The sequence below is a fragment of the Hypanus sabinus genome, unplaced genomic scaffold (genome assembly GCF_030144855.1).
Source record: "Hypanus sabinus isolate sHypSab1 unplaced genomic scaffold, sHypSab1.hap1 scaffold_192, whole genome shotgun sequence".
Classification (NCBI taxonomy): domain Eukaryota; kingdom Metazoa; phylum Chordata; class Chondrichthyes; order Myliobatiformes; family Dasyatidae; genus Hypanus; species Hypanus sabinus.
This window is the reverse complement of record NW_026780014.1, coordinates 591,162-735,340: the sequence shown is the minus strand read 5'-3', so window position 1 is coordinate 735,340 and position 144,179 is coordinate 591,162. Positions and strand designations below refer to the sequence as shown.

Here is a 144,179-nt window from a genome sequence, read left to right as displayed (position 1 = left end):
TATTTACTTAACGCAGACACGGGCTGCAGACACACAATCAACTGGACACCAATGCTTGCAGTAATCATATAAGCCTCGAACAAAATCAATCCTGGAGGTAGCGCAGAATCAAAACGCGCGGTTTCCTTGGCTGCACAGGTCAGGGAAGACAGTCTCCGTTCCCGCTAAACGCTTGTGATTGAGAACAGCTTTCCCCCCCGCCCCCCCCCCCTAACCCCGGTTTGAGCGGATACCAAACATTGATACCGTGTTAGAAATTATTGACACGTAATTACAAACTGTACCCGGCGTCAGGGACTGAGACAGATTTCGATGTTGGGGTGAAGGGGAGGAAGAACCACATGTGGAGTGCGTGAAACGGGATGGGGGCAGTGGTGAGGTCATCGAGCTGGGAGGTATAAAGTGCGTGACGAAGATGATTCTAATAGGAGAGGACAGAAGGCCATAGAAGAAAGAACAAGGTGGAAGAGGACCAAGGGGTAGTTACGTAGCAGGGGCAGATAAGGTAGGAGAGGGCAATAAGAATGGGGAATGTTGGCAGTACAGGAACATTGCAAGAGCTTCGAGAAAATCGATATTCCTGCCATCTGGTGATGAGGCGACACAGGCTCCGCAAGAACAATGAATGTGGCCTCACTCCGACAGTCAGAGGAGGCCATGGACGGGCAAGTCAGAATGGGAAGGAGGCAAGAGGATTTAAGTAGTGGCTACTGGAAGGTCCCGCTTTTTCTGATGACGGAACGGATGTGCGCGGTGAAGCAATTTCCCAATCAACGTCCAGTATCACAGATATACAAGAGGCCACACCGGAGCAGCAGGGACAATTAACGACCCAACACACCCAGAGTTGAAGTGTCGCCTCACCTAGGAGGACAGTATGAGGACCTGAATATTAGTGAGGGATAATGTGCAGGGGAGGGGGTATCAATTGTTCAGATTGCAGGTAAGTGCCAGGAAGGAGAGATCAGTGACCGACAGTCGCGTAGGAAGAGATCCCTGGAAAGCGCAGACTGGGAGTAGGGGAAGGGAAAGATGTCCTTGTTGTTGGGATCACTTTAGTAATGGCGGAAGTCCAGAGAATTATGTGCTGGGGCGCGAGGATGCGCTGGCTGAGATGGCAGGTCCCTATCCTTAGTGAGGTGGTGGGAGGTTGGAGTGAGGACAGACCTGTGCGAAATGGAAGAAACGACTTTGAGGACAGCGTTGATGGTGAAGGGAGGGAAGCACCCTTCACTGAAGAATAAAGAAACATCTCCGTTGTTCTGAAATGAAACGCCTCAGGCTGAGAACGTAAGCGGCGGCGGAGGGAGGAGTTGAGAGAAGGGGATGACATTTTTACCAGTAACAGGATGGGTGAAGTATAGTCCAGGTAGCTGTGTGAGTCGATGGGTTTATGATGTACGACAGTAGATAAGCTGGCTCAGGAGACAGAGAAAGGGAGATTGAGAAGGGGATGACATTTTTACCAGTAGCAGGATGGGTGAAGTATAGTCCAGGGAGCTGTGTGAGTCGATGGGTTTATGATGTACGACAGCAGATAAGCTGGCTCAGGAGACAGAGAAAGGGAGATTTAGAAGGGGATGACATCTTTACCAGTATAATGATGGGTGAAATATAGTCCAGGTAGCTGTGCGAGTCGATGGGTTTATGATGTACGACAGTAGATAAGCTGGCTCAGGAGACAGAGAAAGGGAGATTGAGAAGGGGGGTGAGCTGTTGGAAACGGATCAGGTAAAACAAAATGCGCGGTGGAAATTGGAGCTGGTTGATGAAGCCAACGAGCAGCGTGCAGGAAGCGGCAGCCATGCTGTCGTCAGTGTCGCGCGGGAGAAGTCGGACAGTGACACCGGTGTCGGCTCCGAACACGGACCGTTCCGCGTAGCCAACAAAAAGGCAGGAACGGCTGGAATCCATGCGGGTGCCCATGGCTACAAAGGTCTTCAAAGTGTGGGGAGGGGGATCGGTGGGAAATGTGAATATTTTTACAGGCTCTGTACCTGTCATCCGTTCAGAGACAATTGCCAGTTCAACACATTTATTCGAATCAAATCTGAGTTGGGTCTGGATAAGCACTGTCACTACTGCCTCTGATATCTGTGATTCATGTTTAGTAGTATGGTTTAGCTGACGGACATGTTCATATTCAGATATGACCGTTATGTTTGCGATTGACAGGATAAGGAGCGACACTCTCATTGTGAACAATAAAGTGATGCAACTGCATGAGCAGCTTAATTAATGTGAGGAAATGTCACCACTAGTAGAACTATTTATGTGTCTGGAGAAGACCCGGTCACATCAGAATCCTCCAAGTATAAACACGATACAATGTGATACTTAAAAATAAAACAGCGAGCTTTACTGTCAACTGTTTGGGCTATTCCCGGTATTATTGCGATCAGAATAACAACAATTAATGTTAAATGCGTCTATCTTCCTCCGTCTGTGTGGCCACTCGATGGGGCCCTTGTTCAAAAATATCTCTCCTCCAAACTCGATAATATCTATCTCATAACAGCTTTCAGGAGAATTCTGTCATCGGCAACAGTAACATACTGGTCTGACAGGGATTGTAGATGACATCATTGATGACAATGGGTTTTGACGATTGTAACTGGATGGAGTATCAGCATTTTATTTCTTGCAAGTCAGCGGACATTGGAAATGCAGTGTGTCGCCAGTGTGATCTCCGTTGTCCTTGAATAACCAGTACCTGCTGGAAATAATGTCTGCAGTATGGTTACAGGAATAAGGGAGACTTGTGAGCACCGCTGGTAAACAATGGAGACGCGCAGTGGACGATCAGCAGAAACCGGAGATGGGGGAGGAGAAGTTGTGCCTGGTGGTAGAGTGGCTATGGAGATGGTCGAAGCTACGGTAAAATATCTTGCATGCGAAGGCTCGTGGCGTGTTACCTGAGGACAAGGAGACCCAATCTCTTTTATTATTCTGGGTGGAATGGAGTGATGTTACCTGAGGGAAATGCGTCAGAGAATGGAGATAGAAGCATCGATCGTGGTGGAAGGGAATCTCCTTTGACTGTAAAATGTCTGGAGATGAAATTCTCATCAAAGGAAATGATAGAATGGAATAGCACTTTTGCAAGTGTCCGTTTTTCGGTTGGTATCTTCAGGATAACTGTTAGAGTCAGTTGCATGGCTTTGGAGAAGATGTCGGTAGATAATCTCTCCCTGGAGTTGGGAACAGTGATCTCGAGAGACAAGAATGGTGTCAGACCGGGTACAACCTGATCTGCGGTGACCTTGGGTCAAAATTTACTATTTTGGCTGTTCCCATCAACAATGTATACCATTTTGGATACCGTTGGTGGGGACAACCTGCAAGGGACAAGTTGCAGTGGTTGCGTCTCTGGCACCGAGACTGTACCCTCAGCCCAGAAGGGAAGGAGGGAAAAGAGGAGAGCAGTAGTGATAGGGTATTCGGTAGTTAGGGGGATAGATAGGAGTTTCTGTGGAAGAGATCGAGAATCCCGGATGGTCTGTTGCCTCCCTGCTGCCAGGGTCCGCGATATCTCGGATCCAGTTCTCAGTATTCTCAAGAGGGAGCGTGAGCAGCCGGATGTCGTGGTCCATGTAGGCACAAAGGACGTGGGCAGGAAGAGTGAGGAGGTCCTGAAAGGTGTGTTTAGGGAGCTAGGTGCCAAGTTAAAGAACAGGACCTACAGGATAGCAATCTCATGTTTGCTACCAGTGCCACATGCAGGTGGGTTTAGAAATAGTAAGATAGTGCAGACCAGCACGTGGCTGAGGCCATGCTGCAGCAGGGGGGGTTTCAGACTTATAGATAATTGGGCAGTTTTCCAGGGAAGGTGGGACCTGTTCTCGTGGGACGATTTACATCTGAACTGGAAGTGGACAAATATTCTTGCAGGTAGGTTTGCTAGAGAGGCTCCAGTAGATTTTGATATGGGGTGCGGGGTGGTGGGAGGGGAACCAGAGTGTAGGAACAGATGTATGGGAGAAGTACGAAAATGAAGATAGTAAGTTCTTTATAATGTTAGAAATAAACAGAGAGGAAGACGTGCAGAATTTTTTAAATAATTTATTTTAATGCTAGGAGCATTTCAAGAAAGGTGGATGAACTTAGAGCATGGAATGATACCTGGAAATATAATGTTGTAGCTATTAGTGAAACATAGTTGCAGGAGGGGAGTGATTGGCAACTAAATATTCCTGGATTTCGTTGCTTCTGGTGTGATAGAATCAGAGGGACAAGAGGGGGAGATGTTATGTTGCCAGTCAGAGAAAATATTGCAGCGGTGCTCTGGCAGGATACATTAGAGGGCTTAGCTAGGGGGGCTATTTGGGTGGAATTTATGAATGGGAAAGGTGTAGTAACACTTAAAGGGGTGTATTATAGACCACCTAATGGGGAGCAAGAATCGGAGGAGCAAATTTTCAAGGAGATAGCAGACATTTGCAGTAAGCACAGGGTTCTGATTGTGGGAGATTTTAATTTTCCACACATAGACTGAGGAGTCCATACTGTAAAACGGATAGATGGTCTGGAGTTTGTAAGATGTGTGCAGGATAGTTTTTTGCAGCAATACAAAGAGGTACCAACTAGAGAAGGGGAAGTGTTGGATCTTATGTTAGGGAATTAAATAGGTCAGGTGACAGAGGAATGTTGGGGAACACTTCGGTTCCACTGATGACAATGCTGTTAGTTTCAATATAATTATGGAGAAGGATAGGACTGGACCCAGTGTTGAGATTTTTGATTGGAGAAAGGCTAACTTTGAGGAGATCGGAAAGTATTTAGAAGGAGTGGATTGGGGCTATTTGTTTTATAGGAAGGATGTAATAGAGAAATAGAGGTCATTTAAAGGTGAAATTTTGAGGGTACAGAATCTTTATGTTCATGTTAGGTTGAAAGGAATGGTAAAAATTTTGACAGAGCCATAATTTTCAAGGGATATTGAAAACTTGTTTAGGAAAAAAGAGAGACATTTACAATAAACATAGGCGGCATGGAGTAAATGAGGTGCTCAATGAATATAAAGAATATAAGAAGAATCTTAAGAAGGAAATTGGAAAAGCTAAAAGAAGATACGAGGAAACACGAGGAAATCTGCAGATGCTGGAAATTCAAACAACACACAAAATGTTGGAGGAACACAGAAGGCCAGGCAGCGTCGATAGGGAGAAGCGCTGTCGACGTTTCGGGCCGAGACCCTTCATCAGGACTAACCGAAAGGAAAGATAGTAAGAGTATTGAAAGTAGTCTGGGGAGGGCAATAAAGGAGGCCATGGATAGACATATCAGAATGGGAATCAGACGTAGAATTAAAATATGTGGCCACTGGGAGATCCTGCTTTCTCTGGCGGACCGAGAGTAGGTGTTCAGCGAAACGGTCTCCCAGTCTGCGTCGGGTCTCATCAATATATAAAAGGCCACACCGGAGCACCGGACGCAGTATACCACACCGGCCGACTCACAGGTGAAGTGTCGCCTCACCTGTGAGGACTGTCAGGGGCCCTGAGTGGTGGTGAGGGAGGAAGTGTAATGGCAGGTGTAGAACTCGTTCCGTTTACAAGAATAAGTGCCAGGAGGGAGATCGTTGGGAAGAGATGGGGGGGCGGGGACAAGTGGAGAAGGGACTCGCGTAGGGAGTGATCCCTGCAAAAAACAGAAAGAGTGAGGAGGGATAAATGTGTTTGGTAGTGGGATCCCGCTGGAGGTGGCGGAAGTTACGGAGAATTATATGTTGGATCTGGAGCCTGGTGGGGTGGTAGGTAAGGACAAGGGGAACCCTAGTCCGAGTGCGGTGGCGGATGGATGGGGTGAGTGCAGAGGTGCGGGAAATGGGAGAGGTGCGTTTGAGAGAAGAGTTGATGGTGGACGAAGGGAAGCCCCTTTGTTTAAAAAAGGAAGACATCTCCTTCGTCCTGGAATGAAAAGCCTTATCCCGAGAGCAGATGCGGCGGAGACGGAAGAATTGAGAGAAGGGGATAGCCTTTTTGCAAGTGACAGGGTGGGAAGAGGAATAGTCCAGGTAGCTGTGAGAGTCTGTAGGCTTACAGTAGATATCAGTAGGTAGGCCGTCTCCAGGGATGGAGACTGAAAGATCAAGAAAAGGGAGGGACCACGTAAATTTGAGAGCAGGGTGAAAGAAGATACGAGGTTGCTTTGGCAAGTGAAGTGAAAATAAATTGGAAGGCTTTCTACATGTATATTAATAACTAAAGGATAGTGAGGCATAAAGATTGTCCGTTAAAGTATGCGCTGGGGAGAATTTCGCGTCCAGTGATTACAATACAATTAGTTTCAATATAATTATGGAGAAGGATAGGACTGGACCCAGGGTTGAGATTTTTGATTGGGGAAAGGCTAACTTTGAGGAGATGTGGAAGTACTTAGAAGGAGTGGATTGGGACAATTTGTTTTTTGGGAAGGATGTAATAGAGAAATGGAGGTAATTTAAAGGTAAAATTGGTCCTTTAGAGAATGAGAGTGGACAGCTATGTGTGGAGCCGAAAGAGATGGGGGAGATTGTGAACAATTTCTTTTCTTCGGTATTCACTAAGAAGAAGGATATTGAATTCTGCCAGGTAAGGGAAACAACCTGGAAAGTTATGAAAGTTATGACAATTAAAGGGGAGGAAGTACTGTCACTTTTACGGAATATAAAAGCAGCTACGGGTTCTGACAGGATATCCCCTAGGACCTTGAGGGAAGTTAGTCGAGAAATAGCAGGGGCTTTGACAGAAATATTTCAAATGTCGTTAGAAACGGGGATGATGCCGGAGGATTGGTGTATTGCTCATGTGGTTCCATTGTTTAAAAGGGGTTCTAAGAGTATACCTAGCAATTAAAGGCATGTCAGTTTGACGTCAGTGGTGGGTAAATTAATGGAAAGTATTCTTAGAAATGATATATATAATTATCTAGATAGACTTGGTCTGATAATGAACAGTCAGCATGGATTTGTGCGTGGAAGGTCATGTTTGACAAACCTTATTGAATCTTTTGAAGAGGTTACAAGGAACGTTGGCGAGAATAAAGCAGTGGATGTTGTCTATATGGACTTCAGTAAGGACTTTGACAAGGTTCCACACGGAAGGTTAGTTAGGACGGTTCAATCGTTAGGTATTAATATTGAAGTAGTAAAATGGATTCAACAGTGGCTGGGTGGGAAATGCCAGAGAGTAGTGGTGGATAACTGTCTGTCAGGTTGGAAGCCGGTGACTGGTGGTGTGACTCAGGGATATGTACTGGATCCAATGTTGTTTGGCATATGCATTAATGATCTGGATGATGGAGTGGTAAATTGGAATAGTAAGTATGCAGATGATACTAAGGTAGGTGGTGTTGTGGATAATGAAGTAGGTTTTCAAAGCTTGCAGAGAGACCTAGGCCAGTCTCTCTGTAGGTGTAGGTTGAACGAAGCCAGATGGAGTGTAATGCTGATAAGTGTGAGGTGCTACATTTTGGTAGGAATAATCCAAATAGGACATACATGGTAAATGGCAGGGCATTGAAGAATGCAGTAGAACAGAGTGACCCAGGAATAATGGTGCATAGTTCCCTGAAGGTGGAATCTTATGTGGATCGGGTGGTGAAGAAAGCTTTTGGCATTCTGGCCTTTATAAATCAGAGCATTGAGTATAGGAGTTGGCATGTAATGTTAAAATTGTACAAGGCATTGGTGAGGCCAAATTTGTAGTATTGTGTACAGTTCTGGTCACCGAATTATAGGAAAGATGTCACCAAAATTGAGAGAGTACAGAGAAGATTTACCGGAATGTTACCTGGGTTTCAGCACCTATGTTACAGGGAAAGGTTGAACAAATTATGTCTTTATTCTTTGGAGCGTAGAAGGTTGAGGGGGACGATGGAGGTATTTAAAATTATGAGGGGTATAGATAGAGTTGACCTGGATAGGCTTTTCCCACTGAGAGTAGGGGAGATTCATACCATAGGACATGAGTTGAGAGTTAGGGGCAAAATTTTAAGGGCAACACGTGGGGGAATTTCTTTACTCAGAGAGTGGTAGCTGTGTGGAACGAGCATCCAGGAGAAGGGGTAGATACAGGTTCGGTATTGTCATTTAAAGTAAAATTGGATAGGTATATGGACAGGAAAGGAATGGAGGGTTATGGGCTGAGTGAGGGCCAGTAGGACAAGGTGAGAGTAAGCATTCGGCACGGACTAGAAGGGCGGAGATGGCCTGTTTCTGTGCGGTAATTTTTATATGGTTATCTGTCCCGGTCCCCCCGCACCGTCCCATCACAAACTCCCGGGGTCAGAGAGAGTGTGAATCTCGCTCCACACCGTCGCTTCACGCACTCCCAGAGTCAGACACAGAGTGAATCTCTCTCCAAACCGTTAATTCACACTCTGTCGGGGTCCGCGCACACACACCACACACACGTACACACGACACGAATCTCAGTAGAGGTGGTGAAAGAGACGGAGAGAAGTAGTGGAACGGCGGGGAGCAATACAGGGTGGGAGGGGGCACAAACGGGTAGCGGTGTACAGGTGGATATTAGAACCCGAGCGATTAATAAAAACGTTTGATGTTTAGGGTCGAGACGTGGCCCAGGATGAAATCGAAGATGAGGAAAATTCAGCAAAAACGGGAAGCCGTCCCTTCCCGTCCGCTCACACGGGCCCCGCTGCCAATCAAACACCACCCTTTTCCATTCATCCCCACCATCCGCATTCCTAACGGGACGCGCCCCTTCCCATTTACTCCCTCCGTCTGCCTCCCATTGGAACTCCTCCTGTTCATTTCCAACGGGACTGGGATCCTGGAAATTGGTAGGGACGTCTGAATTCCCTGTTGAACAGAACTCCGGGCGGTGTTTACGGAACTTGACGAGAACGCCGATGGGTTTATTAGTTATATGGAAACTCGAGGGTCGTGTGGACATTGACGATTTTGTAAAACTGACGATACTCAGGACTGAAAATGGTCTCCGGGGAGAAAGTGATGGGCTGAGTGACAATGGGCGCCATAGAGGAGGCGATGGGCTGAATTAAGGTGGCCGTGGTCACCACGTTTCTCAGGGCCGGCAGAGAGTGATACACAGACAAGAGAATGGGAGTGACAGGCAGCGTTCAAATGAACGACAGGGTGGGGATGACGCAGTGATTGAAAATTATCACCAGGGAGGGTGTTATGTGCAGATTAAAATTAGGATTCTGGATTAAAGCCAGAATATAAAATTGTCCCCAGTGAGGGAGTGACGCGCCGACATAACATTGTCACCGGGGAGAGAGTGACGCGCCGATATAGCATTGTCACCGGGGAGAGAGTGACGCGCCGATATAACATTGTCACCGGGGAGAGAGTGACGCGCCGATATAACATTGTCACAGGGGAGAGAGTGACGCGCCGATATAACATTGTCACCGGGGACAGAGAGACGCGCCGATATAACATTGTCACCGGGGACAGAGAGACGCGCCGATATAACATTGTCACCGGGGAGAGAGTGACGCGCCGACATAACGTTGTTACCGGGGAGAGAGTGACACACCGATATAACATTGTCACCGGGCAGAGAGTGACGCGCCGATATAACATTGTCACCGGGGACAGAGTGACGCGCCGATATAACGTTGTTACCGGGGAGAGAGTGACGCGCCGATATAACATTGTCACCGGGGAGAGAGTGACGCGCCGATATAACATTGTCACCGGGGAGAGAGAGACGCGCCGATATAACATTGTCACCGGAGAGGGAGTGACACACCGATATAACATTGTTACCGGGGAGAGAGTGACACACCGATATAACATTGTCAACAGAGAAAATGGGCTCAGGAAGGAAGGGAGGGATGCACTGATAGAAAATTGACGCCAGGACGGGAGTAAGGCACTTATAAATCAGAGGGAGTGGCAGCCCGACATGAAATAGTCCCTGATTCCTTTGTCACAATGGCTGAGAGGGAGAGACAGATGGACAGACTTCAAATGGCCAACAGGGAGGGTGAGACGCACCAGGTAAAATGGCCGAAACGGAGACAGTATCACATTATGAAGAGAGAGGATGTAATGGGGCAATGTAAAATTATCTGCAGGGAGAGAGTGACGCTCTGTCATAAAATGTCCGCCGCTTCGCTTAAAATTTCTGACGGGGCAGTTTAGGGTTAGTGATTCCTTGTTTAAAGTGAGCGCTGGGAAGGGATGGAGTGAGACACTGACTTACAATGGCCACTGTCGCACACAGAATCTATGGCGAAGGAACATGCGGTGCCCATGGATACAATCCCGGGATCGAGTGTGTTATTGATTGTAATAACAGTATTTTAATTTGTGATTTATATAGTCTTGCTATAGTATGTATGTTTTAATTCTAATAATTTTGTCATTGAAAAACTAATGTATGTATCTCAGATATTCACACATACACATATACATGAGGGTTTTGGGGTGGAGGGGTGAGAGGTTTGGGAGGAAGAGGAATGATGGGACGAGGAGTGGACTGAAGAGACGGTGAGCGTGGCGAAGTCACTGACTGAATAGGAGACGAAAAGGGAGGGGCGGAAGTGCCTGTCACAAACCGGTGGCCGACAGGAGAAGATAAAGGCGGGGCGAGACGGAGAGAAACAGCAGCAAGGGAACGGGAGTGATGGGACGGAGAGAGAGGGGGGAGTGACTTTTTCAATAGTGGAGGAAGGATGGGTGGTGACATTTCCTCCACAACTGAAACGAGCTGCAAGAAAGTGGGAGCGTGGACGGGAAAAGGGAAGGGAAGGGTCGGGACGCGGTCAGGGATGATTGGACGGAGAGTTGAGTGTCTCAACGGAGGGAGAGGGGAGAGTCTCACTCAACGACAGCTGGAAGGGATTGGGTGGGGGAGCGAAATTCCCCATCAGAAAATGTTCACCCCCCAAGATGTGGTGGATGGTGGGAGAAAGGTCAAGGGGACTGTGGTGAACTATATGTACCTGTCTGGACACGCCCCTCTGCTGACTGTTCCTGTGGCTCCTCCCACAGACCACTGTATGAAGGCGATTAGAGGCACTGCTCCTCCCTCAAGTCTCCAGGATGTTGTGTGGTGGTCTCTTGCAGCTAATAAAAGCCTGTCGTTCGCCTCCCGTCTCCGAGAGTTATTGATGGTGCATCAGGGACAGAGAGGGGAGGGTGTCAGGGCTGACGGGGTGAGTAGGGGAGTGACACACTGGGTGACAGAGAGAGAAAGAGCGCGATGAGGAGAAGCGAAAATCGGCATCGCAGAATAGCAGCCAACCAGCAGAAGGTGTACAACATCGAGGTGGTGGGAGAGAAAAGTGAGGGGAGGGAGGGAAGTGGTTTACGAGTGCTGGGCTGGGAAGGAGGGTGTCAAGATGGTGAGTGTGAGGGAGTGACCCACCTCCTGGTGGAGGAAGTGGGAGGGAGGTTCTCACACTGTGACAAAATGGCTGTCGGTAGAAGGTTAATTAGAGAGTTGGAAGAACGAGGTGGGAGGAAAAGGAGAGGAGGGATGAGGAGTAGAGATTGAATAAACAGGGAGGGAAATGAGTGGAAGTTGAGGAAAAGGCTGTGTCCCATTCTTTGATGCTGGGAGAGTGGTTGTCAATGGTAACCATCGCAAAATGGCCGCCGGCCAGTGTGAGATGGCCGGTGATAGAGGGGAGAGCGAAGTGACAGAGAGCGGAGTGTTTCAACAGTGACGGGACGCCGAGGGTGGGAGAGGGCGACTCGTAACAATGGAGCTGGTTCTAGGGGTTTCCCACGGGGAGGAATGTGACTAACACCGTTACCAGCCTTCCCCCCTCCGTCTCCAAAATACTGCCTTGATTTTTCTTTCGGGCCGAGCCTCAGGTCGCTCGGTTCGAATCCTTCAGGCTGTCCGGTGACGTGTCGTCACTTTGGGCCCGTCAAAGGTGTGTGCCGGAGAAGACGGAGGCGAGGTCTGGCGGTGCGGGCTGGTTGGCGTGGATCACCACCACTTTCTGCAAGGTGGGGGAGAGGGAGGAGTCAGATTGAGAAGGGGAGGGGGAGAAAGAGCTGAGGAGATGTCCCAATGCCTACACCCTCAGCCTTTCTCTCCCTCACACTTCTCTCCCTCCGTGTCCCCTCTTCTCTCTCCATCTCTTCCCCCAACTCTCTCTCCCTACCCTTTCCTCCTCTTTCCACCCCTCTCCCCACCCATTTATTCTTTTTCTGCCCTCATCTCTCTGAACTGTCTAATCCAGCAGCAATAACAGGAACGATTCTCTAATTCCCTATAAAGTCTGAAACTATAAGTATTATCTCGGATAAATTCCGCTGTGGAAAAGACAGTGACCTGTGAGTTTGCATTTGAACAATCGTTGTCAGGCGAAAAATACAGATGTTGGCAATAAATTGTTCCCTTTCAGGGTAGCAGGCAATCACATGTGCTGTACCGCACAGAATGGAACCCCCTCTGTCATGATATAGACTGGATTGATTCTGTTGATTAGGTCGGTCCGGGCGTGTATTTTTTTCTGTCGTTCCCGGCGAGTTGAAATTAGGCGATGTGTAGAATTATGAGGACGAGTTTCATTGTTCCCGGCGAGATGAAAGTGGGCGATGTGAAGAATTATGAGGGCGTGTTTAATTTTACTGGCCTTCCTGGCGATGTGGGGAATTATGAGAACAGAATATATATATTTTTTTCTGGCGTTCCCGGCGATGTGAAATTGGGCGATGTGGAGAATTATGAGGACGACGGGATGATCCAGTTGCATTTGGTGAATCTCGATGTGTGCGAAAATTCATGGTAATTAAATGAATAACGTGGATAAATGTAATGAATGGGGGAAATTAAAAGCGAAGTGCTGCCAAAATAGCGATTTGCATAATATATTGGAAACTTCTCGTGTGCCAATTCTCAGGTCGCCTGGAACACTGTTCACTGTTCACGTGTAAATAGGGCAACCAGTCAGATTCGGAGATGGTCAGTTGATTTTCTCAGCAAGTAACTTTTATCCCACTGTCAGAGTCAAGTTTTCCTACTCCAACTTCGTCTCGACAATATGAAGCAAAAGTTGTTGTATCGCGTGCAGCCTGTGCTCCTTGCTTAAGAAATACCGACTCGCAATAGAGGAATGTTCACCATCTTGGCTTCTGACGTGGCTGTACTGTGACGGGGATTGGATTACGTGGACTGGACGCTCTGTCACGAAGCTGCTTCATTCAAACAATGACATGTGCATTCATTCACACTGAGCAAGATGAATGCTTTGCAAATATTGCAGATATTCTCCATCTGAATTTACATGGTCGGCACAACATTGTGGGCCGAAGGGCCTGTCATGCGCTGTAGATTTCTATGATTCTGTGATTGACAGTCTGGGTGCAGAGAATATGAATCCTGTACGGTGTCGTCGAGGCCTAGGAGGTAAAATTTCAGAAGAATGAATACACGGTTCACGATGGATATCAGATGAAATTATTTAACGCTCGTGAGTGGTGAATCATTGGAATCCGATAGCAGTGAATCTGAGGTTAACAGTAAATCAACCTTACCCTTGATGGGTAGTGGAGGGCGATTAGGTTGGGAGTGCCCGATTGCGAATCATAATGTTTATGTCATTTCGTTCTCTTTCTCCAGTGAATTTAGTGGAGATTGTCATCCTGTCCCGGGGAAAGTGCGGCCTCTCCTTCTGCATCACGCGGTACCTGGTGGCCATGCCAGGGGCGGATCTACTGGTCATTATCACTGAGGTCGGTTTATATCAACTGAATTATCATTATTTTCCCGTTTGTTTCCTGAACGTCACCTCTGTGTGCACTGTTCTCCGTGTCCTGTCCCGCAACGCCGTGAACTGTTCCGTCTGGTTCACCGTCACTTTCACCTTCGATCGGTTTGTTGCCATTTGCTGTCAGAAACTGAAAACAAAGTACTGCACGGGGAGAACGGCGGCCGTGGCTCTAGCGCCATCTAGCGGTCCGTTCTGTCTGAAAACGGCCCACTCTACTCCACTTACAGAGAGATCATTAACGATGTACCATGGTTCTGTTATCCGAAGCCAAGTTACTTCACTGAACCGGCGTGGGTGGCGTATGACTGGTTTGACATCGTTTTGACTCCGTTCCTCCCATTCGGCGTAATTCTGCTGCTCAACGCTCTGACATTCAGGCACATTTTAGTGGCCAGTCGGGTCCGTAGGGGCTGAGGGGTCAGAGCAAGGGGGGAAACAGCAGTGCCGGAAGAGGGTCTGTGGATTTGCTCTTCACCTCTCCGGCAGCTTCATCCTCCCGTGGCTGACGAATGTTGCAAATTTTATATACAACTGTCATCACCGCGATAGGAACACAGGGGAATGACTCGGAAATTATTTCCGCCTATGCCGGATATTTGCTGAGGAATTTCAGCTGCTGCACGAACACATTCAGTTACGCCGCCACTCAGTCCAGATTCCGAGAGCTGGTGAAAAGGGCGGTGAAATATCCGTTCATTTCAGTACTCCGGTTGATTAACAGAGCAACCCCCTAACGAAGCACAAACCTGCTCACCGTCAGCCCCGCTGCTCCCGACTTTACCCTCTCTTCCCCAAGGAGGCGCAGCTGACTGAACATCGAAGGACAGTACAGCTAAGATGTCCATACAGTAAGCGTTGTCACTCTCCTTCAATCGCACGTCAGGGAACATGACGCTGTATATCCATCTCCCATCGGTGACAGGATTCTCATTCCCCAGGTGAATGTGTTGGGTGAATGACATCATCCTGCAATCTCCGGGAAGAGTGACCCTTCCCCAACACTGCCCTCTGTCGGAGACCCCGTGTTGTCAGTGACAATGGGGAGGTCCCACTTTCTCCTCAGTCCCCAGATACAGTGACTCTGCGCCCACAAATTTCAATTATTGCGAAGCAAGCTTACAAATTATAGCGATGCGCTAATGTCTATAACATCAGATGGTGGTGGCCCTGCTTCCATTCATCCCGTTAGGTACGAGCAACCATCCCTTGTACCCGGTCGTTGACCCTCCATCTATTGGAGGGGTGACAAGAAACCGTCCATCCTTGGGGCGCGGAACCTCCATTCATTGTTCCCGGTGGCAGTGAACCCTCAGCCATTGACCAGTGTGGTGTTGAACCTCCATTCATTGTTCCCGGTGGTAGTGAAACATCATTCACTGACCCGTGTGGTGTTGAACCTCCATTCATTCTTCCCGGTTGTAGTGAAACATCATTCACTGACCCGTGAGGTGTTGAACCTCCATTCATTGTTCCCGGTGGTAGTGAACCCTCAGTCATTTACCCGTGTGGTGTTGAACCTCCATTCATTGTTCCCGGTGGTAGTGAAACATCATTCACTGACCCGTGAGGTGTTGAACCTCCATTCATTGTTCCCGGTGGTAGTGAAGCCTCAGTCATTTACCCGTGTGGTGTTGAACCTCCATTCATTGTTCCCGGTGGTAGTGAACCCTCAGCCATTGACCAGTGTGATGTTGAACCTCCATTCATTGTTCCCGGTTGTAGTGAAACATCATTCACTGACCCGTGAGGTGTTGAACCTCCATTCATTGTTCCCGGTGGTAGTGAACCCTCAGTCATTTACCCGTGTGGTGTTGAACCTCCATTCATTGTTCCCGGTGGTAGCGAAGCCTCAGTCATTGACCCGTGTAGTGTTGAACCTCCATTCATTGTTCCCGGTGGTAGTGAAGTCTCAGCCATTGACCCGTGTGGTGTTGAACTTCCGTTCATTGTTCCCGGTGGTAGTGAAGCCTCAGCCATTGACCCGTGTGGTGTTGAACCTCCGTTCATTGTTCCCGGTGGTAGTGAAGCCTCAGCCATTGACCCATGTGGTATTGAACCTCTATCCAATGTTCCCTGCGTGAGTGACCCGCAATGCATTGACCTCGCTGGGCTGACCATCCGTTCAATTGCTCTACATCACTAATCCCGGTGGGTGACCAGCCATCTATTGTTCCCGTTGGAAGTTCCCCCTCCATCCATTTTCCCGGCGGACTGACCCTCCATACACTTTTCCCAGTAGATTTGATCCTCATTCATTTGTTCCCGGTGGAGGCTACGCTCCATACACTGTTCCGGACGGAGGTTCATCTTCGTCCATTTTATCTGATACAATGTCTGTCGCCATGGATACGACGCCCGCAGTGTCGGCCGTCGCTAACACTGAGCCTGTCCTGCTGTCCGACTCGCTGTACCCTTAGTGCCACGGATTCGTGCATGGTTTAGCGGAATATTTACAGACCTGAGCAATGACACTCACATCGGGAAAATAGATATCTTAAACAAAAAGTACTCTATGGTCCAAAGTCATTCATTTTCTCTATCTCATAGGAATTCTATGTCATTGCTGGTCCCACTGTCCTGTTTGGTCCGTGCCGGCTCCCGTCTGCATTGTGCCCAGACGCTCCTGGCTGAACTGTTTCCTTTCACATCCACGAATTGTCACCGCACAGCTGTAGGCATTTCCCCCTACCGGCCTTCTGCCCGCCCCCCTAGGTCTATCCCGGTGTCCGACCAATAACCCGTTCCCCTGCGTGTGGTGCGCTGAGTCGCACAGACTGACGGGAAAGATAAAGGAATAAATGGCTGGGAGTGATGACGTGGAGAGGTCCGGCATTCGCTTGTTTAGATGGATTCGGTTTTCTGCCAACACGAAGATTCAAGGGGGAGCCTGAAGAGACGGAGGATGGGTTGTGCTCGTCATTTGGACGAACTGGAGTTCACGGGTAGGGTATCTGTATGCGGGAGGGTGTCCGCTTGATCTGCCGAGTGAGGGGGAAGACTAAAGGGAAATCACATTCAGACTTCAAAGATCAGAATCAATTCCCCATCAAAGTACGTGTATATCACCGCAATATGAGTCTTCGGTTCATTATCTTCCGGCCACTCACAGTAGATACAAAGAATTATAACAGAATCAGTAAGATAAAAAAAACTACACACACAGACGAATAAACAGCCGAAGAGGCAAAGAATGGGAACGGCATCCGGAGGCAGTCTTTGGACGGTGAGCCTCTCAGCCGCATCGACTCTGAGGACAGGTGAGGAGCCGGGGCTCGGTTTCCAGCTCTGCAGTGAGGTCCGCGTTCAGGGGCATAGGGCCCGGGGAGAAGATACCCACTGGGGTAAATCCACCTCCCCCACCGAGTTCTAGTCTCACCTACCAATGGAAACAACTTTCCTACTTCGATCTTCGATCCCTTTCAAAAGTTTACTTTTTGCGATTCATGAACAGGAGCTCCCAAGTCCCTCTGCACAACAGTATGCTGCAATATTTCACCATTTAAATAATAATCTGCACTTCTGTTATTCCTTCTGAAGTGGATGATCTCGCAGTTATCAACATTGTATTCCATCTGCCGGACATTGATTCACTCATTTAACCTATCTTTTCCCTTTTCAGACTCTCCACGTCTTCTGTACAATTTGCTTTTCCACTCAGCTTAGTATCATCGGAAATTCTTGCTACGCTACACTCAGTATCCTCTTCCAAATCATCAATGTAAATGGTACGCAGGTGCGGACCTAGACCCGGCCCCTGCTGCACCCCACTCACCACAGAATGCCGACCGGCGTAACACCCATTTATACCAACTCTCTGCCACCTATCTGTTAACCAATCCACTACCCATGCCAATACACTTCCTCCGAGTCCATGCATCCGTATCTTATTCATAAGTTTCTTGTCTGGCACCTTATCGAACACCTTCTGGAAATCCAAGTATCCAGCTGTTCTCCTCAATCCACTGCACTCGTTATGTCCACAAACAACTCCAGTTAGATGGTCAAACAGGACTTGCCCTGTCTGAATCCATGCTGCTTCTGAATAATGGAACCATTCCTTTCCAAATGCCGCGCTATTTCTTCCTTAATGACGGCTTTAAGCATTCTCCTGACATCAAATGTTAAGCTGACGGGCCTATAGACAATAGCCAATAGACAATGGGTGCAGGAGTAGGCCATTCGGCCCTTAGAGCCAACATCGCCATTCAATGTGATCATGGCTGATCATCCACAATCAGTACCCTGTTCCTGCCTTCTCCCCCATATCCCTTGACTCCGCTATTTTAAAGAGCTCTATCTAACTCGTTCCTGAAAGCATCCAGAGAATTGGCCTCCACTGCCTTCTGAGCCAGAGCATTCCATAGATCCACAACTCTCTGGGTGAAAATGTTTTTCCTCAACTCTGTTCTAAATGGCCTACCCTTTATTCTTCCACTGTGGCCTCTGGTTCTGGACTCAACCAACATCGGGAACATGTTTCTTGCCTCTGGCATGTCCAATCCCTTAATAATCTTATATGCTTCAATCAGATCTCCTCTACTCCTTCTAAATTCCAGTGTATACAAGCCCAGTCGCTCCATCTTTCAACAGATGACAGTCCCGCCATCCCGGGAATCAACCTCGTGAACCTAAGCTGCACTCACTCAATAGCAAGAATGTCCTTCCTCAAATTTAGAGACAAAATCTAAACACAATATTCCAGGCGTGGTCTCACCAGGGCCCTGTACAACTGCAGAAGGACCTCTTTGCTCCTATACTCAACTCCCCTTGTTATGAAGGCCAACATGCCATTAGCTTTCCTCACTGCCTGCTGTACCTGCATGCTTACTTTCAGTGACTGATGAACAAGGACTCCTAGATATGGCTGTGCTTCCCCTTTTCCTAACTTGACACCATTCAGATAGTAATCTGCCTTCCTGTTCTTGCCACCAAAGTGGATAACCTCACATTTATCCACATTAAACTGCATCTGCCATGGATCTGCCCAGTCACCCAACCTGTCCAAGTCTCAAGTCCAATCAGCATTCTCCTAACATCTTCTTCATACTTCACACGGCCACCCAGCTTTGTGTCATCTGCAAATTTGCTAATGTTACTTTTAATCCCTTCATCTAAATCATTAATGTTTATTGTAAATAGCTGCGGTCCTAGCACCGAGCCTTGCGGTACCCCACTAGTCACCGCCTGCCATTCTGAAAAGGACCTGTTCATACCTATTCTTTCTTTTCTGTCTGCCAACGCGAATTTTCTATCCATGTCAGTCCCCTACCCCCAATACCATATGCTCTAATTTTGCCTATTAATCTCCTAGGCGGGACCTTATCAAAGGCTTTCAGAAATTCCAGGGACACTACATCCACTGGCTCTCCCTTGTCCATTTTCATTGTTACATCCTCAAAAGATCCAGAAGATTAGTCAAGCATGATTTCCCCTTCGTAAATCCATGCTGACTCGGACCGATCCTGTTACAGCCCGTCTTTTGCCTACATCCTTTCTTTAAAAATGGCGTGTGTTATGTACACCTAGGGTTCATACTTTCTGTAGATAATCGCTTTAAAATGTCGGGAGAATGAGACTGACTTCTGGACACTGTTTGAGCTGTTACAAAGAGAGAGAGGAGGTGTCCAATGCAGTGTGTGTGTGAGAGAGAGGGGGGGGGGAGGAGAGAGAAGAGAGAGAAGAGAGAACTGAAGAACGGTCGTACGTGTTAAGGTCACACTCGGTGACTTCAACAGGATTCCGGAGGACAACAGGGATTTCAGAAGACAATGGGAAGATCAACGGCATCAACTCTCCTCTCACCTCTCTCAATCTCCAACGTTACTCAACTAGCTACCTCAAACTGAACTGAATTCTTTTCATCATCGTAAGAGTGTATCCATTCACCCCTAGGTTTGAAAGAGCCTAGTTTTGTTCCTAATTCCACACTTATTTCCTCAGGACCCTGGTGCAACCACAAAACCTATATCACACACAACAGACAAACCAATATATTGTGCTCGAAACTGGTTAATTAAACACAAAACGCGTGTAGTAAAGCACAGCACTGGGAAACAGTAAACATTTAGTAAACAGCTCGCTGTCCAAGTGACGAGACCTCATTAATGGCGAGATATTCATTAGTCCCGCAACCCGAGGGAACAAGTTATTACCCGGGCATTCCTAGTGCTGATATGCATGCACCCTCATCCTGACCGCCGTGTGTCAAAGAGATCATGGGATGGGTGGTAGGGATTCTCAACAATGCTTTGGCCCCTTCGTCTGCAACGTTCCTGGAAAATGCCACAAACAGGGCCGAGTGAGACCCCGATCACCCTGTCGGCGGGTTTTACTCTCCCTTGTATTGTCTTGTGGTTCGATACCTTGCAGCTTCCGTACCATACAAAGATGGTGCCGGACATGACACTCCACATGGTGCTCCAGTAGACGCTGCTGTGGCTTCCTGACTAGTGTGGAGGTGTTGTGGGTCCAGGTTAGATCGTTTGTTATGTGCACACCGACGAACTTGGTCTTTATTGGTACCTACTTATAATATAGTAATTTAAGCAAGATGTGTGTAAATATAACTCCCAAACTATTGAGATCGGCGGGGGTGGGGTGGGGGGAGACAGAATCAAGGCTGAGTCCTGAGATGGTAAAGTATGAAAGTTTAGTTCATTCACGGAATAAGGGATGGGACAGAGATATTTTTAATGCAGAGTAAATGTAGAGAGAAGGCAATTACGCCGAACTCCACAGTTTCCACGAGGTAAAACGAGATAACAAGATAACAGTCGCCGTAGATTTTATCGTCATCGTTCCAAATCCATAGGAATGATCACCGAAAGTGACTTGTCACAGGGATATCATCTTCAAGTGAGACACCACACCACATACCCAGGCAAGGGTTAACACATAAGTAGTCTCCACAGGATTCCCCAAACAAAATCCACTCCTGTGGATTATTCGAGGTGACAGGCACATATTTGCTGTGTACTGGATCGATAAGACACCCACCCTTGTGGGCACTGGAGAGTTCCAAACAGTGACCCTTGGCCATTGGCATCCTTGCCTCAGTCCTTTCGTTCACTTTCTTTGACTCCTTCTGACTGTGAGTGTCTGGCTCCTCGCTTAAAACCAAACAAACTGGGAGTAATGTAAACAAGCTGCAAGTCAGACAGTCCCAGCTCCTTGAGCTCTCTCTCTCTGTAAAAATCAAAAATGAGCTGAGAAAGTCAGCGGCTGACGTCATTAGACAATAGACAATAGACAATAGGTGCAGACGTAGACCATTCGGCCCCTCGAGTCGGCACCACCATTCTGAGATCATGGCTGATCATTCACTATCAATACAGTCATTGTTAGTCCCCACCTCACTCAGGCTCTCTCTTAAAGTGACAGTTCACAGCAAACAAAACCTAGGGATTCATAACACTTTCCCAAAAAAAAAACTCTGATCTAAAAGTGCAAAATTTTAACTGCGAACTACAGTATGTAAAACAATGCATGTATGGTTATCTTGTAACACATTGCAGAAGCGTATACAAATATCAGATTCTGCTTCACTATTAAAACTGTAAGGTTAGCATCTGGAAAAACAATCAGCAATTATATTGTTCGTACATTTTATATGCGTTATCACAATATCATATTCTTGCAAAATCAGACTGCAGTTTAACAATCTTCTGGTTTTGTCATTTACCTTACTCAGAAACACTAACAGATTATGATCAGTATAAACTACAAGTGTTATCTGTGCAGGGCAAACACAGACATCGAAATGCTGCAAAGCCAAGATGAGTGACAACAACTCTTTCTCTAAGGTGGAATAATTTCCTTGATGCTCATTGAATTTTCTCGAAAAGTAAGCTACAGGATGTTCAACATCATCATCATCTTTCTGTAATAACACTGTCCCGGCAGCTTCCTCACTGGCATCCACAGCTATAGAAAATGGCTTTGTAAAGTCAGATGCCCTGAGCACAGATTGATGACATAAAAATTGCTTTCAATCGATCAAATGCCTACTGACAAGGCTCGGTCCGAACAAACTTTTCACCCCTCTTCAGGAGATTAGTCAGAGGAAGGGGGATATCAGCAAAGTTCTTGCAGAACGTATTCCCAGAAACCTTCGAAGAGCCTTCTTACCAGTCGGAATAGGAACTTGAGAAATTGTCTGGACTTTTACCCGAACAGGAGCCCACTTGCCTTGATCTACAACAACACCAAGATAGGTCACAGTGGCATGGCCAAATTCACTCTTTGCCAAGTTAACTGCAAAGCTGGCCTGGGAAAGCCTGTCAAACAGTTTCTCTACTGCAGAGATATGCTCTTCCCAAGTGTCACTCCCTGTGACTAAGCCAACAATATAGGCATCTGTGTGTTCTAACCCTCGAATTACAGAATCAAACATTCCCTGGAATGTTCCTGGAGCACTTTTACATTCCAAACGGCAAAACATTGTATTAATCCAACCCAGAAGGTGTCACAAACGCAGAAATTTCTCTCCCACTGTCCATCAATGGAACACACCAATAACCGGTCAACAGATCAATCTTCGTAAGAAATTCAGCTTTTCCAACCTTATCAATGTAATCATCCACCATAGGGATAGGATAGGCATCTGTTTTTGTTACTGCATTTACCTTCCTATAATCAGTGCAAAATCTAACACTACATCAGGTTTGGGCACAATAACACAAGGTGAGCTCCAATCTGACGCTGAAGGATTAATAATACCATTTTCCAGCATATAGTCAATTCCTTGCTCCGGCAATTTACACTTTTCTATGTTTATGCGATATGGGTGTTGTTTAATCGGTTTGGCTTGACCAATATCTACATCATGTACTGCAAAGGTGGTTTGCTTGGGAACATCGGGAAATAAATCTTTAAACTTCAGAATTAATTTCTTCAGCTGTTGTTGCTTTGGCTGCAGATGAGCCAACTTGTTATCAATGTTTTCTGGAACAACCAAGTTCATTAGCCTAACTGGGACCACGTTTGGCTTGTGAAAAGTCTCAGACGAGTCAATTGTTTCACTCTCAGGGTTGCCAGATTCATATATTTTGACAACAACACACACAGATGGTGCCTGATTGTCAAAATAAGGCTTTATCATATTTACGTGTACCAGCTGTGTTAGCTTACGTCGGTCGTGTGTTGTAATAACATAATTCACATAATTAAATTGAGAGACTATTTCATACGGTCTATTGAATTTCACCTGAAGCGGAATCGTCAACATAAGGCAAGCACCTTATCCCCCACCCGGTATTTTCTTTTGCAACCCTGCTTATCAAACCAACACTTCATTTAGTTTTGAGAAACCTTTAAGTTTTGTCTCGCTAGACTACAGGATTGTTGTAGTTTATTTTTGAACTTCAAAACACAGTCACAAGTTAACATGTACATCCCCAGCAATCCACCGCTCCTTTAACAAGGTCAAAGGTCACCTCACTCTGCGACCAAATACGAGTTCAAATGAAGTGAAGCCCATGATTCCCGAACCGACTCTCTTACTGCGAACAAACACAAATGTATTCCTTCATCCTAGTCGTTTCCATTTTCAACACAGTATGTCTTAATCATTGTTTTGTGGGTAGAGTGAAATCTTTCTAAAGCCTCTTGTGATTCTGGATGGTATGTAGATGATGTGATTTGTTTTGCTCCCAGTTCATAAACTACCTGCTGGAATAATCCAGATGTAAAATTACTTCCTTGATCAGACTTGATTTCTTGAGGCAAATCGAATAAAGTAAAAAAAAAACTCGGTAAGAGCCTTCGCCACAGTTTTAGCTTTAATATTTCTAAGGGGTATTGCCTCTGGGAATCTGCATGTAGTACACATAATAGTTAGCAGATACTGATGGCCAGCTTTAGTCTTTGGCAATGGGCCAACACAATCCACTATAACATTGGAAAAGGGTTCACCGAATGCAGGTATAGGCCGCAGTGGGGCCACTGGGATGACCTGATTAGGTTTTGTCACAACTTGACAAGTGTGACAAATCCCAGCATTAATATCTGGTTTACCCTGGTTATCCCTGCTACTCTTTTGGAAACTCTTATTCAGGGTAAACTTAACCTTATGAGTTAAAGCAAACTGATCTGCTAATCTACCAGACTACTGCATAGTGGCAGCATCATTTCCATCTAAATACGTCTTTCTGTCATCAGGGACGCATTTTTTGAATTCTTCAATTAAAACCAACTCTTTCAAGCTGTTGAAATCATCATTTACATTTTTATATGTGCAACAGTTTGCAATACACACAAATTTCTCATAAGCAAATTCCATATAAGTCTGGTTCACAGATTTCCTCAAATTTCTAAACTTTTGCCTGTCTGCTTCTGCGACCACCTCGTAAGCTTTGAGCACAGCCTGCTCCACGAGGTCATAATGTGTGGTGTGTGGCCATGTGGCTAAGGTGTTGAACTAGTGATCTGACGGTCATGAGTTCGAGCCTCAGCCGAGGCAGCGTGTGTGTCCTTGAACAAAGCACTGAACCACACACTGCTCCGGCACGTTTATAGCCCAGTGGCGATGATTGGGGGGTGGGGGGGGGCGGCGCATAAATAAATAAATAATCAGCTGCTGCAGCAACTGTCAAAGCTGTATAGACTTGTTAACCCTTCCCCTTAATTACACTTTGTAAGATAATTTTCTCTCTGCTTTTCTGCCTCTCTAGCCTGAATCTGCCTCTGCCTTTCCGCAGACTCCATCTTGAATTTTTCTAACTTCTACTGGAGCTCAAGCTCACGAGGTTTACTTTCAGGAAACACCTCCAACTCCTCCACTTTAAACACACCCTCAGATACATAATGTTCAGCTATTATCCTCTGCATCAGTGCCCCCCTCATTGTCAATTTCACCTTTGCAAGTTTTAACGTTTTAGCAATACTCAACAACTCAATCCTTCTAGTGTCTTCTAATGCCTGAGAGGTTGACCCTTCCAGATATCTATGAAAATCCATTGCTGCTGATTTTCCAGACACAAATAAATCAAAAGGGATTTCCAAATGATATCAATAATAAATCAATCCTTAAATTTGTTCATATCCCAGACGCAGCCCCATTTTGTTACAAACCGTAACACTTATAAATGAACCAGCAGCAACAGATTACTCCCAGTGGCCACATATTTTAATTCCACATCCCATTCCCATTCTGATACGTCAATCCATGGCGTCCTCTGTCAAAACGAATCCATACTCAGGTTGGACGAACAGCTAGGTAGCCTCCAACCTGATGGCATGAACATTGACTTCTCTAACTTCTGTTATTTCCCCTCCTCCCCTTCTTACCCCTTACCTGACATATTTAGTTGTCTGCCTGTTCTCCATCTCCCTCTGGTGCTTCCTCCCCCAACACTTTTCTTTCTCCCGAGGCTTCCCGGCCCATGATCCTTCCCCTTCTCCAGCTCTGTATCACATTCGCCAATCACCTTTCCAGCTCTTAGCTTCATCCCACTCTCTCAGGTCTTCTCTTATCATTTTGCATTTCACCCTCCCCCAACTACTTTCAAATCTCTTACTATCTTTCCTTTCAGTTAGTCCTAACAAAGGGTCTTGGCCCGAAACGTCAACAGTGCTTCTCCTTATAGATGCTGTCTGGTCTGCAGTTTTCCATCAGCATTTTGTGTGTGTTGTTTGAATTTCCAGCATCTGCATATTTCCTCGTGAGTGTTATGTGTATATATGTGTGTAAATATAACTCCCAAACTATTGAGCTCAGGGCTTGGGTTCTTGAGATGGTAAAGTATTTAAGTTCAGTTCAACCATAGAATACGTGTTGAGAGAGAGATATTTGTATTTCCAGGGTAAATGTTAAGAGAAGGCAATTCTTTCGGATTCCACAGGTTTCATGGTGGGAAAATGAGAGAACAGTTGCTGTAGATTTTATCCATCATCTTTACAAATGTACATACGAATTATCACCTAAAGTGACCTGTCATAAGGGGTATCATCTTCAAATGAATGACCACACCACAGCCAGGCAAGGGTTAACACATAAGTGGTCTCCACAGGATATCCCAAATCAGATCCACTCCTATACATCAAATGAGGGGACAACGACACATTCGATGTATGGTGAATTGATAATTAACCCACCCTTATGAGCATAGGAAACTTACAAACAGTGACACTTGGCCATTGGTTTACTGGTTTTGAACCTTCCATTTTTCCTCCTTCATCTCCTTCTGACTCTGAGTGTCTTTGTCCTCGGTTAAAACTAAACAAGCTGCGAGCGATGTAAACAAGCTGCAAGTCAGACTGATTCACCTTCTTAATCTCTCTCTCCCTCTTAAAATAACAGTCCACAGCAAACAAAACCCAGGGATTCATTACAATGGCCACTCCCCATTGTCAACTGACAGGTGTGCCAGTAGGTGAGATGACTGAGTGAATCCCTTCCCACATTCTCAGCAGGTGAATGGCCTCTCTCTAGTGTGAACTCGCTGATGTCTCTGTAGGGTGAATGACTGAGTGAATCCCTTCCCACAGACTGAGCAGGTGAACGGCTTCTCCCCAGTGTGAACTCGCTGATGACTCTGTAGGTTGTAAGAGTGAGTGAATCTCTTCCCACATTCTGAGCAGGTGAACGGCTTCTCCCCAGTGTGAACTCGCTGGTGACTCTGTAGGGTGTATGACTGAGTGAATCCCCTCCGACAGACTGAGCAGGTGAACGGCTTCTCCCCAGTGTGAACTCATTGGTGACTCTGTAGGGTGGATGACTGAGTGAATCTCTTCCGACAGACTGAGCAGGTGAACGGCTTCTCCCCAGTGTGTACTGGATGGTGTTTCTGCAGGTCAGATGACTGAGTGAATCCTCTCCCACATTCTGAGCAGGTGAATGGCTTCTCCCCAGTGTGAACTCGCTGATGTCTCTGTAGTGTGGAAGAGTCAGTGAATCTCTTCCCACATTCTGAACAGGTGAACGGCTTCTCCCCAGTGTGAATTCGCTGGTGTCTCTGTAGGGTGGAAGAGTCAGTGAATCTCTTCCCACATTCTGAACAGGTGAATGGCTTCTCCCCAGTGTGAATTCGCTGGTGTCTCTGTAGGTGGGATAACAGAGTGAATCTCTTCCCACATTCTGAACAGGTGAACGGCTTCTCCCCAGTGTGAACTCGCTGGTGACTCTGTAGGTTTGATAACTGAGTGAATCTCTTCCCACATTCTGAACAGGTGAACGGCTTCACCCCAGTGTGAACTCGGTGATGACTCCGTAAGTCGGATGACCAAGTGAATCCTTTCCCACACACTGAGCAGGTGAACGGCCTCTCCCCAATGTGAACTCGCTGATGACTCTGTAGGGTGGAAGAGTCAGTGTATCTCTTCCCACATTCTGAGCAGGTGAATGGCTTCTCCCCAGTGTGAACTCGCTGATGTCTCTGTAGGCTGGATAAATGAGTGAATCTCTTCCCACAGACTGAGCATGTGAATGGCTTCTCCCCAGTGTGAACTCGCTGGTGTCTCTGAAGGGTGGAAGAGTCAGTGAATCTCTTCCCACAGACTGAGCATGTGAACGGCTTCTCCCCAGTGTGAACTCGCTGGTGTCTCTGTAGGAGGGAAAACTGAGTGAATCTCTTCCCACAGACTGAGCAGATGAACGGTTTCTCCCCAGTGTGAACTCGCTGGTGAATATGTAGGTGGGATAACTGAGTGAATGTCTTCCCACAGACTGAGCAGGTCAATGGCTTCTCCTCAGTGTGAACTCGCTGGTGTCTCTGTAGGGTGGATGACTGAGTGAAACTCTTCCCACAGTCTGAGCAGTTGAACGGCTTCTCCCCAGTGTGTACTGGATGGTGTTTCTGCAGTTCGGATGACTGAGTGAATCCTTTCCCACATTCTGAGCAGGTGAATGGCTTCTCCCCAGTGTGAACTCGCTGATGTCTCTGTAGGGTGGAAGAGTCAGTGAATCTCTTCCCACATTCTGAGCAGGTGAACGGCTTCTCCCCAGTGTGAACTCGCTGGTGACTTTGTAGTTGGGATAAATGTGTGAATCTCTTTCCACAGACTGAGCAGGTGAACGGCTTCTCCCCAGTGTGAATTTGCTGATGTACCAGTAGGCGGGATGACAGTGTGAATCCCTTTCCACAGTCTGAGCAAGTGAACAGCTTCTCCCCAGTGTGAACTCGCTGATGTACCAGCAGGGTGGATGACAGAGTGAATCCTTTCCCACAGACTGAGCAGGTGAATGGCTTCTCCCCAGTGTGAACTCGCTGGTGACTCTGTAGATTGGATAACTGAGTAAATCTCTTCTCACAGACTGAGCAGGTGAACGGCCGCTCACTGGTGTGAACTTGCTGGTGAGCCATTAAGACAGATGACTGAGTGAATCCTTTCCCAGAAATTCAGCAGATGACCAGCCTCTGCCCGGTGTGCTGTGAACTGACTGGTGTGTCCACAGGTGTGATGTCCGACAGAATCCCTTCTGACACACAGAATGTGAATGGCCTTGCCCAGTGTGAACTTCCTCATGAACCTTCAATTGTGATAACCGAATGAATCCATTCCCACTGAGTAGGTGAACGGCCTTTCTCCTGTGCAAAATGATGTTCTTGCTAGTTGGTCAAATGATCAAGTGAATCCTTCCCCACAGTTTGAGCAGGAAGGATGGTCAATTGAATCCCTTGCTCATAAATATCTAGACAGAGACAACCAAACTGGTGTGCTGTGTTTGAGCTTCCTGGAAACGAATTTCTTCTCGTTTTTAACCTGTAAAAAGATTTACAAAATCCATCAATGGGTTTAGGACAACATTACAGGTGAGATAACTTGAGTTGCCAAGCTTTGATCCGGTACCACACTGTTACAATGAGGTTCAACCCAAGTTGGACAGAGAAATCATCTTCTGACTGGGCAGAGTGCTGGTATCTGGAATGACCATCAAACTCTCTGATGCTCTTCCTGGCTGTATAAGAAGGGGGCATTTCTGCCATCTCCAATTTGTTACCGGCTCAGTTTGACTCTCTCCATTGGTATTATTCCCTGTTCCTGGTGAGCAGCATGGGTGCCTGGCCCCACAGTAACTGAAACACTCTTACACAAATAGGTTTTCTTGACGTGCAACTGGGATCTTCTTTTATGTATTATTAACTTAAAGTGCCACAGTTTTAATGCCACATAAAAAATTCCTGCTGAAGTGACTGGTTAGTCCACACAGCTGTTAAAAGTACTTAAGAGTGAATTTTTGTATTATTTCAGGTTGTTGTCACAATCATAGAAAATTTCAACACAGAAACAGGCCCTTTGGGCCATCTAGTTAGTGCTGAACTATTTAAACAGCCCACTCTCACACTTCTGCCATCCAGGTACCAAACAAACCTCTTAAATGTTGAAATTGAGCTCGCATGCACCACTTGTGCTGGCTGCTCATTCCACAGCCGGATGACCATCTGTCTGAAGAAGTTTCCCCTAATGTTCCCCTTAACATTTCACCTTTCACCCTTAACCCATGGCCTCTGGTTGTCGTCCCACCCAATCTTCGTGGAAAAAGCCAGCTTGCATTAACAGTATCTGTGCCTCTCTATCACAATCAAATCTCCCCTCAATCTTCTGCATTCCAAGGAATAAAGTCCTGATTTGTTCAATCTTTCCTCATAACCCAAATCCTCCAGACATGGCAACATCCTTCTTGAACTGAACCTTCTTGACCAACCTCCCATATGAGACTTTGTCAAGTGCCTTGCTAACGTCCATGTGGACAACATGCCTTGCCTTCATCCACTTCCCTGATAACTTCCTCGAGAGACTCTATAAGATTGGCTAGAGCCATGCTGTCTATCCTTTATCAGTCCACACCTATCCAAATACTTACAGTATATACTTGGTTCCTGCACACACATTGCAATAACTTTCCCAGTTCTGATGTCAAGCCCACCAATGTATAATTTCCTAGTTCATTTTTACAGCCTTTCTTGAACAACAGAAAAACATTGTCTGTCCTCCAATCCTCCAGTACCTCACCTGTCACTAAGAATGATTTAAATATCTGTGCTAAGGCCCCAATAATTTCTGCACTTGTCTTCCGCAGGGTCCTAGTGAACAACTTGTCAGGCCCTGGGGATTGATCCACACTAATTTGCCTCAAACCCCTCCACCTCTGTAATCTGTACAGGGTCCATGAAGTTGATGCGGCTTTGCCTCACTTCTATAGACTCTGTGTTCATCTCTTGAGTAAATACGGATACAAAAAAAATCTCCCCAAGTCTATGCTATCCTTTCACATGGATTACCATTCTGATTTTCCAGAGAATTATTTTTTTTCCCTTGCAATCTTTTTGCTCTTAACATATCTGCAGAATCCCTGAGGATTCTCCTTCACCTTGTCTGCTGGGGCAACCTCATGTCTTCTTTTATTTCTTTCATGAGTGTTCACTTGAATTTCCTGTATTTCATAACTACCCCATTTGTTCCTATCTGCCTGTACCTGGTATGCACCTCCTTTTTATTGATCTGGGAGAGGAAAGCCAAAGGGGTGATAGATCTGCATGGTGGGAGGTGGGGGTAAGGAGGGTTAAACTAAAGTTGCAGGTGAAATGGGAGGCTGAATAACAGAACAGATTGTGGAGAGGTTGTGGAGACAGATGTTGTTCAGGCCTCAGACAAATTGCAGGAATGAAAAAGTTGAGCATGGTGCAGTGAATATGCTGAGCCCTGTATATTTCAATACAGGGAGCAGTGCAGGAAAGGTGGATGAGTTCAGTGCATGGATCAACACCTAGAATCAACACTAGGACCTGGCAACTGTGGATTGGGACAGGCTGCTTTATGGCAAAGGTGTGCTTGGTAAATGGGAGGCTTCAAAGCAAAATTTTGAAAGTAGTAAGCGGGTATGTCAGAATAAAAGGTAAAGATAGAAACTGTAGGGAAACTTGGATTGCACGAGATATTGAGACCCTGGTAAAGCACAAAATGGAATTGCATAACAGGGATAGGCAGTCAGTTTCTTATGGAGTATAAGAAATGCAAGAGAACACATAAGAAATCAATCAGGATGGCTAAAAGATGGCATGAGGTTGCTGACACAGAAAAGGTGAAGGATAATCCTCAGGGATTCTAGTGATAGATTAAGAGCAAAAGGATTGCAAGGCACAAAGTTGGTCCTCTGGAAGACCAGAATGGCAATCCACGTGTGGAACCAAAGCAGATGGGGGAGATCTTAAATATTTTTCCATCTCTCTTAACTCAGGAGATGGACAAAGGGTCTTTGGGTGTGTGGAAACTCGGCATTAACCATTTCAACCCTGGGGGAAAAAACACTCCTCTGGCCACTCACACGCTCAATACCCCTCATCATTTTATACACCAAAAAATGTCTCTAAATATAAACAAGGAAATTATACATTGCACAATCTACTTTCCACGATTCAGTACATTTACACAGACAGGTGTGTAAAAAGGGCCCAACGAATATCAGCGACAAAAAGGCCCAATTCACCAGAACCACAAACTGTTCCTGCTGCTACCATCCAGGAAATGGTACCACAGCAAAAGGGCCAACAGGCTTCGGGACATCATCTTCCACCAGGCCATCAGACTGATTAATTCATGCTGATACAATTGCATTTCGATGTTATATTGACTGTCCTATGTGCAAACTATCTATTATAAATTACTATAAATTACACATTGCCCATTTAGATGATGTAAGGTAAATATTTCTACTACTCATGTTTATGAAATATGTATCTAATAAAGTCAATTCAATTCACCCTCTCCACTATCTGTTCTGTCATTCTGGCTCCCATTCCCCCTACAACTTATTTTAACCACATCACCCCCTCCCCTGATCACTACCACTAGCAAGTCTTACCACTAGGATATTCGTCCCCTCTTGTTCTGTTCCTCTAACTAACGAATCCCCTATCAGTCTTTTGACTTTCCTCTGCCAGGTAATTCCCCCCACAGCTTCTGAAGTGGTCCACCTGTTGTTGTGTGAAATGGCCACAAGAGTACTCTGCGATGCCTATTTAACCTCATTCCCCTTCCTGATTCTCACCCAGTTTCCTGTGTCCTGCACCTTAGGTGTAACTCACCTCTCTTCATGTCATATCTATCACCCCCCTCCAACTGCTGGATGATATGGAATTCACCCATTTCAAGCAGCTCATTGAAGTGCAGGGTTACAAGTTGCAGCTGGATGCACATCTTGTAGGGGAGGGCATCAGGGACACTGCAGGTCTCCCCACCTTCCCTCCAATACCCCTCTAATTTGTAATAACCAGTGTGCAGATAAATCTTGTACTGTGTATTTTTTACCCAGTGACAAGATGTGCACAGTGAATTTTATATAGAGAGGTATTCATTTTCACAGCTAGCAAATCACTGTCAATAGGAACTTTGATCTCCTCTGGGTTTGATCGAGTTCATCTGCATTCTCACACAACCTATGTAGCAGGCCTGTAACAGGAAATGCAGGAGTTTCTCACCAAAGCTTTTACACATTGTCCATATGTGGTTTGCTTGCTAAATTACACTTTAAGAAGTCAGATTTCCAAATATCACTCCACTTCTTCCCACTTGCAAATTCTCCAGCAACTTTTGCAACACCAAAATGCAAACAGGCATCACTAGTTTCTGTGTTCTACATAAATATTCCCCCTGAACCCGTCCCCAATGACTGACGGTGGTGAACTCAGTGAATGAAATCCCAATGAATATGAAGGGATGGGCAGCAGTCTGTCTCACTGGAGTCTGGCACATTTGTGAAGTGAAAGCTACTTGTTGCCCAGGGCAAAGGTGTTTGATATCATAATGTACCCAGAGAGAATGGGACAAAACATGTTCTCACCGGTAGAAAAGTCCAGAGCAAGAGGAGGTAGAGGAAGCAACACACACAAAATACTGGAGGAGCTCAGCAGGCCAGGCAGCATCTACGGAAAAGAGTACTAATGCTGAGTTCCACCGGCATTTTGTGTGTGTTGCTTGGAATTCCAGCATCTGCAGATTTTCTCTTGTTAGTGATTGGAGGTAGAAAAAAGGTGATTTTCTCAACTGCTGATGTAAAAGATTTTGTTCCCTTTCTCCGAGTTCCTAATCCTTGCATTTAGATAGCTGGAGCTCAGCTCTGACTGAGAGATCCATCGGTTCCCATTCCCTCATCAGCCAGAAGCTCCCCGGGGCCCGTGTACGGATCGTGGGGCTGAGAGAGAGGGCAGAGGACAGGACTGTCCCGGGATTGCTGCCCACGGTGTCCGAAATTCAGAGGAATTATCCTGAAGTCGGTATTTAAGATAAAAACACGGTTAATCGCTCTTACCTGCAACCGACATTTTCAAATCCTTCTGTGCACTGCGCGCCTGCGTGAAACTCAGGGACGGCCTCAGCCTGACGCCTGCGCATTTCATCGGCGCTTCAGCGCCGGCGAAATTCTGAACGAATTGCCCTATGGGTAATCACGGTGCCATTAAACAGTTCTGCAAGCACCAGTTCAATGTCCATACCTCATTTTTTTTTTATCTTGGGTATAGAAAAAATCTGCAGCTGTTTTAACGCAGAAAGCGGCTCCCATAAGCAATATACTCAATATCAACGTGTATCTAATGCCAAAGTAAAATGCAGATATAAAACATAGGAGATTCTGCAGTTGCTGGAAATACTGAGAAAACATTTTCTATGTATTCCTCTCCAAAATTTCTGCCTTATCTGTTGATTTCCACCTGTGTTTTGCAGAAATTAACCACCTTTTTTTTCAATCAACCAGTTTCCAAATGCTTCTAATCTTTCACTTTTAACCACATCGTTCTGGTCTTATTCGTCCTCCTCCTTTGGACACCATCTCTCTCTGGAGCCCCTGACTCAGGCTGGCAAATCTTCGGTTTCTGACTCTGCACCATCGAAGATTCACTCAGACTTTAGAGGTGAACTGTGTTACGAGACCGCAGGTTCGTTTACTGTGAGTGTCGCTTTAAGTGCCAGAGTGAGGCGGGGCTGTGACGTCAGACACAAGCTGCGGCAGCCTGAGGGAGCGGGAGCGGGAGAGGGAGACAAGCTGTTGGAACTTCAGCGTGTGCCTGCTATAGGCTACAACTCTTCCATGCCCAAAAGGTTGGGTTAATCTCATCATCGGCACGCAGAGCACAACGGATGTGTGACTGTCAGTTCGTATCATCCATCTGTGTGGATTTGCTGGAGTATCCTGTGGTGTCACTTTTGTTGGCCCTTACCTGGAATCGGGGTGTTCTGCAGTAACCACTTGAAGACGATATTCCTGTGACTGTCACCTGGTGATATTTCTAAGTGGATTTCGGAGCTAATCGACGGATAAGATCTTTGGCGACTGTTATTTCGTTTACCCAGCGTGGAATGTGTCTGGAATTCTTCGTAATTGCCTTCTCTCTACATTCCCTTTATTAGTAACCACGCTATACAGCAATATAAATGCAGATATATCAAACAGGTTAGCAATGATTGTCTGTGTGTGTGTGTGTGTGTGTGTGTGTGTGTGTGTGTGTGTGTGTGTGTGTGTGTGGGGGGAAATAGGAAAGCCAAGCTTCTTCACGCCTCGGGGTGAATGGATACCGTCTTCCGGTGATGAGTGAAGTTCGGTTCAGTTCGTGGGATTGAGTCGAGTAGTGATGGAGAGAGAGAGAAGGAGAGGTTTGTGTCTTCAGGTGAGCTGACGCCGTCGATAGTCCGTCCTCCGAAATGCTTTGGAAGTCACCGACTGTGACACTACAAACGGGACCGTTCTTCAGTGGTGGAGTTATTAACCCAGGCGAGGGATGGACACACGAATAACTCCCCACCGGTCACAGCCTTTTCACACTGCTGGAGCTACTGATCGATGCTCCGGATCGATCTTCCAAAACCCACCTTTTTCTGTGGACACAACAAAGCTCATTCAGTGTCCAAAACCATGTGTCTGGAGGTCTATCAGCGGACCTCCTACTTATCTCACCGTGCTGAGCCCCAGCTGTCCATCAAACAGTTCCTCCCTTCTCTCTCTGTAAGAACACAGAAGCTGACAGTGTCCTTGTAAAAGTGTAAACAAGCTTGCAGAGAAACCATAACACCGTCTCCGAGCAGTCTTTCCTCTCTCTCTCGCTCTCGCTCTCTCTCTCTCGCTCTCTCTCTCTCTCTCTCGGTCTCTCTCTCTCTCGCTCTCTCTCTCTCTCTCTCTCGTGTTGAACATCTCCATCTCTCTTTTCAAAAACACAGTTCATATGGGTAATTCAGGACCCCGTCACTATACTAATAAAGATAACTGTTTTAACATCGAAACCAGACTCCGTTAGGAAAATAGATGGCTATGTGGTAGGGTAATTCTAACCAATTTCATGAGCAAGTTAAATGGTCGGTACAACATTGTGGGCCAAAGCATCGGTAAAATGTTGTAGATTTCTGTGATTCAATGAAATTCAAGGGAAATCTCCTATCCCACTGAGTGGTGACTAATTGCAACCTGTCATCTCAGGGAGGGTGAGAGAACAGCAGGGGTAGATTTTTCACATACTGATTGGAACAGAAACATAGGTAGGGACCAGCTGGGCCGAGTGGCCTCTCAAGCGAGACACGGGATTTGATACAAACTGATTTATCATTCACAGATCCACAATATTAAACACCAGTCTAGTTTAAGGCTAACATCAGCAGAACAGACTCTTCCAATGCTCAGTGACCAGGGTTCAGTCCTGGGTGCGATGAGCAGCCGCAAGAACTGCAGAATCTGACAGTAACAGTCCCTCATGAACCTGCAGCTGCCTTCAGTCACCGTGATGGTTAAACATTTAACACGGAGCTGATTTGAACTTCCTCCCTGATGTGAAGTTGCTGCTATTGCAGCATCTGGGATGATTGAGTAAAACTCTTTGCTCACTCCGGACAGAAATGTGGCCTCTATTTATTGTGAACTCACCGGAGCATCATAAGGTGGGTTAACTGAATGAGTCTTCGCACACACGGAGCAGGTGAACGGCCGCTTCCCAGAGTGAAGTTGTTGGTGTATCTGCGATGCCCGACTGAATCCCTTCCAAAATGAGAGCCAGTGAATGACGTCACACTGCTATAACGTCATGGCGATGTATCCAATCAGATCACGGACATGGACACGTGTTCGGGCTCTCCTTGTCGCGAGTGGGGCGCTGTCTTCTCCAGCATCTCCGCCTCCACATTCAAGAATCGGCGGCTTTCAAGCGCTGGTGAACTGACAGATACAGCAGAACTAACGTGTTGTTGTGTTTGTGATTCCCACAGACAGATCCTTTGCCTTTTCTACACTGTTAAAAGCTCACAAAGCACATCAGAGGGTGAAGGACAACATTTCAACTGAAATAATTTTAGTCTCCATGGTGTCTTCTGATTAAAACACTGTCACATCTCAAAACAATTTAGAGCAACAAGATTTCGTCTTTTAACTGGCCACAGTTCCGGCATCAGGCACAATATCAAACTCTCTGCTTCTCTCTCTGTGTCAAAATGGATCATTCCTCCCCTTCATCAGTCTGTGACTGGGCTCAGTTTGTCTGTCTCCTTCGCATTCTGAGCATGCGCCACACACCCACTGAGATCACATTTTATTTACACGGCTGTGACTAGAGACTTTCTGATTATCATGTCCCTCCCGGCATTTGACGGTGGCAAACTCAGAGTCAGCAATGGTATTGACCCTCAGGAGTAGGTGATTAGGCTTTTTCGTTGGAGATCGATAAACTGCCGGTAGTGTGTGGCTGGATGAGTGGGTCGTTTCCAGACTGGAAAGGGGTAGCGTTTGGAGTTCCCCAGAGATCAGTCCCTGACCACAGTTCTTTACAATTTAATGTCCTGGCGGAGGCAGCGAGATGTGAGATGTCCCAGTCTGCTGGTGACGCAGAAAGAGTGGAGTTGGGGGAGGGGAGGCTATTCACATGCAATTTCGTAGCTTTGCAATCAGTACATAGTGCACTGTGGGGCTGCAGTTACGGGTTCCAATCTGCTAATTGGATTTGCTGACCACACTACATTGATCGGCCGAATCCCAAATATTAACGAGGCAGCGTACAGGGAAGAAGTCATCACCCCGACACAGTGGTGTCAAGAAAACAACCTCTCCCTCATTGTGACAAAAACAAAGGAGCTGGTTGTGGATTACAGGAGGAATGGAGACAGGGACCAAATTCAACATTTCCAAGTCTATTATTGACACAAAATGTACATTTTAATATTGATCATGACACAATGTATTTTATATATTGTTAATGGCATAAAAGATATTTAGATTGTTACTGACAGAGAATCGTATAATTTGTGTTCCGTGTGTTATCTGAATGTACTTGCCTGTGATGCTGCCACAAGTCAGTGTTTCTCTGTACCTGTACCTTCCCGTACTTGTGCACTTGGCAATAAATTCAACAGGACCTGAGAAATCTCAGCGAGATTTGATTCGTGATGATCATCTTGGCAGCTCGGTAGGTCGAATGTATGCGACAGTACACTGTTAAATGCAAAACCCTGAACAGTGTCGATGATCAGAGGGATCTTAGACTCCAAGTTCATCGCTCCCGGAAAGAGACTGCACAGATTGATCGGGTGCTTAAGAAGGTAAATGGCGTGGTTGTCTTTATCAGTTGAAGCATTGAGTTCAAAAGTCGGGAAGTTGTGTTGTGACTGTTTCTTTAAGAGCGCCGGCGTGAGGAGGCGGGACTATGACGTCAGGCTGACAGCGCTGACTGTGGACTGAACCAGAAGAGAGAGAGAGAGAGAGAGAGCGATCTGCAGACAGGCAGTCGGAGGGTGGGAGGGAGGGAGAGAGAGAGGGAGAGAGGGAGAGAGGGAGAGAGGGAGAGAGGGAGAGAGGGAGAGAGGGAGAGAGGGAGAGAGGGAGAGAGGGAGAGAGGGAGAGAGGGAGAGAGGGAGAGAGGGAGAGAGGAGAGAGAGAGAGAGAGAGAGAGAGAGAGAGAGAGAGAGAGAGAGAGCGAGGGAAAAGCTGATCGCTTCAGTTAGTCGCAGCTGAGACTTGGAACTCTCCTGTGCCCACAAGAGTGGGTTGATCATCGGTACACGGAACCACAACGAACGTGTGTGGCTGTCACTTCGTATAATCCATAGGAGTGGATTTTACAATATATTGTGTTAACCCTTGCCTGGGTATGTTGTGTGGTAACCCCGGGAAGACGGTGTTCCTGTGACAGGTCACTTTCATTAACTCGTATGTGGACGGATTCAGCGGATAAGATCTTAGTCGACGGTTATTTTGAAGTAACGGCTGTTTCTCTACGTTTCACCCTGGATTACAAATATCTCTTTCCTATCATTTATTCCGTGGATTACTGAACTTTCCTACTTTACCATCTCAAGACTCTGAGCATTGTTCCCTCACGCTCGATAATCTGGGGATTATATTTACACATATATACACATAATACTTTGCTTTATTTCGTTAACTTACTATGTTATAAGTAGATACTAATAAATAGAGTAGTTTTAACTTCAAAAACAGACTCCAGTGTGAACTCTATTGCTGCTGGTTCGTTTCTAAAACGACTCAGTTCGTAACACTGTTTTATAAAACTAGTTAGACCACATCTGGAGTGTTTCATACAGTTCTGGTCGCCCCCATTCTCGGAAGGATGTCGGGGCATTGGAGGGGGCGCAGAAGAGGTTTACCAGGACACTGCCTGGATTAGAGGGCATGAGCTATAACGAGAGGCTGGACAAACTTGTGTTGTTTTCTCCGGAGCGGCGCAGGCTGGGGTGAGACTGGATGGACGTTTATAAGATTACGCGAGGAATAGATAGAGTGGACAGACGATATATTTTTCCTGGGGGTTGAAATGTCTAATACATTTAAGTTGGAAGCAGTTGTGAGCGGCAAGTTTGCTTCTTTCCACAGAGTGGTGGGTAATTGGAGTCACCGCCTCCGCCGTCACGTGATCCCGCCTCCTGTTCACGTTGTTCCGTAGATCTGCAGCATCTGCGGGTCACTGCTCTACGTGTCCGTGTAGCTTCATCTTTCGCCCGTTCAGACAAGGCAGTGAGATCCGGATCTGTCACGTCCTCTCATTGTGGTGGACAATATGCTTTTTTCTGCAATATTTTCAGCATGTTTCATTCCACTGTTTTTATCTGCTGAAGTGCAGCCGATGTTTCTGGGTGTCTGACCCATTTATGTGAGAATTTAGCCTTTTGTATTTATCTGCGCTTCTCATAAATGTGTACAGTTCAGTTAAGCTTCTCTCCACTACTTCCAAAGCAACAACCCAGTCAGTCAAATAGTCGACACAACTAAAATAGTTTATTACATCTTTTTTCATTTTGTACTATTTATATAATTTAACTATGTAATAATTATATTCTTATATTAAATCACAATTGTTAAAATCTATGGTTATGAATTAGGTTCTACTGCTGCCGCAGAGACAACGCATTTCATGACACATGCCGGTGCTATTAAACCTGATTCTGATATTGATATGGGAGACCCACCACCGGTCACCTGATCCCAGTTACCGCAGGTCGTAATGCGAGATTGAAGCCTTTTCTATTTATTTGCATTCCTCAGATATGACAACAGTTCAGTTTCCTTTTGTAGTTCCAGAGCAGAAGCTCAGTCTGTCTAATATTTCCACACAATTAAAACGGGGAATTTGTATATTCTCATCGTACTGAGCTACAGTGAAAATCTTGCCTGACGTACCATCCACACAGATCGATACTTTGCAACAGTACATTGAGCTGATATATGACAAAACAGTAACTGTAACAAAGCATTATGGCTGCAGAGAAAGTGTAGTGCAGATAGACATATGGTGCACGGTCACGTCGAGTTACATTGTGAGGTCGAGTCCATTTTGCCATTTATTCGGCTTCTAACCACAGACAGGAAGCCATCCTTCAGCCTGGTGTTAGGCACTTTAAGGCTTTTGTATCTCTCCACCAACGATGGGGGAGTGGGTTTGCAGCCAGACTGTCCAGGTTATGAGGTTCTTTGAGTACATGGCCTGCTTTCCCGAGGCAAGGGAATGTAGGAAGAGTCCATGGAGTGGAGGCTTGTTTCTCTGATGTTCACTGCTCTCCAAAGTTCTCTGCAGTTCCTTGCAGTCATGGGCAGAGCAGTAGCCATACGAAGGCGTGAAGTATCGACAAGGAGCTCAGAGACCTCGGCCTTCACCCTGCCTTGTGTCGCTGGATCCTGGACTTCCTGTCAGATCGCCAGCAGGTGGTAAGAGTGGGCTCCATCTCCTCTGTCTCTCTGACCCTCAGCACACATACCCCACAGGGTTGTCTCTTTGGTCCTGTCCTTTACTTTCTGTGCACCCATGACTTGTGCTGTCACCTACAGCTCCAATCTGCTAATTAAATGTGATGACAACACTACATTGATTGGCCTAAATTCAAATAATAACTTTCAATCAATCAAATGCCTCCTGACAAGGCTCGGTCCAAACAAACTTTTCAACCTTCTTCAGGAGATTAGTCAGAGGAAGAGCGATAGCAGCAAAGTTCTTACAGAACTTACGATAATATCCATCCATTCCCAGAAACCTTCTAAGAGCCTTCTTAGCAGTCAGAATAGGAACTTGAGAAATTGCTTGGACTTTTGACCGAACAGGAGCCAACTTGCTTTGACCTACAACATAGCCAAGACAGGTCACAGTGGCATGGCCATATTCACTCTTAGCCAAGTTAACTGTAAAGCTGGCCTGGGAAAGCCTGTCAAACAGCTTCTCCACTGCAGAGATATGCTCTTCCCAAGTGTCACTCCCTGTGACTAAGTCATCAATATGGGCATCTGTGTGTTCTAATCCTCGAATTACAGGATCATTCATTCTCTGGAATGTTCCTGGAGCATTTTTCCTTCCAAAAGGTAAAACATTGTATTCACACAAACCAGATGGTGTCACAAATGCAGAAATGTCTCTACCTCTGTCCATCAATGGAACACACCAATACCTTTTCAACAGATCAATCTTTGTAAGAAATTTAGCTTTTCCAACCTTATCGGTGCAATCATCCTCCCTAGGGACAGGATGGGCATCTGCTTTTGTTACTGCATTTACCTTCCTATAATCAGTGCAAAATCTAACACTATGATCAGGTTTGAGCACAATAACACAGGGTGAGCAATCTGCTGCTAAAGGACTAATAATACCATTTTCCAGTATATATTCAATTCCCTGCTCAGGCAATTTACACTTTTCTGCATTCATGCAATATGGGTGTTGTTTAAGCGGTTTGGCTTGACCATTATCTACGTTATGTACTGCGACTGTGGGTTGCTTGGGAACAATGGGAAATACATTTTTAAACTCCAGAATTAATTTCTTCAGCTATTGTTGTTGCTTTGGCTGCAGGTGTGCCAACCTGTTATCAATGTTTTCTGGAACAACCGAGTTCATTAGCCTAACTGGGACAATGTTTGGCTTGTGAAAATTCTCAGACGAGTCAATTGTTTCATTCTCAGGGTTACCAGATTCATATGTTTTGACAACAACACTCACCGATGGTGCCTGCTTGTCAAAATAAGACTGTATCATATTTATGTGTACAACCTGTGCTGGTTTACATTGGTCGGGTGTTTTAATAACACAATTCAGATCATTAATTTGAGAGACCATTTCATACGGTCTACTGAGATTCGCCTGAGGTGGATTTGTCAACATTCTTCAACATAAGGTAAGCACCTTATCCCCCACCTGGAATTTTCTTTCCCAAGCCCTCCTATCAAACCAACACTTCACTTTGTTCTGAGAAATCTTTAAGTTTTGTCTCGCTAGACCTCAGGTGTGGAGTAGTTTATCTTTGATCTTCAAAACATAGTCTAACAACTTAACATGTACATCCCCATTAATCCTATGTTCTTTAACAAGGTCAAAGGTTCCCTCACTCTACAACCAAATACAAGCTCAAATGGAGTAAATCCCAGTGATTCCTGTACTGACTCTCTTACTGCAAACAAAAGCAAATGTATTCCTTCATTCCAGTCTTTTCCATTTTCAACACAATATGTCTTAATCATGGTTTTGAGGGCAGAATGAAATCTTTCAAAAGCCCCTTGTGATTCTGGATGGTATGCAGATGATGTAATTTGTTTAGTTCCCTGTTCATAAACTCCCTGCTGGAATAATCCAGATGTAAAATTACTTCCTTGTTCAGACTGGATTTCTTTAGGCAAACCAGAAAAAGTAAAAAATTTGGTAACAGCCTTTGCCACAGTTTTAGCTTTAATATTTCTGAGAGGTATTGCCTCTGGGAATCAGGATGTAGTACACATAATAGTTAGCAGATACTGATGGCCAGCTTTAGTCTTTGGCAAAGGGCCAGCACAATCCACTATAAATTTTGAAGAGGAGTCACTGAATGCAGGTTTAGACTACAGTGGAGCCACTGGGGTGACCTGATTAGGTTTACCCACAAGTTGACAAGTGTGACAGGTTCCGCGAAAGGTCACAACATCTGTCCTCAAATTAGGCCAGTAACATTTTTTGATAATCCTGTTTAGTTTTATTCACTCCAAAATGTCGATGTAAGGGTATAGTGTGGGCCAAAGTTAAAATTTCAGTCCTATAAACCTTAGGAACTACAACTTGGTGAACAATTGCCCATTCCTCACTCGCTGGTATAGCAGGTGGCCTCCACTTCCTCATTAACACTCCATCCTTGACATAATACCCTCCTGGCACTTTCTTAATTTGAGAGAGCTGTTTCTTTTAAAGCTTCAGTCTCAGGGTCTCAGATCTGTTCTGCTATAAACTCCTTCCTAGACAGGGATAAATCTTTCTCATCAGACCTACTACCTAAATCCTGTTGAAACAATGAAGGCAGAAAAGTTCCTGACAAGTCATCATAACCGGAATCCCGATTTTGGCTATCATGGGTATCAGAATCATTCTGTACAGAACCGTCTGCATCGGCAGACTTTTTAGCCATACTTCGAGTTACTGGGCAGGAAGGATAAATGTTAAAATCCATCAGTGGGTCGTCAGTGGCTGACTTAGTTGTCAACAGCACTGCAGGAACAACTTTACCATCTGCCAGGTCATTCCCTAACAGCAAAGTAACATCTTCCACCGGTAAACTGGAGCATAATCCGATCTCAACAGGTCCCGAAACCAACCCTGACAGTAAAGTTGCCTTGTGCAATGGCACAGAAATTATGCCGCCGCGAATGCCTTTAATAAGATTTACCTCAGCAGTGTCAGTCTCATCGCCAAACTTTAGAACGCTGTCTAACGTACAGACAGACATACTTTATTGATCCCAAGGGAAATTGGGTTTGGTTACAGCCACACCAACCAAGAATAGTGAAGAAATATAGCAATATAAAACCATAAATAATTAAATAATAATAAGTTAATTATGCAAGCGGAAATAAGTCCAGGACCAGCCTATTGGCTCTGGGTGTCTGACACTCCGAGGAGGAGTTGTAAAGTTTGATGGCCGCAGGTAAGAATGACTTCTTATGACACCGTGTTACATCTCGGTAGAATGAGTCTCTGGCTGAATGTACTCCTGTGTCTAACCAGTACATTATGGAGTGGATGGGAGTCATTGTCCAAAATGGCATGCAACTTGGACAGCATCCTCTTTTCAGACACCACCGTCAGAGAGCCCAGTTCCACCCCCATAACATCACTGGCCTTATGAATGAGTTTGTTGATTCTGCTGGAGTCTGCTACCCTAGCCTGCTGCCCCAGTACACAACAGCAAATATTATAGCGCTGGCCACCACAGCCTCCTAGAATGAGTGACTGAGAAGCCCCAGTAAATTGGACAGCATCCTCTTTTCAGAATTTTCACTGGTACCGATTCATTTACTAATACAATCCCATCTGACATCAAATGTTCGAACCCTTCTTAACTCAATCAGACCTCTCAGACCTTAACTGAGCCTCAACAGAATGTTCAGAACCCTCTGGGTTTATAGAAGCTTCAACACAGGCATTTGGGACTGCCTCCTTTACCTTTTTATTCTTCAGGACAGAACAATTATCCATCACATAACCAGCTTTCCTACAACAGTAACAAGTAAGACCAGAATATTTCTCCTTCAATTGCTTCCCTTCATCCTTACTCTTATCACTAGTCCAAACTTTAATTTCTGGTTTGCACTGGTGATTCCTGCTATTCTTTTGGAAGCTCTTTTTCGGGGTAAACTTAACCTTATGAGTTAAAGCAAACTCATCTGCTAATCTAGCAGACTCCTGCAAAGTGGCAGCATCCTTTTCATCTAAATATCTCTTTATGTCATCAGGGACGCACCTTTCGAATTCTTCAATTAAAACCAACTCCTTCTATTTGTAAAATCATCACTTATATTTTTATACGTGCATCAGTGGTCAAAACACACAGACTTCTGAGAAGCAAATGCCAGATAAGTCTGATTCACAAATTTCCTTCAATTTCCAAATTTTTTCCTGTATGATTCTGGGACCAAATCGTAAGCTTTGAGCACAGCCTGTCTCACTATGTCATAATCAGCTGCTTCATCAACTATCAAAGTAGAATAGGCCATGGCCTCCTCTACTCAACTGTCAAGATGAAGCCACACTCAGTTTGGAGGAACAACACCCTATCTATCGGCTGGGTAGCCTCCAACCTGATGGCATGAATATTGACTTTTCTAACTTACGTTAACACCACTCCTCACCTTCTCACCCCATCCGTGATATATTTAGATTGTTTGTTCCCTCTTTTTCTAACCATCACTCTGCCTGTTCTCCAACTCCCTCTGGTGCTCCCCTCCCCCTTTCTTTCTCCCTAGGCCTCCCGTCCCATGATGCTGTCCCTTCTCCAGTTTTGTATCCCTTTTGCCAATCACCTTTCCAGCTCTCAGCTTCACCCCACCCCCTCTGGTCTTCTATCTTTCACATTTCCCCCTCACCCTCCTCCTTTCAAATCTCTTCCTATCTTTCCTTTCAGGTAGTCCTGACGAAGGGACTCGGCCTGAAACAACGACAGTGCTTCTCTCTATAGATGCTGCCTGGCCTGCTGTGTTCCACCGGCATTTTGTGTGTTGCCCAAACTATTGAGCTCGGAGGAATCAAGGCTTAGAATCTTGAGATGGTAAAGTAGGAAACTTCACTTCATCCACAGAATAGGTGATGAGAGAGATATTTGTAATCCAGGGTAAATGTTGAGAGAATGCAATTATGTCAAATTCCTCAGGTTCCACAGTGGTAAAATGAGAGAACAGTTGCTGTAGATTTTATCTGTCGTCATTCCAAAATCTCACATACTAATTATCACCCAAAGTGACTTGTCACAAGGGGTATCATCTTCAAGTGAATTACCACACCACACCCAGGCAAGGGTTAACACATCAGCAGTCTTCACAGGATCCCCAAATCAGAGCCACTCCTATGGATCAAACAAGGTGACCACCACACATTCGATGTACGGTGAATCGATGATTAATCCACCCTTGTGGGTATAGGAAAGTTCCAAACGGTGTCCCTTGGCCATTAGTTCCCTGGTTTCGATTCTTTCCATTTTACCTCCTTCATCTCTGTCTGACTCTGGGTGTCTGTGTCCTCGGTTAAAACTAAACAAGCTGCAAGTCAGACTGAATCACCTTAATCTCTCTCTTAAAATAGCCTTCAGCAAACGAAACCTAGGGATTCATTACAACGGCCACTCCATTGTGAACTGACTGGTGTGCCAGTAGTTGGGATGACTGAGTGAATGCTATCCCACATTCTGAGCAGGTGAACGGCTTCTCCTCAGTGTGAACACGCTGATGTCTCTGTAGGCTGGATAAATAAATGAATCCCTTCCCACAGTCTAAGCAGGTGAACGGCTTCTCCCCAGTGTGAACTCGCTGGTGACTCTGTAGGGTGGATGACTGAGTGAATCCTTTCCCACAGACTGAGCAGCTGAACGGCTTCTCCCCAGTGTGAATTTGCAGATGTCTCTGTAGGCTGGATAAATGAGTGAATCTCTTCCTACAGACTGAGCAGGTGAATGGCCTCTCCCCAGTGTGAACTCGCTGGTGATTCTGTAGGGTGGATGACTGAGTGAATCCCTTCCCACAGACTGAGCAGGTGAACGGCTTCTCCCCAGTGTGAATTTGCTGGTGTCTCTGTAGGGTGGATGAATCAGTGAATCTCTTCCCACAGACTGAGCAGGTGAATGGCTTCTCCCCAGTGTGAACTCGCTGGTGTCTCTGTAGTGTGGATGACTGAGTGAATCTCTTCCCACACTCTGAGCACGGGAACGGTTTCTCCCCAGTGTGAACTCGCTGGTGACTCTGCAGGGTGGATAACTGAGTGAATCTCTTACCACATACTGAGCAGGTGAATGGCTTCTCCCCAGTGTGAACTTGCTGATGTCTCTGTAGGGTGGATAACTCAGTGAATCCTTTCCCACATTCAGAGCAGGAGAACGGCCTCTCCCCAGTGTGAACTCGCTGATGACTTTGTAGGTTGGATAACTCAGTGAATCTCTTCCCACATTCTGAGCAGGTGAATGGCTTCTCCCCAGTGTGAACTCGCTGATGACTCTGTAGGTTGGATAACTCAGTGAATCTCTTCCCACATTCTGAGCAGGAGAACGGCCTCTCCCCAGTGTGAACTCGCTGATGACTCTGGAGGTGGGATAACCGAGTGAATCTCTTCTCACAGACTGAGCAGGTGAATGGCCTCTCCCCAGTGTGAACTCGCTGATGTACCAGTAGAGTGGACGACTCAGTGAATCCCTTCCCACATTCTGAGCAGGTGAATGGCTTCTCCCCAGTGTGAACTCGCTGATGTTTCCATAGGGTGGAAGAGTGAGTGAATCTCTTCTCACAGACTGAGCAGGTGTACAGGTGAACTCGCTGGTGAGCCATTAGGTCAGATGACTGAGTGAATCCTTTCCCAGGAGTTCAACAGATGACTAACCTCCGCCACTGTGGTATGAACTGACTGGTGTGTCCACAGGTGGGAAGACCAACTGAATCCTTTCTCACACACGCAGAACAGATGAATGGCCTTGGCCAATGTGAACTTGTTGATGTACCTTCAATTGTGATAACTGAGTGAATCCACTCCCACTGTCTGAGCAGGTGAACGGCCTTTCTCCTGTGTAAAATGACGGTTGGTCAAATGAGGAATGGTCGATTGAATCCCTTGCTCCACTTCTTAAATATCGGGACAGAGACAACAAAACTGGCGTGTTGTGTTTGAGCTGCCTGCAGACAAATTCCTTCTCATTCTTAACCTGTAAAAAGAGTTACAAAATCCATCAATGGGTTTAGGACAACATTACAGATGAGATCACTTGGTTTGATTTGTATCACACTGTTACAGTGAGGTTCTACTCAAGTTGGACAGAGAAATCATCTCCTGACTGGGCACAGTGCTGGTATCTGGAATGACCATCAATCTCTCCGATGCTCTTCCTGTCTCTATAAGAATGGGGCATTTCTGCCATCTCCAATCTGTGACCTGGCTCAGTCTGACTCTCTCCGTTGGTATTATTCCCTGTTCCTGCTGAGCAGCATGGGTGCCTGGCCCCACAGTAACTGAAACCGTCTCACACAGTGTCTTTCTTGACGTGCAGCTAGGATCTTCTTTTATGTATTATTAACTTAAAGTGCCACAATTTTAAAGCCATATAAAAAATTCCTGCTGAAATGCATGGTTGGTTCACACAGCTGTTAAAAGATCTTAGAGTGAATGTTCGTAATATTTCAGGTTATTGTAGAAAAGTACAACACAGAAACAGGCCCTTTGGGCCATCTAGTTTGTGCTAAACTATTTAAATTGCCCAGTCGCATACCCCTACCATCCAAGTTCCTATACAAACCTCCTAAATATTGAAATTGAGCTCACATGCCCCACTCATGATGGCTGTTCATTCCACATCCAAATGACCATCTGTGTGAAGAAGTTTCCCCTCATGTTCCCCTTAACATTTCACGTTTCACGCTTAACCCATGGCCTCTGGTTGTAGTCCCACACGATTTCAGTGGTAAAAGCCAGCTTGAATTTACACCTTCCCTTTAGCTGAAAATACTCAACAGGCGTTTCTAAATGGTCATCTATGTCGATGTCATTGATAGTTCAAATAAATGGGCAATTAATATGCGTTATATTACTTTTTCAACTTATGATACCGATGACCAAGATCGCCCTTCATGGTTACATTTGGAGGAAAACTCAGTAATGGGGTTTTCGTCAGCTTCGCTATTAGGAGCTCCTCTTCAGTTTTCATTCTCCAGTATAGGTAGACAAGCTCTAAACCGTATTGTTAAACATACTTTAAAAATATGGTTTCAGTTTTGTAGATTTTTTAATTAAATGGTTCTTTACTTCCTAGTAATATTTATTCTAGTTTCTTTTTTAAACCATCAACTTTCGATAAGGCTTTTTAAATATGGAAAATTAAGGGAATTAAAACTTTTTTAGATTTGTTTTTACAAGACTGCTTTGTGTCCTTCTCACAGTAAATGGATAAATATGATATCTCTAATACAAATTTTTTCAGGTATTTACAGGTTAGGAATTTCTTACATGATTTTTTTACCGAATTACCCGTTGGCCTGCTCTTCAAATTTGGCTTACGTTATTTTTCAGTTTAAATCTTTTCAAAAATGATTAATATCTATCATTTATAAACAGTTAGTGAATGGTCGCATGTCGCCTAATGACAGGGTTCAACGTACCTGGGAAGTAGAACTTCAACATTCACTTTCAGATAATCAATGGAGTAAGATTTATTATTTAATCAATAGTTCATCTGTCTGCTCACGCCATATCTTAATTCAGTTTAAGATAGTTCATATGTCCGAAGATAAATTGGCGCATATATTTCCGAATATAAGCCCTATTTGTGACAGATGTAACACAGAAATGGCTACTTTAACTCATATGTTTTGGTCATGTGTAAGTTTAAATAATTTTTGGAGGGATGTGTTTGGAATATTATCTAAAGTTATAGATATGGATGTTCAAACTAATCCACTTACAGCAATTTTTGGGATTATTCCAGAGGAAGCAAGCAAAGTGTCTGCTTCCACCAAACATGTGATAGCTTTTTCAACTTTACTGGCTAGGGGAGCTATTTTGCTACATTGGAAAGAATCTAACCCACCTACTGTTTTCTATTGGCTCTCCTCCCTTATGTCATGTCTAAGCTTGGAAAAATTAGAAGCCAGACACTTGATACATCCTTTAATTTTGAACAAGTCTGGCGACCTTTTATTCCATATTTTCACATGATTTGATTTATATGTGTCTGTCTGTCTATCTATCTATTTGGGAGAATTCCTTATCCCTGAAGGTTCGGAGATGACTGGAAGGATGTGTTTTTGTTCTCTCTCTCTGTTTTCTTTAATTTTATCCTCAATTGGACTGCCCAATCTTTCTTTTTCTTTCCTTTTTTTTCTCTTCTTTTTTTTTGTTTGTTTTTGTTTCATTGTAGTTTGTGGGGTTTTACCCTTATCAATAAAATCTCCAATCTTTTTTTTATGATTATTATGAGGAGTTGTAGTTTTTTTTTACCATTGTATATATAACAGCATAATATTTTACTTATTTGATTTTGATATTACATACTTTTTGTTTTTACTATTGCTGTTTATATGTCTTTTACATTATCTACTTGTTAAACTCCTCTTCCGATTTGTATATTCTTTATTTGGAAATCAATAAAAAAAGATTGAAAAATGAATTTACAACATCTATGCCCCTCTTTCACAATCAAACCTCCCCTCAATCTTCGACATTCCAAGGAATAAAGTCCTGAGAAGATGAACTGATCTCCAAAAGTAATAAAGTTAAAGATGAAACATTCTTTTCAACATTTTAAGCAAGATTAGTGTATTATTATTGTTTTTACAATTTCAGAGTGGAAAAAAAGGAAAGGAGCACCATGCAAAAGGTAGGGAACTCCAAGAGATTTGAGCTCTCAGATAACTTTTACCAAGTTCTCAGACCTTAATTAGCTTGTTAGAGCTATGGCTTGTTCACAGTCTTTATTAGGAAAAGCCAGATGTTGCAAATTTCAAAGCTTTATAAATACCCTGACTCCACAAACCTCGTCCCAACAATCAGAGCCATGGGCTCCTCTAAGCTCCTGCCTAGCACTCTGAAAATTAAAATACATGATGCCCACGAAGCAGGAGAAGGCTATAAGAAGGCAGCAAAGAGTTTTCAGGTAGCCCTTTCCTTAGTTCGTAATGTAATTAAGAAATGGCAGTTAACAGGTACGGTGGAGGTCAAATTGAGGTCTAGAAGACCAAGAAATCCTTCTGAGAGAACTGCTCGTAGGATTGCTAGAAAGGGAAATCAAAACCCCCGTTTGACGGCAAAAGACCTTCAGGAATATTTAGCAGACTCTGGAGTGGTGGTGCACTGTTCTACCGTGCAGAGACACCTACACAAATATGACTTTCATGGAAGAAACATCAGAAGAAAACCTTTCCTGTGTCATCACAACAAAATTCAGCATCAGATATTTGCAAAGGAACATCTAAACATGCATTTTGGAAACAAGCCCTCTGGACTGATGAAGTTAAAAAAAGAACTGTTTGGCTGCAATGAGCAAAGGTATGTTTGGAGAAAAAAGGGTGCAGAATTTCATAAAAAGAACACCTCTCTAACTGTTAAGCATGGGGGTGGATTGACCATGCTTTGGGCTTGTGTTGCAGCCAGTGGCATGGGGGAACATTCTATTGGTAGAGGGAAGAATGAATTCCATTCAATACCAGCAAATTCTGGAAGCAAACATCAAACCATCTGTAAAAAAGCTGAAGATTAAAAGAGGATGGCTTCTACAACAGGATAATGATCCTAAATGCACCTCAAAATCCACAATGGACTACCTCAGGAAGCGCAAGCTGAACGTTTTGCCATGGACCTCACAGTTCCCTGAGCTAAACATCATAAAAATCTGTGGATAGACCTCAAAAGAGCAGAGCCTGCAAGACGGCCCAAGGATCTCATAGAACGAGAAGTCTTTTGCAAGGAAGAATGGGCAAGAATCCCCAAACAAGAATTGAAAGACTCTTAGCTGGCTACAGAAAGCATTTAGAAGCTGCGATACTTGCTAAAGGGGTTGCTACTAAGTACTGACCATGCAGGGTGCCCAAACTTTTGCTTCAGGCCCTTTTCCTTTCTAATTATTTTGAAACTGTAAATGATGGATACAAAAGAGTAATCTTGCTTAATTAAAGAATGTGTCATCTTTAACTTTCTGCCTTTTGGAAATCAGGTCATTGTTTTACTCGCTTAGCTATTCGCAGGAACAGAATGGTGCCCAAATTTTTGCATGTCACTGTATGCAAGTTTCTTGCTAAATGATGCATTAAAAAGTCGGACTTCCAAATATCACTCCTCTTCTTCCCACTTGCAAATTCTCCAGCAACTTCTGCATCACCACAATACACACAAGTAACACCAGTTTCTGTATTGTACATAAATATTACCACTGAACCCTCCCTCAAGTGATGAACTTGGTGATGAAAATGCCAATGGATATGAAGGGAAGGGCAGTCGTCTGACTCATTAGAGTCTGGCACATTTGTGATGTGAAAGCTACTTGTTGACAAGGGCAAAGTTAAAGTTGTTTGATATCATTATGTACCCAGACAGAATAGGTCAAAACATATCCTCACGTGTAGAAAACTCCAGATCAAGCAACACACACAAAATGCTGGAGGAACTCAGCAGGCCGGGCAGCATCTATGGGAAAGAGTACTAATGCTGAGTTCCTCCGGCATTTTGTGTGAAATTCCTCCGGATTTCCAGCAACTGCAGGTTTTCTCTTGCTGCGGTTGGAGGCAGAACAAAGGTGATTTTCTCAGCAGCTGATAGAAAGATTTTGTTCTCTTTTTCCGAATTCCTAATCCTTGCACTCAGATAGCTGGAGCTCAGCTCTGTCTGTGAGATCTATCTGCTCCCGTTCCCTGATTAGCCGGAAGCTCCCCGGGGCCCGCGTACGGATCGTGGGGCTGAGAGAGAGGAAAAAGACCTGGCCTGTGCTGAGTTTGCGGACCACAGTCTCCGGCTCTCACAGCAATTGTAACTCAATTAGAGTCGAAAAAGCGTTTACCTTTCCGATCCTCCCGACATTTTGTATACTTCGCGCATGCGTAGTTATCGGAGACGGCAGCAACTCTGCGCCTGCGCATTTGATCGGTGCTTCAAACGACAGCGAAATTTTAAACGCGCGACTTTATGGGTAATCATGGTGCCATTCAAAATTTATGCAAGCACTGGTTCCACGTCCATATCTCATTTTTTTTGTGTGTGTAGAAAACTCAGCAGCTTTCTTAACGCAGAAAGCGGCTCCCATAAACGATACACTCACTATCAATAGGCATTTCGTGTATCAAATGCCAAAGTACAATACTCTTACAAATGCAGATGTGAAACAAGAGATTCTGCAGTTGCTGGAAATACAGAGACGCACACACACAAAATGCTGAAGAAGCACTGCAGTTGTGGCAGCAACTAAGCAGAGGAGTACACAGTCTGGACATGCTAAAGGGGTTCGGATTAAATGCTGCCCATTTATTCCCCTCCACATTTGCTGCCTGATCTGCTGATTACCTGCAATATTTTGTAGAAATTAACCATCTTGTTTTTCAATTAACCAGTTTCCAAATGTTTCTCATCTTTCATTCATAGCCACATCCTGCTGGTCTGGTTCCTCTTCCTCCTCCTGCTTGTAACCTCCAGACCCCATCTCATTCCAGAGCCCCAAAGCCCTGACTCAGGCTGGCAACACTTTGGTTTCTGACTCTGGTCCACCGAAGATTCACTCGCCAGTCTGCTGTCAGGCTTTAGAGGTGCATTGCAACAACCCGGCTGTATGAGGCACAGTCCTTTGAAATTGGTGAAAATGACACAAAATTTGAAAAGAGCAGGGAAAAAGGTGTTTAACCACCTTAGTCCAGAGCCCTGGGGAAATACTCAGCGAGCTCATCCTGTTAATTAGCCTGTGGAAAATCATGCAGGAAATTCAGGCAGGTGTATAAGATGATGAGAGGCATTGATCGTGTGAAAAGTCAAAGGCTTTTTTCCCCAGGGCTGAGATGGCTAACACGTGGGGGGCATAGTTAAGGTGCTTGGAAGTAGTTCAAGGCGGATGTCAGAGATATGTCTTTTATACAGATAACGGTGGGTGTGTGGACTGCACTGCCAGCGACGGCGGTAGAGACGGGTACAATAGAGTCTTTTAAGAGAATCTTAGATAGGTACATGGAGCTTAGGAAAATAGAGGGTTCTGTGGTAGGGTAATTCCAGGCGTTTTCTAGAGTAGGTTACATTGTCAGAACAACATTGTGGGCCGAAGGGTCTGTAATTTGCTGCAGATTTCTCTGATTCTAAGAAATTCAAGTGAAATATCTTCTCCCACGGAGCGGTGACAAGTTGCAACAAGGAGAGTGAGAGAAAAGTTTTAAAACACTGATATGGAACAGAAAACTGGGCAGGGACCAGCTAGACTGAGTGGCCTCTCTAGTGTACATTGTGAGTTTGGCATTGACAGTAAGTACCTGCAACATGGGATTTGATACATAATTGATTTATCTTTCACAGATCCAAAATATTAAACACCAGTCAAATTTATGGCTATCATAAGCAGAACAGACTCCTCCGATGCTCAGTGACCGTGGTTCAGTCCTGGGTGCGATGAGCAGCCGCAAGAACGCAGAATCTGGCAGTAACAGTCCCTCATGAACCTGCAGCTGCCTTCAGTCACCGTGATGATTAAACATTTAACACGGAGCTGATTTGAACTTCCTCCCTGATATGAAGTTGCTGGTGTTGCAGCATCTGGGATGATTGAGTAAAACTCTTTGCTCACTCCGGACAGAAATGTGGCCTCTATTTATTGTGAACTCACCGGAGCATCACAAGGTGGGTTAACTGAATGAGTCTCTTCGCACACACGGAGCAGGTGAACAGCCGTTTCCCAGAGCGAAGCTGTAGGTCACGGTCTTCGGACTCGGCCCAAAATGTTCACTGTTCGTTTCCACGGATGCTGCCCAGCCTGCTGAGTTCCTCCAGCATTTTGTACCTGTTGCTTTGCCCACAGCATCTGCAGTGTACTTTGTGTTCAAGCTCTGGTGAACTGAGAAATACAGCGGATCTAACGTGCTGTTGTGTTTGTGATTCCCATACACAAATCCTTTGACTTTTGTACACTGTTAAAGGTTTATAAAGCACGTCAGTGGGTGAAGGACAATACTTCAACTGCAATTATTTCAGTCTCTATGGTGCCTACTGATATAAACACTGTCACAGCTCAATACAAATTGGAGTAACAAAACTTCATCTTCTAACTGGCTACAGTTCCGGCATCAGGCACAACATCAAACTCTCCGCTTCCCTCGCTGTATCAAAATGGATCATTCCTCCCCTTCATCAGTCTGTGCCTTGGCTCAGTTTCTCTGTCTCCTTCGCATTCTGAGCATGCGCCACACACCCACTGAGATCACATTTTATTTACACGGCTGTGACTAGAGACTTTCTGATTATTATGTCCCTCCCGGCATTTGACGGTGGTAAACTCAGAGTCAGTAATGGTATTGACCCTCAGGAGTAGGTGATTAGGCTTTTTCGTTGGAAATCGATAAACTGCCGGGAGTGTGTGGCTGGATGAGTGGGTCGTTTTCAGACTGGAAGGAGGTAGAGTTTGGAGTTCCCCAGAGATCAGTCCCTGACCACAGTTGTTCACAGTTTAATATCCTGGAGAGGCAGCGAGATGTGAGATGTCCCAGTCTGCTGGTGACGCAGAAAGAGTGGAGTTGGGGGAGGGGAGGCTATTCACATGCAATTTCGTAGCTTTGCAATCAGTACATAGTGCACTGTGGGGCCGCAGTGGCGGGGTCCAATCTGCTAATTAAATTTGCTGACGGCACTACATTGATTGGCCGAATCCCAAACAATAACGAGGCAGCGTATAGAGAAGAAGTCATCATCTCATTGTGACAAAAACAAAGGAGCTGGTTGTGGATTACAGGAGGAATGGAGACAGGGACCAAATTCAACATTTCCAAGACTGTTATTACACAAAATGCACATTTTAATTTTGATCATGACATAATGTATTTTAAATATTGTTAATGACATAAAATATTTTTGTATAGATTGTTACTGACAGAGAATCGTATAATTTGTGTTCCGTGTGTTATCTGAATGTACTTGCCTGTGATGCTGCCACAAGTCAGTGTTTCTCTGTACCTGTACCTTCCCGTACTTGTACACTTGGCAATAAATTCAACAGGACCTGAGAAATGTCAGTGAGATTTGATTAGTGATGATCATCTTGGCAGCTCGGTAGGTCGAATGTATGCGACAGTACACTGTTAAATGCAAAACCCTGTACAGTGTTGATGATCAGAGGGACCTTAGACTCCAAGTTCATCGCTCCCTGAAAGAGACTGCACAGATTGATCGGGTGATTAAGAAGGCAAATGTCAAGGTTGTCTTTATTATTTGAAGCACTGAGTTCAAAAGTCGGGAAGTTGTGTTGCGGCTGTTACGAGCCTGCGGTCATACTGTGACTGTTTCTTTAAGAGCGCCGGCGTGAGGAGGCGGGGCTATGACGTCAGTCACAGGCTGACAGCGCTGACTGTGGACTGAACCATGAGAGAGAGAGAGAGAGAGAGAGAGGGAGAGAGAGAGAGAGAGAGGGAGAGAGAGAGAGAGGGGGAGAGAGAGGGAGAGAGAGGGATAGAGAGAGAGAGAGAGAGGGAGAGAGAGAGAGAGAGAGAGCGAGAGAGAGAGAGAGAGAGAGAGAGAGAGAGAGAGCGAGCGAGAGAGAGAGAGAGAGAGAGAGAGAGAGAGAGAGAGACTGGAAAAGCTGATCGCTTCAGTTAGTCGCAGCTGAGGCTTGGAACTCTCCTATGCCCACAGGAGTGGGTTGATCATCGGTACACGGAACCACAACGAATGTGTGTGGCTGTCACTTCGTATAATCCATAGGAGTGGGTTTTGGAATATCTTGTGTTAACCCTTGCCTGGGTATGTTGTGTGGTATCCCCTGGAAGACGGTAACTCGTCTGTGGACGGATTCAGCGGATAAGAACTTCGACGGCGGTTGGTTTCACCCTGGATTACAAATATCTCTCTCCCATCATTTATTCCGTGGATTACTGAACTTTCCTACTTTACCATCTCAAGACTCTAAGCTTTGTTCCCTCAGTCTCGATAGTCTGGGAGATATGTTTACACATATATACACATTCGGCACGGACTAGGAGGGCCAAGATGGCCTGTTTCCGTGCTGTGATTATTATATGGTTATATTTGCTAGGGCTACAGGGCGGACTTTAAACTAGTAAGATGGGGGGGGGGGGCGGGAGACTATTTGAGGAGACTTTGGGAGAGGAGGTTAGTTCACCAGTGGAGCAAGTAAATAGACAGTGTGTGAGGGAGGAAAGGCAGGTGATGGAGAAGGGATGCGCTCAGCCCGAAGATGTAGGGGAGAAGAAAGAAAAGGATAATAAATTTGAATGCATTGTTAGGGATGGAAAGAGAGGAGGAGATGGAGAGTATCATAAATGTATCTATTTTAATGCTAGGAGCATTGTAAGAAAGGTGGATGAGCTTAAAGCGTGGATTGATACCTGGAATTATGATGTTGTAGCTATTAGTGAAACATGGTTGCAGGAAGGGTGTGATTGGCAACTAAATATTCCTGGATTTAGTTCTTCAGGTGTGATAGAGTAGGAGGAGCCAGAGGAGGAGGTTGCATTGCTTGTCCGAGAAAATCTTATGGCGGTGCTTTGGAAGGATAGATTAGAGAGCTCCTCTAGGGAGGCCATTTGGATGGAATTGAAGAATGAGAAAGGTGCAGTTACACTGATAGGAGTGTATTATAGGCCACCTAATGGGGCGCGTGAGTTGGAAGAACAAATGTGTAAGGAGATAGCAGATATTTGTAGTAAACACAAGGTGGTGATTGTAGGAGATTTTAATTTTCCACATGTAGACTGGGAAGCTCATTCTGTAAAAGGGCTGGATGGTTTAGAGTTTGTGAAATGTGTGCAGGATAGTTTTTTGCAACAATACATAGAAGTACCGACTAGAGATGGGGCAGTGTTGGATCTCCTGTTAGGGAATGCGATAGGTCAGCTGACAGATGTATGTGTTGGGGAGCACTTCGGGTCCAGTGATCACAATAGCATTAGCTTCAATATAATTATGGAGAAGGACAGGACTGGACCTAGAGTTGAGATTTTTGATTGGAGAAAGGCTAACTTTGAGGGGATGCGAAGGGATTTAGAGAGAGTGGATTGGGTCAAGTTGTTTTATGGGAAGGATGTAATAGAGAAATGGAGGTCATTTAAGGGTGAAATTATGAGGGTACAGAATCTTTATGTTCCTGTTAGGGTGAAAGGAAAGGTTTCACCCTAGGTTTGAGAGCACCATGGTTTTCAAGGGATATTAGAAATTTGGTTCAGAAAAAGAGGGATGTCTACAATAGATATAGGCAGCATGGAGTAAAGGAATTGCTCGAGGAATATAAAGAATGTAAAAGGAATCTTAAGAAAGAGATTAGAAAAGCTAAAAGAAGATACGAGGTTGGTTTGGCAAATAAGGTGAAAGTAAATCCGAAAGGTTTCTACAGTTATATTAAAAGCAAGAGGATAGTGAGGGATAAAATTGGCCCCTTAGAGAATCAGAGTGGTCAGCTATATGTGGAACCGAAGGAGATGGGAGAGATTTTGAATGATTTCTTCTCTTCGGTATTCACTAAGGAGAAGGATATTGAATTGTCTAAGGTGTGGGAAACAAGTAAGGAAGTTATGGAACCGATGACAATTAAAGAGGTGGAGGTACTGGCGCTTATAAGAAATTTAAAAGTGGATAAATCTCCGGGTCCTGACAGGATATTCCCCAGGACCTAGAGGGAAGTTTGTGTAGAAATAGCAGGAGCTCTGACGGAGATCTTTAATATGTCATTAGAAACGGGGATTGTGCCGGAGGATTGGCGTATTGCTCATGTGGTTCCATTGTTTAAAAAGGGTTCTAGAAGGAAGCCTAGCAATTATAGACCTGTCAGTTTGACATCAGTGGTGGGTAAATTAATGGAAAGTATTCTTAGAGATAGTATTTATAATTATCTGTATAGACGGGATCTGATTAGAAGTAGCCAGCATGGATTTGTGCGTGGAAGGTCATGTTTGACAAACCTTATTGAATTTTTTGAAGAAGTTACGAGGGTAAGGCAGTGGATGTAGTCTATATGGACTTCAGCAAAGCCTTTGACAAAGTTCCACATGGAAGGTTAGTTAAGAAGGTTCAGTCGTTAGGTATTAATGCTGGAGTAATAAAATGGATTCAACAGTGGCTAGATTTACTAGGATGTTACCTGGGTTTCAGCAATTAAGTTACAGAGAAAGGTTGAACAAGTTAGGTCTCTATTCATTGGAGCGTAGAAGGTTGAGGGGTGATTTGAACGAGGTATTTAAAATTTTGAGAGGGATAGATAGAGTTGACGTGAACAGGCTGTTTCCATTGAGAGTAGGGGAGATTCAAACTTGAGGACATGATTTGAGAGTTAGGGGGGCAGAAGTTTAAGGGAAACACCAGGGGGTATTTCTTTACTCAAAGAGTGATAGCTGTGTGGAATGAGCTTCCTGTAGAAGTAGTAGAGGCCAGTTCAGTTGTGTCATTTAAGGTAAAATTGGATAGGTATATGGACAGGAAAGGAGTGGAGGGTTATGGGCTGAGTGCGGGTAGGTGGGACTAGGTGAGATTAAGGGTTCGGCACGGACTAGGAGGGCCAAGATGGCCTGTTTCCGTGCTGTGATTGTTGTATGGTTATATGGTTTATATGGTTAACAGCTGAAGGAATTATTTCTGAAGTTTAAAGATTTATTTCCCTTTGTTCCCAAGCAAACCACGGTCATAGTAAATGACGTAGATGTTGGTCAAGCTAAACTGATTAAACAACACCCAAATTGCATGAACGTAGAAAAGTGTAAATTGGCTGACCAGGGAATTGAGTATATGCTGGAGAATGGTATTATTAGGCCTTCAAAATGAGATTGGAGTCACCCTGCATTATTGTGCCCATACCTGATGGTAGTGTTAGATTTTGCACTGATTATAGAAAGGTAAATACAGTAACAAAAACAGATGCCTATCCTATCCCTAGAGTGGATGATTGCATCGATAAGGCTGGAAAAGCTAATTTCTTACAACGATTGATCTGTTGAAAGGGTATTGGTGTGTTCCATTGATGGACAGAGGTAGAGAAATTTCTGCATTTGTGACACCATCTGGGTTGTATGAATACAATGTTTTGCCTTTTGGAAGGAAAAATGCTCCAGGAACATCCCAGAGAAAGACTGATTTTGTAATTCGAGGGTTAGAACACACAGATACCTATATTGATGACTTAGTTACAGGGAGTGGCACTTGGGAAGAGCATATCTCTGCAGTAGAAAAGCTATTTGACAGGCTTTCCTAGGACAACCTTACAGTTAACTTGGCTAAGAGTGAATTTGGCCATGCCAGTATGACCTATCTTGGCTATGTTGTAGGTCAAAGCAAGTTGGCTCCTGTTCGGGCAAAAGTCCAGACAATTTCTCAAGTTCCTATTCTGACTGCTAAGAAGGCTCTTAGAAGGTTTCTGGGAATGGATGGATATTATCGTAAGAACTCTGCTGCGATTGCTCTTCCTCTGACTAATCTCCTGAAGAAGGGTGAAAAGTTTGTTTGGACCGAGCCTTGTCAGAAGGCATTTGATTGATTGTTATCGGTATTTCAGATTAGGCCAATCAATGTAGTGCTGTCAGCAAATTTAATTAGCAGATTGGAGCTGTGGGTGGCAACACAAGTCATGGGTGCACAAAGAGTAAAGGAGGGGTCCAAAGTGACAACCCTGTGGGGTATGTGTGCTGAGGGTCAGAGAGACAAAGGAGATGGAGCCCACTCTTACTACCTGCCGGTGACCTAACAGCAAGTCCAGGATCCAGCTACACAAGGCAGGGTGAAGGCCGAGGTCTCTGAGCTCCTTGTCGATACTTCACGCCTTTGTATGGCTACTGCTCTGCCCATGACTGCAAGGAACTGCAGAGAACTTTGGAGAGCAGAGAACATCAGAGAAACAAGCCTCCACTCCATGGACTCTTCCTACACTTCCACTCCCTCGGAAAAGCAGGCCATGTACTCAAAGAACCTCATTACCTGGACATTCTTGCTGCAAGCCCTCTCCCCCATCGGGGAAGAGATACAAAATCCTTAAAGTGCGTAACACCAGGCTGAAGTATGGCTTCCTGTCTACAGCTATAAGCCAAATGAATGATAAAATGGACTCGACCTCACAATGTAACTGGACGTGACCCTGCACCATTTGTCTATCTGCACTGCACTTTCTCTGCAGCCACAATGCTTTGTTACTGTGATTATTTTGTTGTATATCAGCTCAATGTACTGTTGGAATGTATCCATCTGTGTGGATGGTACGTCAGGCAAGATTTTCACTGCAGCTCAGTACATGATGATAATAAACAAATTTCCCATTTTAATTGTGTGGAAATATTAAACAGACTGAGCTTCTGCTCTGGAAGCTCAGAAGGAAACTGAACTGTTGTCATTTCTGAGGAATGCAAATATATGGAAAATGCTTCAATCTCACATCACGATCTGTGGTACCTGGGATCAGGGTGGTGGGTCTCCCATCAGAATCCGGTTTAATAGCACCGGCATGTGTCATGAAATTCGTTGTCCCTGCGGCAGCAGTAGAAAATAATTCAGAACAATAGATTTTAAAAATTGTGATTTAAAATAAGAATATACATATATATAGTACAAAAATAGAGAAAAAAGTAATAAGCTATTTTAATTGTGTGGAGCAATTTGACTGACTGGGTGTTGCTTTGGAAATTCTGAAGTGAAGCTGAACTAAACTTTACACATTTGTGAGAAGCTCAGATAAATACAAAAGGCTAAATTCTCACATAAACGGGTCAGACACCCAGAAACATCGGCAGCACTTCAGCACCTCAAAATAGTGAATGAAACAACAGAAAGTGTTGCAGAGAAATAAACATTGTCCACCCACAACGAGAGGACGTGACAGATCCGGATCTCACTGACTTGTCTGAACGGGTGAAAGGTGAAGCTACACGGACACATAGAACAGTGACCCGCAGATGCTGCAGATCTGCAGAGAAACGTGAACAGGAACCGGGATCAGGTGACGGGTGGAGGGACTCCCTCCTGAACCGGTGACTCTGCTCCTCGCCCCTCACACGCTGCCAAACACATCCACCGCATTCCCCACATTATTCCATATTTACCCCAGATACATGATTATTTTTCCACACCATATCTTCCCCGATCCTTTTCCCTCCACGTCCAGGTCACAGAGTCACTGGTTCAATTCCCAACCAGGTCCAAAACATAATTCAGACCCAAACAGGAAATGTTCACGTTTCATTTAAATCAGTTCTATGTTTATAAACTTTCTATTTACATTCTATTTCTATTTACATTCCTCCAGAGCCTTGCTGGACAGGAACTCTGAAACATCAAGTGAGAAACAGCAGGAAGAGGCCATTCAGCCCCTCTAACCATCAGCAAGGTGGCGGCTGCTCTCCAATCTCAGCCACATGTTCCTGCCCAATCCTCATTTCCTCCACCCCTTCGGTCTCCACACATGAGTCAGCTGTTTTACGTGGGGACGATCACTGAGTCTTCACTGCCCTCTGTGGTGGGGATTTACAGACATTCACCACCCTCGGAGTGGAGACATTTCCCCTCATCTCAGTCCCGGGTAGTCCACCCCTGTTTCAGAGACTGGGATCCCTGGTTCAACTGGTAATGATGTTGTGCATTTCAGTGTTCACCTCTCAGTCCTCGATTCTCCAATTGAAAGGGGTATTACATTTCATTTTTCTTCATATGATGACCCAGCACCCCAGGGATCAGTCTGGTGAATCTTCATTGCACTCTCTATAACAAATACTCTCTAACCTCTTTGTTAATCCTTCAATTAATAGAACTGAATTAATTTCCATCTTCTGCAGCCTCGTGTTGCCCCAACCACTCAACTCCCACCCCTGTCACTATTTCCACCTTCCCACCTTCCCCTCACCTGGATCCACCTCTCACTCCCCGGCTCTTGCCCCATCCCCACCCCTCAGCTCTTTTCTCTGACTATTTCCCGTCCACTCTTAGTCCAGAGGGAGGGTCTCGGCCCGAAATGTTGACGGTCCATTTCCCTCCACAGATGCTGCCCGACCCACTGAGTTCCTCCGGCAGTTTGTTCTTTGGTCTGTATAACCCGTGTTAGTCTGGGGAGCGGGATTTTACACCATATTCCAGGTACAATCTCAACAAAGCACAAACAATTGTCACTTTGCCCGGACCATTGGTCCCGCTTGCAGGGCAACAGTCTGCCGGTGTTTGCCTCCAATGTGGTGAATCCCTCTGCTCGACACCACCGTGGGTTCAGACATTTCCACAGATGAGCCCCTCCTGTCCCCACCGGGACAAACATCCTGTCCGCCCCCTCTCTCACCATCTTCATCCTTTCAATAAAATCCTCCCTGGGGAACCGGCATCGAACCGACGGGCCGAGCGGTCTCCTCCTACCTCTCAGCGATACATCAGACTCCGGACACAGGAGACGCTTCACAAACGTCCCAACTTCCCTCGGAGGGAAATGGAAATAAATCAGAAAACGGACATTTACTTTGAGGTTTTCTCCGCTCTGAGGAGGCGGTCGGCGCTTGAGCGGGAGACGGACTCAGCGGGGTAACGCCCACTCGGCTTGTCCGCCTTCGCGACTGGTTGTAAACAGTGATTGACATCGCTTAGCACCAATAGGAATAGCGTAGCTCCTGAATCCTCTGTTGACAGCGGTGGGGGAGGGGCTGGTCACGTGATTATTAGCCCAGCCGTTAAACCGATAAAGCTCGAGCACAGCAGCGCGTGGGTGACGTAAGACACCTCGCACGTGAGGGCAGATCCCGGTGTGGGGAGCCCATGTGTGACGTCAGGCGCGTGGGAACTGTGTCTGACGTCACCTGTGGGCGAGCGCTGGCATTTAAAAGCACCTTAATGGACTTTTCAGTGGGACAACAACATTAATCACGGGTTTCATCACTGAATCCAGTGTTGTGGGATGTAAAGTCCCCTGTTATGTGTCCGGCTGTGCCGTGTTGTTGGTGGAGTGGGCAGCGTGGTGTTTGTCTCGATTCGGGTCACAACACCAGAATTGCCAGCGGGGTCCACACACGGTGTATTAGTCAACAGAAAACACTGTGTGTATTCTCAAGTGAGGAGTCTGTGTGGTGATGCAGCTTCCCTGGAGGTGGACGAAAGAGGACACACCAACAGGTGGAACCAGCTGAGGGAAGACATGATTTTTCAGGTCTGATGACGAGCTGAATGTACCATAACCTTCAGACTGAATCAGAAAACCATTATGAGGGTATTTGAAACGTCAGAAGCAGAAGAGATGTGATCCTATGTCTCCATCAGACCCTCAGTGAGATGGTTCCAGTTATAACGTGCAGGGATGAAAGCACAGTGTTTGGGGTCTGATTTAATCACTGATTCTGACACAGTGAGAGGGTTAGTTTTGCTGTAAGGAAGCAACATTAATGCAAGAAGACACAGGAACTTCATCAGTTGCCAATTGTTTAGCAGAAGTGACCAATCTCTATGCTACTTTGACAGAAACAGATATTCCCGGAGGTGAGAAAGGGGTGCAGTCTGATTTATTTCAGGTTGGAGAGGGGTGTGGTTTTGAAATCAATGCCTTGAGGTGCCACCATCGTTAATTTAGCATGTCCGGAGTGGTGGATCACACAGCACGGAAACAGGCCTTTGGCCGGCCATACCTGTTCTGACCATCCACTCACTGTCCACAAGGGTCCCATTCATCAGCACTTGGTTCACAGCCGACTGTATCTCGGCAGTTTCAATGCTCATCCTCTTCGTAAATGTTGTGAAGGGACCTGCCTCCACCACCACCTCGGGCAGTGAGTTCCAGATTTCAGTTACCCTGGTGACACCGGCTCCTCCGCTGTTGTGCGGGGTAGGGTTGTTTCCTTTGGGGGGGGGGCTCGATGTTATTGTTCCCTTTTGTCCAGAGGGGTGGGGTTTGTAGATTGATGATCGGGATGCCGTTCTTTTTTTAAGCTGGGGTTGGGGTGGGAGTTTGATTTTTCTCTCTGAACGACTTTCATGCTGGGACTCACAAACACAACAGCTCGTTAGTTCCGCTGTATCTGTCAGTTCACCAGCGCTTGAATGCCGCCAATCCTTGAATGTGGAGGCGGAGATGCTGGAGAAGACAGCGCCCCACTCGCGACAAGGAGAGCCCGAACACGTGTCCATGTCCGTGATGTGATTGGATACATCGCCATGACGTTCCGAGCACTGTGACGTCATTCACTGGCTCACATTTTGGAAGGGATTCAGTCGGCCATCGCAGATTCACCAACAGCTTCGCACTGGGAAGCGGCCGTTCACCTGCTCCGTGTGTGCGAAGAGACTCATTCAGTTAACCCATCTTGTGATGCTCCGGTGAGTTCACAATAAATAGAGGCCACATTTCTGTCCGGAGTGAGCAAAGAGTTTTACTCAATCATCCCAGATGCTGCAACACCAGCAACTTCACATCAGGGAGGAAGTTCAAATCAGCTCCGTGTTAAATGTTTAACCATCACGGTGACTGAAGGCAGCTGCAGGTTCATGAGGGACTGTTACTGTCAGATTCTGCAGTTCTTGCGGCTGCTCATCGCATCCAGGACTGAACTCTGGTCACTGAGCATTGGAGGAGTCTGTTCTGCTGATGTTAGACTTAAACTAGACTGGTATTTAATATTGTGGAGCTGTGATAGATAAATCAGCTCTGTATCAAATCCCGTGTCTCAGGTTCTTATCGTCTCTGACACACTCACAATGTACACTAGAGTGGCCACTCTGTCCATCTGGTCCCTGCCCATGTTTCTGTTCCATATCAGTATATTAAAATCTACCCCTGCCGTTCCCCTCTCACTCTCCCTGTGATGACAGGTTACAACTAGTCACCGCTCCGTGGGATAGGAGATTTCTCTTGAATTTCAGAGAATCATAGAGATCTACAACACATTATAGACGCTTTGGCCCACAATGTTGTGCCGACCATGTAACTTACTCTAGAAACGGCTTAGAATTACCCTACCGCATAGCCACCTATTTTCCTAAGCGTGTACCTATCTAAGAGTCTCTTAAAATACTCTATTGTATTCGCTTCTGCCACCATCGCTGGCAATGCATTCCACACAAACACCACTCTTTGCTTTAAAACCTTAGCTCTGACATCTCCTCTGTACCTACTTCCAAGCAGCTTAAACCTATTCCCCCTCGTGTTAGCCGTTTCTGCCCTGGGAAAAAGCCTCTGGCTATCCACACGACCAATGCCTCTCATCATCTTATACACCAGCATGAATTCCCTGCATGATTTTCTCCGGGCTGAACAAGACGATGAGCTCACTGTGGTTGTGACGTTGTTCAGGGCTCCGGACGAAGTTGGTTAAACTCCTTCTTCTCCGCTCTTTTCAATGTTTTGTGTCATTTTCACCTATTTTAAAGGACTGTGCCTCAGACAGCTGGGTTGTTGCAATTTTTACCAGCAGCAAATAGATCACTAACGGAGTCTGGTTTCGATGTTAAAACCACTCTCTTCATTAGTATCTACTCCAAATCTAAAAGATTGAACGAAATAAACAGCAATTAACGGTGTTGTACGTATTCCAAACTATTGGGAAACAATGCTTAAAGTCTTAAGATGGTAAAGTGGAAAAGTTCAGTCATCTACGGAACAAGCGAGTGAGAGGAGAGATTTGTAAATCCACACGAAGATGTAGAGAGAAGGCAATTATGAAGAATTCCACACACATTCCACGCTGGGTGAACGGAATAACAGTCGCCGAAGATCTTATCCGTCGATTAGTTCCGAAATACACTTAGAAATATCACCAGGTGACAGTCACAAGAATATCTTCTTCGGGTGGTTACCACAGAACACCCCGATTCCGGGTAAGGGAAATCCACACATATGGATGATACGAAGTGACAGTCACACATCCGTTGTGCACTGCGTGCCGATGATCAACCCAATCTTTTGGGCATAGCAGTGACAACCTGAAGTCTCTCTCACTCTTCCTCTCTTCGTCTCCCTCTATCTCTCTCTCTCCCCTCCCTCTCCTCCCCCCTCTGTCTCTCTGTCTCTGCTGCAGCGCCTGTGTGACGTCACAGACCCGCCTCACTCAGGCACTTAAAGCGACACTCACAGTAAACGAATCTGAGGTCTCGTAACACAATGCACCTCTAAAGTCTGACAGCAGACTAGCGAGTGAAACTTCGATGGTGCAGAATCAGAAACCAAAGAGTTGCCAGCCTGAGTCAGGCTTTGCGGCTCCAGAGAGAGAATGGGTCTGGGGTTTAGGAGAGGGAAGAAACAGACCAACAGGATATGGCTACAAAAGGAAAATCAGAAAAAATTGGAAACTGGTTGACCGAAAAAAAAGATTGTTAGTTTCTGCAAAATACTGGTGGAAATCAAAAGATTAGGCAGCAATTGTGGAGAGGAATAAATAAACAACTTTTAGACCGAGCCTCTTCAGCATGCCTAGACTGTGGAGTCTGCTGCTTAGTTACGACCTGAACTGCAGAGCTCCTCCAGCATTTTGTGTGTGTGCGTCTCTGTATGTCCAGCCACTGCAGAATCTCCTGTGTTTTATACCTGCACTTTACATTGGCATTAGATACACGTGGATATTGAATACATTGTTTATGTGAGCCGCTTCCTGCGTTAAAAAAGCTTCAGATTTTTTCTATATACCCGAAAAAAAATGAGATATGGACATTGAACCGGTGCTTCAAGAACTCTTTAATGGCACCGTTATTACCCTTAAGGCCCGGCGCGAATAATTCTTATCAGGCACTGAAGCACTGATGAACTGCGCAGGCGTCAGGCTGACGACGTCCCCGAGTATCACGCATGCGCGCAGCACACGAGGCCTTGAAAATGTCGGTTGCAGGTAAGAGCGATTCTCCGTGTTTTTATCTTAAACACCGACTTCGGGATAATTCCTCCGAATTTCGGAGACCGTGGGCAGCAATTCCGGGACAGTCCTGCCCTCTTCCCTCTCTCTCAGCCCCACGATCCGTACACGGGCCCCGGGGAGCTCCCGGCTGATGAGGGAATGGGAACCGATGGATCTCTCAGACAAGAGCTGAGCTCCAGCTATCTAAATGCAAGGATTAGGAACTCGGAGAAAGGGAACAAAACCCGTCTGTGGACACTCTCTGGAGGTCCAAGATTCGTATGTTACACGACTGCTGGACTAAGTGTGTAAATGTAGGAGTGGACTATGTTGAAAAATAGATGTGCTAGATTTTCTAAAATTGACTCCTTCTACCTTAGGCCACAACCTTATCTGTCATTCCTTATCTATCTATTCTACTGTGGATTGGACTTCCAGAGCACAGTTATTGGATATCCACAGGACAGTACTGTCAAAGACTAAGATGGTACTTTCAAATAGAATTGGAAAGGAAATGAGAGGGAATTTTTGAGTGATGCAGAGCAAGAGAAAAGGATTGGAATTGAGAGGATAGTTCTGGTTGATGATCTCCTTTCATGCCAACAATAATTTTATAATAATTATTCTGTGATTCTGTGTGAAGCTTTCCCTGGTCATTTGCCACCTCTTCTTGTGATTCTGCTCCTAAATGTGAAGACATGGAGAAGTGAGTTTAAAATTATGCCATCGAACTGGTTGTAAGAATGGACCACACCTATTGGTCCTCATTTGGTTTATTCGGAGCCTTGTCAATAGCATGAATAACTGAATAAACATCTCATTAGAATGGGGTAGATTAAATTGAATATATAGGATCTTTAAATTATACCCCTTCCCACTTATTATTTTCGCTGGAAAAGAGATGTTGAAATTCTAAGTAATCCTGACTAAAGTGTTTGAAAAAAAAAAGCTCAAGGTCAAATAAGTGTGAAACATTTGTAGAGTATTTTATAGGAAGGGACATTAAAGACATTCATCATTCATGCTGATTTTTCCTCCCAGCACTGCCGCAAATACAGAAACCACCCCACCTCCCTTCAAATCTACTTCATGCTATGCCTGATGAACCAGCCAAGATTAGCAGTTCACCATCTGTGGGAAAAATTGAGTACAAATACCTAATAATGTTGGGATGTGTACATTCGTCTCCCAATTTATGATGTAGGAGCATTGACATTATGCTGCTTTGTGTGTAAAATATACAATCCTCTTTGTTCAATTCTTTATTAGCTCGTGAACTTACAAGTTTGCTTCAGGGAGTTAAGCAATTTAATTTTAAACAACAGCATGAATTGACAAATGTTACCAATTTTAAATAGCAAAAAGTTTATAGTATTTTTTTCCTGGGAAAAAATAGAAGTGGGGAAAAAAAAGACTTTTGGTCTGAAGTTTGAATAGTTTTATCATGTGACTGCATTTTTCAAAAGAAAAGAACAAAGATTGTAGTTATCCAAATGCAGAAGGGTTAATCCTACGTTAAACTTGTGAATTAGGATTAAGAGATCCAAGATAATGTTAATTTAATGAAATAATTTAAATCCAATTAATGCTTTAAATCTACACTATATGTTCAAGAATGCATTTTAGGTAGCTCAACACCTCAAGCAGGTCAGTCAGGTATCTCTGCTCCCTTTAAACTTGCACGTTTCTGTTTCCCAGATGCCTTTGAAACTTACTTTGACCTTATTTTCTGAGCCTCTTTTAAACTTGGAGGTTATGTGGAACACATCATTCTGTAATGTGATGTCGAAAAACAGTGATTTGGAAGTGAGGTATGATGTATTAATATGAGAACATCAAATAATACAGAAAATCTGCTAGTCCGACACCCAAGACCCAACCATGGCAGGTTCACTAAGTTTTACTGTGGTTCGTCACATGTTTGGAGGGCTGTCGCCTGAAAGTAATGATCATTAATCACCATCAATGTTACATAGTTCACACTAAAAATAAAAGCACAAGGGAGAAATCGGCCTCTGCCGCACCTTTTTTTCAGAGTGCTCAGTGGTTCATTTGAAATCAGGTCCAGAATTTTCCTGCACTTCTGATGGGAAATCTGTTGGATGTGTTTCTGACAAACATACACCCCAAAAATGTAATGAGTCAATGCACCAAGTGGATTGAACGCCAGCACTTTTGAACAGTGTGTTTCAGCCTATTCTGTTTCAATCTTTATGAAATGTGAAATAATATGAAAGGTCTAGAACTTGATAGAGGGCTAAAAGATTACGAGAGGCATAGACAGGGTGGATAGTCAGTACCCGTTTCCCAGGGCACCAACAGCAAACACCAGAGGGCATATGTATAAAATTAAGGGAGGGAAGTTTAGGGGAGACATCAGGGGTAAGTTTTTTTTTACACAGAGGGTTGTGAGTGACTGGAATGACTTGCCAGGGGTGATGGTGGAGGCTAAAACATTAGGGGTATTTAACAGCCTCTTGGACAGACACATGGATGAAAGAAAAATGGAGGGTTATGGGGTAGTGTGGGTTTAGTTCTTTTTTTTAAGGTTTATATGGGTTGGCACAACATGGAGGGCTGAAGGGCCTGTACTGTGCTGTCGTGTTCTATTCTATGGCTCTAAAATCTTTTACATCACCAGTTGAGAAAATCATCTTTGATCTACCTCCAATCACAAAGAGGAAATCTGCAGGTGCTGGAAATCCAAGCTACACACACAAATTGCTGGAGGAATTCAGCATTAGTACTCTTTTCCATAGATAATGCCTGGCCTGCTGAGTTCCTCCAGCATTTTGTGTCTGTTGCTTGTTCTACCTCCTCTCGGTCTGCATTTTTCTACCAGTGAGAACATGCTTCCACCAATTCTGTCTGGCTACGTAATGATATCAAACACCTTTGCCCTGGGCAACAAGTAGCTTTCACATCAGAAATGTGCCAGACTCCAGGGAGACGGACTATTGTCCTTAAAGGCAGTATTCCTTGGCATTACCATCACTGAGTTCACCACTGTCAGTCACCTGGGTGAGACTTCAGGGGAAATACTTATGTACAATACCGTCTGTATTGTTGCTGGAGAATTTTCAAGTGGGAAGAAGTGGAGTGATATTTGGAAATCTGAAATTGAAAGCATCATTTAGCAAGAAAATCACAAATAGGTGGTTTGCAGAAGCTGTGGCGAGTAAATCCTTCATTAACCTGTTACATAGGTTGTGTGAGAGTGCAGATGAACTCAATCAAGACTCAACCAGAAGTTCTTACTGACAGTGATTTGCTCGCTGTTGAAATGAATACCTCTCTATATAAAATTCAGTTTGCACATGTTGTTGTCACTTGGTAAAAATTGTACAGTACAAGGTTTTTGCACACACTGGTCATTACAAATTAGAGGGGATATTGGTGGGAAGGCGGGGAGACCTCCAATGTCCCTGACGCCCTCACGTAGAAGGGGTATATCCAGTTGCACTTTAAGGAGTTGGAGCTGGAAATGGATGAATTCCGCATCATCCAAGCATCGGAGGGTGTGATAGGTATGACGAGCAGAGAGGTGAGTTACACCCAAGGTGCAGGACACAGGAAACTGGGTGAGAGTCAGGAAGGAGAATGTTAAATAGCCATCGCCGAGTACTCTTGTTGCCATCCCCCACAACAACAGGTGGACACTTTAGAAACTGTTGGGGGGAATTACCTGGCAGAGGAAAGTCAAAGGGGTGATAGGGGATTTGTTAGTTAGTGGAACAGAAGTAGAAAGGGACGAATATCCTAGTGGCAAGGCTTGCTGGTGCTCCCCTGTGGGGTGGGTGGTTAAACTAAAGTTGCAGGGAGGATTGGAGCCAGAATGACAGAGCAGATAGTGGAGAGGGTGAATTGAATCGAATTGACTTTATTACTTACATTCTTCATACACGAGTTGTAGAAATCTTTATGTTACGTCTCTGTCTAAAGTTGCAATGTGAAATTTATAATAGTTTATAATAAATAGTATGTACAACAGGACAGTCAAGATAAATAAAAGTACAATTGTATCAGCATGAATTAATCAATCAGAGGGCCTGGTGGAAGAAGCTGTCCCTGGGCCTGTTGATCCGGGCTTTCAGGCTGTGGTACCGTTTCCCAAATGGTAGCAGCTGTAACAGTTTGTGGTTGGGGTGACTCTGGTCCCCAATGATCTTTTTTACACAGTGGCCCTTTTTACACACCTGTTTTTGTCAATGTCCTAAATAGTGAGAAGTTCACATCTACATATGCGCTGGGCTGTCCGCACCACTCTCTGCAGAATCCTGCAACTGAGTGAAGTACAGCACCCATACCAGGCAGTGATGCAGCCAGTCAGGATGCTCTCAATTGTGCCCCTGTGGAAAGTTGTTAGTATTTGGGGCCCCGTCCCACACTTCCTGAACCGCCTGCGGTGAAAGTGGTGCTGTTGTGCCTTTTTCACCACACAGCCAGTATGTACAGACCCGGTGAGATCCTCGGTGTTGTGTGTGCCAGGGAACTTAAAGCTGTTCACCCTCTCAACCCCAGATCCTGGGTCAGCCTGTCTCCATTTCTCCTGTAGTCTACAGCCAGCTCCTTTGTTTCAGTGACATTGAGGGCAAGGTTCTTTTTTTGACACCAAACAGATGTCATTCAGACCTCAGGACATGAAATTATGATATTGTAGCCATTACTTGGACTTGCTTGCGCCCAACAGTCTGAGGGATTTCAAGGAACAAATCTGTAGAGAGATTGCGGACTATGCCAAGAAACAAACGTTGACAAAGTGAGTGATTTTAACTTTCCATTTATTGACTGGAATCCTAGGCTGTAAAAGGACTAGATGGGGTAGAGCTTATCAAATCTACCTTAATCAGTATGTAAAATTCCCGATGTAGAAGTGTGCAATAAGCTATTGGGAAGTGATCTAGGGCGAGTGACAGAAATTAGTGTATGGGAACACTTTGTATCTACTGATCATGAGATTCCAAGTAAATACAGAAAAGCAGAGGCCTGGACCTCTCTTGAGATTCTAAATTGGAGAAAGGCCAATTTTTATGATATTTGCAAGGATTTAACAAGTGTGGATTGGGACAGGATGTTTTTTAGCAAAGGAGAACTTGGTAAGTGGGAGTTCTTCAGAAAGAAATTTTAAGGGTGTAGAGTTTGTATGTGTCTGACAAAATAAAAGTTGAATGGTAACTAGTGTAGGGAATCTTGGTTTTCAAGAGATAATGAGGCCCTGGATATCTCGTTCCTCTAAATGCTGTGGACTGTTGGGTGCAACCAAAACTCATTAATGACAACCATTTCATAATTCCACTCCCGAACTCATCTGACTTTCCTTTAGTTGTCTTCTGTTGGATTCTAAAAGCTTCCTAATGGTCCTTTGCTCTTTTGTTTGCCCTCTCCTCTGCTTTTATGTTGGTTTTGGATTCTCATTTAACCCACGGTTGTGCCCTGCTGCCATTCCAATGCTTCCACGTCTTTGGGATGTATCGATTACTCAGCTCTCGAATTGCTCCCAGAAACTCCAGCCATTGCTGCTCCATTGTCACTCCTATCTTTTCCCTTCCAAACAAGTTTGGCCAGCTTCTCTGTCGCAGAAACATGGAGAAGTTCAGTGGAGAAACAGGCTATTTGGCCCATTTAGTCAATGCCACAAAAACATTTAAGCTACCTGCAACTACCTGCACTGGGATCATCACCCTCCGTACCCCTACCATCCAGGTACCTGTCAAACTTCTCTTAATGGTGAAATCGAGTTCATATTCACCACTAGTGCTGACATCTCATTCTGCACTCTCACGACCATTTCAGCAAAGAACTTTTCCAAATGTTCCCATTAAATTTTCACCTTCCCCACTTACCCATGACCTCTGGTTGTCATCCCACCCAACCTCAGTGGAAAAAGCTGCTTGCATTTACCCTATCTATACCCTCATAATTTTGTTTACTTCCAACAAATCCTCAGAGCAATGTAAAATTTCCTTGTTTATGTTTGGAGCCTTTTTTAGGTGTATAAGATGATGAGGGGCATTGAGTGTGTGGATAGCCAGAGGATTTTTTCCCAGCGTTAACATGGCTAACAGGATGGGGCATAGTTTTAAGGTGCTTGGAAATATATGCGGAGGGGATGTCAGGGGTAGGTTTTTTACACAGAGAGTGTTGGATGTGTCGAATGCACTGCCAGCAGCGGTTGTCGAGGCGGATACAACAGGGACTTTTCACACTCTCTTAGATAGTTACATGGAGCTCAGAAACATAGAGGACTATGCGCTAGGGAAACTCCAGGCAGCTTCTAGAGTAAGTTACATAGTCGGCACAGCACTGTGGGCCAAAGGGTCTGTAATGTGCTATAGATTTCTATCATTCTATGAAATTCAAGGGAAATCTCCAAACCCACGGAGTGGTGACTAGTAGTGAATAGTGGGAAAGTTACTGGAACGTATGTGCAAGAACCGGAAATATAAGTATTTGGATAGATGTGGACTGATTAAGTATAGGCAGCACGGCTTTGTGCATGGTAGGTCATGTCTAACCAATCTCATGGAGCTACTCGAGGAAGTTATCAGGAAAGTGGATGAAGACAAGGCAGACAAGGCAGTGGATGTCGTCTACATGGACTTTAGCAAGGCGCTTGTCTCATATGGGAGGTTGGTCAAGAAGTTTCAGTCACTCAGCATTCAAGATGAGATAGTAAATTGGATGAGACACTGTCTTTGGCAGAAGCCAGAGAGTGGTAGCAGATGGTTGCCTCTCTGACTGGAGGCCTGTGACTAGTGGTTGCCACAGGGATCAGTGCTGAATCTGTTGTGGTTTGTCATCTAGATCAGTAATCTGGATGATAGTGTGGTTAACTGGATTAGCAGATTTATGACCACCAAGACTGGTGGTGTAGTGGACAGCGAGGAAGACTATCATGGCTTGCAGTGCAATCTGGACCCCCTGGGAAAATGGTTTGAGAAATGGAAAATGGAATTTAATGCAGACAAGTGTGAGTTGATGCACTTTGGACTGACCTACCAACAGAGGTCTTTCACAGTGACTGGTCGGGCACGGAGGAGTGTTGTAGAAGAAAGGGACCTGGGAATATAAGTCCTTAATTCACTGAAAGTGGTATCACAGTTAGATAGTGATGGAAAGAAAGATTTTAGCCCATTGGCTTTCATGAACCAAATACTGACAACAGATGGATATTATGTTGACTTGTAAAAGAGGCCTAATTTGGAGTGTTGTGTGATGTTTTGGTCACCTACCTACAGGAAAGATTTAAAAGAGTTTCAGAGATTTCAGAGGAAATTCACAAGGATGTTGCCAAGTTTGGAGTACTTGGTTATAAGGAAAGATTGAACAGGTCAGGACTTCATTCCTTGGAATGTGGAAGATCGAGGTGAGATTTGATTGTGGTAGAGGGGCACAGATAGTGTAAATGCAAGCTGGCTTTCTCCACTGAGATTGGGTGGGACTTCAACCAGTGGCCAGGGGTCAAGGGTGAAAGGTGAAATCTTTAGGGGAACATGAGGGGAATCTTCTTCACACAGATGGTCATCTAGGTTTGGAATGAGCAGCCATCCCGAGTGGTGCATGCGAGCTCCATTTCAACATTTAAGAGGTTCGTGTAGGTACCTGGATGGTAGGGGTGTGGGAGTGGCAGTTTAAATAGTTCAGCACAGACTAGATGGCCCAAAGGACCTGTTTCTGTGTTGTAATTTTCTACAAGAACCTGAAATATTACAAAAATTCACTCTAACCCCTTTTAACCGCTGTGCGGACCAACCATTCATCTCAGCACGAGTTTTTTTTATATGGTGTTAAAACTGTGGCAGTTTAAGTTAATAATACATAAAAGAAAATCCCAGGTGCACATCCACAAAGACAATTTGCGTGAGACTGTTTCAGTTACTGTGGGGCCAGGCACCCATACTGCTCAACAGGAACAGGGAATAATACCAACGGAGAGAGTCAAAATGAGCCAGGTCACAGATTGGAGGCGGCAGAAATGCCCCATTGTTATAGAGACAGGAAGAGCATCAGGGAATTGATGGTCATTCCAGGTTCCAGCACTCTGCCCAGTCAGGAGATGATTTCTCTGTCCAACTTGGGTTGAACATCACTGTAACAGTGTGATACCAGATCAAACCTTGGCAACTCAAGAATTCTCATCTGAAATGTGGTCCTAAATCCATTGATGGATTTTGTAAATCTTTTCACAGGATAAAAATGAGAAGGAATTTGTCACCAGGAATCTCAAACACAGTCCGCCAGTTTTGCTGTCTCTGTCTGGATATTTAAGAAGTGGAGCAAGGATATTCAATCAACCATCCTTCCTGCTCAGACTGTGGGGAGGGATTTATTCGGTCATCTCAACTGAAGGTACATCAGCAAGTTCACACTGGGCAGGGCCATTCACCTGTTCTGTGTGTGAAAAAGGATTCAGTTGGTCTTCCCGCCTGTGGACACACCAGTCAGTTCACACCACACCGGGCGGAGGCTGGTGATCTGTTGAATTTCTGGGAAAGGATTCACTCAGTCATTTGACCTAATGGCTCACCAGCAAGTTCACACTGGGGAGAAGCCATTCACCTGTTCAGTCTGTGGGAAGGGATTCACTCAGACATCCAACCTACGGAGACATCAGCGAGTTCATACTGGGGAGAAGCCATTCACCTGCTCAGAATGTGGGAAAGGATTCAGTGAGTTATCCAACCTACTGGTACATCAGCGAGTTCACACTGGAGAGAAGCCATTCACCTGCTCAGAATGTGGGAAAGGATTCAGTGAGTTATCCAGCCTACTGAGACATCATCGAGTTCACACTGGGGAAAAGCCATTCACCTGCTCAGAATGTGGGAAAGGATTTACTGATTCATCCACCCTCCAGAGTCATCAGCGACTTCACACTGGGGAGAAGCCGTACACCTGTTCAGAATGTGGGAAGAGTTTTACTCAGTTATCCCAAGTACAGAGTCATCTGCGAGTTCACACTGGGGAGAGGCCATTCACCTGCTCAGACTGTGGGAGCAGATTCACTCATTTATCCAGCCTACAGAGACATCAGCGAGTTCACACTGGGGAGAAGCCGTTCATCTGCTCAGAATGTGGAAAGGGATTCATTCAGTTATCCCACCTACAGAGTCATCAGCGAGTTCACACTGGGGAGAAGCCATTCACCTGCTCAGACTGTGGGAAGAGATTCACTGATCCATCCAACCTACAGAGTCATCATCGAGTTCACACTGGGGAGAAGCCGTTCACCTGTTCAGAATGTGGGAAGAGATTTACTCAGTCATCCCAACTACAGAGTCATAAGCGAGTTCACACTGGGGAGAAGCCGTTCACCTGCTCAGTCTGTGGGAAGAGATTCACTCATTCATCCACCCTACAGCGACACCAGCGAGCTCACACTGGGGAGAAGCCGTTCATCTGTTCAGTCTGTGGGAAGAGATTCACAGAGTCATCCCACCTATTGAGCCATCAGCGAGTTCACACTGGGGAGAAGCCGTTCACCTGCTCAGTCTGTGGGAAGAGATTCACTGATCCATCCAGCCTACAGAGTCATCAGCGACTTCACACTGGGGAGAAGCCGTACACCTGTTCAGAATGTGGGAAGAGTTTTACTCAGTTATCCCAAGTACAGAGTCATCTGCGAGTTCACACTGGGGAGAGGCCATTCACCTGCTCAGACTGTGGGAGCAGATTCACTCATTTATCCAGCCTACAGAGACATCAGCGAGTTCACACTGGGGAGAAGCCGTTCATCTGCTCAGAATGTGGAAAGGGATTCATTCAGTTATCCCACCTACAGAGTCATCAGCGAGTTCACACTGGGGAGAAGCCGTTCACCTGTTCAGAATGTGGGAAGAGATTTACTCAGTCATCCCAACTACAGAGTCATAAGCGAGTTCACACTGGGGAGAAGCCGTTCACCTGCTCAGTCTGTGGGAAGAGATTCACTCATTCATCCACCCTACAGCGACACCAGCGAGCTCACACTGGGGAGAAGCCGTTCATCTGTTCAGTCTGTGGGAAGAGATTCACAGAGTCATCCCACCTATTGAGCCATCAGCGAGTTCACACTGGGGAGAAGCCGTTCACCTGCTCAGTCTGTGGGAAGAGATTCACTGATCCATCCAGCCTACAGAGTCATCAGCGAGTTCACACTGGGGAGAAGCCGTTCACCTGTTCAGAATGTGGGAAGGGATTTACCCAGTCATCCCAACTACAGAGTCATCAGCGAGTTCACACTGGGGAGAGGCCGTTCACCTGTTCAGAATGTGGGAAGGGATTTACCCAGTCATCCGACCTACAGGGTCATCAGCGAGTTCACACTGGGGAGAAGCCGTTCTCCTGCTCAGAATGTGGGAAGGGATTCACTCAATCTTCCACCCTACTGAGACATGAGCGTGTTCACACTGGTGAGAAGCCGTTCAATTGCGCAGAATGTGGGAAACGGTTCACTCTGTCATCCCACCTTCTGGAACACCAGCGAGTTCACACTGGGGAGATGCCGTTCCCCTGCTCAGAATGTGGGAAGAGATTCACTCAGTCATCCCACCTACAGAGTCATCAGCGAGTTCACACTGGAGAGAGGCCATTCACCTGCTCAGACTGTGGGAGCAGATTCACTCATTTATCCAGCCTACAGAGACATCAGCGAGTTCACACTGGGGAGAAGCCGTTCATCTGCTTCGTCTGTGGGAAGAGATTCACTGAGTCATCCAGATTACTGGAACATCAGCGAGTTCACACTGGAGAGAGGCCATTCACCTGCTCAGAATGTGGGAAGAGATTCACTCGCTCTTCCACACTACAGAGACATCAGCGAGTTCACACTGGAGAGAAGCCATTTACCTGCTGAGAATGTGGGCAAGGATTCACTCAGTCATCCCAACTACTGGCACTCCAGTCAGTTGTTATGAATCCCTAGGTTTTGTTTGCTGTGGACTGTCATTTTAAGAGAGAGAGATTAAGAAGATGAATCAGTCTGACTTGCAGCTTGTTTACATCACTCCCAGCTTGTTTAGTTTTAGCTGAGGACACAGACACTCAGAGTCAGGAGATGAAATGGAAGGATCTATACAAGGGAAATAGGTGCCAAGGGTCACTGTTTGGAATTTCCCTATGCCCACAAAAGTGGGTTAATTATCGATTCAGCGTACACAAATGTGTGGTTGTCACGTCGTTTGATCCGTATGAGTGGATCTGATTTGGGGTATCCTATGAAGACCACTGATGTGTTAACCCTTGCCTGTGTGTGGTGTGGTAATTCATTTGAAGACGATACCCCTTGTGACAAGTCACTTTGGGTGATAATTAGTATGTGGATTTGGAAGGATGACAGATAAAATCTGCAGTGACTGTTCTCTTGTTTTACCACCATGGAACCTGTGGAATTTGACATAATTGCCTTCCCTTTACATTTACCCTGGATTACAAATATCTCTCTCATCAGTTATTCCGTGGCTGAACTGAACTTTCATAATTTACCATCTCAAGACTCCAGACCTTGGTTCCCCCATGCTCAATAGTTTTGGATTTATACTTACACACATATATAAACATAACACTGTTAACTTTTGTTTATCTTGCTTAAGTTACTATATTATAAGTACATTCTAATAAAGGTAGTTTTAACATCAAAAACAGATTCCTGCTGTAGTCTCCACGAGGAAATCTGCAGATGTTGGAAATTCAAACACACACAAAATGCTGGTGGAACACAGCAGGCCAGGCAGCATCTATAAGGAGAAGCACTGTCAATGTTTCAGGCCGAGACCCTTCGTCAGGCAGTCTCAGGCAGTCCTGACGAAGGGTCTTGGCTTGAAACGTCGACAGTGCTTCTCCTTATAGATGCTGCCTGGCCTGCTGTGTTCCACCAGCATTTTGTGTGAGTGTTGTTTCAGGTGTAGTCTATTGGTGCTGATTTGTTTCAAAAGCTTTACAATTCATAACAAAATTGGGGCCTGCATCCGGGATATGAACATCTATGGGGGCGTCGTCATTAAATATTGATTTCATTGGGGAAGTCCCTTTTGATTTATTTGTGTGTGGAAAATCAGCAGCGGATGCTGATTATTGTTTGGAAGCGGCAACCTCTGAGGCATTAGAGGATGCCAGACGGATTGAGTTGTTGAGTCTTGCTAGAAGGTTAAAACTTGCTATGTTGAAATTGACAATGAGGAGGGCACAGTTGCAGAGGGTAATAGCTGAACATTATGTTTCTGAGAGTGTGTTTAAAGTGGAGGAGTTGGAGGTGTTTCCTGAAAGTAAATCTAGTGAGCTTGAGCTCCAGTACGAGTGAGAAAAATTAAAGATGGAGGCTGCGGAAAGGCAGAGGCAGTTTGAGGCTATCGAGGCAGAAAATCAGAGAGGAGGCAGAAAAACAGAGGGAGGAAGCAGAAGGACAGAGGCTATTCGAGCTGGAAAAGATACAGTGGTTGCAGCAAAGGGGTCTAGCGTTAGACTCTGGTGATGAGTTTGAGGCCAGTCAGGAAATTAAATTGGTACCTCCATTTGATGAGACAGAGGTTGATAAATACTTACAGCATTTTGAGAAGGTTGCTTAGAATTTAAAGTGGCCAAAAGAGGGTTGGTTCTCTTACAAAGGGGGAGGCTTAGCAACTATTCTGCTTTGACAGTTGATGAAGCAGCTGATTGTGACATAGTGAAACAGGCTGTGCTCAAAGCTTACGAGTTGGTCCCAGAATCATACAGGCAAAAGTTTTGAAATTTGTGGAAATCTGTGAACCGGACATATGTAATTTGCTTATGAGAAGTCTGTGTGTTTTGATCGCTGGTGCACATATATGATGATGATGATAAGTATATGATGATTTTAATAGCTTGAAAGAGTTAGTTTTAATTGAAGAATTCAAAAGGTGTGCTCCTGACGACATAAAGACATATTTAGATGAAAAGGATACTGCCAATTTGCAGGAGTCTGATAGAATAGCAGATGAGTTTGCTTTTACTCATAAGGTTAAGATTATCCCAAATAAGAGCTTCCAAAAGAGTGCCAGAGATCACCAGGGTAAACCAGAAATTACAGCTGGGACTAGTGACAAGAGTAAGGATGAAGGGAAGCAGCTGAAAGAGAAATATTCTGGTCTTGCTCGTTACTATTGTAAGAAAACTGGTCATGTGATGGCTAATTGTTCTATCCTGAATAAGAAAAATGAAAAGAAGCCAGTCCCAAATGCCGGTGTTCAGTTTGTTGACGCACCTATAAACCCACAGGGTTCTGAACATTCTGTTGAGGCTCAGTTATGGACTGAGAACTCTGACTGAATTAAGAAGGCTTTTGATCATTTTATGTCAAATGGGTTTGTATTAGTAAAGGAAGGGTCAACCCAACTACCAAAAATTCTTCGAGTTACTGGGGATTCTCAGTCACTTATATTAGACAGCGTTCTAAAGTTTGGTGATGAGACGAACACTGATGAAGTAAATCTTATTAAAGGCTTTGGGGGTAGCATGGTTTCTGTGCCATTGTACAAGGTAAATTTACTGTCAGGGTTGCTTTTGGGACCTGTTAAAATTGGATTATACTCCATTTTACCATTGGAAGATGTTAGTTTGCTGTTAAGGAATGACCTAAAATTGTTCCTGCAGCGCTGTTGACAACTAAGACAACCACTGACGACCCACAGATGGATTTTAACATTTATCCTTCCTGCGCAGGAACTCAAAGTATGGCTAAAAGTATGCCGACGCAGACGAATCTGTGCAGCATGATTCTGATACCCATGATAGCCAAAATCGGGATTCAGGTTATGATGACTTGTCAGGGAATTTCTGCCTTCATTGTTTCAACAGGATTCAGTCGTAAGTCTGATGAGAAAGATTTATCCCTGTCTAGGAAGGAGTTTATAGCAGAACAGAACCGAGACCCTGAGATTGAAGCTTTAAAAGAAACAGCCCTCTCAGATGATGAGATTAAGAATGTGCCAGTAGGGTATTATCTCATGATGAAGTGTCAATGAGGAAGTGGAGGCCACCTGCTATACCAGCGAGTGAGGAATGGGAAATTGTTCACCAAGTTGTAGTTCCTAAAGTTATATGGCTGAAATTTTAACTTTGGCCCACAGTATGCCATTAGGTCGACATTTTGGAGTGAATAAAACTGTAAACAGTTATGTAATAATTCTACTGGCCTAATTTGAGGAAAGATGTTGTGACCTTTTGCAGAAGCTGTCGCACTTGTCAAGTTGTGGGTAAACCGAATCAGGTCACCCCAGTGGCCCCACTCTGCCCTATAACTGCATTCGGTGAACCCTTTTTAAAATTTATAGTGAGGGGAACCTTGTCCTTGTTAAAGGAACAGTGGATTGATGGGGATGTACATGTTAACTTGTTAGACTCTGTTTAGAAGTTCAAGAATAAACTACACCAAGTCTGTAGTCTAGTGAGACAAAACTTAAAGATCTCTCAAAACAAAATGAAGTGTTGGTTTGATAAGTGGGCTTGAGAAAGAAAATATCAGGTGGGAGATAAGGTGCTTGAAATAGTCTCTCAAATTAATGATCTGAATAATGCTATTAAAACACCCGACCAACGTAAACTAACACAGGTGGTACACATAAATATAATGAAGCCATATTTTGACAAGCAGGCACCGTCTGTGAGTGTTGTTGTCAAAACATATTGAGAATGAAACAATCGACTCGTCTGAGAATTTTCACAAGCCAAACATGGTCCCAGTTAGGCTAATGAACTCGGTTGTTCCAGAAAACATTGCTAACGAGTTGGCTCATCTGCAGCCAAAGCAACAACAACAGCTGAAGGAAGTAATCCTGATGTTTAAAGATTTATTTCACGATGTTCCCAAGCAAACCACAGTCGCAGTACACGATGTAGATATTGGTCAAGCCAAACCGATTAAACAACACCCATATTGCATGAACGTCGAAAAGTGTAAATTGGCTGAGCAAGGAATTTAATATATGATGAAAATGGTATTATTAGTCCTTTGGCATCAGATTGGAGCTCACCCTGCGTTATTGTGCCTTAACCTGATGGTGGTGTTAGATTTTGCACTGATTATGGGAAGGTAAATGCAGTAACAAAAACAGAATCCTCTCCTATCCCTAGGGAGGATGATTGCATCAATAAGTCTGGAAAAGCTAAATTTCTTACAAAGATTGATCTGTTGAAAGGGTATTGGTGTGATCCATTGACGGACAGAGGTAGAGAAATTTCTGCATTTGTGACACCTTCTGGGTTGTATGAATACAATGTTTTCTCTTTTGGAAGGAAAAATGGTCCAGGATCATTCCAGAGAATGATTGATTCTGTAATTCGAGGGTTAGAACACACAGATGCCTATATTGATGACTTAGCCACAGGGAGTGACACTTGGGAAAAGCATATCTCTGCAGTAGAGAAGCCGTTTGACAGGCTTTCTCAGGACGACCTTACAGTTAGCTAAGAGTGAATTTGGCCATGCCACTGTGACCTGTCTTGGCTATGTTGTTGGTCAAAGCAAGTTGGCTCCTGTTCGGGCAAAAGTCCAGGCAATTTCTCAAGTTCCTATTCTGACTGATAAGAAGGCTCTTAGAAGGTTTCTGGGAATGGATGGATATTTTCGTAAGAACTTTGCTGCTATCGCTCTTGCTCTGACCAATCTCCTGAAGAAGCGTGAAAAGTATGTTTGGACCGAACCTTGTCAGGAGGTATTTGATCGATTGAAAGTTATTATTTGAGGTTAGGCCAATCAATGTAGTGCTGTCAGCCAATTTCATTAGCAGGTTGAAGGTGTGGGTGGCAACACAAGTCATGGGTGCACAGAGAGTAAAGGAGAGGGCCAAAGAGACAACACTGTGGGGTATGTGTCCTGAGGGTCAGAGAGACAGGAGATGGAGCCCACTCTTACCACCTGCCGGCGATCTGACAGGAAGTCCAGGATCCAGCGACACAAGGCAGGGTGAAGGCCGATGTCTCTGAGCTTCTTGTCGATACTTCACGCCTTTGTATGGCTACTGCTCTGCCCATGACTGCAAGGAACTGCAGAGAACTTTGGAGAGCAGAGAACATCAGAGAAACAAGCTTCCCCTCCATGGACTCTCCGTACACTTCCTCTCCCTCAGAAAAGCAGGGCATGTACACAAAGAACCTCATAACCTGTACATTCTTCCTGCAAACCCGCTCCCACATCGGGGAAGAGATACAAAAGCCTTAAAGCGAACCACCCGGCTCAAGGACGGCTTCCTGTCTGCAGTAATAAGCCAAAAAAATGATAAAATGGACTCGACCTCACAATGTAACTCGACGTGACCCTGCACCATATGTCTATCTGCACTGCATTTTCTCTGCAGCCATAATGTTTGTTACAGTTATTGTTTTATCGTATATCAGCTAGATGTACCGTTGTAATGTATCGATCTGTGTGGATGGTACGTCAGGGAAGATTTTCACTGTCGTTCAGTACATGATGATAATAAACAAATTCCCCATTTTAATTGTGTGCAAATATTAGACAGACTGAGCTTTTGCTCTGGAACCACAGAAGGAAACTGAACTGTTGTCTTTCTGAGGAACGCAAATAAATAGAAAAGGCTTTAATCTCTCATTACGATCTGCGGTAAGTGGGATCAGGTGACTGGTGGTGGGTCTCCCATATCAATATCAGAATCAAGTTTAATAGCACCGGCATATGTCATGAAATTCGTTCAGAAGTAGAACCTAATTTTTGACCATAGATTTTAACAATTGTGATTTAATATAAGAATATAACTATCACATTGTTAAATTATATAAATAGTACAAAATGAAAAAAAGATGTAATAAACTATTTTAATTGTGTGAAACTATTTGACTGACTGGGTTGTTGCTTTGGAAGTAGTGGAGTGAAGCTTAACTGAACTGCACACATTTATGAGAAGCTCAGATAATTATAAAAAGCTAAATTCTCACATAAGTGGGTCAGACACCCAGAAACATCGGCAGCACTTCAGCAGGTAAAAACAGTGGAATGAAACATGCTGAAAATATTGCCGAAAAAAAAAACATATTGTCCACCACAACGAGAGGACGTGACAGATCCGGATCTCACTGCCTTGTCTGAACGGGGAAAGATGAAGCTCCATGTATAGGTAGAGCAGTGACCCGCAGATGCTGCAGATCTGCAGAGAAACGTGAACAGGAAACGGGATCACGTGGCCGCTTTGGTCTCTTACCCCCAGACAGATGTCCGTTTACCCACTACTCTGTGGAAAGAAGCAAACTTGCCGCTCACATCTCCACTCACCTTAAATGTATTAGACATTTCAACCCCCAGGAAAAATATATCGTCTGTCCACTCGATCTATTCCTCTCGTAATCTTATAAACGTCCATCCAGTCTCACCCCAGCCTGCGCCGCTCTGGAGAAAACAACACAAGTTTGTCCAGCCTCTCGTTATAGCTCATGTCCTCTAATCCAGGCAGTGTCCCGGTAAACCTCTTCTGTGCCCTCTCCAAAGCCCCGACATCCTTCCGAGAATCGGGGCGACCAGAACAGTATGAAACACTCCAGATGTGGTCTAACGAGTTCTATAAAACTGTGTTCCAAACTGTGGCGTTTTAGAAACGAACCAGCAGCAATAGAGTTCACAGTGGAGTCTGGTTTTGATGTTAAAACCATTATCTTTAGTAGTATCGACTTATAATATAGTAACTTAACGAAATGAAGGGAAGTTAACAGTGTTATGTGTATATGTGTGTAAATATATCTCCCAGACTATCGAGACTGAGGGAACAAAGCTTAGAGTCTTGAGATGGTAAAGTAGGAAAGTTCAGTAATCCACGGAATAAATGATGGGAGAGAGATATTTGTAATCCAGGGTGAAACCAACCGCCGTCGAAGTTCTTATCCGCTGAATCCGTCCACAGACGAGTTACCGTCTTCCAGGGGATACCACACAACATACCCAGGCAAGGGTTAACACAAGATATTCCAAAACCCACTCCTATGGATTATACGAAGTGACAGCCACACATATTCGTTGTGTTTCCGTGTACCGATGATCAACCCACTCTTGTGGGCATAGGAGAGTTCCAAGCCTCAGCTGCGACTAACTGAAGCGATCAGCTTTTCCTCTCTCTCTCTCTCTCTCTTTAGACTGGCCGACTGCCTGTCTGCAGATCGCTCTCTCTCTTATGGTTCAGTCCACAGTCAGCGCTGTCAGCCTGTGACTGACGTCATAGTCCCGCCTCCTCACGCCGGCGCTCTTAAAGAAACAGTCACAATACGACCGCAGGCTCGTAACAGCCGCAACACAACTTCCCGACTTTTGAACTCAGTGCTTCAACTAATAAGGACAACCATGTCATTTGCCTTCTTATCCACCCGATCAATCTGTGCAGTTTCTTTCAGGGAGCGATGAACTTGGAGTCTAAGATCCCTCTGATCATCGACAATGTTCAGGGTTTTGCATTCAACAGTGTACTGTCGCATACATTCGACCTACCGAGCTGCCAAGATGATCATCACTAATCAAATCTCACTGAGATTTCTCAGGTCCTGTTGAATTTATTGCCAAGTGCTCAAGTACGGGAAGGTACAGGGACAGAGAAACACTGACTTGTTGCAGCATCACAGGCAAGTACATTCAGAAAATACGCGGAACAGAAGTTATACGATTCTCTGTCAGTAACAATCTGTAAATATGTTTTATGTCATTAACGATATTTAAAATACATTGTGTCATGATCAATACTAAAATGTGCATTTGTGTCAATAACAGACTTGGAAATGTTGAATTTGTTCCCTGTCTCCATTCCTCCTGTAATCCACAACCAGCTCCTTTGTTTTCGTTACAATGAGGGAGAGGTTGTTTTCTTGACATGACTATGTCGGGGTGATGACTTCTTCTCTGTCGGCTGCCTCGTTATTATTTGGGATCCGGCGGATCAATGTACTGTGGTCAGCAAATCTAATTAGCAGATTGGAACCAGCCACTGCAGCCCCACGTTGCACTATGTACTGATTGCAAAGCTACGAAATTGCATGTGAATGGCCTCCCCTCCCCCAACTCCACTCTTTCTGCGTCACCAGCAGACTGGGACATCTCACATGTCGCTGCCTCCGCCAGGACGTTAACCTGTGAACAACTGTGGTCAGGGACTGATCTCTGAGGAACTCCAAACGCTACCTCCTTCCAGTCTGAAAACGACCCACTCATCCAGACACACACTACCGGCAGTTTATCGATCTCCAACGAAAAAGCCTAATCACCTACTCCTGAGGGTCAATACCATTGCTGACTCTGAGTTCACCACCGTCAAATGCCGGGAGGGACATAATAATCAGAAAGTCTCTAGTCACAGCCGTGTAAATAAAATGTGATCTCAGTGGGTGTGTGGCGCATGCTCAGAATGCGAAGGAGACAGACAAACTGAGCCAAGTCACAGACTGATGAAGGGGAGGAATGATCCATTTTGACACAGAGAGGGAAGCGGAGAGTTTGATGTTCTGCCTGATGCCGGAACTGTGGCCAGTTAGAAGATGAAGTCTTGTTCCTCCAACTTGTTTTGAACTGTGAAAATGTTTTATTTATCAGAAGGCACCATGGAGACTAAAGTTATTTGAGTTGAAATGATGTCCTTCACCCACCGACGTGCTTTGTAAACTTTTAACAGTGTAGAAAAGGCAAAGGACTTGTCTATGGGACTCACAAACAGAACAGCTCGTTAGTTCCGCTGTATCTGTCAGTTCACCAGCGCTTGAATGCCTCCGGTCCTTGAATGTGGAGGCGGAGATGCTGGAGAAGACAGCGCCTCACTCGCGACAAGGAGAGCCCGGGCACGTGTCCATGTACGTGATCTGATTGGATACATCGCCATGACGTTCAGAGCACTGTGACGTCATTCACTGGCTCTCATTTTGGAAGGGATTCAGTCGGCCATCGCAGATACACCGACAGCTTCGCTCTGGGAAGCGGCCGTTCACCTGCTCATTGTGTGTGAAGAGACTCATTCAGTTAACCCACCTTGTGATGCTCCGGTGAGTTCACAATCAATAGAGGCCACATTTCTGTCCGGAGTGAGCATAGAGTTTTCCTCAGTCATCCCAGCTGCTGTAACACCAGCAACTTCACAAATCAGCTCCGTGTTAAATGTTTCACCATCACGGTGACTGAAGGCAGCTGCAGGTTCATGAGGGACTGTTACTGTCAGATTCTGCAGTTCTTGCGGCTGCTCATCGCACCCAGGACTGAACCCTGGTCCCTGAGCATTGGAGGAGTCTGTTCTGCTGATGTTAGTCTTAATCTAGACTGGCTTTTAATATTGTGGATCTGTGAAAGATAAATCAGTTCTGTATCAAATCCCCTGTCTCAGGTACTTACTATCTGTACCACTCTCACACTGTACACTAAGAGAGGCCACTCAGCCCATCTGGTCCCTGCCCAAGTTTCTGTTTCATATCAGTATATGCCGTTCCCCTCTCACTCTCCCTGAGATTACAGGTTGCAACTAGTTACCACTCTGTGGGATAGGAGATTTCCCTTGAATTTCATAAAATCACAGAAATCTATAACATATAACCGATGCTTTGGCCCAGAATGTTGTGCCGACCATGTAACTTACTCTAGAAAATGCTTAGAATTACCCTACTGCATTGGCACCCATTTTCCTAAGCTCCATGTACCTATCTAAGAGTCTCTTAAAAGACCCTATTGTATCCGCCTCTACCACCGTCGCTGGCAGTGCATTCCACACAGACATCAGTCTGCTTAAAAAGAAATTAGCTCTGACATCTCCTCCGTACCTACTTCCAGGCAGCTTAAACCGATTCCCCCTCGTGTTAGCCGTTTCAGCCCTGGGAAAAAGCCTCTGACTATCCACACGACCAATGCCTCTCATCATCTTATACACCTGCATGAATTCCCTGCATGATTTTCTCCGGGCTGAACAAGACGATGAGCTCACGGTGGTTGTGACGTTCTTCAGGGCTCCGGACGAAGTTGGTTAAACTCCTTCTTCTCCGCTCTTTTCAACGTTTTGGGCCATTCTCACCAATTTTAAAGGACTGTGCCTCAGACAGCTGGGTTGTTGCAATTGTTACGTACCAGCAGCAATAGATCACTAACGGAGTCTGGTTTCGATGTGAAAACCACTATGTTTATTAGTTTCCACTCCAAATATAAAAGATTAAAGGAAATAAACAGAAGTTAACAGTGTTATGCGTATATATAGCTCCCACAATATCAAGCTTGGGAAACAATGCTTAAAGTCTTCAGATGGGAAAGTGGAAAAGTTCAGTAATCCACGGAAAATGTGAGTGAGAGGAGAGACTTGTAAATCCACACGAAAATGTAGAGAGAAGGCAATTACGAAGAATTTCACACACATTCCACGCTGGGTAAACGAAATAACAGTCGCCGAAGATCTTATCCGTCGATTAGTTCCGAAATCCACTTAGAAATATCACCAGGTGACAGTCACAGGAATATCGTCTTCAAGTGGCTACCACAGAACACCCCGATTCCGGGTAAGGGACAACAAAAGTGATACCACAGGATACTCCAGCAAATCCACACTTATGGATGACGCGAAGTGACAGTCACACATCCGTTGTGCACTGCGTGCCGATGATCAGATTAACCCAGCCTTTTGGGCATGGAACAGTTGTAGCCTATAGCAGTCACACGCTGAAGTGGCAAGCTGAATTTCCAACAGCTTTTCTTTTTCTCTCTCTCTCTCTCTCTCTCTCTCTCTCTCTCTCTCTCTCTCTCTCTCTCTCTCTCTCTCGCTCTCTCGCTCTCTCGCTCTCTCGCTCTCTCGCTCTCTCGCTCTCTCGCTCTCGCTCTCGCTCTCTCTCTCTCTCTCTCTCTCTCTCTCTCTCGTTGCCGCAGTGTGTGACTGACGTCACAGTCCCTCCTCACTCAGGCAGTTAAAACGACACTCACAGTGAACGAAACTGCGGTCTCGCAACACAATGCCCCTCTAAATTGTGACAGCAGACTCGCGGGTGAAACTTCGATGGAGCAAAATCAAAAACCAAATTGTTGCCAGCCTGAGTCAGGGGCTCCAGAGAGAGATGGGGTCTCGAGTTTACGAGGAGGAGGAGGAGGAATCAGACCAGCTGGATATGGTTACAAAAGTAACATTTGGAAACTGATTGACCGGAAAAATTGGTGGTTAATTTCTGGAAAATACTGCTGGAAATCAACAAATCAGGCAGCAAGTGTAGAGAGGAAATAAATAGACAACCTTTAGACCGAGCCTCTTCAGCATGCCTACACTGTGGACTCCGCTGCTTAGTTGCTGCCTGAACTGCAGAGTTCCTCCAGAATTTTGTGTGTGTGCGTCTCTGTATTTCCAGCAACTGCAGAATATCCTGTGTTTTATACCTGCGTTTTACTTTGGCATTAGCTACAAGTTGAAATTGAGTATATTGTTTCTGGAAGCCGCTTTCTGCGTTAAAACAGCTGCAGATTTCTCTATACACACACGAAAAAAACTGAGGTATGGACATTGATCCGCTGCTTGCAGAAATCTTTAATGGCACCCACATTATCCAAAAGGTCCTGCGTTTATAAATTTTGACCAGCTTTGAAACACCGATGAAATGCGCAGGCGTCAGGGCTGTGACGTCTCCGAATATCACGCATGCGCACAGTACACAGAAGGCCCTGCGGGTAAGAGCGATTGTTAGTCTTTCTATCTTAAACACCAATTTCAGGGCAATTCCTGTGAACTTCGAAAACCCTGACCCGCAATCGCAGGACAGCCCTGACCTCTTCCCTCTCTTTCAGCCCCACGATCCGTACACGGGCCCCGCGGAGCTTCCGGCTCTTGAGGGAATGGGAAACGATGGATTCTCAGACAGAGCTGAGCTCCAGCTATCTAAATGCAAGGATTAGGAACTCGGAGAAAGGGAACAAAATCTTTTACATCAGCAGTTGAGAAAATCACCTTTGTTCTACCTCCAATCACTAACAAGAGAAAATCTGCAGATGCTGGAAATCCAAGCAACACATACACAATACCGGCGGAATTCAGCATTAGTACTCTTTTCCATAGATGCTGCCTGGCCTGCTGATTTCCTCCAGCATTTTGTGTGTGTTGCTTGTTCCTCCTCCTTTTGTTCAGGACTTTTCAACCCGTGACGACATGTTTTGTCCCTTTCTCTCTGGGTACATAATTATATCAAACACCTTTGCCCTGGGAAACAAGCAACTTTCACATCACAAATGTGCCAGACTCCAGTGAGACAGACTACTGCCCTTCCCTTCATATTCATTGGCATTGCCATCACTGAGTTCACCACCGTCAGTCATTGGGGGAGGGTTCAGGGGGAATATTTATGTAGAGTACAGAAGCTAGTGATGCCTGTTTGCATTTTGGTGATGCAAAAGTTGGTGGAGAATTTACAAGTGGGAAGCAGTGGAGTGATATTTTAGAAATCTGTCTTTTTAAAGTGTAATTTAGCTAGCAAACCACATATGGACAATGTGCAAAAGCTTTGGTGAGAAAATCCTTCATTAGCCGTTACAGGCCTGCTACATAGGTTGTGTGAGAGTGCAGATGAACTGGATGGAACCCAGAGGAGATCAAAGTTCCTATTGACAGTGAAAATGAATACATCTGAATCTGATTAAAATACACTGTGCACATGTCACTGGCTAAAAAGGCACAATACAAGCTTTACATGCACACTGGTCATTACAAATTAGAGGGGCATTGGCGGGAAGGTGGGGAGACCTCCAGTGTCCCTGATGCCCTCACCTACATGATGTGCTTCCAGCTGCAGCTTATAGCCCTGAACTTTGGTTCTTGAAATGGATGAATTCCGGATCATCCAGGAGTTGGAGGAGGTGATAGATATGACATGAAGTGAGATGAGTTACACCCAAGGTGCAAGACACAGGAAACTGGGTGAGAGTCAGGAAGGGGAATGAGGTTAAATAGCCATCGCCAAGTACTCTTGTTGCTATCCCACACAACAACAGGTGGACCACTTTAGAAACTGTTGGGGGGGAATTGCCTGGCAGAGGAAAGTCAAAGGGGTGCTAGGGGATTGGTTAGTTAGGGGAACAGGACAATAGGGGACTAATATCCTAGCAGTAAAGATTGCTAATGTTGGGGGTGGGGGAGGTGATGTGGTTAAAATAAGTTGTAGGGGGAATGGGAGCCAGAATGACAGAACAGATACTGGAGAGGGTGAATTGAATTGACTTTATTGAATACATACTTCATAAACATGAGTAGAAAACTTTACGGTACCTCTCCATCTAAATGTGCAAAATGTAATTTACAGTAATTTATAATAGATAGTGTGTACAGAGGACAGTCAATATAACATCGAAATGCAATTGTATCAGCATGAACTAATCAGTCTGATGGCCTGGTGGAAGATGATGTCCCAGAGCCTGTTGCTCCTTTTGCTGTGGTACCATTTCCTGGATGGTGGCAGCAGGAACAGTTTGTGGTTGTGGTGAATTTGGTCCCCGATATCCTTTGGGCCCTTTTTACACACCTGTCTGTGTAAGTGTACTGAATAGTGGGAAGTTCACATCTACTGATGAGCTGGGCTGTCCGCACCACTCTCTGCAGTTTCCTGCGATTAAGAGAAGTACAGTTCCCATACCAGGCAGCGATGCAGCCAGTCACAATGCTCTCAATTGTGTCCCTGTAGAAATTCCTCAGTGGCCCCATCTCTAAGTTCTAAATACTGTCTGAGGTGAAAGCTGTGCTGCTGTGCTCTTTTCACAACACAGCCGGTACGTACACACCATGTGAGATGTTTGGTGATGTTTACAGACTGGAGATGGCAGAAATGCCCTATTATTATAGAGACAGGAAGAGCATCAGAGAATTTAATGGTCATTCCAGATACCAGCACTGTGCCAAGGTACAAGATTATTTCTCTCTCCAACTTGAGTTGAACTTTCCTGTGATGTCAGATCACACCTTGACAACTCAAGTGATTTCATCTGAAATGTTGTCCTTCACCCATTGATGGATTTTGTAAATCTTTTCACAGGTTAAAAATGACAAGGAATTTGTCTACGGGAATCTCAAACACAACATGCCAGTTTTGCTGTCTCTGTCCAGATATTTAAGAGAGGAGCAAGGGATTCACTCAATCATCCTTCCTGCTCAGACTGTGGGGAAGGATTCACTCAATCATCTGACCGACTGGTGTGCCCGTCATTTGCTGGGACACTGGGAATTGATTTAGTCAGTCATTTCAACTGAAGGTACATCAGCAAGTTCACACTGGGCAAGGCCATTCATCTGTTCTGTGGTTGAGAAGGCATTCAGTTGGTCATACCACCTGTGGATACACTGGTCAGTTCTCTCTATGCAGAGGCTTGACATCTGCTGAATTTTTGGGGAAGGATTCACTCGGTCATCTGACCTAATGGCTCACCAGCGAGTTCACACTAGGGAGCGGCCGTTCACCTGCTCAGTCTGTGGGAAGGGATTCACTAAATCATCCCACCTGCTGAGACACCAGTCAGTTCACACTGGAGAGAGGCCGTTCACCTGCTCAGACTGTGGTAAGGGGTACATTTGCTCATCCCAACTGAAGGTACATCAGCGAGTTCACACCGGGGAGAGGCCGTTCACCTGCTCAGACTGTGGGAAGGGATTCACTCAGTCATCCGACCTACTGGCACACCAGTCAGTTCATACTGGAGAGAGGCGATTCACCTGCTCAGAGTGTGGGAAGGGATTCACTTGCTCATCTCACCTATTGAGACACCAGTCAGTTCACACTGGAGAGAGGCCATTCACTTGCTTAGACTGTGGGAAGGGATTCACTTGTTCATCTCATCTACTGAGACACCAGTCAGTTCACACTGGAGAGCGCCCGTTCACCTGCTCAGACTGTGGGAAGGGGTTCACTTGCTCATCCGAGCTGAAGGTACATCAGCGAGTTCACACTGGGGAGAGGCCATTCACCTGTTCAAACTGCGGGAAGGCATTCAATCAGTCATCTGAACTGAAGGTACATCAGCGAATTCACACTGGTGAGAGGCCATTCACCTGTTCAGACTGTGGGAAGGGATTCACTTGCTCATCCCAACTGAAGGTACATGAGCGAGTTCACACTGGGGAGAGGCCATTCACCTGCTCTGATTGTGGGAAGGGATTCACTTTCTCATACAAACTGAAGGTACATCAGCGAGGTCACACTGGGGAGCGGCCGTTCATCTGCTCAGACTGTGGGAAGGGATTCACTTGCTCATCCCGACTGAAGGTACATCAGCGAATTCACACTGGGGAGAGGCCGTTCACCTGCTCAGAGTGTGGGAAGGGATTCACTCAGTCATCTGAACTGAAGGTACATCAGCGAGTTCACACTGGAGAGAGGCCGTTCACCTGCTCAGTGTGTGGGAAGGGATTCACTCAATCATTTAAACTGAAGGTACATCAGAGAGTTCACACTGGAGAAAGGCCATTCACTTGCTCAGACTGTGGGAAGGGATTCACTCAGTCATCCATCCTAATGGCTCACCAGCAAGCTCACAGTGGGGAGCAGCCGTTCACCTGCTCAGACTGTGGAAAGGGATTCACTCGGTCATCCCAACTGAAGGTACATCAGAGAGTTCACACTGGGGAGAGGCGGTTCACCTGTTCAACTATGGGAAGGGATGCACTCAGTCATCCATCCTAATGGCACGCCAACGAGTTCACAGTGGGGAGCGGCCGTTCACCTGCTAAAACTGCAGGAAGGGATTCAATCAGTCATCTGAACTGAAGGTACATCAGCGAGTTCACACTGGGGAGTGGCCGTTCACCTGCTCAGACTGTGGAAAGGGATTCACTCGATCATCTGAACTGAAGGTACATCAGTGAGTTCACACTGGGGAGAGGCCGTTCACATGCTCAGACTGTGGAAAGGGATTCACTCGATCATCTGAACTGAAGGTACATCAGCGAGTTCACACTGGGGAGAGGCCGTTCACATGTGCAGTGTATGGGAAGGGATTCACTCAGTCATATAAACTGAAGGTACATCAGAGAGTTCACACTGGAGAGAGGCCATTCACCTGCTCAGACTGTGGGAAGGGATTCACTCAGTCATCCATCTTAATAGCACACCATCGAGTTCACAGTGGGGAGAGGCCGTTCACCTGCTGCGAATGTGGGAATGTATTCACTCAGTCATCTAAGCTCATGTAACTCTCGCTTCAGCTAGCAGCTTAAAATACGGGGTGATAGCCCCCAACTCAGCCCGGTCAAACTTAAGAAATCTCGTTTGGGTGGATGCTGCTTGAGGTGTCCCCGTTACAAATTAGTATGCTGAAATAACAAACAGTAAACAATATGTGATTAAATGATTGAGCTTTATAATTCTTACTTTGACCATTGCATTAGTAAGGAAAATTAAAAAAAAGAAAAAGTGCTCTCTCTCTCCATTTGCATCTTCTCACGTCTCCCTGGCAAAAGACCGTGGTAATATCACTTCCAGACTCACAAGAAAGAACATTTCTGTCATTGGACAGCCCAGCACTCCAAAACCCTGTTATCTCTAGTTGTAACCTAAACATTGCTGCTGCAGAGAAACCACTACCTCAGCAGTGAAACATTACAGAGAGGCCATTACATCAGCAGTGAAACCTTAGAGCATGTTATACTTGTGACACACTACCGGGTTCACACTGGGGAGAAAGTTTCAATAGGCTGCATGCTGGATATTTGTCCATCACAATTGCTGAATGCAATTTCGAGACTGTCTGTCGGTGCTGAACTCTGCAATTATTGCTGCTGCTCACCACACCCAGTCCTGCACCCTGGTCACTAAGCATGGGAGGAGTTTCTTCTGCTGCACATTCACCTTTAATGGAACTGGAGTTTAATATTCTGGGTCTAAGACAAATAAATATTTTGAATTCTGTCTTCAGTATTTAGGTTTCACACAACTAGTGTACAGTAGAGAGTCAACTCAAGCCAGCTGGACCCTGCCAGTGATTCAGTTCCATGACATTCCTTTTTAATCCTCCCCTGTTGTTCATATCTCACTCTCCCTGGGTGGTGAGATCCACCACTGGATCCATTGTCCAGTGGTGATGGATTCCAAACAAAAACCTCTCTGTGGTGAAGAGGATTCCTTTGAGTTTTCTGCAGAGTGAAGATGTCGAGGAGAAGGGAATCAGCAGCAGGGCATGGCAACGAATGACAGAGTAGTTACATTCGGAAGCTGATTGACACAAGAAAATCTTTTGTTTGTCTGACTGATGACAAACTATACCCATGGTGAGCTGCTCCACTGGTTGAGGAACTTGTGTGCATTGGGAAATGCTTTATTTATTGAGGGAGTTGTTTCTGCTTGTTTTTCCTGTAATTTTATATCCGGATGGTTATTACGGACTGTTCCATCTGAAATAATGTATTGATTAACGTATAGTTTTGTCACCATCTCGTCTTCTTAGATCGGTGGGATATCTCCCATGGAGGGTCATACTCATTCCACTGGTTAATGTTTTCTTCCAGAGTGATAATTCATTTTTCTGAGTTGGCCTCTCATTTAAGTTTTCTGTTCTGTATATCTTATCACGATTGCATATACACACATGGAATGCTGAATCCAGTTCATTTTTGATTAAAAGTTTTATCTGACTGTTGTGTGATTTTTTTTTTAAATTTCATGTGTGTTATTTCTCTTCCTCCTTCTGTCCAAGGTAGTGTTAATCTAAGTGAGTGAGAGTGTAATTAGTATTTTCTAAAATTTTCTTAAGTTCTTTATCTTCTAAATTTTACTGTTTGAAATAGGACCAAGATATTTTTATTTTAAAAAAGTCGACATCGGTATTGATGAAAGTGTTTATTGCCTGTGTTGTATTTGTTAATTATTGAGCTCCGTTTGGTTGTTTTTTTTTAAAGCCTTGAACTAAATTTTGTCAAAGGTTTTCCCTATTTTACACAATTTTCTATTTTCTTAGCTTGTTGATATTCCAGATTCGTGGGTATCAAGAGTCCCGGTGAAGGGTCTTGGCCTGAAATGAAATCCATAGATGCTGCCTGACATGCTGAGCTCCTCCAGCACTTTGTGTGTAGATTTCTAGCATCTGCTGGTCCTCTTGTTCCCCAGATATTTATGTTTCTTGAAAGAACAAGCCAAGAGCACGCTGGTTGTGGGGTTGTGTGGCTCTGATGGTAAAATATTAAATAAAATCATTAGAAAGAAGTGGCATCAGGTTGGAACGTGTAGAACCTCTGTGGGTAGAATTAAGGAGCAGCAACTGTAAAAAAAAATCCCTGATGGGAATGGTATAGAGACCTGCAAACAGTAGTAAGTACGTGGTCCAAAAATTACAATGGAAGATGAAAAATGCGAGCAAAAAGGGCAGTGTTACAATAATCATGAGGGATTTTCATGCAGGTGATTAGGAAAATCAGGATGGTGTTGGTCTCAAGAGGAGGAATTCCTAGAATGCCTACAAGATGCTTTTTTAGAGCAGCTCGTGATTGAGCCCACTTGGGAATCAGCTATTCTGGATTGGATGTTGTAATAAACCGGAATTAATTAGGTCACAAGTTCAAAGAACCCTCAGGGGCAAGTGATCTTTATGTGATCAAATTCACCCCGACAGTGAAGGAGAAGCTAAAGTCAGATATGGAATAAAGAGAATTAGAGAGGTATGAGAGAAAAGTTGGTCAAAATTGATTTGAAAAGAACACGGGCAGGGATGAAAACAAATCAGCAATGGCTGGAATTTCTGGAAACAATTCAGAAGGCACAGGATATACACATCACAAAGAGGAAGTAGTATACTAAAGGTAAGGAGACAAAACCGTGGCTGATAAGAGAAACCGAAGACAATATAAAAACCAAAGAGAGGGCACAGAGCAAAAATTACTCTGAAATTAGAGGATTGGGAAGCTTTTAAAATCCGACTGAATGCAACTAAAATAATTAAGAAGGAAAAGATCGATTACACCGATGAGCTAGCCAGTAATATTAAAGAAGACACCAATTTTTTCTTCAGGTACATATAGTGTAAAGAGAAGCGGATGTGGATATCGGACCACTGAAAAATGATGCTGGACAGTTAGTAATGGGGTGGGGGTGCAAGGTGGTGGCAAATGAACTGAATAGGTCTTGTACATCACTCTTATCTCTCGAAGACACTGGCAGGAATATGGAAGTCCCAGATGTCAGTGGTCAGAATGTGTAAAGTTACGTTACACAGGAGAAGGTTCTTTGGGAAACAGAGATGGTCTGAAGGTAAATAGGTCACCTGGACCAGATGATGTACACCCCAGAGATCTGAAAGAGGTCGAAGGGATGTGGAAGCATTAGCAATGATCTTTCGAGAATCGTTAAGGAAATAAAATCCAAAGAAGATTTTTCCTTTACTACTCCCCCTCTCCCAGTTTCACCCATCACCTACCACTACTCCCACCCCTCCAACCCCCACACTTCTTCCTTTGAAGTCTCATCTTCTTTGTTCCCAGTCCTGATGAAGGGTCTCGGCCCGAAACGTCGACTGTTTACTATTTCCCATATTTGCTGCCTGGCCTCTTAGGTTCCTCCAGCATTTTGTGTATATGTTGCTTGGATTTCCAGCATCCACAGATTTTCTCCTGTTTTTCATAAGTACAAAAGCGGGGTCATATAATATAGCAAGAAAACAGTGGGAAGTTAGAGGATTGGACAGTTTTTACATAACCAGTTGGAGACAAATAAATTAAAACACTGGAGAGACATGATGAAAAATTAAGGTAAGTGAGTCAATAATATCGTATCAAAAGTTGTTCAGATATATAAAGAGTAAAAGAGAGGCAAGAGTTGATATTGTACCACTGTAAGATGATGCTGACGAGTTAGTAACAGAGCAAAGAAATCGCGGCCGAATGTAATAAGTATTTCTTGTCAATCGTTACTGTGTAAGACACTCACAGTATAAGACTATCAGACATAGGAGCAGAATTAGGCCAGTCAGTCCTATCGAGTTTGCTCCGCCGTTCTATCATGTCTGATCCCGGTTCTCACTCAACCTCATGCACCTGTCTCCTCGGTATATCCTGTAATGCCTCGACTGATCCATAAACTATCAGCTTTTGCCTGAAATGTACCCACAGACTTGGCCCCCACCGCCATCTGTGTCACAGAATTCCACAGGTTCACTGCTCTCTGACTAAATAAAATCCTCCTCAACTGCTCTAAAAGGTTGCTCCTCAGTTTTCAGGCTGTGCCCTCTGTTATGGCTACACCCACCATAGGAAAAGTCCTCTCCTCATCCACCCTATCTGGACTTTTCCACATTCGGTGGGTTTCAGTGAGATTCAAGATTCAGGATGAGGTTTATTATCACCGGCATTTGGCGTGAAATTTGTTGACAGCAGCAGCAGTTCAATGCAATTCATATTCTGGCATAGATAATAATAATGAATGAATTAAAACAATAATCAAACAGCAGTTCAATGCAATTCATATTCTGACATAGATAATAATAATAAATGAATTAAAACAATAATCAAACAGCAGTTCAATGCAATACAGATTCTGGCATAGATAATAATAAATTAATTAAAACAATAATCAACAAGTAAATCAATTATCTGTGATGAATAGATTATTAAAACGTGTAAAAACAGAAATACTGTATATTGAAGAGTGTCCAAAGCTTTCAAAGTCCATTGAGGAATCGGATGGCAGAAGGGAAGAAGCTTTTCCTGAATCACTGACTGTGCGCCTTCAGGCTTCTGTATCTCCTACCTGATGGTAACAGTGAGGAAAGGGCATGTCCTGGGTGCTGAAGGTCCTTTATAATGGACGCTGCCCTTCTGTGATACCGCTTCCTGAAGATGTCCTGGATACTTTGTAGTCTAGTACCCAAGATGGAGGTGACGAGATTTACAGCCTTCTGCAGCTTCTGAACATCCTCCACCCACATTTACTAAACATAAGTCAGTGCAGGAGTACAGGCCCAAAGCAGGCAAACGCTTCTCATACTTAACCCCTTCATTACCGGAATCGTCTTCGTGAAGATCCTCTGGACTGTCTCCAATGACAACGCACATTTTCTAAGATAGAAGTCCCGCATACTCTAACTAACGGAATGTTAGCCTTCATTGGTAGAGGGATTGAGTTCAAGAGCAGGGAGGTAATGCTGCCACTATAAAGGGTACAGGTGAGGCCGCACCTGGAGTACTGTGTGCAGTTCTGGTCTCCATACTTGAGGAAGGATATACAGTACTGGCTTTGGAGGCAATGCAGAGAAGGTGAGCCAGTTTGATTCCAGGGATGAGGGGGTTAACCTATGAGGAGAGATTGAGTCGCCTGGGACTTTTCTCTCTGGGGTTCAGAAGAATGATACGGAATTTTATAGAAATACCCAGAATCTTGAAAGGGATAGATAAGATAGTAGGAAAGTTGTTTCCATTGGTAGATGAGAGTAGAACTCGGGGACATTGCCTCAAGATTCAGGAGAGAAGAGTTAGGACGGAGATGAGGAGAAACTGTTTTTCCCAGAGAGTGGTGAATCTGTGGAATTCTCTGTCCAGGGAAGCAGTTGAGGTTTCCTCACGAAGTATATATAAGATACAGTTAGATAGGTTTTTGCAGAATAAGGTAATTAATGGTTATAGAGAAAAGGCAGGTAGATGGAGCTGAGTTCAGCCATGATTTTATTGAATGGCGGGTCAGGCTCAATGGGCCAATGGCCGACTCCTGCTCCCATTTGTTATGTTCTGACATGCGGCCTGAGTAGTGTCTTATAAAGTAACAGCATTATCTCCTTGCTAATATATTCTACTTCACTTTAAATAAACCAGCATTGCAGTTGCCTTCGTTACCACAGACTCAACCCGTAAACTAATCTTCTGGGAGTCTTGCCCAAGGTCCTGGTGGCGTAGTGACGTCAGCGCCGGACTCCGTAACGGAGGTCCCTGGGTTCGAATACAGTCGCTCCCTTGTACGCTTTCCATTCGTGCCGGATTGAGTGTTGAGCTCGCAATTCGACCTCATCAAATAAAGAAAGATACTGTGAAATGTCTGTGTGAGGAGTAGCGCCCCACACAACCTTCCGATCCGCGCCTTGTAAGGCACGAAAATGCCCGACGCTGCCCTGAGTCAGTCCTGAGTCGACGACGTCATCATCATCATCATCATCATCACATTTCCTTCTGTACATCTGTGGTTTTAACCTTCTCCCCAATCAGATGATAGTTCACCATTGTTCCTTTTGCCAAAATGCTTTGTTGTACATTTCCCAGTTTTGTATTCCATTTGCCCGTTCTTCAAACTTGTGTCCTGCTGCAATCGTATTGCTCCCTCAGCACCACCATCGCCTCCACCTATCTTTGTATCATCCGCAAACCTTGTCACAAAGCCATCAGTTCCATTATCCAAGTCATTGACAAACAATGTGAAAAGTAGCGGTCCGACTACTGACCCCCTGAAGACCACTAATCACTGCTGGCCAACCAGAAAAGGCCGCTTTTATTCCCACTCGCTGCCTCTTGGCTGTCAGCCATTCCTCTATCCATGCCAGTATTACTTCTGACATTTATCCTGTTAAGCAGTTTCATGTGTGACACCTTATCAGAAGCTTTCTGAAAATCCAAGTAAGTGATATCCACTGCCTCTCGTTTGTCCATCCTGCTTATGACTTCCTCGAAGATCTGTAACAGACTTGTCAGGCAAGATTTCCCTGTATAGAACTTATGCTGGCTTTGACATTATATCATTAGTCTCCTAGTACACCAAAACCTCAACTGTTATCATGACTCCACACTTTCCCAGCCACTGAGGTTAGGCTAACTGGACTATAATTTGCTTTACTTTGCCTTCCTCCCTTCCCAAAGAGTGGATTGACATTTGCAATCTTCCTGTCCTCCGGGACCATGCCAGAATCAAGTGATTCTTGACGTGTCATGCCCAATGCATCTGTTATCTCTCCAGCAACCTCTCTCAGGTCTCTGGGATGTAGTCCATCTGGTCCAGGTGACTTATCCACTTCAAGAACCTGTGTTGCCTCAAACGTTTTCCTTTGTAATAGCAATGGCACTCACTCCTGTTCCCTGACACTCATAGATCTCTGGCACACTGGTGGTGTCTTCCACGGACAAGACGGATGCAAAGTACCTATCAAGTTCATCTACCATCTCTTCCCCATTTGTACCCCATGAGCATCATTTTCCAGTAGTCCAATATCAACTCTCGCCTCCCTTTCGTATATTTTATAACTGGTTTATATTATTGTATAGTTTGCTGTCATATTTCACCTTTCCCCTTACAGCTTTTATTTTTAACTTGCCTGTTGTTGGATGTTAAAAGCTACCCAATTATCCAACCTACTACTCACTTTTGCTACCTTATATGCTTTTATACAGTCCCTAACTTCCTTTGTCAGCCATGATAGCCTAGCCCCGCTGTTTGAGAACTACGTCTGTGGGACATATCTATCCTGTACATTATGAACTATTCCCAGAAACGTCAGCCATTTCTGCTCTGACGTCATCTCCACAAGCATCCTCCAATCCACCTGGGGAATCACCTTTCTCACGCCTCTGTAATTCGCTTTCATTCCACTGCGATACTACTCATGTGACCTGTGCTTCTGCCTCACAAATTGCAGTAGGACTTCAATCATATTATGATCACAGCCTTCTACTGGTTCCTTTACATTAACCTCCCTAATAAGATCTGGGTTATTACACAACACCCAATCTAAGATAGCAGTTCCCCGAGTAGGCTCAACCATCAGCTGCTCTAAAAAGCCATTTCGTTAGCATTCAATACATCCCCTCTTTTGCGATCTCACGCCAATCTGACTTTCCCAATCCTCCTGCAGAGTGAAGTCACCCACTACAGTTGTGTCATTAAATTTATTACATAAATGCCAAACAGTCAGCAGCACCTGGGGCAGAAGTGAGGATACATGCTTTTACCAAGGAGAGGAGGTGTTTTTGAAGCTGAAAGGCCTGAAGGTAGATAAGACACCGCAGAGTTCAGAAAGAGTTAGCTGAAGAGATTGTGAAGGCATTAGAGTCATAAAACACTACAACACAGGAAAATGCCATTCGGCCAGTCTAGTCCGTGCTAAAGCATTAATCTTCCGAGTTCCAACAACTTCCACCTGGACCATCGCCCTCCATATGCTTCTCATCCAGTGACTTAAACAAACTTCTCTTAAAGATTACAATCGTCCCTGCCACTTGCTCAGCAGCTCGCTGCACACTCTCCCCGCCTCTGAATGAAGAAGTTCCCCCTTAGTTTTCTCTTCAAGTGATGAGTAATGATCTATCACAAATCACTAGATTTTGGAACGGTTCTATTGGACCAGAAATTTGCAAATTCACTCCCCTATTTAAGAGGAAAATTATTGGGCAGTTAGTCTGACCTTAGTGGTCAGGAAGATGTTAGAGTGTACTAAGAGTGTGTTTCTTGGGTACTGTAATTGGGGAAACATGATGAAGTAGGCCAAAGTCAGCCGGATTCCTTCAAGGAAATCCTGACTGACAAATCTCTTGGAATACTTTGCAGAAATAACAGGAAAGATAGATAAAGCAGAGGCAGTGTATGTTGTTTGCTTCGATTTTCAGATGATCTTCAACAAGGTACCCCATGCAAGGCTTATTGAGAAAGTAAGGAGGCATGGGATCCAAGGGAACATTGCTTTGTGCATCCAGAACTGGCTTGCTCACAGAAGACAAAGAGTGGTTGTATACTGGTCATATTCTGCATGGAGGTCGGTGACCAATGGTCTGCCTCAGGGATCGGTTCTGGGACCCCTACCCTTCGTGACTTTAATAAATGACCTGGGTGAGGAAGTGGAGGTACGGGTTAGTAAATTTGCTGATGACACAAAGGTTGCGTTAGGTTGCAGGGGGATATTGATAGTCTGCAAACCTGGGCTGAGAAGCGGCAAATGGAGTTCAACCCAAAGAAGTGTGATGTGGTTCATTTGCTTCGGTCAAACATGATAGCATATAGTATTAATGGTAAGCCTCTTGGCAGTGTGGAGGAACAGAGGGATCTTGGGGACGGAGTCCACAGGACACTCAAAGCTGCTATGTAGGTTGACTCTGTGGTTAAGAAGCCATACTGTGCGTTGGCCTTAATCATCCGCAGGCTTGAGTTTAAAAGCCGAGATGTAATGTTGCAGCTATATAGGACTTTGGTCAGACCCCACTTAGAGTACTGTGCTCAGTCCTGGTCGCCAAACTACAGGAAGGATGTGGAAGCCATAGAAAGGGTGCTGAGGAGATTTACGAGGATGTTGTTTGGATAGGCATAGGTTGAGTGAACTCAGTCTTTTCTCCTTGGAGTGATGGAGGATAAGAGGTGTCCTGATAAAGGTGTTCATGAAAATGAGAGACATTGATCGTGTGGATAGTTAGAGGCTTTTTCCCAGGGCTGAAAGTGCTAGCACGAGAGGGCATAGTTTGAAGATGCTTGGAAGTAGGTACGGAGGAGATGTCAGGGGTATGTTTTTTTTTACATAGAGAGTGGTGAGTGGTTGGAATGGCTGCCGGCAATGGTGGTGGAGGCGGACACGATAGGGTCTTTTAAGAGACTCCTGGATAGGTACACGAAACTTAGAAAAATAGACAACTGTAGGTAACCCTTGGCATTTCTAGAGCAAGGACATGTTCGGCATAGCTTTGTGAGCCAAATGGCCTGTAACGTGCCGCAGGTTTTCTTTGTTTCTATGTTTCTAAGGTGCTGCACGTGAGGCTGCTTAACAGGATCACAGCTCATGGAATTACAGGGAATAAACTTGTACTGACAAGGGAGAAAGAGTCAGAATAATGTGGGCAATTCTGTTTTGCTGTCGGTAACAAATGCTGTTCTGTAGGGGTCAGTATTGAGACCGCATCGTTTCATGTTAAATCTGAATGATATGGATGACGGCATTGATACCTTGGCGACGAACATTGCAGTTGATACAAAGATAGGTACGGGACAGGTAGTTTAGAGCAAAGCGGGAGTCTGCAGAAGGACTTCGATAGGTCTGGAGAATGCCAGCAAAGTAGCAGTTGAAATACAGTATGTGCAAGTCATGTACATTTGGTAGAAGTAATTGGGCGTAGAAAAAAAATAAATGGGAGAAGCTTGAAAAAATTAGAGGTGCATAAGTGCTTGTAAGTCCTTGAGCAAGAGGCCCTAAAGATTTGCTTGTAGATTGAGTTGATTAAGGATGACAACTGCAATGTTAGCAATATAAGAGCAAGGATGCGATACTATAGCTTTATAACGCATTGGGCAGATCACTGTTGGTGTATTGTGAGCAGATTCCGACCTGTACTTCCGACTTATTATCTGAGCAAAAGATGTGTTCGTATTGGAGTGGGTCCGGAGAAGTGTCAAAGAATGATTCCAGGAAGACCAAGTGTGGATGACCTGGATGAGGAAGTACGTGGGAAGGGATTCACTCAGTCATCCAACCTACAGAAATTTATCAATATTCACTGCTGCTGATTTCCACACACAAATAAATCAAAAGGGTTATGCCCAATCAAATAGATAATTAATCAATCAATAGCCCCCAAACAACACGGCCTAGCCGGACACATAACAGGGAATTTTACATCTCACAACACTGGATTCAGTAATGAAACCCGTGATTAATGTTCTTGTCCCTCTGAAATCATAAGAAACGCACATTGAGGTGCATTTTAATACGAGCGCTTCCCCACAGGTGATGTCACACAGACCCCCCTCGTGGCTGACGTCACGCATGGGCTTCCCACACCGGGATCTGTCCTTACGTGCACAGTGTCTTACGTCATCCATGCGCTGCTGAGCTCGGGCTTTAACAGTTTAATAGCTGGGCTAATAGTCACGTGACCAGCCGTCCCCCACAGCTGTCAACTGAGGATTCAGGGGCTGCGCTATTCCCTCTGATCCAAAGCGATGTCAATCACTTGTTACCACCAGTCGCAGAGGTGGACAAGTCCAGAGGGTGTTACCCCCGCTGAGTTAGCCTCCCGCTCCGGCCTCAAACTCCACATCACAGTGGAGTAAATGTCCGTTTTTTGATTTATTTCCATTTCCCTCCAAGGGAAGTTGGGGTGTTTGTGAAGCGTCTGCTGCGGCCGGAGTCTGATGTGTCGCCGAGAGGTAGGAGGAGACCACTCGGCCCATCGGTTTGATGCCAGTTCCCTGGGGAGGGAGAGGAGGGATTTTATTGAATGGAAAAAGATAGTGTGAGAGGGGGCGGGCAATATGTTTGTCCCGGTGGAAATCTGTGGAAATATCTGAGACCACAGTGGTGGCGAACAGAGGGATTCACATTGGGGGGGGGGGGACACCGCAGACGGCTGACCTGCAGGTGGGCCAATGACAGGGGTAGGAAGTGAGTGTTTGGGGCAACACGGGGCTGCTGAAGATGAACATTTTTTGCACAGATGATTAACCAATTGGTTAGAGAGTATTTGTTATAGAGTGTGCAATAAAGTTTCAACAGACTCATCCCTGAAATGGTTGGGTCATCATATGAAGAAAGATCAAATGTGATAACCCTTTCATTTAGAGAATCGAGGACTGAGAGGTGAGCACATTGAAATGCCCAACATCATTACTGGTAGAAACAGGGATCCCAGTCTCTGAAAAAGGGGGTGGATGCCTATATTTTATAATAAAACCCCTATTGTTTTACCTTTACCTCCTCTCCCAATTTTATGGTTGCCTTGGTCCGTCACACCCCCTTACCTGTTTAAGATTCAGCCCATTAGCAGCAGTCAGCAATTCATTCTTTTTGGCTTTTCCTAATGCCTCAGGGGTTGGCGCTTCCAGAAATTTATAAATTATAAATAAATGAATTCCACACACAAATAAATCAAAAGGGATTTCCCCAATCAAACTGATAATTCATCGATCAATAGCCACCAAATGTGTTCATATCCCAGACGCAGGCCCCAAATTTGTTATGAACCACAATGCTTTAGAAACAAGCCAGAAGCAATAGACTACACCTGGAGTCTGGTTTTGATGTTAAATCTGTCTTTATTAGAATCTACTTGTAATATTGCAACTTAAACAAGATAATCAGAAGTTAATAGTGGTACATTTATAAATGTGTGTAAATATAACTCCCAAACTATTGAGCTCGGGGGGAAACAAGGCTCGGAGTCTTGAGAGGGTAAAGTATGAAAGTTCAGTTCAACTACAGAATAGGCGATAAGAGAGAGAGATTTGTAATCCAGGATAAATGGCAAGAGAAGGCAAATATGTCGATATTATGTAGATAATATGTAGATATGTAAATGTGTACATTCCTCAGGTTCCATGGTGGTAAAATGAAAGAACAGTCACTGTAGAATTTATCCGTCATCATTCCAAATCCACATACTGATTATCACCGAAAGTGACTTGTCACAAGGGGTATGTTTTCAGGTGAACTACCACACCACAGCCAGTCAAGGGTTAACACATAAGTGGTCTCCACAAGATATCCCAAATGAGATCCACTCCCATGGATCAAACAATGTGACATCCACACATTTGATGTACATGAATCGATAATTAACCCACCCTTGTGGGCATAGGAAACTTCTAAACAGTGACCCTTGGTCACTAGATCCCTGGTTTCAATCTTTCCATTTTTCCTCCTTTGTCTCCATTTGACTCTGAGTGTCTGTGTCCTCGGTTAAAACTAAACAAGCTGAGCGATGTACACAGGCTGCAAGTCAGACTGATTCATCTTCTTAATCTCTCTCTCTTAAAATGAGAGTCCACAGCAAAGGAAACCCAGGGATTCATAACAATGGCAAGTCCCCACTGTGAACTGACTGGTGTGCCAGTAGTTGTGATGACTGAGTGAATCCTATCCCACAGTCTAAGCAGGTGAATGGCTTTTCCCCAGCATGAACTCACTGATGATTCTGTAGGTGGGATGACTGAGTTAATCCCTTCCCACAGACTGAGCAGGTGTATGGCTTCTCCCCAGTATGAACTGACAGGTGTGCCAGTAGTTGGGATGACCGAGTGAAACTCTACCCACAGTCTGAGCAGGTGAACGGCTTCTTCCCAGTGTGAACTCGCTGATTCTGTATGTGGGATGACTGAGTGAATCCCCTCCCACAGACTGAGCAGGTGAATGGCTTCTCTCCAGTGTGAACTCGCTGATGTCTCTGTAGGTGGGATGACCGAGTGAATCTCTTCCCACAGACTGAGCAGGTGAATGGCTTCTCTCCAGTGTGAACTCGCTGATGACTCTGTAGGCTGGATGAATGAGTGAATCCCTTCCCACAGTCTGAGCAGGTGAACGGCTTCTCCCCTGTGTGCACTCGCTGATGTACCAGTAAGGTCGATGACAGAGTGAATCCCTTCCCACAGACTGAGCAGGTGTATGGCTTCACGCCAGTATGAACTGACTGGTGTGCCAGTAGTTGGGATGACCGAGTGAAACTCTTCCCACAGTCTGAGCAGGTGAATGGCTTCTCTCCAGTGTGAACTCGCTGATGACTCTGTAGGTGGGATGAATCAGTGAATCTCTTCCCACAGACTGAGCAGGTGAACGGCTTCTCCCCAGTGTGAACTCTCTGATGTCTCTGTAGTGTGGATAACTCAGTGAATCCCTTCCCACAGACTGAGCAGGTAAATGGCTTATCCCCAGTGTGAAATCGTTGATGTCTCTGTAGGTAGGATGACAGTGTAAATCCCTTGCCACATTCTGAGCAGGTGAACGGCTTCTCCCCAGTGTGAACTTTCTGATGTCTCTGCAGGTCAGATGACTGAGTGAATCCCTTCCCACATTCTGAACAGGTGAACGGCTTCTCCCTAGTGTGAACTCGCTGATGATTCTGTACATGGGATGAATGAGTGAATCCCTTCCCACAGACTGAACAGATGAATGGCCTCTCCCCAGTGTGAACTCGCTGATGACTCTGTAGTGCGGATGAATCAGTGAATCCCTTCCTACAAACTGAGCAGGTGAACGGCCTCTCCCCGGTGTGAACTCGCTGATGTCTCAGTAGGTGGGATGACTGAGTGAATCCCTTCCCACAGACTGAGCAGGTGAATGGCTTCTCCCCAGTATGAACTGACTGGTGTGCCAGTAGTCGGGATGACCGAGTGAAACTCTTCCCACAGTCTGAGCAGGTGAACGGCTTCTCCCCAGTGTGAACTTGCTGATGACTCTGTAGGTTGGATGACTGAGTGAAACTCTTCCCACAGACTGAGCAGGTGAATGGCTTCTCCCCAGTGTGAACTCGCTGATGTCTCTGTAGGTTGGATGATGCAGTGAATCCCTTCCCGCAGACTGTGCAGGTGAATGGCCGCCCCCTGGTGTGAACACGCTGGTGTGCCATTAGGTCAGATGACCGAGAGAATCACTTCCATGAAATGCAGCAGATGACCAGACTCTGCTCAGTGTGATCTGACTGGTGTGTCCACAGGAGGGTTGCCCGACAGAATCCTTTCTCACACACAGAACAGGTGAATGGCCTTGCCCATTGTGAACTTGCTGATATACCTTCAATTGTGATAACCGAGTGAATCCATTCCCACTGTCTGAGCAGGTGAAAGGCCTTTCTCCTCTGTAAAATGACGGGCTTGCTAGATGTTCAAATGACCAAGTGAATCCCTCCGCACAGTCTGAGCAGGAAGGACGGTTGATTGAATCCCTCGCTCCACTTCTTAAATATCTACACGGAGACAGCAAAACTGGCGTGTCGTGTTTGAGATTCCTGGAGACAAATTTCTTCTCATTTTTTATCCTGTAAAAGATTGACAAAATCCATCAATGGGTGTAGGACAACATTTCAGATGAGATTACTTGAGTTGCCAAGGTTTGATTTAGTATCACACTGTTACAGTGAGGTTAAACTCAAGTTGGAAGATAAATCATCTCCTGACTGGGCAGAGTGCTGGTATCTGGAATGACCATCTATCCCCATATGCATTTCAAGTTCCAACTCCTTACAGTGCAGGGTTACAAGCTGCAGCTGGATGCACATCTTGGAAGTGAGGGCATCAGGGACACTGCAGGTCTTCCCATCTACCCTCCATACCCTCCAATACACCCTCTAACTTGTAATAACCAGTGTGTACATAAATCTTGCACTGTGTATTTTTTTTTTACCCAGTGACAAGATGTGCACAGTGAATTTTTATAGAGAGGTATTCATTTTAAGAGCTGGCAAATCACTGTCAATAGGAACATTGATCTCCTCTGGGTTCGATCAAGTTCATCTGCACTCTCACACAACCGATGCAGCTGGCCTGTAATGGGTAATGAAGGATTTTCTCACCAAAATTTTTTGCATATTGTCCATATGAGGTTTGCTTGCTAAGTTACACTTTAAAAAGTCAGATTTCCAAATATCACTCCACTTCTACCCATTTGCAAATTCTCCAGCAACTACTGCAACACCAGAATACACACAAGTATCACCAGTTTCTGTATTCCCCTGAAGCCTCCCCCAACGACTGACAGTGGTGAACTCAGTGATGGCAATGCCAATGAATACGAAGGGAAGGGCAGGAGTCTGTCTTATTGGAGTCTGGCACATTTGGGATGTGAAAGATACTTGCTGCCCATGACAAAGGTGTTTGATATCATTACATACCCAGAGAGAATGAGACAAAACATGTTCTCACGGGTAGAAAAGTCCAGAACAAGAGGAGGTAGAACAAACAACAGACACAAAATGCTGGAGGAACTCAGCAGGCCAAGCAGCATCTATGGAAAAGAGTACTAATGCTGAATTCCTCTAGCATTTTGTGGGTGTTGCTTGGATTTCCTGCATCTGCAGATTTTCTCTTGTTAGTGATTGGAGATAGAACAAAGATGATTTTCTCAACTGGTGATGTAAAAGATTTCGTTCCCTTTCTCTGAGTTGCTAATCCTTGCCTTTATTATCGCTGGAGCTCAGCTCTATCTGAGAGATTCATCGGTTCCCATTCCCTCAGCAGCCGGAAGCTCCCCGGGGCCCATGTACGGATTGTGGTGCTGAGAGACAGGGACGAGAGCAGGACTGTCCCGGGATTGTTGGCCACGGTGTCCGGATTTCACAGGAATTGTCCTGAAGTCAGTGTTTAAGATAAAAACACAGAGAATTGCTCTTATCTGTACCTGACATTTTCAAGGCCTTCTGTGTACTGCGCACATACGTGATACTCAAGGTGGCCTCAGCCTGACGCCTGCGTATTTCATCGGCACTTTAGCGCCGGCAAAATTCTTAACGCATGGCCCTCTGAGACATCATTGTGCCATTAACCATTTCTGCAAGCACCGGTTCAATGACCATACCTCATTTTTTTTATAGTGTGTGTAGAAAAAATCTGCAGCTGTTTTAACACAGAAATCGGCTCCCATAAACAATATACTCAATATCAACGTGTATCTAATGCCAAAGTACAATGCTGTTATAAAACACAGGAGATTCTGAAGTTGCTGGAAATACAGAGACACACACATACACAAAAAGCTAGAGGAACTCTGCAATTCAGAGAGCAACTAAGCAGCGAAGTACACATGCTGAAGGGGCTTGGCCTAAACATTGTCTTTTTATTCCTCTCCACATTTGCTGCCCAAAATTAACCACCATTTTTTTTTGGTCAACCAGTTTCCAAATGTTTCTGACCTTTCTTTTGTAGTCACATCCTCCCGGTTCCTCCTGATTCCTCCTCCTCCTCCTCGTAAACACTGGACCCCATCTCTCTCTGGAGCAACTTTTGGTTTTTGACTCTGCACCATCGAAGATTCACTCGCTACTCTGCTGTCAGGCTTTAGTGGTGCATTGTGTTTAGAGACCCCAGGTTCACTTACAGTGAGTGTCGTTTTAAGTGCTTAACTGAGGTGGGGCAGTCACAAGGAGAGAGAGAGAGAGAGAGAGAGAGAGAGAGAGAGAGAGAGAGAGAAAACGTCAAAACCACAGTGAGCTCATCGTCTTTTTCACCCTGGACAAAATCATGCAGGTGTATAAGATGATGAGAGGCATTGGTTGTGTGGATAGCCAGAGGCTTTTTCCTCAGGGCTGAAATATCTAACACGAGGGGGAATAGGTTTAAGCTGCTTGGAAGTAGGTACAGGGGAGGCGTCAGAGCCAAGTTTTTTAAGCAAAGAGAGGTGTGTGTGTGGAATGCACTGCCAGCGACGATGGTAGAGGTGGATACAATAGGGTCTTTTAAGATACTCTCAGATAGGTACATGGAACTTAGGAAAATAGGTAGCTATGCGGCAGGGTAATACTAAGCAGCTTCTAGAGTAAGATACATGGTCGGCACAGCAATGTGGGACAAAGCAACTGTAATGAGTTGTGCATTTATATATTTCCATGCAGTTCACGGGAAATCTCCTATCCCACGGAGTGGTGACTAGTTGCAACCTGTCATCTCAGGGAGAGTGAGAGGGGAACGGCAGGGAGAGATTTTGATATACGGATATGGAACAGAAACATGGGCAGGAACCAGATGGGCTGAGTGGCCTTTTTAGTGTACATTGTGAGTGTGGTAGAGACAGTAAGTACCTGAGACACGGGATTTGATACAGAACTGATTTATCTTTCACAGATCCACAATATTAAACACCAATCTAGATTAAGACTAACATCAGCAGAACGGAGTCCTCCAATGCTCAGTGACTAGGGTTCAGTCCTGGGTGCGACGAGCAGCCACAAGAACTTCAGAATCAGAACCGACCCTCATGAACCTGCAGCTGCCTTCAGTCACCGTGATGGCTAAACTTTTAACACAGAGATGACTTGAACATCCTCCCTGATGTAGGACCACTCAGACCGATGATGTACGGGAGAAGGAAAAAAAAGAGATAATAAAGTTGTTTGCACCGTTAGGGATAAACAGAGAGGAAAAGGTGGAATGTTTCTTGAATGCATCTATTTTAATGCTGGGAACATTGTAAGAAAGGTGGATGAGCTTAGAGTATGGATTGATAACTGGAAATATGATGTCGTATCTATCAGTGAAACATGGTTGCAGGAGGGGTGTGATTGGCAACTAAATATTCCTGGATTTTGTTGTTTCAGAAGGGCAAGGGGGGAGGTATTGCAATGCTTGTCTGAGAAAATATTGTAGCAGTGCTTTGACAAGATAGATTACAGGGCTCATTTAGGGAGCCTATTTGGGTGGAATTGAGGAATGAGAAAGGTATAGTAACACTTATAGGGGTGTATTGTAAACCACCGAATTGGAGGAGCAAATTTGTAAGGAGATAGCAGATATTTGCAGTAAGCACAAGGTTGTGATTGTGGGAGATTTTAAATGTCCACACATAGAAACGTAGAACATAGGTGCAGGAGTAGGCCATTAGGCCCTTCAATCCTGCACCGCCATTCAGTATGATCATGGCTGATCATCCAACTCAGAACCCTGTACCTGCTTTCTCTCCATACCCCTCATCCCTTTAGCCACAAGGGCCATTTCTAACTCCCTCTTAAATATAGCCAATGAACTGGCCTCAACTGTTTCCTGTGGCAGAGAATTCCACAGATTCACCACTCTGTGTGTGAAGAAGTTTTTCCTCATCTTGGTTCTAAAAGGCTTCCCCTTTATCCTTAAACTGTGACCCCTCGTTCTGGACTCCCCCAACATCAGAAACAATCTTCCTGCATCTAGCCTGTCCAATTTTATACGTTTCAATAAGATCCCCCCTCAATCTTCTAAATTCCAGCGAGTATAAGCCTAGTTGATCCAGTCTTTCTTCATATGAAAGTCCTGCCATCCCAGGAATCAACCTGGTGAACCTTCTTTATACTCCCTCTATGGCAAGAATTTCTTTCCTCAGATTAGGGAACCAAAACTGCACACAGTACGCCGGCTGTGGCCTCACCTGGGCCTTGTACAACTGCAGTAGAATCTCCCTGCTCCTGTACTCAAATCCTCTTGCTACGAATGCCAACAAACCATTTGCCTTTTTCACTGCCTGATGTACCTGCATGGCCACTTTCAATGACTGGTGTACAATGACACCCAGGTCTCATTGCACCTCCCCTTTTCCTAATCAGCCATTCAGATAATAATCTGTTTTCCTGTTCTTGCAACCAAAGTGAATAACCCTACATTTATCCACATTAAATTGCATCTGCCATGAATTTGCCTACTCACCTAACCTAACCAAGTCACCCTGCATCCTCTTAGCATCCACACAGCTAACACTGCCACCCAGCTTTGTGTTATCCGCAAAATTGGAGACGCTGCATTTAATTCCATCGTATAAATCATTATTGTAAACAACTGGGGTCCCAGCACAGAGCCTTGCGATACCCCACTAGTCACTGCCTGCCATTCTGAAAAGGTCCCATTTACTCCCACTCTTTGCTTCCTGTTTGCCAACCAATTCTCTATCCACTTCAATACCATACCCCCAGTACCGTGCGCTTTAAGATTGCACACTAATCTCCTGTGTGGGACCTTGTCAAAAGCCTTCTGACAATCCAAATATACCACATCCACTTGTTCTCCCCTATCCATTCTACCAGTTACATCATCAAAAAATTCTTTAAGATTCGCCAGACATGATTTTCCTTTCACAAATCCATGTTGTCCTATTATTTCACTTCTTTCCAAATGTGCTGTTATTACATCTTTCAAAACAAACTCTAACATTTTACCCACCTCCAATGTCAGGCTAACCAGTCTATAATTCCCCGGTTTCTCTCTCTCTCATTTTTTAAAAAAGTGAGGTCACATTAGCCACCCTCCAATCCTCAGGAACTAATCCAGAATCTAAGGAGTTTTGAAAAATTATCACTAATGCATCCATTATTTCTTGGGCTACTTTCTGAAGCACTCTGAGATGCAGACCATCTTGTCCTGGGCATTTATCTGCCTTTAATCCCTTCAATTTATCTAACACTACTTCCCTACTAACATGTATTTCCCTCAGTTCCTCCATCTCACTAGACCCTTGGTCCTCTACTATTTCTGGAAGATTATTTATGTCCTCCTTAGCGAAGACAGAACTAAAGTAGTTATTCAATTGGTCTGCCATGTCCTTGTTCCCTATGATCAATTCACCTGTTTCGAACTGAAAGGGACTTACATTTGTCTTAAACAATCTTTTTTCTATTCACTTATCTATAAATCATTTACAGTCAGTTTTCCACTCTCAATCAGGAAATAGTATCGGAAAAGGGATTCCAGATATCAGACACTACAATCACTCTGTCTGGGTTCGAAGGCACGGAACGTACGTATTCACGTACCCAGCCACTGCAGGTGGAATTCCAGGGGAGCCAGTGTGAGGTTTCATTTACAGTCACCACCAGACGGGGGGTATAATCTCGCAGGCAGAGACTTGCTCTGTCCGTTGGAAGTCGAGATTCTTTGCACAGACAATGCTGTCACCCTTGTCAGGTGAACAACCGACAGCTTCCCCAGTTTCTGACCCCCAGGAGGAGGGCAATTAAATTGGACTCCACTCCTTCTGCCAGCAGCCAACCCTCATGTGACTCTGTGCTTTGACCCTACGGGGTGCGCCACTGAGGAAAGCCAATATTATGCATCCCCCGAGGGACAGAAGTTCCCAGTCACGGTGATTAGAGAGGTTAAAGGAAGAGACGGTATTGCATTACTGGCCGAATTTCCGGATTTCCTTTGGCGACAGGCAGAACTGGTAGTTCCCCATACCACCATTAGGATTTGCACTGGGTTCAAGCCAAAGAGCCCAGGGTTCCTGCCCTACACCCTAACAAAACAAGCCTTCAGCACCGAGGGAGACTGTGGGTCGAGTCCAGGGGTGGGCAAACTTTTTGACTTGTGGGCCACAAAGGGTTCTAAAATTTGACAGGGGGGCCGGACCAGGAGCAGATGGATGGAGTGTTTTGGTAATACACCTCATAAGAGAAAATAAAATATCATGGGATATGTAGACAACATGTGCTTTAATTTCAATTGAAAATGAACAAATGCATTACAACAAAATATCTGTCTTTGAAGTCCCATGGTATTTAGCTATTTATTGAAATGACTTTTAAAACACTGAAAATTAAATGAATAAAATACAGCTTTTTTAAATAGTAACAGTTACTATTTTAAAGCACTGAAAATTCTGTTATCCTTCAAGATATTATCATCATCACTCTCCTCCTGCCTGTCTTTATTTCAAAACGGTAGGAGATGCAGGTCTACTTGTCCTGCTCCTTCTTATTCAATAGTCCCCTGTGCCAAAACTCAACAATGACCAGCACAAGGACAGAACAATGACAGCGCGCCAGTATGCAGAACGCGTTATTTGATCTGGAGTGCATTTTTTATCTTGAGAACGTACGTGCACTTGCGCACTACTCATGTCCATCACTTAACAGCAATGACGTAACATGTAATGCTTATTGAAAAAAATATTTTCAAATGCATTTTTTACATAACACAATGAAGAAACTTATTTTTAATTTCAGTGGGAACAATGTTGTTGGTCTCCCTTTTTAGCCAGCGCATCAAAGTCTGGATTTAGTATTGTTGTGGCGATTCGCAGGATGGATCTGAGGTGTTGGTCAGTTAACTTGGATCTGTGGCTGGCTTTGTTGATGTTCATGACGCTGAACGCCTGTTCACACAAATAGGTCGAGCCGAACAAAGAGTAAAGCGCAAATGTGGAGTAATACGCTGCACCTCAACAAAGGTCAATGTGTAGCGGTGTGCTACATGCAGCGCTAAAATTACGACACGGAGTCGGTAACTGCAGTCGAAGAGAAAAAACTTCATTCGAAATTCCCAGCTTCACTTTTAAGCCTCCCTCAACCTGCCCCCCGTGGCGCAGAGGCTCCAAAGCTCTGTGCTCACAAATCCCCGCAGGCTATCTCCCTTAGCCGGAACGCTGGCTAATTGTGAGCCGGTTCGGATGTGCCAGGAAATGGGTCGCCACAACTGTATATAGAGTGCGTCGTCTATTGGGAAAACACCAGAATTGCGGGGAAAAAACGTTAACAAGGCTTATTAATATAATTTCATCAAGTTCTGCGGGCCGGATTAAAAAGCTTAACGGGCCGCATATGGCCCCCGGGCCGTAGTTTGCCCATGCCTGGTCTAGTCCAATATAGGAAGGAGTCTATGGTGAAGACGGGATATCTGGTAAGAAAACCTTTTAATGGTGGCCAATCCCATGCTGTACCCCATCTCTGTGCAATTTCAGGCCAAGAAGTCTATCGCACCAACTGCCCCCCTGTCTGGATCACCATGAAAGAAGGACAGACTCTCCCATCCATTTAGCAATATCCCCTCAATCCCGAGGCAAATTTTTATGAGAATAGAAGCTCTTTTGTGGAACCAGCAGGATAACAATATTCTGACTATGCAATAGTGATGGGCAGAGAAGTAATTGAGCAGGCCTCTTTTGAAGCAGCTGTCTCCGCCCAGAAGGCTGAGCTGTTTGCTCTGACTCGTGCCTGTATCCCAGCAACAGACTAAAGTGGGAACGTTTACACAAACTCCCATTATGCATTTGGAATTGTACATGACTACTGGGCTCTCTGGGAATGTGGGGATCCCTGACTTTCTCTGCCCACCCCATTAGTAATGCCACCTTTGTAAACAACTTACTCACCGCTCTACAGCTACCTCGAGTTTTGTTTTGTTTTTTCTCTGAGGAGAAGCGAAAACTGTGGTCCCAGATGGGGTGCCAGAAAGACCCCGACCTAGGTTTTTGGATCACCCAGTGGGACAGGTTTGTGTTCCTACACAGTTTTTACCAATATTGGTCGATTATATATGTAATTATACACACCTGGGAAAGGAGGGAATGGTTGGTAACCTGTACCCTGCACACTGGGTACGAGTCCCTTGCCAGGTGGACCTTTTCGTGTCTACAAGTTGATTTTATTGAATTGCCTAGAGTACATTGCTATAGATACTGCTTAGTTATTATAGATGTGTTTAGTAGATGGGTTGAAGCTATTCCAACTACCAACAATACTGTTATGACTGTTGTGAAGGTATTATTACAGGATATAATTCCCAGGTACGGCCTGCCAGAGATGCTGAGCTCTGACAATGACCCACACTTCGTGATGAAAGTAAACAAAGGCGTATATAATGAACTAGCTATCCAGCAACAATTCAACTTTGTACACCACCCATGGGCCGCTGGCACAGTGGAGAGAGCCAATGGCACTCTGAAGAGTAAATTGGCCAAACTAACAGTGGAGAATGGACTCAGTTGAAAGTCCTACCAGTTCCATATGAGGGTTACTCCACAGGGGAAAACAGATTTGTCACCAGCTGAAATTATTTATGGATGGCCCATGAGGACACCCTGGGGACTAAGACCTTCTGTACCATTGCTCCCAGAAAGTCTACCAACAAAATTGGATATTCATACCCAAGGGGAAGACATGGGGAAATATATATGCCAACTATCCAAAATTTTCCAAGCATACATTCACAGGTACGACAGACTTACAAGGAAGAGAACTACTCTGCAGAGAGGAGTGACTATCCCACCATGGAACCTGGGATACTTTTTTCCTGACAAACAACTGGGATTGAGGGAACCTTGGACCTCGGTGGAGAGGACCATATTAGGTGTTGCTGACCACTTACATGGGTGTGAAACTGAAGGGGCAATCTCGGTGGATACAGCAATTAGGTGCCAAACATGTTACTGAAGGAACTGTGTAGAAGGTCTCTCTTAGACTAATGGAAAACGTATTGGTTGTTAGTGGTGTTCATGGTTATGTCTTTGAGAGGGCTCACCCCAGCATCCGGGGGCACCCATGTCAACATTTCCATCTTTCTGTCATACCTATGCCAAACAGGTAGAACTAGGTGCCTGCTGGGTTTGTGCTGAAATTCCACAGCATGGTAAAACTGTGGTTCCAATGTCAGTAATCCTGCTCAACCAGAGTGAGGAACTCTCAGCCCGGGCTTTCTCAAATAACTTCCCTGGGAGATGAGGACCTGTGGTCCAGTCAGAGATGACTGCGGCTGTCAGTGTTTTTAGGGATGGTGTCTCTGGCCCCCATCAAATGGAACTTCCAATACTGGGAAACATGCATCCTGGCCATACTTGCAGGCGCCCAGCAGCCGAGAGGAACAACTGAGTCTGCTTGATTTTGAATGATTACTTTTCTCTCCTATGGAGTAGCCAGGAATTCATTAGAGATAATCAATTTGGATACAGCACTTGAGGAGCTGGCCACAACACTGCAGGGGCCCTGACAGTAACAGAAGCCCAAGTAATGGAAATATCCACTGAAATGATTGCAATCTGGCAAACAGTCATACAGAATCGTACGGCTTTAGAGTTTATCCCAGCTGAGAAAGAGGGAACCTGTGCTGTCATTGACACAGAATGCTGCACGTATATCCCCTAATGAATCTACTAACATTACACCCCTCTCCGAGCACACTGAACAGGAGATTGACAGCATCAAGAAAGTAGGGCAGGATTTACACAGGTTCACCGATTACACGGGTGATCTTTGAAGGCCTATTTGGTAATATGTGGGGAATAAGACTGCATTATGGCCTAATATTTGTATATATCTTTATTGTAATTACTGTTGTACACTGTCTTTACCCACTGATAAGTCAATGCTGTCGTCAGATGCTTTCTCTGTAAAAAGTTACTGCATTGTTGATAATGTAATGATCAAAAGGAGGGAAGGATAAAGGGTGTAAAATGGTTAACACTTTGTTAAACAATAGCAGCCTGTTTTTCTGAAAGAAACTGCTGATGATCAATAGATGTACTAAGCCATGCTGAGCCATATTTCTTCTTGAGGGTAGCTAGCTAGGGTTTCCGGATACTTATCTCCTTGCGCATTCACATGTAGAGATTGGACAGCTTCAGTCTGTTCTGTGTGGGTAAACCATTATGACTATTTTGTAGTTTGTCTTTAGGGGCTCCAGCCTGTCATGTAGTACATAGCCTGTCTTGTGTGGGGGTATCTGGATGGATATATCTGTGGTGTAAGGGGAATTGTTAGTCAGTTAGTGGATTGGGTGGGAACAGTCACAGACTGTTCCTGTTTGAGCAACTAACTAAGTAAGCCCCGAGTGCTTGGAATAAAGAGTTTGTACCGTACGGTCTCTGAGTGACTTTATCCGGATTCGACTTCCACAGAATGGGAATGGTTTTAAAGGGCTGCGCTGCTGGAAGCTCATTACCAGACCTGGAGTGATTGCAACTGGGTCTGACAGAGGCATAACTGGTACTTCTGGGCACATTCAGTCTCCCTCCAACTATCTCCTACCTTCCTTTGTACAGGTATGTAATGTCTAAAGGACCAGTGTTTGAGTAAATGAGACTCACCAAACTTTCTTCTGACTGAATCACTGGAAACCCTGAGTCAGATGGGTCCTCTCCAGTCGGTGCTCTCAGTCCTCGGGCTGGTTCACTTGTTGCTGTTCCCTTGTCTTAGCCGTGGTTTGCTTCTAGTTGGGGTTTTTCTTCCAAGAAACCTCCCACCGCAGGTCTAACTTTAACCAGAGAGACAATGAAGCACAATAACAATAAAAAGGAGAACCAAACATTTCTGGTTAATGTTACTGAGAACAAAACATAGAAAGCTGATATAATGATCTCAGTAAACATTTTTTTATTGTCACTCACACATCACAAAACAATACGGGATAAGGAGGAGCCATCATTCAGTCAGGAACAGAATTATGTGATTTGGTCCAACTGGTTTTCCCCACCATTTAACCATGGCTGATTTTCATTCCAACACCACATTCCTGCCTTCCTCCTGTAACCCTGAGCTGCTCAGCAATCATCAATATGTTAATCTCTGTCATATGTATACCCAAATGGCAGCTTCAACCAACTCTGTGGCAACAAATTCCACAGATCAGACATCTTCTGGCTGAATTTTTTCCTCCTCTCATTTTTAAAGGAAAGCTTCTTTATTCCGAGACTGTGCCATCAGATCACAGTCTAATGGAAACATCCTCTCCATGTCCACTGTATCCAGGATTTTCAGTATTTGGTAGGTTTATTTAACCAAACATCCCTCCACCATCGCCACCGTCCCTTTGAACTCCATTGAGCACAGGTCCAGAACCATCAAATGCTCCTCATACATAATGCCGAACATTCCTGAGATTATTCTTGTAAACCTTGTTCACAACAACTGTACTGAACACATTTCTAGGAATAACAAACTAATTTGCAGGGAAAAGTTGTGGTTACTTTATTGTTCAACTATCAAAGAGTGAGCCATTTCCACTTCCACATTAAAACTGATACATTTTAGGAAACATAAACCAATCCAGAGTGAATGTAATAAAAAGAAATTGGAATGACCAAACTGCTCAGCAGGTAAGGAACAGCTGTGGGGAGGGGGACAATCTTTACAATTCAGGTTAATAACATTTTGTCAGGATGACTTCAAACATTTTCAGTTTTTAGTGCAGATCTCCAGCAACTTAAGATTGTGCCCGATTTCCACCACTTCATCCAGATTTGACTTCCACAATATGTGAGTGATTTAAAAGGGTTGGGCTGCTGGAAGCACATTACCGGACCTGGTGTGATTGCAACTGTGTCTGACAGAGGCATAAATGTTTCTTCTGGGCACATTCAGTCTCAACAACTTTTTCCCATCTTCTATTGTACAGGTATGTAATGTATAAAGAACCAGTGTTTGAGTAAATGAGACTCACCAAACTTCCTCCTCACTGACTCACTGGGAACTCCAAGTCAGCTGATTCAGTGTTGTTCTCTCCAGTTGATGCTCTCAGTCCTCGGGCCAGTTCACTTGTTGCTATTCCCACATCTTTAGCCATGGTTTGCTTCCAGTTGGGGTTTTTCTTCCAATAAACCTCTCACCGCAGGTCTAACAGTAACCAGAGAGATAATGAAGCACAGTAACAATGAAAAAGAGAACCAAACATTTCTGCTTAATATTACTGAAATTTAAACGTTGAAGCCAAATATAATAATCTCAGTGAACAATATTATATTGTCGCTCACACATCAAAAAACAATATAGGATAAGAAGGAGCCATCATTCTGTCATGGTAGTACAGGAACAGGATCAGGTGATTTAATCCATCTGGGCTATAAACATGTAGGAGCAATGTGTGGTTCAGTGCCATGCTCAAGGATACAACACACTGCCTGGCCTGAGGCTCAAACTCATGACCTTCAGATTGCTTAACCACTTGGCCACATGCACATCACAGAAACCACTCTCCCCCCTAGACTTCCCAGTCCCTCGGTAAAGCAGGCAGTGAAATCAAAGATCCCCAAAACCTGAGACGTTCTCCTTTCTCAGCCACCCCAGTCCAGGAGAAGACACAACAGTCAGAAAGCTCAAGGACAAATTTGAGCAGCCTCAGGAAACGAGGCGAGTTGGGGGAAGTTAACGGGACTCAGTGACCAACATCAGATTCCCCAACACAACATAGAGGAAGTACCCTGACCCATCTGGGGACTCTGAGCACACACCACGTCATCTTGCATTACAAAGTGAAGGGTAGGGCAGATCGACAGTAAACAGACTCACGTGACCTGTCAGTGGGTCTCCCTTTTCAACTCTGTGGAAATAGACAGCCTGGGCTCCAGGTTTGGATCGTTCAATGCAGATTAAGTGAAGTCTACACATTTTTGCCCAGCCCAGATAATTGGAAAATAAATGAGTAATTGGTCCTCAGTTCGGGGCTCACGGCCAACATCGGATCTCCCCGCTCGGGATCGGTCTCAATACTCCCCGATGGGAACGCAGTATCTTCAGCCCACAGACAGTGATTCCAACCCCTGGCTCCCCCACCCAGGAGGTGAGGAGCCTTCCCTCGATCCCACAGGTGATGCACTTCAGCACTGAGCGGAAAAGAAAACACCACCCAGACGGAGACATTGAACATGCGCGAAGTGAGTGTCACATCATCCGGAGGGCGGGTCCTCGGAAACAGGTGCACAGGTGCTGCCCATCTGCTGTTAAATGGGAGGGGCAAACGGGATCACGTGAACAGTCAGGTCTCCCACCCCAGGCAGAGTTCTCCAGCTACCCACCACTCTGTGTAAAGAAACAAACTTGCTGCTTACATCTCCTCTCACCATAAATATATCAGACATTTCAACCCCCAGGAAAAATAGATTGTCTGTCCACTCAGAATCCGAATCAGGTTTATTATCACCGGTGTGTGTCATGAAATTTGAAAACCGTGCAGCAGCAATTCAATGCAATACATATTATAGGAAAAAAAAAACAATATAAAATAATAAAAAAAAACAACTAAATCATTTACAGTTCATCTGGGATCCTTACTCTTTGTGATTTTGATAAATGACCTGGATGAGGAAGTGGAGGGATGGGTTAGCAAGTTTGCTGATGACACAAAGGTTGGGGGAGTTGTGGATAATGTGGAGGGCTGTCCGAGGATTCAGTGGGACATTGATAGGATGAACAAATGGGCAAAAAAGTGGCAGATGGAGTTCAACCAGGATAAGTGTGAAGTGATTCATTTTGTTAGGTCAAACATAATGGTAGAATATAACATTAATGGTAAGACTCTTGGCAGTGTGGAGGATCAGAGGGATCCTGGGGTCCCAGTCCATAGGACACTCAAAGCTGCTACGCAGGTTGACTTTGTGGTTAAGAAGGCATATCAATCTTCAATCAATCTTCATCAATCGTGGGATTGAATTTAGGAGCCGAGAGGTAATGTTGCAGCTATATGTGATGCTGGTCACACCCCAATGTGCTCAATTCTGGTTGCCTCACTACAAGAAGCATGTGGAAACTATAGAAAGGATGCAGAGGAGATTTACGCAGATGTTGCCTGGATTGGGGAGCATGCCTTATTAGAAAAGTTTGAGTGAACTCGGCCTTTTCTACTTGGAGCAACAGAAGATGAGAGGTGGCCTGATAGACGTGTATAAGATAATGACAGGCATTGATCATGTGGATAGTCAGAGACTTTTTCCCTGGTCTGAAATGGTTATGGCAAGACAGCACAATAGGTACCTGGAGACACTGGAGAAAAATAAAGAAATACTAGCTTAGAACAATAGAGGGCTACGGGTAACCATAGTAATTCCTAAGTTAGGGTCATGTTGGCACAACTTTGTGAGCTGAAGGGCTTGTATTGTGCTGTAGGTTTTCTATGTTTCTGTGAATAAATTAAAAATCGTGCAACAAACAGAAATACTATATATTTTAAATGTGAGGTAGTGTTCAAGGGTTCAAAATCCATTTATCAATCGGATGGCAGAGGGGAAGAAACTGTTCCTGAATCACTGAGTGTGAGCCTTCAGACTTCTGTACCTCCTACCTCATGGTAACAGTGAGAAAACGACATGCCCTGGGTGCTGGAGGTCCTTGATAATGGACGCTGCCTTTCTGAGACATGGCTTCTAATCGTCTGGTAATCTTCTAAACGTCTATCCAGTCTCACCCCAGCCGGCAAGGCTCCGGAGAAAACGACACAATTTTGTCCAACCTCCCGTTACAGCTCAGGCCCTCTAATCCAGGCAATATACTGGTAAACCTTTTCTGCGCCCACTCCAAACCCCCGATATCCTTCCGAGAATAGGAGAGACCAGAACTGTATGAAACACTCCAGATGTGGTCTAACTAGTTTTATAAAGCTGCAACGCAACTTCCCGACTTTTGAACTCAATGCTTCAACTAATAAAGACAACCATGCCATTTGTCTTCATAACCACCCGATCAATCTGTGCAGTCTCTCTCAGGGAGCGATGAACTTGGAGTCTAAGATCCCTCTGATCATCGACACTGTTCAGGGTTTTGCATTCAACAGTGTACTGTCGCATACATTCGACCTACCGAGCTGCCAAGATGATCATCACTAATCAAATCTCACTGAGATTTCTCAGGTCCTGTTGAATTTATTACCAAGTGCACAAGTACGGGAAGGTACAGGTACAGAGAAACACTGAATTGTGGCAGCATCACTGGCAAGTACATTCAGATAACACACAGAACAGCAATTATACGATTCTCTGTCAGTAACAAGATAGAAACATGTTTTACGTCATCCTGCTAATAGGACCAGAACAACGGGCTGAGCGGCGGCTCATCTCAGACGGTTCGGTGTGAAGGTCTCACAACGCGGACCGACCCCGGCAGATTCTGTGAAGGAAGCGAGGCGAGGCCGCCAGTTCGGGAAAGTTCATCCCCTCCCCTTCAGGTTTCACCGATCACCTTGTGTTTCTCTCTCCCTTCCCCTCCCCCACCTTTTATTCTCCAGTCCTGCCGAAGGGCAGTAATGTCGGTATTGTCGACTGTATTCTTCCCCTAGATGCTGCCCGGCCGGCTGAGTTCTTCCGGCATTTTGTGCGCGTTGTTCGCATTTCCAGCATCTGCAGATTTTCTCTTGTTTGAGTTCGGGAAAGTTAACTCACTACCCAACGTCAGACCTCCCCGCTCGGGACCGGCTTCAATACTCACTGAATGGAAATTGTTGGTGTTGCCCCGCAGAGAATAATCCTTCTCCGGCTCCCCGTCCAAGGGGGCGAGGACCCCCTCCTGATCCCGATCCCGATCCCGAACCCGAACCCGGACCCGCCGCTGACCCACTTCCACAAAGAAAAAAAAATCACTGCCTGGCTCGGCACTGTGAGCATGCGCAGTATGCTTCTTTTTTGCGTTACAGGCGATGGGCGGAGCCACGGAAACAAACCTGCAAATGCTGCCGATCTGCGGTAAAACACGATCACGTTTCGCTGGAGGGTCTCCCATGTGACCGGTGACTGTTCCTCGCCATTCACATACTGCCCTACCCACCGCCGCATTTCCCACATTATTTCATTATTTCCCTATATCATTTCCATACGTATTTAGTTTTTCCCTCCATATCTTCCCCGATCCCTTTCCCTCCAGCCCCAGGTCACAGAGTTCTCAGAGTTATAGTCTCGATTCACTTCCCATCCCGACACACAGTTCAGACCCACACAGAAAATGAGCTGGTTTCTTTTAAATCAGTGAACACACACAAAATGCTGGTGGAACGCAGCAGGTCAGGCAGCATCTACAGGGAGAAGCACTGTCGACGCTTCGGGCCGAGGCCCTTCGTCAGTCCTGAAACATGGACAGCGCTTCTCCCTGTAGATGCTGCCTGACCTGCTGCGTTCCACCAGCATTTTGTGTGTGTTGCTTGAATTTCCAGCATCTGCAAATTTCCTCGTGTTTGTCATTTAAATCAGTCTATGTTTATAAACACTCATTTCTATTCACATTTCTCTGGCCTCACTGGACAGGAACACTGAAACATTAAGTGAGAAACAACAGGAGGAGGCCGTTCGGCCCCTTTAACCATCAGCAAGATGGAGGCTACTCTCCCATCTCAGCCACATGCTTCTACCGATCTTGATTTTCTCGATCCCTTGGCTCTCCACAAATCTGCCAGCCTCTGTTTTATGTGAGGACGATCACCGAGTCTTCAACACCCTCTGTGGTGTGGATTTACAGACATTCACCACCCTCGGAGTGGAGACATTTCCCCTCATCTCAGTCCCGACATTTTAACTGCCATCATATTTGACCTACTAAAATGAACCACTTCACACTTACCAGGGCTGAACTCCATCTGCCACTTCTCAGCCCTGTTCTGCATCCTATCAATGTCCCGCTGTAAAGTCTGACAGCCATCCACACTATCCACAAAACATTCAACCTTTGTGTCATCAGCAAACTTACCAACCCATCCCTCCACTTCCTCATCCAGGTCATTTATAAAAAAACACAAAGAGTAAGGGTCCCACAACAGATCCCTGAGGCACTCCACTGGTCACCGACCTCCATGCAGAATATGACCCATCTGCAACCACTCTTTGTCTTCAGTGGGCAAGCCAGTGCTGGATCCACAAAACAATGTCCCCTTGGATCCCATGCCTCCTTACTTTCTCAATAAGCCTTCCATGGGTTACCTTATCAAATGCCTTGCTGAAATCCATATACACTGCATCTACTGCTCTTTCTTCATCGATGTGTTTAGTCACATCATCAAAAAATTCAATCGGGCTCGTAAGGCACGACCTGTCCGTCACAAAGTCATGCTGACTATTACTAATCATATTATACCTCTCCAAATGTTCATATCCATAGCGACTTATCCAACTTGATGCTTTCCAAAAGCTGCAGCACATTCTCTTTCTTAATATCTACATGCTCAAGCTTTTCAGTCTGCTGCAAGTCATCACGACAATCACCAAGATCCTTTTCCATAGTGAATACTGAAGTAAAGTATTCATTAATTACCTCTGCTATTTCCTCCGGTTCAATACACACTTTCCCACTGTCACACGATATTTCAGGGTGAAAGGTGAAATATTTTTGGGGAATCTGAAGGGGGATTCTTCACTCAGAGGTTGGTGAGAGTGTGAAATGAGCTGCCAGTGGAAGTGGTGGATGTGGGTTCAAGTTAGACACTAAAGAGAAATTTGGGTAAGGACATGGATGGGAAGTGTATGCAGGTTGTTATTTCCACAGTCATGTGCTTTGCTGCTAATTACCGAACCCAGTAATTTACAGAAAGGGTGTAGAGGCTGCCCAGTGACTGTTCCTGTGATCAAAGTCACTGAGACGTCTCATCACTGAGCAGATAATGTCTTCTCCATTCCCTTTCACTCAGTCCATCACTCAACACCTTCCATGTTTACAGGAAATCACAGAACTCACAGAGAAGGAAACCGTGACAGAGGATTCCCTGCTTTTCCTCAGGCCTGGTGATGGGGAAAGGCTCCCAGTCCCAGAGAGTGATGTGGGAATCAGGAATGATTTGGCAAAGTTGGACAAAATGCTGAAAAGATTTCTGCAGCTCGGTATGGTAAAACAATGCACCGAACTGAAAATAACATTGAAATATTGCTGACGTAACAAAGAACGTCAACAAACTAACCCTGCAATATGGTGTAAAATCCCGCTCCCCATATTAACATGGGTTATACACACCAAAGAACAAACTGCCGGAGGAACTCAATGGGTCGGACAGCATCTGTGGAGGGAAATAGACCGTCAACATTTCGGGCCGAGACCCTCCCTCTGGACTGAGAGTGGACGGGAAATAGTCAGAGAAAGGAGGTGAGGGCTGGGGATGGGGCAAGAGCTGGGGAGTGAGAGGTGGATCCAGGTGGGGGGAGAGGTGGAAGGTGGAAATAGTGACAAGGGTGGGACGTCAGTAGTTGGGGCAACACAGGGCTGCAGAAAGTTTAAATTAATTCCATAGAGGATGAACAAAAAGGTTAGAGAGTATTTGTTATAGAGAGTGCAATGAAGATACACCTAACTGATCCCTGGAGTGGTGGGGTCATAACTTGAAGAAAGATCAAATGTGATAACACTAAATGTCATTTAGAGAATCGAGGACTGAGATCTGAACACATTGAAATGCAGAACATCATTACCGGTTGAACCAGTGATCCCAGTCTCTGAAAAAGGGGATGGGAATCGAGCCCGTGAGTCTGTGACCTGGAGGTGGAGGAAAAGGGATCGGGGTAGATATGGTGTGGAAAAGTAGACATGTATCTGGTATAAATATGGAATAATGTGGGGAATGCGGCGTATGGGTCGCGCAGCGTGTGAGAGGGAGAGGAGCAGAGTCACCGGTTCAGGAGGGAGTCCCTCCACCCGTCACCTGATCCCGTTTCTTGTTCACGTTTTTCTGCAGATCTGCAGCATCTGTGAGTCACAGCTCTACGTGTACTTGCAGCTTCATCTTTCACCCGTTCATACAAGTCAGTGAGATCCGGATCTGTCACATCCTCTCGTTGTGGGTGGACAGCGTTTTTTTTCCCTGCAATATTTTCTGCATGTTTCATACACAGTTTCGACGTGCTGAAGTGCTGCCAACGTTTCTGGGTGTCTGACCCATTGATGTGAGAATTTAGCCATTTGTATTTATCTGAGTTTCTCAGAAATGTGTAAAGTTTAATTCAGCTTCACTTCAGAATTTCCAAAGCAACAACCCAGTCAGTCAAATAGTTCCACAGAATTAAAAGTTTATTAGATTTTTATTTTTTCTATTTTTGAACTATATATATATTCTGATTTTACATCACAATTGTTAAAATCTTTTGTTAAGAATTAGGTTCTACTGCTACCACAGAGACAATAAATTTCATGGCACATTTCCCCTTTCATGAGTTATATTTCATGGGTTGAATTTCCCCTTGGGGATGAATAAAGTATCTATCTATCTATCTATATGCCGGTGCTATTAAACGTGATTCTGATATTGATATGGGAGACCCACCACCGGTCACCTGATCCCAGTTACTGCAGATCGTAATGTGAGATTGAAGCATTTTCCATATATTTGCTTTCCACAGAAATGACAACAGTTCAGTTTCCTTCTGAGGTTCCAGAGCAGAAGCTCAGTCTGTCTAATATTTCCACAGAATTAAAATGGGGAAATTTGTATATCATCATCACGTACTGAGCTATAGTGAAAATCTTGCCTGATGTACCATCCACACAGATCGATACATTACGACGGTACATTGAGCTGATATACAACAAAAAAATAACTGTTTCGAAGCATTATGGCTGCAGAGAAAGTGCAGTGCAGATAGACATATGGTGCAGGGTCACGCCGAGTTACATTGTGAGGTCGGGTCCATTTTATCATTCATTTGGCTTATAACTGCAGACAGGAAGCCACCTTTCAGCCTGGTGTTACGCACTTTAAGGCTTTTGAATCTCTCCACCAATGTGGGAGCGGGTTTACAGCAAAAATGTCCAGGTTGTGAGGGTCTTTGAGTACATGGCCTGCTTTTCCGAGGGAGTGGAAGTGTAGGAAGAATCCATGGAGGGGAGGCTTGTTTCTCTGATCTTCTCTGCTCTCCAAAGTTCTCTGCAGTTCCTTGCAGTCAGGGGCAGAGCAGTAGCCATACGAAGGTGTGAAGTATCGACAAGAAGCTCAGAGACCTCGGCCTTCATCCTGCCTTGTGTCGCTGGATCCTGGACTTGCTGTCAGGTCGCCGCAGGTGGTAAGAGTGGGCTCCATCTCCTCTGTCTCTCTGACCCTCAGGACACATAACCCAGAGGGTTGTCTCTTTGGCCTTTTCCTTTACTCTCTGTGCTCCCATGACTTGTGTTGCCACCCACAGCTCCAATCTGCTAATTAAATTTGCTGACAGCACTACATTGATTGGCCTAATCTCAAAAAATAACTTTCAATCGATCAAATACCTCCTGACAAGGCTCGGTCCAAACAAACTTTTCAACCTTCTTCAGGAGATTGGTCAGAGGAAGAGCGATAGCAGCCAAGTTCTTCCAGAACTTACGATAATATCCAACCATTCCCAGAAACCTTCTGAGAGCGTCTTAGCAGTCAGAATAGGAACTTGAGAAATTGCCTGGTCTTTTGCCCGAACAGGAGCCAACTTGCTTTGACCTACAACATAGCCAAGACAGGTCACAGTGGCATGGCCATTTTCACTCTTAGCCAAGTTAACTGTAAGTTTGTCCTGGGAAAGCCTGTCAAACAGCTTTTCTACGCAGGGTTATGCTCTTCCCAAGTGTCACTCCCAGTGACTAAGTCATCAATATAGGCATCTGTGTGTTCTAATCTCGAATTACAGAATCAATCATTCTCTGGAATGTTCCTGGAGCATTTTTCTTTCCAAAAGGTAAAACATTGTATTCATACAACCCAGATGGTGCCACAAATGCAGAAATTTCTCTACCTCTGTCCATCAATGGAACACACCAATACCCTTTCAACAGATCAATCTTTGTAAGATATTAGCTATTCCAACCTTATCGATGCAATCATCTATCCTAGGGATAGGATAGGCATCTGTTTTTGTTCCTGCATTTGCCTTCCTATAATCAGTGCAAAATCTAGCACTGCCATCAGGTTTGGGCAGGGTGAGCTCCAATCTGATGCTGAAGGACTAAAAATACCATTTTTCAGCATATATTCAATTCCTTGCTCAGCCTATTTACACTTTTCATGTTCATGCAATATGGGTGTTGTTTAATCGGTTTAGCTTGACCATTATCTATGCCGTGTACTGCGACTGTGGTTGTTTGGGAACATCGGGAAAAAAATCTTTCAACTTCAGAATTAATTCCGTCAGCTGTTGTTGTTGCTTTGGCTGCAGATCAGTCAACTTGTTAGCAATGTTTTCTGGAACAACCGAGTTCATTCATCTAACTGGGACCATGTTTGGCTTGTGAAAAGTCTCAGACGAGTCAATTGTTTCATTCTCAGGGTTACCAGATTCATATGTTTTGACAACAACACTCACAGATGGTGCCTGCTTCTCAAAATAAGGCTTTATTATATTTATATGTACCACCTGTGTTAGTTTACGTTGTTCAGGAGTTTTAATAACATAATTCACATCATTAAGTTGAGAGACTATTTGAAACGGTTCATTGAATTTCACCTGTAGTGGATTCATCAACATTGAAGATAAGGTAAGCACATTATCCCCCACCTGGTATTTTCTTTCGCAAGCCCGCTTATCAAACCAACACTTCATTTTGTTTTGAGAAATCTTTTAAGTTTTGTCTTTCTAGAATACAGGCTTCATGCAGTGTATTTTTGAACTTTAAAACATAGTCTAACAGGTTAACATGTACATCCCCATCAATCCACTGTTCCTTTAACAAGGTCAAAGGTCCCCTCACTCTGCGACCAAATACAAATTCAAATGGACTAAAGCCCAGTTAATCCTGTACCAACTCTTACTGTGAACAAAACCAAATACATTCCTTCATCCCAGTCTTTTTCATTTTCATCATGGTATGTCTTAATCATTGTTTTGAGGGCAGAATGAAATCTTTCCAAAGCCCCTTGTGATTCCAGATGGTATGCAGTTGATGTAATTTGTTTAGTTCCCAGTTCATAAACTACCTGCTGGAATAATCCAGATGTAAAATTACTTCCTTGATCAGACTGGATTTCTTTAGGCAAACCAGATAAAGTAAAAAACTTGGTAACAGCCATTGCCACAGTTTTAGCTTTAATATTTCTGAGAGCTATTGCCTCTGGGAATCTGGATGTAGTACACATAATAGTTAGCAGATACTGATGGCTAGCTTTAGTCTTTGGCAAAGGGCCATCACAATCCACTATAAATGTTGAAAACGGTTCACCGAATGCAGGTATAGACCACAGTGGGGCCACTGGTCTGACCTGATTAGGTTTACCCACAACTTGACAAGTGTGACAGGTTCTGCAAAAGGTAACAGCAACTTTCCACAAATTAGGCCAGTGGAATTATTTCATAATCCTGTTTACAGTTTCATTCACTCCAAGATGTCGACGTAAGGGCATACTGTAGGCCAAAGTTAAAATTTCAGCCCGATAAACTTTAGGAACTACAACTTGGTGAACAATTGCCCATTCCTCACTCGCTGGTATAGTAGGTGGCCTCCACTTCCTCATTAACACTCCATCCTTGAGATAATACCCTACTGGCACTTTTTTAATCTCATTATCTGAGAGAGCTGTTTCTTTTGAAGCTTCAATCTCAGGGTCTTGGTTCTGTTCTGCAATAATCTCCTTCCTAGACAGGGATAAATCTTTCTCATCAGACTTACGACCTGAATCCTGTTGAAACAATGAAGGTAGAAAAGTCCCTGACGAGTCATCATAACCTGAATCCGGATTTTGGCTATCATGGGTATCAGAATCATGCTGCACAGAACCGTCTGCATCGGCAGACTTTTTAGCCATACTTCGAGTTCCTGGGCAGGAAGGATAAATGGTAAAACCCATCTGTGGGTCGACAGTGGTTGGCTTAGTTGTCAACAGCACTGCAGGAACAACTTTATCATTTGCCAGGTCATTCCCTAACAGCAAAGTAACATCTTCCACTGGTAAACTGGAGCACAATCCGATCTCAACAGGTCCCGAAACCAACCCTGATTATAAAGTTACCTTATGCAACAGCACGGAAACCACACCGCCCCCAAAGCCTTGAATAAGATTTAACCCACCAGTGTTAGACTCATCACCAAACTTTAGAATACTGTCTAATATAAGTGACTGAGAAGCCCCAGTATCTCGAAGAATTTATATATATATTTCAGTATATTTCAATACAAGGAGCAGCGTTCGAAAGGGGGATGTGTTCAGGGCATGGATCAACACCTGGAATTAAAGTACTAGGATCTGGCAACTGTGGATTGGGACAGTCTGCTTTATGGCAAGGTATAGGCAGGCAGAATCTTATGGAGTATAAGAAATGCAAGAGAACACCTAAGAAATAAACCAGTATGGCTAAAAGAAGGCACGAGTTTGCCGTCGCAGAAATGATGAAGGATAATTCTCTGAGATTCTAGAGAGAGTTTAAGATCAAAAGGATTGCAAGGCACAAAGTTGGTCCTCTGGAAGACCTGAATGGCAATCCACGTGTGGAACCAAAGCAGATGGTGGATATCTTAAATCTTAAATACTTTTCCATCTCTATTTACTCAGGGGATGGACAAAGAGTCTATGGGAGTGTGAAAAAGTGGCATTAAAATCATGGACCCTGTACAGATTAAAGAATAGTAGTTACTTCACAGTTCAAAATAAAAGATAGAAATCTACAGCATATTCCAGGCCATTCAGCCTAAAATGTTGTGCCAACCATGTAACCTACTCTAGAATCTGCCTAGAATTTCCCTTGTTTTTCACGCATGTTTTTCACAGCTCCATGTACCTATCTAAGAGGCTGTTAAAAGACCCCATTGTATCTGCCTGGACCACCGCTGCTGGCAGTGCATTCCACGCACGCACCACTCTCTGTGTAAAAATCTTACCACTGACATCCCTCAGTATCTATTTCCAAGCACATTAAAAATATGACCCCTCGTGTTAGACATTTCAACCCTGGGGGGAAAAAAACCTCTGGCTGCCCACACGCTCAATGCCCCTCATCATTTTATACACCTAAAAAAGTCTCTAAACATAAAGAAGGAAATTATATATTGAATTTTGGATTTGTTAGAAGTATAGAAAATTATGAGAGTACAGATAGGTTAAATGCAAGCAGCTTTTTCCACGGAGGTTCGGTGGCACTACGACCAGAGGTCATGGGTAAGTGGGGAAGGTGAATATTTAATAGGAACCTGTGGAAAAGCTCTTTACTGAAATGGTTGTGAGAGTGTGGAATGAGATGCCAGCACAGGTAGTGAATATGAGCTTGGTTTTACCATTTAAAAGAATTTTGGATGGGAGCCTGGATGGTAGGGGTATGAAGGGCGAGGGTCCCAGTGCAGGTAGTTGCATTAAACAGCTTAAATGTTTTTTTTCAGCATTGACTAGATGGGCCAAATAGCCCATTTCCATACTGAATTCTCCATGTTTCTATGAGAAGCTGGCCAAACTTGTTTGGAAGGGAAAGATAGGAGTGACAATGGAGCAACAATGGCTCGAGTTTCTGGGAGCAATTCGGGAGCAGCGTGATTCCACAGAAGTGGAAATATTAGAAAGACAGGAGGTCCCAACCGTGGCTAAAATGAGAAGCCAAAGCCAATATAAAGCCAGAGAGAGGCACATAATAGAGTAAAAACTTTTAGACACCAACAGCAGACAACTAAAAAAACTCAGATGAGCTCAGTGCGTGGAATCCTGATATTGTTGTCATTAATGGGTCTTGGTAGCTCCCAACCGTCTGAGGGATTTAGAGGAACAAAATATCTGGGATCTCACTATCTCTTGAAAACCAAGGCTCCCTGCACCAGCTATCTCTCAACTTTTATCTTGGCAGGCACATAGGGACACCACACCCTCAAAATTTCACTTCTGTAGGCCTCCCACTTACAAATATTCCATTGCCAGGAAACAGCCTGTCCCAAACCACACTTGTTAGATCCTTTCTGATACCATCCTGAGCTCATCTGGCTTTCCTACGTTGCTTCTTGCATTGTGATATACACAGCTCAGCACATTCATCGCACCATTCTCAACCATTTGATTGCTGACTCTTATCTGTGATCTGAACAACATCTGACTGGTGTCAAGAAAACAAACTCTCCTTCATTGTCACAAAAACAAAGGAGCTGATTGTGGACGACAGAAGGAATGGAGACAGGCAAACTCCTATTAATGAATCTGTGGTTAAGAAGGTGAAGAGCTTTAAGTTCCTTGGCATAAACACCGAGGATATCACATGGTACCCTGATGAAAGGTCTCGGCCAGAAACGCCGACAGTGCTTCTTCCTATAGATGCTACCAGGTCTGCTGTGTTCCACCAGTATTTTGTGTGTGTTGCTTGAATTTCCAGCAACTGCAGATTTCCTCGTGTTTACCTACCAGCTGTGTTGTGAAAAAAGCCTAACGGCACCTCTTTCACCTCAGATGGCTTAAGAAGCTTGGGTTGGGGCCTCAAATACTAAGAATTTTCTACAGGAACACAATTGAGAGCACCCTGACTGGCTGCATCACTGCCTGGTATGGGAACTGTACTTCCCTCAATTGCAGGATCCTGCAGAGAGTGGTGCGGACAGCCCAGCACATCTGCAGATGTGAACGTCTCGCTATTCAATCAATTTACAGAGACAGGTGTGTAAAAATGCCCAAAAGATATTGGGGACACAGTTTACCATAACCACAAACTGTTCCTGCTGCTACCATCCAGGAAACGGCATCTCAGCGAAAAGACCAACAGCTCTGGCACATTTGTGATGTGGAAGCTTCTAGCTGCGCAGGACAAAGGTTTTTGATGTCATTATGTACCCAGAGAGAATGGGTCAAGTCATGTCGTCACGGGTAGAAAAGTCCAGGAGAAAAGGACGTAGAACAAGTAACACACACAAAATGCTGGAGGAACTCAGCAGGCCCGGCAGCATCGATGGAAAAGAGTCCTCATGCTGAGTTCCTCCAGCATTTTGTCTGTGTTGCTTGGATTTTCAGCATCTGCAGATTTTCTCGTTTGTGATTGGAACTGGAACAAAAGTGATTTTCTCAACTGGTGATGTAAAAGATTTTGCTCCCTTTCTCTGAGTTCCTAATCCTTGCATTTAGATAGCTGGAGCTCAGCTCTGTCTGAGAGATCCATCGGTTCCCATTCACTCAGCGGCCGGAAGCTCCCCGGGGCCCGTGTACGGATCGTGGGGCTGAGAGACAGGGAAGAGAGCAGGACTGTACCGGGTTTGAGGGCCATGATGCCCGCAGTTGACAGCAATTGCCCCTCACTCGGTTTTTAAGACAGTCGCATCGAGATGATCGCTGACCTGCGCCCGAGTCCAGGGCCGTGCTTCCGAGACCGTTTGTAAACGGCGCGCATGCGTGATATTCGGTAACGTCATCAACCTTGACGCCTGCGCATATGATCGATGCTTCAGCGCCGGCGAAATTGTTAATGCACGGCATTAAGGGTAATCACAGTGCCATTAACAGTTTATGCAAGCAATGGTTCCAAGTCCATACCTCAGTATTTTTTTGTATGTAGAAAACTCAGCAGCTGTTTTAACACACAAAGCGGCTCACAGAAACAATATACTGTGTCTGCCGGGTGAAATTCTCCATAGATCAGACGTTGAAATTCTCCATAGATCAGACGTTGAAATTCTCCATAGATCAGACGTTGAAATTCCACCGCGTCTGGATGTTTCCGTCCTGAGTGGTGTCGAAGCACGGAATGACATTCTTTTCTAGAATAATCTGGTATCAATAATGGCAACAACCTGTACAGTGACTGGCATCAATTAGCACTAATCCTAACAATTTTTTTTCTCTGCTGTAGCGAACCGCAATGCCAATGGGGAAATAACTCAATTTAGTTCGTTATTGCAAACGCAGCATCTGTCATGAAGCCTCTCGGGACGGCCGATGCTGGGACCGCAACACAAAGTACGATGTTGTCAAACTACTCGGTGTAATGACAGGACGTTATCTGAGCAGGTAGTAGTGTGTAATCCTGTGGGTGAGTCCTCAGCGCTGATTCCACTCTAACCTTGCGAGTGGAGACTCTGCTCCGGTGCAAATGATCGAAACTTTAATTGAACAATAAAGTCAGCACTCCCTTGTTGTTTCTCTGTGATCACGCATCCTTAATATGATTCACTGTTACATTGTGCCGGTGATAAATTTCTCACGATATGACACATCAACATTAACGTTATTGGCGCAAACCGTCGCTGTCTGCGCTGTTTCCGGAGTCAGCCGAAAACACAGATGCCGGCAAGTATGCGGCCCGAGGTAGAAAACACATACCCTGTATTACAGACCCGATCCTCCACCGGTGCTGTCGCGTTTACTCCCAGAGACAGGGAAAAAAATAACAGAAAACATTCTACAACTTTGGTTTTAATGCATAACAATGCTAGTAACGATATTTAATATGTTATTGAGTTAGCAGAACTTTTGGAAAGTTGGACTTGAGAAAGTAACCGAGGGAAGAAGATAACGTGCGTATTAAGCTGCTAAACAGAGATGAACCTCGTAATGGGACACAATTCACGTGCACAGTAAAGCATCAGGATATATAAATGAGCTATTCCTGGAGCATACTCCTCTCGTGTTCAGACAGAGAAACAAGGAGATGCTGGGGGCGGGGGTTCTTTGTCATTTCATGAAACATCAGAATACCACAGGAATTCTGCCTCCATTCAGCCACCGGACATTAGGAACAGAGAGGAGGTGCAAGGAGAGACGCTTCGCAACAACGCAGCATTCTGAAACCGGTATCAATAACTTCAGCTTTTTGGCTCTGCAGTGGCCTGAAATTATAGCTGTTCAAATATCTGCGTGTCGAAGAAAGGGGGCTCATGGTATATCAGGGAGCAGTCTGGCGCTAGCTGTCGAGCCCCTTTGTGTGGGCATGAGAATAAAATGATTAATTGTCTGCAGCGATCCCCTCCGCGAGGATCTGTATATCATGGATTGTGTGACTAATCAAGATAAAGTGTCTCCACCCGAAAGGTCGATATTCCCCCACAGATGCTGCCCGGCATGTTAGTTTCCTTCAGTAGGTAATTCCTACTTCGTATTTGGAAAGACGTAGGTAGTTTTTGCCAATTTAGATGATCTTTATCGCTCTGGAGATCATTTCGCAGTTGCGTTTGGTCACAGAGTCACAGAACAGAGAATCATAGAACAGTACGGCACTGAAACAGGCTCTTCTGATCATCCGAGAGCGTCGAATTAACACCCTCCCTAGTCCCATGGAGATTGCACCTGGAACATGCCGTCCATAAGCCCACCCCCGCATCCATGTTGAATCAAATTTCCTATTAAATGTTGAAATCGGACCTCATCCACCACTTCCTCCGGAAGCTCGTTCAACACTCACACCGCCGTATGAGGATGTTCCGCCGCATATCGCCCCGAAATATTTCACCTTTCACTATTATGTGCCTTCGTTTTTCTCTAATCAAACCCCATGGAAAATGTCCGCTCATATTTACCCTACCGATATGCCGTGTAGGTAGCATCCAAACTAATGGAATCAACATCGTTTTCTCTAACTTCCGGTAATGCCCCATACCACCCCCTTCACCACTTAACACCCCGCTTTCCCTCTCTCACCTTATCCCCTTGTCCGCCCATCATATCCCTTTCCCTTCATGTTTCACCTACCACCTTGAGTTTCTCTTTGCCCTCTCTCTATCTTTTAACCCGACTCCTCAGCTGTTTTTATTTCTCCAGTCCTACAGAAGGCTTTCAGCCCGAAACGTCGAATGTACTCTTTTCCATAGATGTTGCCTGGCCTGCTGATTTCCTCCAGCATTTTGTCTATAAAAGCCTTGGATACAGCCCATTCCATCACAGGAAACACCCAAGCCAACAGTCCGAAAAATCCCTTGCCACCGTTGAACACCTAAGACCAGACGACACAGGAGCAGAACAGGCCACTCAAACCATCGAGTCTGCTTTGCCTTTCCATCATGGCTGATCCCGGATCTCACTCAAACCTATAAACATTCCTTCTCACCATATCGTTTGATGCCCTGCCCAATCAGGAAAAATATCAAGTACCGCCTCAAATATACCGCTGAGCTCCTGCTGCTCTCGGTTTTCGGACTACCCTGGTCATGGGGCATGAAGAGAAATATCTGGACAAACAGGAACATTAGCGATAGTCAGTCTGGGCCAGTGTTTAGTAGGTCATACCTGACCAATCTCACAGATCTTTACCAGGTAGTTACCTGCAATGCTGTTGAAGAAATTTGTCAGGTTTCCGTGTGGGAAGCTGCTCGGGAAGGTTCAGTCGCTTGGCTCTCACAATGAGGAAGTAAATGGGATTGTCCATCGGGTACGTTGGGGAAGCTGGAGTGCGGTAATGGATGGTTGTCTCTCTGACAGGGGACCTGTGATGAGCGGAGTGCCGAAGGGATCGTTGCTGCGTCCGTTGTTGTTTGTCATCTATAGCAATGATCTGGATAATAATGTAGTTAGCTAGGTCAGCAAATTTGCCTATGACAGCAACATCACGGGTGTAGTCCACAGCGAGGAACAATACCAGAGCATGAAGCGGGACCAGGACCAGCTGGAAAAATGGGTTGAAATGTAAGATCGGATTTAACACACACAACTGTTAGATGTTGCCCTTTGGGCGGACCGCCAGGGTGGGTCCGACACAATGAGAAATAGGGCACTGAGGAGTACGAAAGAACAAACGAATCTGGGAATGCAGGTCCATATTCAGTGAAAGTTGTGGCGCAGTTTCACAGGGTCATAAAGCTTTCCGCACATTGGCCTTCAGAGACCAAAGTACGGAGTACAGGAGTTGGGACGTTACGTTGCTGTGGTTTAAGGACTTATTGGGGCCCAATTTGGAAAATTCTGTCCGGTTGGGCTCAACCACCTGCAGCAAAGATGCAAATAAGATTGAAAGAATGCAGAAAAAAAATTACACGGCTATTGCCGGGACTGAATGTTTTTAATTAAAAGGAAAGATCACATATGTCAGCACTTTATTTCCGAGCGGGTAGAAGACTGAGGGGAGATTTGATAGAGGTATACAATATTATGAGACGTATAGAGAGTGTAAATGCAAGCGGGCTTTCTCCCCTGATGTTGGGTGAGAATACAACTAGAGATCATGGGCGAATGGTGAAATGTGAAATGTTTAAGGGAAACATGAGGGGGAACTTCTTCACCCGAACGGTCGACAGAGTTTAGAGAGTGCTGTCAACGCAAATGGTAGTTGAGATTCCGATGTCAAAGTTTAAGAGATGATTGCGAAGTACACGGATGTGAGTGATATGGATGGCCACGGTCCGGATGAGGTCGATGTTCAGTAGGCAGTGTAAACAATTCGTCATTGCCCTGACGGGCTGAAGACCCTGTTTCTGTGCAGTGGTTTCCCATGCCAGTCTGACTGTATATCTGTGTTAGAACTTCAGTGTCTCTCAGCACCGACCAATCGCTGATACTGTTCGATCCCTCTGTCCTTGCACACACTGAAGCAAGGAGACTGAGTTAATGGATGGTTATAGCATGAAAATATGGAAGCTTTGGAAATTGTTTATTCTGCATTCTCCAACAGTCTGCGATGGTTTTTAAGCAAGACAAGTGTGAGACCGGGTATTTGCTTTGCTTTCGCTGCGTTGTTAGTTTGTGTAGTTTTTTGATGTTTCATTTAAAATTGATTTCAGAGGGAGACACGGATTCCACACCGGCCGTGTGAATTCAGGGTTACATGGATCGAAATATGAGCGTATCCTCACCCGATACGATAAAACCACGATTCAGAGGTAAATTGATATTAGGATAAAATGGTGTGTACTTGAAGTGGGAAATTGGAATTGGCATTTTGGAAGGTTGGTTCTTTTAATGAGCACAAGAAGCTGCTGCTGAACACTTTGAAATGCTGGTTTTAAGTTGTAAGCATCCACTGGAAAAGATGCTTTGAAGTCATTACAGCATTTGCCCTGTAATATGTAAATGACAGGTCAGCTTAGAAAACGCGCTGGTGCAGTCAGTCCCTCAGCGATTTGCTTACGTCATCAACCCTAATTCCACTAATTAACCAGGTGCTGCTGGGTGATCAGATTAAATCGATTATTTCCTCAGCCTTATTTCTTGTAGCACTGTAACTGCGGACTCGCAATAGAGTTGCAAAGTGTACCGAAGTTTCGACTCTCCATGCTGAACACGGCTGCCCTTTGTCTTCCGGCCAGAATTCACTCTGTCTCCGACATCCATCTGCCTTCTGCCAGGAAGCCAATTCTGAATCATCGCAACCAGGTCTCCCTGTATACCAGCCCTCCTGACTTTCTGAATGAGTCCACATGGGGAACTGATCAAACACCTGACCATAATTAATGCACCCACATCGACTGTCCTGATTCTTCAGTTTGTTTAATTTTCACTTTTTAAAAAATTCAATCTGATCCATTAAGTACAACATGTTGTCACTCCGCAGACAGAATACGTTTCTCCAAATACTCATGCGTTCCTTCTTCATTAATCCTCTCAAGTAGTTTACCCACTACTGATGTAAGACTTCCTGGTCTAGAATTCGAAAAAACAATCCCTATTATCATTCGTCAACTAATGAATAACATTCTACGCCCTCCAATCATCTAGTTCTACTTCCGTGGCCAGCGAAGACACAAATATCCTGTCCAAGAGCGCAGCAATGTCTTCACTCGCCTTGCAAATTACGTGGACTATATCCTTTTCGGTATGGGGAATCATCTATTACAATGACTATATCCCTTCCGGTATCGGGAAATCATCTATGACCTGCACTTTATCCGTTCCGGTATCGGGAAATCATCTATGACCTGCACTATATCCGTTCCGGTATCGCGAAATCATCTATGACCTGCACTATATCCGTTCCGGTATCGGGAAATCATCTATGACCTGCACTATATCCGTTCCGGTATCGGGAAATCATCTATGACCTGAACTATATCCGTTCCGGTATCGGGAAATCATCTATGACTTGCACTATATCCGTTCCGGAATCGGGGAATCATCTATGACCTGCACTGTATCCGTTCCGGTATCGGGAAATCATCTATGACCTGCACTATATCCGTTCCGGTATCGGGAATCATCTATGACCTGCACTATATCCGTTCCGCTATCGGGAATCATCTATGACCTGCACTATATCCGTTCCGGTATCGGGAAAACACCTATGACCTGCACTATATCCGTTCCGGTATCGGGGAATCATCTATGACCTGCACTATATCCGTTCCGGTATCGGGAATCATCTATGACCTGCAATATATCCGTTCCTGTATCGGAAAATCATCTATGACCTGCACTATATCCGTTCCGTTATCGGGGAATCATCTATGACCTGCACTATATCCGTTCCGATATCGGGAAATCATCTATGACCTGCACTATATCCGTTCCGGTATCCGGAATCATCTATGACCTGCACTATATCCGTTCCGGTATCGGGAAATCATCTATGACCTGCACTATATCCGTTCCGGTATCGGGGAATCATCTATGACCTGCACTATATCCGTTCCGGTATCGGGAATCATCTATGACCTGCACTATATCCGTTCCGGTATCGGGGAATCATCTATGATCTGCACTATATCCGTTCCGGTATCGGGAAATCATCTATGACCTGCACTATATCCGTTCCGGTATCGGGGAATCATCTATGACCTGCACTATATCCGTTCCGGTATCGGGAATCATCTATGACTTGCACTATATCCGCTCCGTTATCGGGAATCATCTATGACCTGCACTATATCCGTTCCGGTATCGGGAACTCATCTATGACCTGCACTATATCCGTTCCGGTATCGGGAATTCATCTATGACCTGCACTATATCCGTCCCGGTATCGGGGAATCATCTATGACCTGCACTATATCCGTTCCGGTATCGGGAACTCATCTATGACCTGCACTATATCCGTTCCGGTATCGGGATTCATCTATGACCTGCACTATATCCGTTCCGGTATCGGGGAATCATCTATCATAAATCTTTCCAAGTTCCCAGCGCATCCTTTTTCCCAGCGTCGGCTTGATCGAGCATATCTGCCTTTTGCCCCCCTGTTCACATTGATCAACGTATTCAGTGAGGAGCCTCACCGCCTCCTTGGACTCCAGATAAAGGTTTTCCTCTTTTACCTCTGATCTGCCCACGAACTCTCTAGTCATCCTTCCGTTCTTCTCTTATCTTAGTGCATCTCTAATCTCCTTCTGACTTTGAAGTCCACTGGAAAATTATGTTTCTGTCTACATGGTGACTCGCCAAAATCCTAACTGATCCGTTCTTCCTAAACCTTAAGTCTCTTCCTTTCTTCCTCTCGACGAGCGGTTCCATATTTCATGTCGGCAAGGGTTATTTTACGCAATCATCATTTGCCTGCCTCAATGAGACAAGCTTATACTGAAAACCATGTACGTGTTTTCTGAACAATCTCCACATATCGCATTTCCTTGAGTACATCATTTCCTTATTTAACTTCCCAAGTTTTGGCCAGAAAGCACAACACATCGCAGATCTCCAGATAAATACATCCCATGCTCCTCGGTCATATCCACGTGTAAGGTAAATGGAGAGGAGTTCTGTCCTATCGTTCTGAACTGCTTACCCGCGGAGAGATCTGTCACCTGATCCGTTCTCTTTTCTAATATTAGATCCGGTCTGGACTGTTCGCTAGACTGCCTTTCTTTTTATATTGAAATGAATCCTTCCGGCACACAACTGAGAGATTATGCCAGAACCTTTACCCTGGGAAGGTGCCAAAGAGTATTGTGGAAGTTTCACTTACCTGTGACAATAACATTGCTAGTGTCCAAGATCCGCTTCCCGACCGGTTCCTCACCGTTCCCGTTGCAGATATTGATTTTTTTGGGGGGTAAACAGGTCGGCGGCTATACAGAATACTCTAAATGGGGTCATCGCACCCTTCACGTCTCTGCGCTCGTCGCCCAGTCTATGAACAAACGAACGCTCCACGTTTTCCTCCCTTTCTGCAGCTGCGATACTATCCCTGGTTTCCCATCGCACTCCCTGTCGATTTTAAACGTCTAAAACCCGTTAAGTCCTGAAACCGTCCCTGCCCTTTGTGACAGTCGAGTGTCTGTGATAGTTCGGAACAATCTTCAAGTAAAGTGACAATCACGCCAGCAGCGATGAGCGTTTGTATTGCTACCTGCCTGAACTGTATCAAGTCAGCAGTCTTCCGCAAATTCTGCAATTTCCGGGCGACCAGGCATATGATTGTTTGGATTTATGACATATTTGCCGAAACTGTTCATTGTAAAACGGCTTTATTTGAAAACTCCGCTGAATTTTCATTAGACACGGGCGTTATCTGCACAGATGGCCATTTAATGTAAACACATACTTCATTCCATTCCACAGCTCTTCTCTGAATTTCCTCTGTGTCAGTGTATAGATACAAGTGTTGGTGCACATGCTGAGAATTTGTAACATGAACCCAAATTGTTGCAGGATGTATACTGGGGAACTCAAATATCTGTCCTCATAAAAATAGTTTTGCACTTGCCATTTTAAAGAACGGGCTACATAGGGCATCCACAATAATATGAAATTAGCTGAAATAGAAAACAGCAAAATCATTGATTTTCTGCGTTTTTCCACCACGGCATCTTTCTGATTGTCGCTACTGTGCTGAAGCCTTCTGCGGACTCTATTTGACACAACGATATGTCTTACGGTTAACACGTTAAACACCAGGATTAAGCCGATTGGTATCAATGGTGTTAAAATGCTCTCCAGTAATTCATATCCTCTCCACACGGGTGAAGTAGCGTATTCATATGTGGTGGTGCAACGCCACGGCGTGTTGTCAATGATGACGTAAGGTTCAATGGCAAAGAATAACGGGACACATTTCCCGCAGCTCACTATAACCACGGTCACCATAATCACCGTTGCTGATCTCTCGGTGCAGTATCGCTCCCGCAGCTTTCGGCAACATATTGCGATGAAGCGATCGAAGGTAAAACTGACCGTGAACCAAACAGAGCAGTCCTGCGTCACAGCCGCAAATACAAGTGTCAGAGCGCATACAGGAGTGATGAGCAGGGATCTGGAATAAATGTAGATACTGTTGGTCTGATCCACTAAAGCAACAACGATAACCACCATCAGATCCGCTGCTGCCATTCCAACCAGGTAACGGGTGATGCATTTGGAGAGTCCGCATTTTCCCCGAGAAAGGATCACAATCGCCGTTAAATTAACTGCAAGAAATTTGGAAAACAAAATAGAAATATGGTCAGCTCCCTGAATGTCCCCATTCTACCGATCCTACGCAGGGTATGGTCTGTTTGGAACTGGAAAGCGGGAATCCAGTGTGAGCGGTCTCGGTCGCTGCACTCCGGCTGGAGGACAATGACGGATGTGAGTGTCAGTGGATTGGCGACCTTCCCACAGTTTAGAGCGAGGCGGCATCCGAGTTCCACGACTCACGTACCGGTGAGCAGTCGATCGCTCCTGTAAACACCATTTCCATTGTTAGAGGCGAAATAACTGAAGCGATTGTTTGTAGCGGCGACAAAGTGCAGTCAAGAAGATATAAAGCACGAGTTCTCATTTACTGACTTACAGAAGAACAGACCTACGTGTCGAACATAGACTGGACAGTCATTTAAATAAGCTGCCACGTTGTTACAAGATCGGAGTGTCTGCACTGATAGAGACTCGGACCTAGAAAAGCAGAGACCAGCGTCACTTCAGAAAGCCCAGCGAGGTGAAATTATGAAACAGTGATGATATCGGTACCAACTTAATTGACAAAAGAGGAAAACACTTCCATCAAAATATGAAAAATGGAAATAAAAACATGAGATGCCTGAATTCTACATTCCGGGTACACGTTTCAGTTGACGGTAGCCTCTGTGCTTAGAAACAGTGCGGATACCGCAGCAGAGAAACGACGGCACCATACATAAAGTAACCAGCTCCGGCATCTTACCGAGGACACCAACCGCTA

General features: G+C 44.9%; 3 protein-coding genes, 1 long non-coding RNA gene and 1 pseudogene across 5 annotated transcripts; 2 read left to right on the top strand and 3 right to left on the bottom strand.

Moving 5' to 3' along the window:
- Positions 1–26,081: 26,081 nt before the first annotated feature.
- Positions 26,082–33,036, bottom strand: LOC132387499 (gastrula zinc finger protein XlCGF26.1-like; annotated as a pseudogene).
- Positions 33,037–42,567: 9,531 nt separating this feature from the next.
- LOC132387492 (zinc finger protein 850-like) lies at positions 42,568–107,790 on the bottom strand. The gene is made up of 2 exons (XM_059959863.1): positions 106,548–107,790; positions 42,568–46,401 (listed from the first exon to the last, which is right to left on the bottom strand). Exons 1-2 carry the CDS (start codon positions 107,773–107,775, stop codon positions 45,224–45,226), a joined length of 2,406 nt encoding a protein of 801 aa, XP_059815846.1. The 5' UTR covers positions 107,776–107,790; the 3' UTR covers positions 42,568–45,223.
- On the top strand, positions 66,578–78,224 carry LOC132387489 (zinc finger protein 850-like). Its single transcript, XM_059959857.1, has 2 exons — positions 66,578–66,595; positions 74,791–78,224. The coding sequence occupies exon 2, from the start codon at positions 75,120–75,122 to the stop codon at positions 77,433–77,435; it is 2,316 nt and encodes a 771-aa protein (XP_059815840.1). The 5' UTR covers positions 66,578–66,595; positions 74,791–75,119; the 3' UTR covers positions 77,436–78,224.
- LOC132387491 (zinc finger protein 229-like) lies at positions 86,291–95,120 on the top strand. 2 transcript variants are annotated; one of them, XM_059959861.1, is made up of 2 exons: positions 86,291–86,557; positions 91,544–95,120. In XM_059959861.1, the coding sequence occupies exon 2, from the start codon at positions 91,925–91,927 to the stop codon at positions 93,182–93,184; it is 1,260 nt and encodes a 419-aa protein (XP_059815844.1). In that variant the 5' UTR covers positions 86,291–86,557; positions 91,544–91,924; the 3' UTR covers positions 93,185–95,120. The 2 variants fall into 2 exon arrangements, with proteins under 2 accessions (XP_059815844.1, XP_059815843.1); XM_059959860.1 differs by lacking the exon at positions 86,291–86,557 and adding an exon at positions 89,136–89,195.
- Positions 107,791–108,118: 328 nt separating the features above from the next.
- On the bottom strand, positions 108,119–123,919 carry LOC132387493 (uncharacterized). The gene is made up of 4 exons (XR_009509901.1): positions 123,781–123,919; positions 120,029–120,201; positions 118,677–118,843; positions 108,119–108,183 (listed from the first exon to the last, which is right to left on the bottom strand). It is a non-coding gene; the product is annotated as an uncharacterized LOC132387493 (long non-coding RNA).
- Positions 123,920–144,179: the final 20,260 nt, after the last annotated feature.

What these genes read in the sequence shown, in the direction of transcription:
- LOC132387489 (XM_059959857.1), top strand. Translation starts at nt 75,120, where the DNA reads ATGGCTCACCAGCAAGTTCACACTGGGGAGAAGCCATTCACCTGTTCA.
- LOC132387491 (XM_059959861.1), top strand. Translation starts at nt 91,925, where the DNA reads ATGGCTCACCAGCGAGTTCACACTAGGGAGCGGCCGTTCACCTGCTCA.
- LOC132387492 (XM_059959863.1), bottom strand. Translation starts at nt 107,775, where the DNA reads ATGGCACACCAGCGTGTTCACACCAGGGGGCGGCCATTCACCTGCACA. An exon ending in GCCATTCACCTGCTCAGTCT is followed by an intron (nt 46,402 to 106,547) that starts GTGGGAGGGGAT and finishes ACACCTGCTCAG; the next exon opens with TCTGTGAGAAGAGATTCACT.